Source organism: Eumetopias jubatus, unplaced genomic scaffold (assembly GCF_037043125.1).
Source record: "Eumetopias jubatus isolate StellerSeaLion01/CBP00866 unplaced genomic scaffold, mEumJub1_p1.0 scaffold_6, whole genome shotgun sequence".
NCBI lineage: Eukaryota > Metazoa > Chordata > Mammalia > Carnivora > Otariidae > Eumetopias > Eumetopias jubatus.
The window spans coordinates 109128565-109270228 of NW_028274812.1; the positions used below are offsets into that span (position 1 = coordinate 109128565).

Genomic DNA, 141664 nt, shown 5'->3' on the forward strand with positions numbered 1-141664 from the left:
CGCAAATCAATCAACGTGATACCATACATTAACAAAAGAAAGAACAAGAATCATATGATCCTCTCAATAGATGCAGAAAAAGCATTTGACAAAGTACAGCATCCTTTCTTGAGCAAAACTCTAGGGATAGAGGGTACATACCTCAATATCATAAAAGCCATCTATGAAAAACCGACAGCGAATATCATTCTCAATGGGGAAAAGCTGAGAGCTTTTCCCCTAAGGTCAGGAATGCGGCAGGGATGTCCACTCTCACCACTGCTATTCAACATAGTATTAGAAGGACTAGCCACAGCAATCAGAGACAACAAAAAGAAATCAAAGGCATCCAAATCGGGAAAGAGGAAGTCAAACTCTCCCTCTTTGCAGATGATATGATACTTTATGTGGAAAACCCAAAAGACTCCACCCCAAAACTGCTAGAACTCATAGAGGAATTCAGTCAAGTGGCAGGATATAAAATCAATGCACAGAAATCAGTGGCATTCCTATACGCCAACAACAAGACAGAAGAGAGACAAATGAAGGAGTCGATCCCATTTACAATTGCACCCAAAACCATAAGATACCTAGGAATAAATTTAACCAAAGAGGCAAAGGATCTGTACTCAGAAAACTATAAAACACTCATGAAAGAAATTGAAGACACAAAGAAATGGAAAAACGTTCCATGCTCACGGATTGGAAGAACAAACATTGTGAAGATGTCAGTGCTACCTAGAGCAATCTACACATTCAATACAATCCCCAACAAAATACCATCCACTTTTTTCAAAGAAATGGAATAAATAATCTTAAAATTTGTATGGAACCAGAAGAGACCCCAAATAGTCAGAGGAATATTGAAAAAGAAAAGCAAAGCTGGCGGCATCACAATTCCGGACTTCCAGCTCTATTACAAAGCTGTCATCATCAAAACAGTATGGTACTGGCACAAAGACAGACACATAGATCAACGGAACAGAATCGAGAGCCCAGAAAGGGACCCTCAACTCTATGGTCAACTCATCTTTGAGAAAGCAGGAAAGAATGTCCAGTGGAAAAGACAGTCTCTTCCACAAATGGGGTTGGGAAAATTGGACAGCCACATGCAGAAGAATGAAACTGGACCATTTCCTACAACACACACAAAAATAGCCTCCAAATGGTTGAAAGACCTAAACGTGAGACAGGAGTCCATCAAAATCGTAAAGGAGAACACAGGCAGCAACCTCTTCGACCTCAGCCGCAGCAACTTCTTCCTAGAAACATCGCCAAAGGCAAGGGAAGCAAGGGCAAAAATGAACTCTTGGGATTGCATCAAGATCAAAAGCTTTTGCACAGCAAAAGAAACAGTCCCCAAAACCAAAAGACAACCGACAGAATGGGAGAAAATATTTGCAAATGACATATCAGATAAAGGGCTAGTATCCAAAATCTATAAAGAACTTATCAAACTCAACACCCAAAGAACAAATACTCCAATAAGAAATGGGCAGAAGACATGAACAGACAGTTTTCCAAAGAAGACATCCCAATGGCCAACAGACACATGAAAAAGTGCTCAACATCGCTCGGCATCAGGGAAATCCAAATCAAAACCTTAATGAGATACCACCTCAAACCCATCAGAATGGCTAAAATTAAAAAGTCAGGAAACGACAGATGTTGGTGGAGATGTGGAGAAAGGGGAACCCTCCTACACTGTTGGTGGGAATGCAAGCTGGTGCAACCACTCTGGACAACAGTATGGAGGTTCCTCAAACAGTTGAAAATAGAGCTACCATATGATCCAGCAATTGTACTACTGGGTATTTACCCCAAAGATACAAATGTAGGCATCCGAAGGGGTACGTGCACCCCAACGTTTATAGCAGCAATGTCCACAATAGCCAAACTGTGGAAAGAGCCAAGATGTCCATCGACAGATGAATGGATAAAGAAGAGGTGGTATATATACACAATGGAATATTATGCAGCCATGAAAAGGAATGAGATCTTGCCATTTGCAACGACGTGGATGGAACTGGAGGGTGTTATGCTGAGTGAAATAAGTCAATCAGAGAAAGACATGTATCATATGACCTCACTGATATGAGGAATTCTTTTTTTTAATAATTTTTTATTGTTATGTTAATCACCATACATTACATCATTAGTTTTTGATGTAGTGTTCCATGATTCATTGTTTGTGCATAACACCCAGTGCTCCACGCAGAATGTGCCCTCTTTAATACCCATCACCAGGGCTAACCCATCCCCCCACCCCCGTCCCCTCTAGAACCCCCAGTTTGTTTTTCAGAGTCCATCGTCTCTCAGGGTTCATCTCTCCTTCCGACTTACTCCCCTTCATTCTTCCCCTCCTGCTATCTTCTTTTTTTTTTCTTAACATATATTGCATTGTTTCAGAAGTACAGATCTGTGATTCAACAGTCTTGCACAATTCACAGCGCTCACCATAGCACATACCCTCCCCAATGTCTATCACCCAGCCACCCAATCCCTCCCACCCCCCACCACTCCAGCAACCCTCAGTTTGTTTTTGAGATTAAGAATTCCTCATATCAGTGAGGTCATATGATACATGTCTTTCTCTGATTGACTTATTTCACTCAGCATAACACCTGATATGAGGAATTGAGGAGGGTATGTGCTATGGTGAGCGCTGTGAATTGTGCAAGACTGTTGAATCACAGAACTGTACTTCTGAAGAATGAAGGAGAGTAAGTCAGAGGGGGAGACGAACTATGAGAGACAATGGACTCTGAAAAACAAACTGAGGGTTCTAGAGGGGAGGGGGGTGGGGGGATGGGTTAGCGTGGTGATGGGTATTAAAGTGGGCACGTTCTGCGTGGAGTACTGGGTGTTATGCAGAAACAATCATGGAACACTACATCAAAAACTAATGATGTAATGTATGGTGATTAATATAACATTAAAAAAATTAAAAAAAAAAAGAGAGAGTGCATGGTGGGGGAGAGGGGGGTGGTGAAGTGGGGGAGACAGAATCCTAAGCAGACTCTGCACCAAGCCCAGGGCAGACACAAGGTTGGATCCCACGACCCTGAGATCATGACCCCAAGATCACAACCTAAGCTGAAATCAAGAGTTGGACACCCAACCGACTGAGCCATTCAGGCGTCCCAACTGATAAACATTTTAAAAGATACTTGAGTACATGGAAAGTTGTATTGTTTTAATTAGGAAATGCAGGGCTGGGAAGACACTGATTTTCTCTTAATCTAAAAATAGCATGTAATTTCAACTTTTTAAGGAGCATATGTTTATGTGGTTCCTTACTTGGATGTTTATATAGTTCATTTTTCCCTTTTAGACAAGTTCATTATTCTGATATTTGTGTAGAAAAGTAAAATTGTAAGTATGGTAAAAAAAAAGTCTGAAAAATAAGAGAAACAGGTCTGTAAAAACAAGAGAAAGGTATGAGACTTGCTTACCTAGGTATGAGAATAAATATAAAGCTGCAGAAGAAGAATGCTTCTAAATAAAAGAATGATAGATAGGAAGCACAATAGAAGAGATTAAAAAATACAGGAATAGATCTAGGTAACTAAGCAAATTTAATGTACTCTATGTTTTCAAATTGGTGGACAAAATTTAGTAAATCACATAGGGATAACTTCAGTAATACACTTCAAATTTCAATAAAACTTCAACCTGAATTTCAAATAAAAAATATAAAAATTAAATTGATAATGATAGTTAATACTTATTGAGTGCTTATTAGGTAAGCGCACAATACAGGTACTGTTCTAAGTGTTTTATATTTATCTGCACAATGATGTTCTTTTACTCTGTTTTTATCCTCATTTACAGAAAGGGAAACTGAAGCATAAAGAAGATGAATTATATGCTAAAAGTAACACAGCTAATAAATAGCAGAGTTAGAATTTGAACCCCCAGCCATCTGACTCCAGAGTCCTTGCTCTTTAGCACTAGTCTGTATTGCATCTCAGAAATTTAAAGGAGTGGAGGAGGAAGAGAGGAGGGAAGTGGGTGAGAAGGACAAAGGAAGAAGGGGGTAGGAGATAGAGGAATGGAAGGGGGAGTAGGGTGGGAGTAAAGGGAGAGGAGGGAGGGTAACAAAAGGACAGGGCAGGGGGAGGGAGAGTGGGAATGGAATATACGGACCACACAGCATGATTAAAAAGGCAAGTACCCGGCTCATTTTCCCAAACACCTCCCTGCCTGTCCTTAAAGTTCTGATCATGGTCATTTGAACAGTATATTGAAGATTGGGTACAGGATAGCTTACCATAGCCTAGGTCCCATGAAAGCCTTTATAGCCTAGTGCAAAACTCTGGAATCAAATCTGAGTTAGAATTCCAGCTCCACCATTTTGTGGCTATGTTTCCTGGATTAAGACCTTTCTAAGCTTCAGTTTCTTCATCTGTAATATGGGATAATAAAAGTACTTGCTTCACAGAGTTGATAAAAGGATTTAAAGAATGTATTTCAAGCACTTAGTGCCTGGCACAGAGTAAGTGAACAATACATGGTAGCTCTTGTAACATTAATTAACAGACTCTATGGACACTAGATGATTGAGTTATAAAGTGTAAAAAAAATCAGTGGGAAGATCAGGCTCTGGGTAAGAAAGGCCATCAAACAGATAAAAAGTCAGAGGTGGCGGCTCTAGGAAGGGAGAATAAAAAGACAGCTAGAGTCATACACACCTTGGCAATTTTGGCTTCATGTGGGCATCCCCAAGTCATACAGTGCAAAAGAAAAATGGATTCCCACAGCACTGTGTCCCTTTCAAAAGATTCCTTGACTTCTTACGAGCCCATTACCAAGACATCATCAAAGAGATTACCAAGAGATCTGTGCCAAGAGATCATCAAAGTAGTCATATTGCCGGCTTTCTGTAAGTAGCCACTACCTCTGTATTAGGGCTGTGTTTTCTATCTGCTAATGGATGTTGCCTTACATAAGAAGCAATTAGTTCATTTCAAAGCCTCCCAGGCCTCCAGTCTACTGCTGGTTCTAATTTCTGCCTCAGTTGTGCCAATGACTGTTAAGAGTTAAGAAAGATCTAAGTTTCATGCTTCAGAAACATAGGCTTTTATTTTGACAAAGCTATAGATAGTGGTGACTGTAAAAGGCTAGTATATTAAATATGTACACTATACAGTATCTTAGAAAGGAGAACTTGCATCATTTCTTTGTGCTATATACAACAAGAGAACCATGGTCCCTTCAGATGATTTTCTTTAACATATACATTCTTTAATTTCTTCATCCTTATCCTCCTTGACATCAGCCACTCTGTCAAATCCTGAAAACAGGAACATAAAGATCACAAACCTCAAAGAATGTCCTCAGCAATTACAAATCTAACTCATGGCCCTAGAAAAGGAGGAGATTTGGTGGGCCCCGGGGCAAGGAACTATATTCTTTCCTCTTTTTCTTGTCATTTACCTTCATAGACATTACACTGTGGATTCTAAGGCCTTCTTTCTCCCTTAGTGACCGTCCAGCTACTCCACAGAAACAATCTGGTTGTTTAAGCTGGGACCAAAGAGGAACTTTCTATGCCTACGGGTCACAGATGCTGGAACAAAGGGCTGAGAGCAGGGGTCATACTGTTTAATAATAAAAGGGCCCTGTCTGTCTGGGCTGGGTCTGGTGCTAGTGAGAGGATGATAATTATCTGCGGAGCAAGGACTAACTCCTTTTAGCTATGCGTCCCTTCTTTCTTTGGAGCAGCCTCTGACTGTAAGAATCCGAGCCTGTTTGCGACATCGCTCAGACAAGGGTTCCAGGAACGAATGCTTACTCTCTATTCCTAAATTTCTTCCAAAGGAATTGTTTTCCTCCAGGAATTCTCCCTCTGTCCAAATCCTGGTGAAGCAGGTGTCAAAAGGTCTGACAATGTTAGTCGAGGACATGGATTCTCTCTTTCCATATCTCATTACAGAGGCTTTAAGTTCAGAGACCCACTGGTGATAGACGGGGCAGGTTACACATCGAGAGAAGAACTCCTCACAGTACTGAAAAGAGAGGAAAGTCCGTGAGCTCAAGGATGAATACTTTCTTCCTCCACTCCACTCCACCAGGTCTACGACAGTGCCCACTCAGCATACTCACTCAGGGCTCAGGGGGCAGGGAGGAGTGACTCATAGCAAAGCAGGCCCAGAGAGTTGGCTTTGAGCTACAGGGGAACTGGAATGCCTTAGACGCAGAAGGCAGGGCTGCAGGGACAGGTGTCAAACTGGATCCACTGAGAAGGGCTAAATGTTAACATTTTAACAGTATTGGGTGGTAGCTGTGCAAAAGAAAGTCAGGGAATCCAGTCCTGGCCTACATGCAAGAATACCTGGGAGGGTACATGAGATAAGTGGAAAGACTTGCCAGGTGGAGAAAAAAAAAAGGGGTTTGGTCGGGGGGAAAGAGAGACAGAGGCAGCAAGGAAAAGAGTAAGGGAGAGATGCAGGCAGCAGGAAGAGTACCGCAGATCAAACTAGAACTTAGGTGTCAGGTGAAGGACAGGAGAGAAGTGGGTACCTTGAGGGTTTGGCTGCGGGTCTCTGGGGGAGTATGCATGAAGACACCCTCTGGCATTTTTTGTAACATTAGCACATGGCACTCCAGGAATCGGACAAAGCCATGTGAACCAAATAGTGAGGCATTGGTTCTTTTCACCAACTGGCGAGCCTTGGAGAAGTGGTGCTCAAACAGATTCCACTGGGAGTCCTGGGCAAACCTGGAGGGAAGAATCTCAGCTCCATCCCCTGCTTCACGACCACGGCTCTTTCACACAGCCATCACTTCTTTAAGGCTCTAAGACCTCCTGGGCAGTCAGAACTGTGATGCTGGCCAGTGGCCAAGGCTACTAACTCACGTGAAGGAGACTGAAATGGAGACCATGGATTATCCAGCACTTAAATGTAACCTTAAACTTAACCTTCAACCTATAGGCCCAAACCTGCTCAGGGATAAAAAGAACCCTTCTAATATGATGGGAGGGATGGGAGGTAAAGGTCTTTAGAAAGAGATGCAGAATAGCCCTGCCTGGATGGGTAAAAGGCAGTAGCTTAAACGACCCCATGGTGTCCTTAAGTTTCTACCCTTTCCCACCGAGTAAGAGTCTGGTACCCCACATTACCACATGGCCAGAGATGAGTGGACCCCCAGCATGACATTACTCTGAGAGTTTAGAATGCAGCTGTGCTCACAGTGTTGAATGAAATGCAGACATTCGCCAAAGGACCGACATAGCAATCCTGTGGGTAGAGAAGGTAACCAGGCTAGGATCAGTTGTCAGTGTAGGAACTGGTATAGAAGGTGTGTGGTACAGGGGAGCAGACAACATCTGAAATGCAGACACCCTGAGTCACATATGTGATTCTTAGACTTTAAGAAATCAGGGGCTAGGATCAGGGACCATGCCCAAGGGACAGGCTCATGACTACCTGTGTTCCAAACACAGGGCCCTATCTGAACCCTTCAGGAGTATAGCAGAGCCCTGCACAAAATTTACCTTTTCCGTAAAGCAGCAGATCTAAGCAAGCAGAATAGAAGCAGGCCAAGCCAAGGACATCATGACCCTGGGAAATGAGCGCCCACTGACTCTCCAGCACATGGACACATAGATCAAATCTGCCAAGAGACAGAGCCACTGGGACCAGCTAGGGCGTGGGGAGGATGGTAGAGGAGAGGAGGGGATCTTACATCTCCAAAGTAGCCTAACACCCCCTAGATCTTCTTGCCTTAGCTCTATTTATATAGAAAGTATCTGTGCCTGCAGTCAGACCTGCCTCTAACCAAAGGAAGTAGGAAAATGCCTGAGCCAGTTTCAGGTTCTTTCTTGAGCTACTGCAATTACCTACCCCCTGCGGAGAAATGAAGCAGAGGAGAGAAGGAGGAGAAGGGGGAGAAAGTGGGGAAGGGGAGGAGGAGGAGGAGTATGCATTTCCACTCCCAAAACCCACACTTAAAGACAATGCTTCCTGGAATGACTAGAGAAGAGACAGCCTTGGCTGTAAGAAATGGAATAGCATCTCCCTCTCCATTTCAAACTTCTTTGGGAGACCATACCCTCCCCTCTTAGACAACAAATACAAATGGCAGAAAATGATCTTAATACTTCTTCTTCAGAAAAGCAGATCTGAAAAGAACTGAGAGAACCAGATTCTCCAGAGCTGGTTTCTTGAGGTGTCTGCATATCTCATGAGCTTGAAAACCTAAGGAGGTCAAAGAGCATTGTGTGAGGCCTAGTGGTGAACTTGGCTTCTCTAAAAGCCCTAGGCCCACCAGCTCCAAGCCCCATTACCCAGCCTGATGGAGAAGTCAAGATGGCCAAGGCAGAGCTTGGTATAGGCCAAGGCCTGCATGAGCTGCGCTGTGGCCAATAATCCCTCCCTGGAGAACCAACATAGGCTGCTTTTCTGAATGGCCATCTGCTCACACTGCAGCCACCTGTCTCTGTCACCCATATTCTGGGAGAACTGGGATACAGCCACATAGGTAGAGACAACCTGTGGGGCAACAAACATGGGGCAAAATATTCTGACTGTACATTCACGTTACACTTCCATCTTGTCCCTTTCCTGCATAAGAGCCCACTATGGTGTCTTGTTGCCCACCTGACCAGGGATTGCTGGCATCCCTATCACTCTCCCTGACTCCTGCTATGAAAACACACTCCTTGTTGCCCCCACACTTCTAATTTGATCATTTCCACTGCCTGATCTTTAAACAAAATATTTTCTCTACCTGCCCTTCTTGTTCTCCAATCCCAGACTTCCAATTCAAGACACTGGCCAAACTGTACTTCTATGTTTTCTCTAATGAAGGCCTCTGATACTTGTTCCTTAGAACTCTTCAGAACTGCTGCCTAGATGTCTGCTATAAGTATGTGCACATTTGACATCATTGATGACTCTCTTCTTGAGACACTGTCTTCACTAGGTTTTGAGGACATCATACTCTCTTGGCAACTGCTCGGTTTCTTTTGCTGATTTCTCCTTATGACCCTGACCTCTTAACACTGGAGCTGTTAACTCAGTCCTTGGACCTTTTCTCATTCCCTTGGAGAGGTCATCTAGTTTCATGGCTTTAGATACCATTTACACACTGATGACCCCTGTATTTCTATTTCCAGCCCAGACTTCTCCTATGCACCCCACATTCCTATATTCAGCTGCCAACCTAACATCTCCATCTAGATGTCTAATAGGCATCTCAAATTAAACATGTCTAAAACCTGGCTTCAGTCTTCCCCCCAAATCTGTTTCTTGTGCATACTGCCCCATCCCAATTAAGAGCATCTCTATCTGTATAGAAGTCCAGGTTGCAAATCTTAGGATTATCCTTGACTCTTTTTTCTCTCCCATGCCAGAAATGATCCATTTGGTGAATCCTGTTGGTTCTCGCTTGACAGAGGACCACTCCTCCTGCTTCCTCTGCCATAATTCAAGCCAACTATCTCTTGCCTGTATTGCTGGGATAGTCTAACTTGCCTCCCTGCTTCCTCTCTTGCCTCCTTCAGTTGATTCTCAATACAGCAGACAGAATGATCCTATTAAAATATAAGTAGACTCTGTCACTCCTCTTCTCAGAACCTACCACTTGCTTCTCATCTTATGTAGAGTAAAAGTCCAAACCCATAGAGTGGCCCACAAGGCTACGTCATCTGCCATCCACCCTCTCCTGGCTCTCTGACTCACCTCCTGATTCTGTCTCCTCCCCTCTAGTCACGCTGGCCTCCTCACTGTTTCTCAAACACGGACAGCATGCCTTGTGCACCACGGTGCCTTCTACCTGTTCACTTTTCTCCCTGATAGCCATATGGCTTCCTTTCTCACCTCCTTCAGATATTTCCCAGATGTCACCTGCTTGTTGAGGCTTTCCCTGCCATCTTGTTTAAAACTGCACCCCATCCCCCAGCTCCCAGAACCCCATGGCCCCTTGCCTCCACTTAAATTTTTCTCCACTGCACTTATTATCAACTAACATTCCATATATTTCACTGATCTACTGTTTGTTTCCCTGGAACCAAGATCAGTGCCTGGCACATAATGGGTATTCATCAAATATTTATTGAACAGATGCATAAGAAAGACAGACAGATGGACACTAAAATTAGGAAGATATTGCCCTTCTTTTTTCCTAAGTCAGCAATTCAAGTCCTTTTTTAGCTTACGGACTCCTTTGAGAATCTGATGAAAGCTATGACCTGTTCCCTACCTCCCTCCACTCATCAAGTGTTCTTTTGAATATACACACCAAAGCTGACGTTCAGTTTAGGGAACTCACAGGCAGCCACACCCGAAAACCCATCTAAAAACTGCAATATGAGAAATGCTGCTCAAACATATGATCAGTGTGTCTCATAGAGTCTGGGTTATTGTGGAGTCATGCTAAACCCAGGAATCTCTCTCCTTAGCATTTTAGGTTTCCGAGTGAGGTCTGGAGGGAAAGCAAGGACTTGCTTACCTGGGCTTCATTTGCAAACTCCTCAGCAGAATTCTTCTGCATGAGAGTGGCAAGGCAGGCAAACCTGCGGCTGCTGGCTGTGGTGTCCAGGTTATAGAGCTGCCAGAGCAGGGAGAGGCAGTGGACCCGCTGCTGCAGGACTGCCAGCTTCTTCTTACTGCTGTGAAGCACAGAGCGCTTAGCATGCCCTTAGTCTGCACCACTGCCCCACTGTCCCTCACCACAAAAATCCAAATCTATTCATCAGAGGGCCATCTATAGACTTTCAAACTCAGACATGTTCCTGGGATCCCTATAGGCCTTTTTAAATCATCCCTTTTTTTTTTTTAAATAGGCCCAGCGTGGGACTTGAACTTGTATCCCTGTGATTAAGTCTTGTGCTCTTACTGACTGAACCAGCCAGGCATCCCAAATCATCCCTCTTGATTGAAAAATTTCAAATAAGTGTTTTTAAAAGGTTCATTCTTTGAATTGCTATTTTGAATATATTTCCTATAAATTATTATAGCTCAATAATTGGGGTAGCGATTTAATACTCTGTATGTATATCAGAAATAATATTGATACATATATGTATATATGTGTACACATGTATACACACATACATATGTGTATCTTGATTTGAAAGAGACAGAGTAATATGTATCTTTATTTGAAAAATACAGAGTAACACCATACTTCAAAAACAAAAGAAGTCCTCACTCTGCTACATTTCATTGGCTCAGAGAGTAAGGTAGAGGAACTGGAAGTGCTATAGGCTTGAAAGAGGAGTCTTAGGTCAATAGAGGCAACACTCCAGGCCCAGTCCTAGTTTAGTTCTCTGTGGTCCTAAATGAACCGGGATGACTTGGCTAGGCTCCTCACTTCTCACTAGGGTTGTTTGGAGGTTGGCTTAGGGAACAGGAACGCCAGTATTTTTCCAGGAATGTTTGAAAAAAGACACCAAACCAAGTCCAAGGGAAATTCCTTTTCAGCAGTCGAAGGGCTTGCCTGGCCAATTTTTTGGCCAACGTGATCTGTCCCATGTTGAAACAGACCTGGAGATGGGAAAATGAGAAACAGTAATGTAAATGTGGGAAGAGTACTACAGATGAGGCTCTGGTCATTTGGGGCTAGTACTTGGGCTGCTGAGGCGCTAGAGTGAGAGCTGCAGCAGGGCCTGGACATACTAACGAGCACCAGCAGGGCCATGTGCAGGTAAAGGGAAGAGAAAATAGGATTGTGGAGAAAACACCCTTTTTTCCCATCTCCCACATGTTTGTCAGTGGGAAGGCTGTGATTTGGAAAGTGATGCTGCTGGGCTGAGATGAGACTGTCATGCAGCAGAGACTCAAATGTTTCAGATGCCACTGAAAGGATCTGAAATGTCACCAAACCCCTTATCTGTCTTCCTTAAATAGGTTATGCTGCCACTGTGCATGTGGGGGTAGGAGTTGAAGAACTACCCTGAGGTTATCATATCATTCATGTTTTAACACTAAATCCTCCAAGAAAGTGATAAAGTCTGGTGATTCAAGAACAATCTTGGGAAGACTGCACAATAATTTCTTCTTATAAAGGGAAAGAAATAATTATTTAACCTTACTCAAAGACCTCTGGATTGAAACGCAGACAATACAATACTATGGAAAACTCTAATATTCTCTTTGGCATTCAAAGGTATTATACACATCAGGTTTACACTCCTAGCCAGATTATCTTAAGGTTTACATTGAAATTAGTTTTTAATATTTTAAAATTTTAAAGCTCAGATCTCTAACAAAATTTCCCCCATGGTTTTATGGAGTCATTATGTATAAATTGATAATTATTCCAACACATTTGTTCTGTTGATTTAAAAGTAGTGAGACTGGGAAAACCTGCTGAGCTGTCGGGAGTTTTGTTTTTTTTTTAAATAATTTTTTTATTGTTATGTTAATCACCATACATTACATCATTAGTTTTTGATGTAGTGTTCCATGATTCATTGTTTGTGCATAACACCCAGTGCTCCATGCAGAATGTGCCCTCTTTAATACCCATCACCAGGCTAACCCATCCACTCACCCCCCTCCCCTCTAGAACCCTCAGTTTGTTTTTCAGAGTCCATCGTCTCTAATGATTCGTCTCCACCTCCGGGTTAATCCCCTTCATTCTTCCCCTCCTGCTATCTTCTTCTTCTTCTTTTTTTTTTTTTAACATATATTGCATTATTTGTTTCAGAAGTACAGATCCGTGATTCATTAGTCTTGTACAATTCACAGTGCTCACCATAGCACATACCCTCCCCAATGTCTATCACACAGCCACCCCATCCCTCCCACTCCCCACCACTCCAGCAACCCTCAGTCTGTTTCCTGAGATTAAGTACTCCTCATATCAGTGAGGTCTATGATACATGTCTTTCTCTGATTGACTTATTTCACTCAGCATAACACCCTCCAGTTCCATCCACGTCATTGCAAATGGCAAGATCTCATTCCTTTTGATGGCTGCATAATATTCCACTGTGTATATATACCACCTCTTCTTTATCCATTCATCTGTCGATGGACATCTGGGCTCTTTCCACAGTTTGGCTATTGTGGACATTGCTGCTATAAACATCGGGGTGCACGTACCCCTTCGGATACCTACATTTGTATCTTTGGGGTAAATACCCAGTAGTGCAATTGCTGGATTGTATGGTAGCTCTATTTTCAACTGTTTGAGGAACCTCCATACTGTTTTCCAGAGTGGTTGCACCAGCTTGCATTCCCACCAACAGTGTAGGAGGGTTCCCCTTTCTCCACATCCCCGCCAACATCTGTTGTTTCCTGACTTGTTAATTTTAGCCATTCTCACGGATGTGAGGTGGTATCTCATGGAGGTTTTGATTTGGATTTCCCTGATGCCGAGCGATGTTGAGCACTTTTTCATGTGTCTGTTGGCCATTGGGATGTCTTCTTTGGAAAACTGTCTGTTCATGTCTTCTGCCCATTTCTTATTGGAGTATTTGTTCTTTGGGCGTTGAGTTTGATAAGTTCTTTATAGATTTTGGATACCAGCCCTTTATCTGCTATGTCATTTGCAAATACTTTCTCCCATTCTCTCAGTTGTCTTTTGGTTTTGTGGACTGTTTCTTTTGCTGTGCAAAAGCTTTTTATCTTGATGCAATCCCAAGAGTTCATTTTTGCCCTTGCTTCCCTTGCCTTTGGCGAGGTTTCTAGGAAGAAGTTGCTGCGGCTGAGGTCGAAGAGGTTGCTGCCTGTGTTCTCCTTTAGGATTTTGATGGACTCCTGTCTCACGTTTAGGTCTTTCAACCATTTGGAGTCTTTTTTTGTGTATGCTGTAAGGAAATGGTCCAGTTTCATTCTTCTGCATGTGGCTGTCCAATTTTCCCAACCCCATTTGTGGAAGAGACTTTTTTCCATTGGACATTCTTTCCTGCTTTGTCAAAGATGAGTTGACCATAGAGTTGAGGGTCCATTTCTGGGCTCTCGATTCTGTTCCATTGATCTATGTGTCTGTTTTTGTGCCAGTACCATACTGTTTTGATGATGACAGCTTTGTAATAGAGCTGGAAGTCTGGAATTGTGATGCCGCCAGATTTACTTTTCTTTTTCAATATTCCTTTGGCTATTTGGGGTCTCTTCTGGTTCCATACAAATTTTAGGATTATTTGTTCCATTTCTTTGAAAAAGGTGGATGGTATTTTGATGGGGATTGCATTGAATGTGTAGATTGCTCTAGGTAGCACTGACATCTTCACAATGCTTGTTCTTCTAATCCATGAGCATGGAACGTTTTTCCATTTCTTTGTGACTTCTTCAATTTCTTTCATGAGTATTTTATAGTTTTCTGAGTACAGATCCTTTGCCTCTTTGGTTAAATTTATTCCTAGGTATCTTATGGTTTTGGGTGCAATTGTAAATGGGATCGACTCCTTCATTTGTCTCTCTTCTGTCTTGTTGTTGGCGTATAGGAATGCCACTGATTTCTGTGCATTGATTTTATATCCTGCCACTTGACTGAATTCCTGTATGAGTTCTAGCAGTTTTGGGGTGGAGTCTTTTGGGTTTTCCACATACAGTATCATATCATCTGCAAAGAGGGAGAGTTTGACTTCCTCTTTGCCGATTTGGATGCCTTTGATTTCTTTTTGTTGTCTGATTGCTTTGGCGAGTCCTTCTAATACTATGTTGAATAGCAGTGGTGAGAGTGGACATCCCTGCCTCATTCCTGACCTGAGGGGAAAAGCTCTCAGCTTTTCCCCATTGAGAATGATATTCGCTGTAGGTTTTTCATAGATGGCTTTTAAGATATTGAGGTATGTACCCTCTATCCCTATACTCTGAAGAGTTTTGCTCAAGAAAGGATGCTGTACTTTGTCAAATGCTTTTTCTGCATGTATTGAGAAGATCATATGATTCTTGTTCTTTCTTTTGTTAATGTATGGTATCACGTTGATTGATTTGCGGATGTTGAACCAGCCTTCCAGCCCAGGGATAAATCCCACTTGGTCGTGGTGAATAATCCTTTTAATGGACTGTTGGATCCTATTGGCTAGTATTTTGGTGAGAATTTTTGCATCCATGTTCATCAAGGATATTGGTCTGTAATTCTCCTTTCTGATGGGGTTTTTGTCTGGTTTGGGGATCAAGGTAATGCTGGCCTCATAAAATGAGTTTGGAAGTTTTCCTTCCACTTCTATTTTTTGGAAAAGTTTCAGGAGAATAGGTATTAATTCTTTGAATGACTGATAGAATTCCCCTGGGAAGCCATCTGGCCCTGGGCTTTGGTTTGTTGGGAGATTTTTGATAACTGCTTCAATTTCCTTAGTGGTTATAGGTCTGTTCAGGTTTTCTATTTCTTCCTGGTTCAATTTTGGTAATTGACACATCTCTAGGAATGCACCCATTTCTTCCAGGTTATCTAATTTGCTGGCATAGAGTTGCTCATAATATGTTCTTATAATTGTTTGTATTTCTTTGGTGTTGGTTGTGATCTCTCCTCTTTCATTCATGATTTTGTTGATTTGGGTCATTTCTCTTTTCTTGTGGATAAGTTTGGCCAGGGGTTTATTCATCTTGTTAATTTTTTCAAAGAACCAGCTCCTAGTTTCGTTGATCTGTTCTACTGTTCTTTTGGTTTCTAGTTCATTGATTTCTGCTCTGATCTTTATTATTTCTCTTCCCCTGCTGGCTTTAGGCTTTATTTGCTGTTCTTTCTCCAGCTCCTTTAGGTGTAGGGTTAGGTTGTGTATTTGAGGCCTTTCTTGTTTCTTGAGAAAGGCTTGTATTGCTATATACTTTCCTCTCAGGACTGCCTTTGTTGTATCCCAAAGATTTTGAACCATTGTGTTTTCATTTTCATTGGTTTCCATGAATTTTTTAATTCTTCTTTAATTTCCTGGTTGACCCATTCATTCTTTAGTAGGATGCTCTTTAGCCTCCATGTATTTGAGTTCTTTCCGACTTTCCTCTTGTGGTTGAGTTCTAGTTTCAAAGCATTGTGGTCTGAAAATATGCAGGGAATGATCCCAATCTTTTGGTACCGATTGAGACCTGATTTGTGACCTAGGATGTGATCACTTCTGGAGAATGTTCCATGGGCACTAGAGAAGAATGTGTATTCCTTTGCTTTGGGATGGAATGTTCTGAATATGTCTGTGAAGTCCATTTGGTCCAGTGTGTCATTTAAAGTCATTATTTCCTTGTTGATGTTTTGCTTAGATGATCTGTCCATTTCAGTCAGGGGGGTGTTAAATTCCCCCACTATTTTTGTATTGTTGTCAATGTGTTTCTTTGCTTTTGTTATTAATTGCCTTATATAATTGGCTGCTCCCATGTTCGGGGCATAGATATTTACAATTGTTAGATCTTCCTGTTGGATAGACCCTTTAAGTAGGATATCGTGTCCTTCTTCATCTCTTATTACAGTCTTTGTTTTAAACTCTAATTTGTCTGATATAAGGATTGCCACCCCAGCTTTCTTTTGGTGTCCATTAGCATGGTAATGCAGTGTCTTTGGGGGTGTCTTTGGGTCTAAAATGAGTCTCTTGCAGACAGCATATTGGTGGGTCTTGTTTTTTAATCCAATCCGATAGCCTGTGTCTTTTGATTGGGGCATTTAGCCCATTTACATTCATGGTAACTATGGAAAGGTAGGAATTTAGTGCCATTGTATTGCCTGTAAGGTGACTGTTACTGTAGATTGTCTGTGTTCCTTTCTGATCCATGCTGCTTTTAGGCTCTCTCTTTGCTCAGAGGAGCCCTTTCAATATTTCTTGGAGGGCTGGTTTTGTGTTTGCAAATTGCTTCAGTTTTTGTTTGTCCTGGATGCTTTTTATCTCTCCTTCAATTTTCAATGACAGCCTAGCTGGATATAGTATTCTTGGCTGAATATTTTTCTCATTTAGTGCTCTGAAGATATCTTGCCAGTCCTTTCTGGCCTGCCAGGTCTCTGTGGATAGGTCTGTTTCCAATCTTATATTTCTAACATTGTAGGTTACATATCTCTTCTCCCGAGCTCCTTTCAGGATTTTCTCTTTGTCTCTGAGACTCGTAAGTTTTACTATTAGATGTCGGGGTGTTGACCTATTTTTATTGATTTTGAGAGGGATTCTCTGTGCCTCCTGGATTTTGATGCCTGTTTCCTTCCCCACATTAGGGAACTTCTCTGCTATTATTTGCTCCAATATACCTCTGCCCCTCTCTTTCTTCTTCTTCTGGGATCCCAATTATTCTAATGTTGTTTCGTCTTATCGTATCGCTTATCTCTCGAATTCTGCCCTCGTGATCCTGTAGTTCTTTCTCTCTTTTTTCAGCCTCTTTATTTTCCATCATTTGGTCTTCTATATCGCTGAATCTCTCTTCTGCCTCATTTATCCTAGGAGTTAGTGCCCCATTTTTGATTGCACCTCATTAATAGCCTTTTTGATTTCGACTTGGTTAGATTTAATTCTTTTATTTCTCCAGAAAGGGTTTCTCTAATAACTTCCATGCTCTTTTCAAGCCCAGCTAGTATCTTTAAAGTCATGATTCTGAACTCTAGGTCCAACATCATACTAACGTCAGTATTGAGTAGGTCCCTGGCAGACGGTACTACCTCTTGTTGTTTTTGCTGAGGTGATTTTTTTCGTCTTGTCATTTTGTCCAGAGGAAAACAGATGAATGAGAGAACAGAATGCTAACAGGTCAACAATGTCTCCAGCAAATATACTCTATACAAATCAGAAAAGACCTGAAACCAGGGTAGAAGAAGGGAAAGAAAGAAGAGGAAAAAAAAAAGGAAAAAGAAAAAGATAAAAACAAACAAAAACAGAACAAAACAAAAAAAACCAGAATATGATCAAATATGATCAGGCTAGTGCATAGATCAGTGCCACACACTAGCTTTTGTGCATATTTTGGTCTGTTAGAAGAAAGTGCCTGCTAAAATTTTAAAGGAAGAAAGACTTATATATGTACAAAATAAGGGTTGACACAATGAAGGGATGGCAGATGAATGTAAAGATGAAAATTATAAAAGATTTTATAAAAGGACTTGATAAGTTGTTTTTAAAAAGAAAGAAGATTTAAAAAGAAAAAGAAAGGAAAAAAAAGGGAGAGAATGTGATCAGGCAGGAGAATAGAACAAAGCCATACACTAGTGATTTAGGGTATATTTTGATCTGTTAGAAGAAATTGTATCCCAAAATTTTAAAGAGAGAACAACTTATATCTATATGCCAAAAATAAGGGTAACTATTATGAAGGGATAAAAATATGACTCTAAAAATGAAAAATAAAGAATGTTTTTGTTTAAAAGGGATTTAGATAAGATGTTGTTTGAAAAAGGGAAAAAGAAAAATATAAAAAAAAAAGTTAAAAAAATTAACTTTGAAAAACTAATGAATTATGGTAAAAAAGCCATGAATTCTATGTGCAGTATTCCCCTAGCGCTGGAGTTCTCCCGTTCTCCTTGATCGGTAAACTTGGTCTTGGCTTGCTGCTGTTCATGCTGGTCTTCTGGGGGAGAGGCCTGTTGCCGTGGTTCCCAAATGTCTTTGCGGAGGCGGAATCGCCCCGCCCTTGTCGGTCTGGGCTAAGCAATCTGCTTGGGTTTGCTCTCAGGAGCTTTAGTTCCCTGCAAGCTCTCGGCACAGCTTTGGTGGACCAGGGTGAAAATGGTGGCCTCCCAATCTCCGCCCGGAGGAGCCGAGAACTTGGGGCCCCGCCCCTCAATGTGCCCCCAGAGAAAAGCAGTCACTCCCGTCTCCCCGGTCTCCGGCCGCACTCCGTGCTCATCTGGCCTGTGACCGAGTGTTTCTATCTCTGGCACCTGACCCCGTGTGGAGTCTCCAAATCCAGCAGATCCCTGAGGTGCGCTCCCGCGCTGCTCCTCCCAGGGGAGGAAGGGGAGTCTCCCGACTGGGCCGCGGATCACAGTCCATGGCAACCCCGAGCTGAAAGCCCGCGCCTCGGCTCCGTCTCTGCAGCCGGCTTCCCCACTCCGATACCTGAGAGCTCTGCTGCACTCAGGCACTCGCGGTCTTCCTGTGACCCCGAGGTTCCTGAGACCACACTGTCCTGTGAGGGTTCCAACCCCCGCTTAGCCACGTAAGTGACGTCCCTCCGTGGAGCCGACTTCTAAAAGTTCCGATTTTGTGCTCCGCGGCTCCACCACTCGCCAGAAGCAGCCGACAGAGGCCCCCTCCCCCGCTGTCTATCCTCCCGAATATCGCCTTGGATTCACTTCTCCACACATCCTACCTTCCAGAAAGTGGTCGCTTTTCTGTTCAGAGTGTTGTTACTATTCTTATCTTCGATCTCCTGTTGAGTTCGTAGGTGTTCAGAATGGTTTGATCCCTATTCAGCTGAATTCCTGAGACCAGACGAAATCCAGGTCTCCTACTCCTCCGCCATCTTGCTCCGCCCCTCCTGAGTTATTTTTATACAATAAATAATTTTACTTCAATATGTCCTTTGTAAATAGAGTGTCTCATGGCATGCTTTCCCCAGAGCTTCTGCTGGTTATATAAATCTCATTCCCTGAGGAAATTGTTATGATATAGAATGATCTATGAGGTATATTATTTTTTTTAAAAGCAAGATGTAGAATGGAATATGGAGAGCTCCTACTTGTGTATAACAAAAGAAAGGGGAGACCATATACATTTATGTATGCCAAACCCCTCTGGTAGAGTACATATAGATTCATAACGTCAGGGAGGGGATGGGGTTGGAAAGTGATGCTGGAAAGATTGCTGGAAAGATTCATAACATAGCTGAATGATGGGGTTGGGGTGGGGGGACTTTCAGATGTATGTTCTTTTTTTTCCCCCTAGCTTTATTGAGATGTGTTAAGCATTGTGTTAAGTTTAAGATGTATGACACGATTTTTTATTGAGATATAACTGACATATAACATGTTAGTTTTAGGTGTCCAACATAAATTTTTTTCTTGATGAGAACTTTTAAGATCTATTTCCTTAGCCACCATGACCAAGTGGGATTTATCCCTGGGCTGCAAGGTTGGTTCAACATCTGCAAATCAATCAACGTGATACAATATATAAACAAAAGAAAGAATAAGAATCATATGATCCTCTCAATAGATGCAGAAAAAGCATCTGACAAAGTACAGCGTCCTTTCTTGATCAAAACTCTTCAGAGTATAGGGATAGAGGGTACATATCTCAATATCATAAAAGCCATCTATGAAAAACCGACAGTGAATATCATTCTCAATGGGGAAAAGCTGAGAGCTTTTCCCCTCAGGTCAGGAATGCGGCAGGGATGTCCACTCTCACCACTGCTATTCAACATAGTATTAGAAGTCCTAGCCACAGCAATCAGACAACAAAAAGAAATCAAAGGCATCCAAATTGGCAAAGAGGAAGTCAAACTCTCCCTCTTTGCAGATGATATGATACTGTATGTGGAAAACCCAAAACACTCCACCCCAAAACTGCTAGAACTCATACAAGAATTCAGTCAAGTAGCAGGATATAAAATCAATGCACAGAAATCAGTGGCATTCCTACACACCAACAACAAGACAGAAGAGAGACAAATCAAGGAGTCGATCCCATTTACAATTGCACCCAAAACCATAAGATGCCTAGGAATAAATCTAACCAAAGAGGCAAAGGATCTGTACTCAGAAAAGTATAAAATACTCATGAAAGAAATTGAGGAAGACACAAAGAAATGGAAAAATGTTCCATGCTCATGGATTGGAAGAACAAACATTGTGAAGATGTCAATGCTACCTAGAGCAATCTACACATTCAATGCAATCCCCATCAAAATACCATCCACTTTTTTCAAAGAAATGGAACAAATAATCCTAAAATTTGTATGGAACCAGGAAAGACCCCGAATAGCCAGAGGAATATTGAAAAAGAAAAGCAAATCTGGCGGCATCACAATTCCAGACTTCCAGCTCTATTACAAAGCTGTCATCATCAAAACAGTATGGTACTGGCACAAAGACAGACACATAGATCAATGGAACAGAATCGAGAGCCCAGAAAGGGACCCTCAACTCTATGGTCAACTCATCTTTGACAAAGCAGGAAAGAATGTCCAATGGAAAAAAGACAGTCTCTTCAACAAATGGGGTTGGGAAAATTGGACAGCCACATGCAGAAGAATGAAACTGGACCATTTCCTTACAGCACACACAAAAATAGACTCCAAATGGTTGAAAGACCTAAACGTGAGACAGGAGTCCATCAAAATCCTAAAGGAGAACACAGGCAGCAACCTCTTCGACCTCAGCCACAGCAACTTCTTCCTAGAAATCTCGCCAAAGGCAAGGGAAGCAAGGGCAAAAATGAACTCTTGGGATTGCATCAAGATAAAAAGCTTTTGCACAGCAAAAGAAACAGTCCACAAAACCAAAAGACAACCGACAGAATGGGAGAAAATATTTGGAAATGACATATCAGATAAAGGGCCAGTATCCAAAATCTATAAAGAACTTATCAAACTCAACACCCAAAGAATAATCCAATCAAGAAATGGGCAGAAGACATGAACAGACATTTTTCCAAAGAAGACATCCCAATGGCCAACAGACACATGAAAAAGTGCTCAACATCACTCGGCATCAGGGAAATCCAAATCAAAACCTCAATGAGATACCACCTCACACCCGTCAGAATGGCTAAAATTAACAAATCAGGAAACGACAGATGTTGGCGGGATGTGGAGAAAGAGGAACCCTCCTACACTGTTGGTGGGAATGCAAGCTGGTGCAACCACTCTGGAAAACAGTATGGAGGTTCCTCAAACAGTTGAAATTAGAGCTACCATACGATCCAGCAATTGCACTACTGGGTATCTACCCCAAAGATACAAATGTAGGGATCTGAAGGGGTACGTGCACCCCAATGTTTATAGCAGCAATGTCAACTATAGCCAAACTGTGGAAAGAGCCAAGATGTCCATCAACAGATGAATGGATAAAGAAGAGGTGGTATATGTACACAGTGGAATATTATGCAGCCATCAAAAGGAATGAGATCTTGCCATTTGCAACGACGTGGATGGAACTGGAGGGTGTTATGCTGAGTGAAATAAGTCAATCAGAGAAAGACATGTATCATATGACCTCACTGATATGAGGAATTCTTAATCTCAGGAAACAAACTGAGAGTTGCTGGAGTGGTGGGGGATGGGAGGGATGGGGTGGCTGGGTGATAGACATTGGGGAGGGTATGTGCTATGGTGAGCACTGTGAATTGTGCAAGACTGTTGAATCTCAGATCTGTACCACTGAAACAGATAATGCACTATGTGTTAAGAAAAAAAAGAAGAAGAAGATAGCAGGAGGGGAAGAATGAAGGGAAGTAAATCAGAGGGGGAGACGAACCATGAGGATGGACTCTGAAAAACAAACTGAGGGTTCTAGAGGGGAGGGGGGTGGGGGGATGGGTTAACCTGGTGATAGGTATTAAAGAGGGCACGTTCTGCGTGGAGCACTGGGTGTTATGCACAAACAATGAATCATGGAAAACTACATCAAAAACTAATGATGTAATGTATGGTGATTAACGTAAGCATAAAAAAACTTAAAGAAAAAAAATCTATTCCCTTAGCAACTTTCAAATACATAATACAGCATTGTTCACTATAGTCACTGTGCTGTACATTATACCCCTAGGACTTATTTATCTTATAACTGGAAGTTTGTACCTTTTGATCACCCTCACCCTTATGTCCAGCCCCCAGCTGTCCTGAAATTAGTTTACATGTACTCCACTGAACAAAGGACATGAATAAGCAATTCACAGAAAAATAAATGACTGGTAAACATACAAAAATAATGTACCTTATTAAGAAATACACATTAAAGCACAATATAATTTTCATCTACAGATTAGCAAGTTTAAAACAGACTGATAACATCTGATGTAAGGATGTGAAGAACTGGGAAAAAATTTGAATTGATATACAGACGGTTCCTGACTTACAACAGTTTGAATTAACAATGTTTTGACTTTCACCCAATGGTGTGAAAGTGATATGCATTCAGTAGAAACTATACTCTGAATTTTGATCTTTTCCTAGGGGTAGCAATATATGTATGGTATGATACTCTCTCCTGATGCTGGGCGGCAGCAGTGGATGCACTCCCTGTCAGCAGTGCGATCATAAGGGTAAATGACCCTTACTTAGAATGACTTACAATCATTCTGTCCCTGCATAACCATTCTGTTTTTCACTTTCAGTAGAGTACCCAGTAAGTTACATGAGATACTCAACACTTTATTCTAAAATAGGCTTTGCATTAGATAATTCTGCCCAACTGTAGGCTAATGTAAGTATTCTCACTGAGTATGTTTAAGGTAAGCAGGCTACACTACAATGTTTGGTAGGTTAGGTGTATTAAATGCATTTTCAACTTGTGATAGGTATACTACTTTCAACTAAATGATATTTTCAACTTACCACAGGTTTATTGAGATGTAACCCCAACATAAGTCAAGGAAGACGTGTAATTTTGATGGATAATTTGGCAATATATTTATTAAATGTAAAATCATTCTTATCTCCCACCTTAGCATTTCTGCCTCTGGGAATTTCTATTACAGAAACATTTTTACAAGGGAAACGAGATATTTACAAGAATATTCACTGTAGCAATGCTTATAAAAATCTCAAATTAGAGACAACTTAAATGCATGTGAAGGGACTGATTAAACTTTGATATGAGCATACAATGGAGTACTTGGCAGCTGTAACTGATTGGATGTACACTAATATGCTTCAGTCTGTACTGTTAAGAATAAAAGTCAGCTACAGAAGAGAATATAGGATATGATTCTATTTAAAAAACAACAGAAAATAATAATGGTATGCCTATGTGTGTATATCTGGTGGAATTTGCACATTATTAACTATGCTGGGGGTAGCATGGAGCTCTTTTTACTTTCTCCATATTGTGTATTGCTATGTTTTGAATTTGTAAAATCTTTTCGTACATTATCACATTTACAATTGCATACAAAAAAACAAAGAGATTTTTAAAAGAAATAATAGGGTAACCCTCAAGGAGAAATAACTCAAACTTCAGGGCCCTGCCCTTACTTTACCTCTGACCGAAGACAGCAGAAAGTGGCTTCCTCAAACTGACAGATCTTCATTTTGTGCTTTTTCAAAAATGAGAATGCTGAGGGCTGGCCCAGAAGACTGCTTGCCTTCCTCAAATAAAAGAAGGCCTCCGAACAAGACAAGGGATGGAGAAACAGGATTAGGATTCAGACGACCCTAGTGGTGCGATGAGGATGAAGGATGGAGTAAGGTTATGATGAGGTCAAGATTTGGATCAGAATCAGGATGGGTTCCCAGTGAGAAATGGGGAGCTGGATGGCCCGCGCAAGTCAGGGGCAGGGCTGGCAGTGGTTGGTGCTCTTGGACTACTACGTTCCTACTTCTTGTTTTCTCCTAAACCCCTTCCAGCACCTTTCTCTCTCTCCACTTTGCTCCATTTTTCACCCAAGCTGACCTGACAGTAAGAAATCCCCACCAAATTCCCCATTTGAAAGGGCTCAGCTCAGGGGCTGGGAGCAGAGTTTGCTCACCATGTAATTATCTGACAGGTCCAAGGAGGCTGCAGCAGCCTCCAGCAGGTAATAAAATGCACATGTGGTTTCTCCAACGACCAGGCAGTGCTGGGTGAGGGGTGAGAGCACTAACTGCAGGATTTCCTCACAGTGACAGGGCTTTGTGGTCAACATGTCTTTCTTGGGGCTGGTCTGAGCCAGCTTCCTGTTCACCTGATCCAGGAACTCTTCCTCTGTTCTTTGTGGAGAGAAGATGAATGGAGAGTGGTCACAAAGCAGCCACTCTTCTCGGGGCATTCCCAGATCTCCAAGCCACTGTTTCCAGGAAGCTTTCCTTTATGACTCATCAATTCTAAGTTTAGCCTTCTCCTCCACCACTCCATAAGTTTTTGAAAGTCAGGGATCTGATATATACTGTCAAAGCCCTAAGGACTTTTTTTAAAAACCTAAAGCCAATCTAAGTACCTCACAGACTGGGAAAATAACTTCACCTGAAGAGCAAACTAACAACATGTGAAATAAAAACGTGAACATGATACAAGGCAATAAGTAATAATACATTTCTCTATTAGCATATTTGAACTTTGTCACAACACATTTGAACATGATTTTATACAGCACCATCTTATCCCACAACAACCCTGTCTTTCAGGTAGGCAAAAACTACCTTCCTTTTACCATTGAGGAAATTGAGGCTTGGAAAGCTTAAGTGACTTCTAAATGACCTCACAGCTACTGAACAGAAAGAACTAAAACTAGAGCTCACTTCTCTCCTAGTCCAGTGCACTCCCCACAACCACCATGAGTTCAAAAGACGTTAGATCTCTCTGAGACAGAATGACTGAAAAAGATGGAAACTGAGGAGGGCTTTGAAGAGTGGTAAACACTCTAATAAATAGAAGGATGTGGAGGCCACTTAGTATTTAAAAAGGGGGAATTGTGTGAGCAGGGATATACAGATGAGTGTGGGGATGATTCATGTAGAGTACAGATTTTTCTTTGAAAACCATAAGAAATTAGGTTGGATAAGCAGGACAGGAAACTCTAGAGCGGCTGGTAAACTCAAGGTAGGGACATTTAAAATTGATAGGCTAGGCATTACAAAGCCAGGAGGCACATGATTAGGAAATGTAAATTCCTTTTAATATCATCTGGGGTCCAACATAATTGAGAAGGCAAATTTACAGCAGAGAAAAATCTGCTCTGTGTACAGTTCATCTGAGAGTTATTAAATGAAGCTTTTCCTAAACACTAAGAAATAATTTCCCTACGAAGAATCAAAAATTGCCTTTCCAATTCTCTGTTGACTTGAACTCTGGACTGAGTACAAAGGTCACTACTCCTGGGTGGTCAGAGGAGTTCCTGGTCTGCAGGTGAAGTGAGTGGCCCAGTTCAGTGGTCACCTGTGTCTCATTTCCTGGCCCCCCACACCCACTCTCAGCGTCTCCATTTACCTGCAGTGTTCACTTGTGAAGGCCTCCTGACTTCTGAATGGTTTTGTCTGGAACTGAAAACTATCTGTAGGGAGAAAAATATTATCTTCCATTATCCATCTTTGTATTAACTGAGAACATTTCCAATTCTTGACTACTTCTCCTCCGAAGCTTAGTTCATGACCTAATCGCCTCACCCACTGTTAAAATGGTAAGTTTAGGTTTAATATTAACCTACACACAAAATAGAATGGTGGATCACAAATTCCTTAATGGCAGCTACTTATGTTTCAAATAGTAACTCCTCTCAAACCTCCCAAACCAGCCGCTGATTCAATTTGCTAGAAAAATGAATAAAGAATATGTCCACCTGGTTTGACGGCTACTTCTAATAGTAAGAAATCCCTGAATATATCTGGATTGAATTTCTGACCAAATGAGAGTGGAGCACAGAGCTAGACCTAGTGAGGGCACCAGATACCACAGTCCACTAGAGTCACAGTGGCCAGCAGGGGGGTTCAGCTTTACCCAGCCTGCCTTAAACAGCCCTTATCCCTCAGGTTTGACTCTTCCTCTGCAGCTGCCTTCTCACAGATCAAAAAGCAAAAACTGGGAATGATGAGGAGATATTACCATTATGGCTCAGAAGCACGGGTGGCAGGATTGAAAGGGGGTCCCCAAGAACTGTTACAGGGACCAGCTCTCTGAATATGGAACCATGTCAAATAAGGTAGGGTAGAGTTAAGACTCAGGTAACTAAAGAACCTGGAGTTTGGCAGCACTACCGCAACACCCAATTTCCAGGGGCACCATCACATCATAGCATCTGTGACTAGCGCCCTCTAGATGTGTGCAGTACCTGTTCTGCATGGCCATGCACAGAGGCCCTGAATCTGGGAAGTGTCCTCAGGGCTTGGTTGTGCTGGGAAGGTCTTGAGCCTCTCTCATACAGACTGATCAGGCTGTGTAATCTCAAACTGACACTAACTATGAATGATAGGGTAATTTCTTCACAATCCTAGACTAGGACATTCACTGTTACTTTCCTCTTTCTCCTTAGAAAGTACAAAAGTGCAAATGCCCAAAGAGTTCATCAGCCAATGACTAATTTTTCCAAGTCACTGGTCTACCTTCACAGAGTCATCAGAATGTTACAGCTAGAGCAGACATTAAGAGAATAGATTAACTTCTTGATTTTAGTCCGTTACCACCAACAATTCCCCATCTCTCCCTTAGCCCTCTCTTCTGCCAACACCAACTTCTATCAAAGTAGAAAAAGAGAAGACTTGGTTGGGTCTTGACAGCTGTCTTCAAATATGTAAGAAGGGGCAATTCTGATTTGCATTTCCCTGATCAGTGATGTTGAGCATCTTTCCATGTGTCTGTTGGCCATGTGTATGTATTCTTTGGAAAAATGTCTATTCATGTCTTGTGCCCATTTATTAATTGGATTTTTTTTTTTTGGATACTGAGTTTTATAAGTTCTTTATAAATTTTGGATACTAACCCTTTATCACATATGTCATTTGCAAATATCTTCTCCCATTCTGTAGGTTGCCTTTTAGTTTTGTTGATTGTTTCCTTTGCCGTGCTAAAGCTTTTTATTTTGACGTAGTCCCAATGGTTTATTTTCCCTTGCCTCAGTTGATATATCTAGAAAGAAGTTGCTATGGCTGATGTCAAGAAGGTCACTGCTTGTGTCTCCTCTAGGATGTTTATGGTTTTAGGTCTCACATTTAGATCTTTAATTCATTTTGAATTTATGTTTGTGTATGGTGAAAGAAAGTGGTCCAGTTTCATACTTTTGCATTTTACTGTCCAGTTTTCCCAATAGCGTTTGTTGGAGAGAGTCTTTTTTCCCAATGGATATTCTTTCCTGCTTTGTCCAAGATTAATTGACCATGTAAGTATGGGTTCATTTCTGGATTTTCTATTCTGTTCCATTGATGTATGTGTCTATTTTTGTGCCAGTACTATACTGTCTTGATCATTACAGCTTTATAATATAAGTTGAAGTCCGGAATTGTGATGCCTCCAGCTTTGTTTTTCTTTTTCAAGGTTGCTTTGGCTATTCAGGGACTTTGGTCATTCCATACAAATTTTAGGATTATTTGTTCTAGCTCTGTGAAAAATGCTGTTGGTATTTGGATAGGGATTGCATTAAAGGTATAGATTACTTTGGGTAGTATAGACATTTTAACAATATTTGTTTTCCAATCCATGAGCATGGAATGTCTTTCCATTTCTTTGTGTTGTTTTCACTTATCAGGGAAATGCAAATCAAAACTACAATGAGAGATCACCTCACACCTGTAAGAATGGCTAAAATAAACAACATTAAGAAATAACAGGTGTTGGTGAGGATGTAGAGAAAGGGGAACTCTCTGTTGGTGGGAATGCAAACTGGTGCAGCCACTGGGGAAAACAGTATGCAGGTTCCTCAGAAAGTAAAAAATAGAACTTCCCTATGATCCAGCAATTGCACTACTAAGTATTTATCCAAAGAGTACAAAAATACTAATTCAAAGGGATACATGCACCTTGATGTTTATAGAAGCATTATCTGCAATAGCCAAAGTATGGAAGCAACCCAAGTGTTCATCCATTGATGAATAAAGAAGATGTGGTATGTATGTGTCTATCTATGGAATATTACTTAGCCATAAAAAAGAATGAAATCTTGCCATTTGCCACAACACAGGTAGAGTCAGAGAGTATAACGCTAAGTAAAATAAGTCAGTCAGAGAAAGATACAAACCATATGATTTCATTCATATGTGGAATTTAAGAAACAAAACAAATGAGCAAAGGGAAAAAACAGAGAGAGGCAAACCAAGAAAGAGACTCTTAACTATTAGAGAACAAACTGATAGTTACTAGAGGAGAGGGGTTGGGGGATGGGTTAAATAGGTGCTGGGCAATAAGGAGGGCACTTATGATGAGCACTGGGTGATGTATGGAAGTGCTGAATCACCATACTGTACACCTGAAACTAATATGACACTATGTTAACTAACTGGAATTTAAATAAAAACTTAAAAAGAAAAGGCACAATTCTGAAAAATTGGTGAAGTTACAAGAAGGTAGATTTTATCCTGATGAAAGAAGCTTTCTAACAGCTGTTGACAATGAAATGGGCTGTCCAATGACTGAAAATGTTAATACAAAGAGGGTGAACTCTCATTTAGGATGTGGTAGAAGGGCAACCAGCTTTGGGGAACACCCATCCACTAACTCAAACTTCCTCAAGCAACCAACTCCTATTTATGCCTGAATTCTCACTTTTAGCATTATCTCCTTCAAGGGAGAGTGTCCCCCTACTAAATTCTCAGGCTGAGCCAACGGCTCCTTCTCTAGGTACCCCAATGCCTGGGTATGCTATTTTAATTGCCTTTACCATGCCATATCAGAATTCTCTACTTGCATGTCTGTATCAAGCCCCAAAACTGATAATTTCAGGGGCCCATGCTTATTCATTTTGTATTCTTAATACCTAGTTGCAGCATCTGATACACACAGGGGCCCCATATATGTGTACAGAGTTTAATAATAGTAACAACAATAACAGTAGCTAAAATGTATTGAGCACTAACCGTGTGCCTGGCACTATTCAAAGCATATTACATATTTTAACTCATTCAATTCTCACAGCAACTCTATGAAATTGGTATTGTTATTTTCCTCAATTAATTGAGGTTGGGTAACTTGCCCAAGACTGCCAACCAAAACAAGCATGATTTCTAAAGTTCCTTTTAGCTCTGAAATTATATTTTTCTTATTTCTGGTGCTTCAGGGATAAATGGCTCTTTCTGCCTATTTTTCTCCCTTAATTGGACTCCACCTTTTGGATGAAGAACTCCCAAGTATATGAACACAGAGAAGTGCTGCCCACATATCTTCTTTCTGCTTCCTGGGTTTACCTTGGGGAGAAGGCAGCTGCAATTTGTCTGTGATCACTTGTGTTAGTACTGAGCCAGTATCTTTGTAACTACAGAACTGGGAGATCCCACTGCAGCTCTTAGTAGAACAGATGGCAAAACGGTGGAAGGGAACAAAGTCCCCCCCATGACAGCTCCGACAGCGGCAGGCCAAATCTTGGAGAAAGCAGGCACATTCAAGGTGCAGGGCTATCTGCTGTGCCTTGGGCCACAGCTCCCAAGCAGCTTCCCGTAATAGTGGCACTCCAAATTCTAGCATCTCTGTTTGAGGTAGATATAATTCCTCTTGCAGACTGAGAGGAGAGTCAGCATCTGAAATATAGGAAATCTAAGTGAGAGTCTCCCTTAAATGCCTTTTATGCTATCAGTAGCAAACTCCCAATCACATGCTGCTAGTTTACAAGAAAATTTTATTTACAATTCCTCTGTATAAAGTATATTACACCAATGTGAGAGTGACATTGACCATATCTTGTACAAAGTACCAGAGAGAAGAAATCGTCAGTGGTAAAGAAGTACGCTGAATAGATTTCTTAGATGCTCCTCCTAAATTGAGTTTTTTTACTACAAATTACTATAAACATCAAATCATCAGAAATGCTCTGTTCAGGGACACCAGGGTGGCTCAGCTGGTTAAGCGTCTGCCTTTGGCTCAGGTCATGATCTCAGGGTCCTGGGATGAAGCCCCACATGGGCAGGCATCAGGTTCTCTACTCAGCGGGGAGTCTGCTTCTCCCTCTGCCTGCCTGCCCCTCCCACTGCTCGTGTTCTCTCTCTCTCTCTCAAATAAATAAAATCATTTAAAAAAAGAAAGAAATGCTCTGTTCAAACATAAGGCCCAAACATATTTCAAAGTCAAAGGGAAATTATTTGTGGAATATATGTGCTTTGGGTAGTCTATGCCACAATTTAATTATTTGGAGAATTTGAGATTGCAAGCTATTGAATGTATATCTTGCTTCGCTCATGTCTGTTTTAATTCCAGATGTGTTTATCTTCCTTGAAAATTTCTAAAATTAGGAACAGTTTACCCTTTTTTTCTTATTATTTATTATCTAGAAACCAATAAAGGATTATGGTAATATTTTCTGAACCAAAAATCAAGATACAGATACTTAACACATAGAGTTAACAAGGAGCTAAAATTCTTGGAATTAAAACAATTCTGAAAAATACAGGTTATTCGTTCACTATAATCCTGGCTCCTTTGTGATTAAAATAATCACTTCCCCCCATTTCTTAGCCATAGTTTTAGGGAACTGAGGCCCACGATAAAGGATATTGATGTTCTTTTTGAACACAGATATCCCTACCCAAGGCTCTCTGTTCAGGTAAGAACAAGGAAGCAGCTCTTCCTCACCTGACTTTTTCTTCTTCTGCTCTTTGGTTTGTTCAATAATCTTGATTGAGGAAGGCACTAATATTGACTTGGCAGGAAGCTCTTGACTCTTGCTGAACCAGCAGAGCACATGTATATCCACAAGAGCCCTCAGCACCTGAAGTAGCTTGTTTTTATTCCAGCCAGGCAGGAGGTGCTGCAGGAGATCTATGCGGAAGGAGTGACCAATGACTGCAGCACACTTAATCAGCAACTGCTCCTCTGGGCTCAATTGATCCAACTGGTTTATTGCTACTTCTGGAAAACAAAACAAAACAAGAGAAGTGAACAAGCTTTCTACAAACATAAAATACATTGTGTTGATAATCTGTTCACTTAAAAAAAAAAGGTCTTGTGGGGCGCCTGAGTGGCTCAGCCAGTTGAGCTTCCGACTCTTGATTTCAGCTCATGTCATGCTCTCAGGTTGTGGCACTGAGCCCTGTGTCAGCCTCCCTGCTCAGCAGGGAATCTGCTTAAGAGTCTCTCTCTCTCCCTCTGCCCCTCCCACCCCCTTCTCTCTCTCAAATAAATAATACATCTTTAAAAAAAAAAAAGGCTTGCTTTTGGTCCTCCCCTTCTCCACTCACCCTAACCTCTTGAGACAGCCTTATCTCTAAGTCCTTGTTTGTCCTTATTCCCCATTCATTGTTCAGCCACCACCACCAACAACCAGGTTTTCACCACACCAATGAAACTATTCTCCCCATGGTCACCAAAACCTTCTTCATTTCTAAAAAGAACATCCCCTATCTGATTATGCCTACTCAATTCTGATGGCTTCTCCATTCTTTATCTCATTAGTCATTATAAACTTACTTTGCCCTCTTCTTATTCAACTCCTGCTATGTGTATAACACTGTCTCTTCACTAGCATCATAGATTTTCTTAAATCTCAGCCACATTATCTCCCTTGCTTACTGCCTCCTCTAGCATAGGAATATGCACAAAGAGAAACTCAGGACCTAATTTTTATCAAATAACTAGAAAACTTCTCGTCACTAGTCAGCCCCAGAGTACAAGGGGCTCACTTAAATAAAACATTACTCAAGTAGCATCACAAATCTCTTAAAGGCTCTTTGGGCAGTGCCAGAACTTATTTCTAGAAGGCATGTTTCTTTTTTAGAAGAAAATGGAGCTAGCGTGATAATGAAAGACCTATATTCAATCAGTCACCAAATCACTAAGTGCAATGACATCTGTAATTGGTTTGCTTGAAGTTTCAAGGGACTTGCCTTTTAATAATGGTGGAAGAAGCACAGTATCCAAGTTTACATCATCCTTGACTGTGCAGATATAAAGTTCCTGGTCTTCTTCAGAGCCAGCAGGAAGAATACCATACATTGTAGATTTCATCGCACTGGCTGTAGGGAAAGAAGACTATGACTGAGAAAAACACCATGCTCAGTGACTGTAGTTTTAAAGGCGCAAAATTACAAGAATTTAGTCAAGGAATTAACAGGATGAAGATAAACAGAGCGTATGTTTTAAAGTGGCTTACCCCACCCATCCTGCCTGCTCTCTAATTTTCTCTTAGAAACTAATGACATTTTTCTCTACCATATGGTATCCAACATTTACACTCTTCCTGTTTACTTTCCAGTAGCCCTCTCTTCTATTACATCACAGCCCTCGGATGCCTTTCCAGATTTACACAAACTTCTACCCCTTCCTCTTCTCCCACCCTCCTCCCTTCTCCCACCCCGTATACAAATCATCAAGTCATCCTCATCAGTAATTAATATGCAATTCTTTATTGAACTCTTATGTTTATAAATCCTCTTTTCCTATCCCTACCTCCTGGGCTGCTCAAAAAGGAACTATAAGAGATTGACTGGCTCGATTAAGTTCTCTGAGGCAGGCCAGGAAGGCTTCCTCTTGCTTATAATGTTAGTATGGAATGGGAACATGCTTCATAAGGGTCAGGTAATGCCATATCAAAGGATGAACGCCAGCAGCCAGATGACGGTAGAACGCTGGAAGCTAAGCTTACCTGAGAGTGTCTCCCACTTGCTGTTCTTTTCCTCCTTTTGGAGGTCATGAAAGAGCAATACATCTTTGGAGAGAAGGTCCTGGCATAAGACCTCACAGTAGAGGGGGTTTCCAAAGCACCTGTGGAGAAGGTAGCTGTAGAGAGGTAAGTAGGGGATTGCTGACTAAGATGCCCACTTGAAGAGAGCCAAGTACAGGGATATTTCATACTGAGGAATATTTCTTCTTTTGTTAAAGTCAGCTTTTGATGATATATACTAACAGAGGTAAGCAGTAACACAGAAATGTACAAAAAAGAATTCTGATTGGTTTGAAATTTATTTTAGTAGTAACTTTTCTAACTATTTTGTTTTTATTGCTGTTAAAAAGAACAAACGTCCCCTTACAAAGAGCCCTAGAAAGTGGCCTGATCACATATAAACTGACACCAGAAGCAAGCCATCCAAGTCCTGTCTTGTGAAAACCTGATGATAGCCTAGGGAGGTAGCCCTTTACTGGTTTACTAGGGGACTGTCTATCCTTGAATCTGGTCTTGGGCCTCATCATGGTTACTAAGGCCATTCTCTCCCCCAACATGGGTAAGTGAGACCTGAACCTTCTCACTTATATTATGGCACTGGCTCTGCCCTTAAAGAAGTGCTCAGCTAGTCCTAGCCACTCACATCTGCAGCTCTTGGGGGATGCTCACCACCCCCAGTTCCCAACATGCCATTCTCAACAGTGAGGTCGTTGCTAACTTCAAAATGGGCACAAGGACAGCCTGAGAGCTCTGCAGGAAGTGCTGGGCACAGCCACACAGGGTGAAGGTAGAGGTCAATGTCATCACCATGATGATGGGCACAGTGGAGAGTAATGTTTCCAAAAACTCCCAGGAAGCTGCATCCATATATTGGGCTTCGTCAATGAGGAAAATCAGTGGTGTTTCCCTCAGTGCCTGAAAATAACAGCAAACAGTGACAACCTTTGATTAGAAATGAAGTAACCTGATTTTCAAATGTACCATGAATTTCCCAACAGCAATTTAAATAAAATGTCAACACAGGCTGGGATTTTCTGAGTAAAATGCGTCCTAAGTCCAGGTAATATTTTATTTTATGAATATAAAATATAGCCCCTATTTCTAATTTCTAAAGGAATGTACTGAAATTCTTTGGACAAGAAAATACTCTAACTGAAAAATGAAATGAACATCAAAATATTCTCCAAATCAAACTTGAAGCTTTCAAACATTTCATTTTGGCAAAGGCTTCAAACTGTGTGGAAATTCATAATACTTTATATCAGTAACTTCCAAACCAGGCTGCACATCAGAATTACCTGAGTGCTTGTTAAAACTACCAATTACCAGGCCCCATTCATGTAAACTTTTAAAAAATATACTCATTTTTAGCCACATTCCCCACTCCCCTGTTGCAGCCGTTAACCATTCTAAGGTGTTTACTGTAATCCTTTTGTTTGTATTGTGTTCTTATGAAAGGTGCATCATTGTTTTGTTAAGTAAACTTTTTATGTAAATGCTACTGTATAGATCTCCTTGTTTCTCTTTTTATTCAGGATTATTTTTAAGACCACTCTGTGTTGCAATGTTTTCATCTATTCCCTTACTTCTAGACTTCTGCATTATGCTGCATAGCGCTCATCCATGAGTTCATGCCATTGCGTCCCTCTCCTCCACAAACACTGCCATGAACAGACTCCCTGAGACATAGGTCCAAGAGTGGAATTGCTAGGTCTAGAAGATGCATGTTATTAAAATTTGACTAGTTACTTCTAGATTGCTTTCCAGAATGACTACATCACTTTCTGCTCGCAGATATTTTTGACTCTGTAATCTGGGTTAAGGCTTGAGTGTATTTGTAATAAATAGGAGGTAAAACAGCTATCTGCTTGCATTTAGAAACCACTGTTTTAAATTAAGAACCAAGGATCAGGGAAGAGCAAAGACCTTTTCTTGTATTCTGTGCAATAGGATTGATTCAAGGTTAAAGATAGATACAAACAATGAAGATATCACAGATAGGCAGGCCTAAGTCAAGGTGTGCTATGGATAGATTAAAATAAGCACAAACCATCTCCACATATTAAGAGTTAATGGTATGTAGCAAAAATACCCACCTCCTGAAGCACTTGAAAAAAACATGCCTTAACCTTCTTTTGTCTGGTCAGGTCATCCATGTGCGAAACTTTGAAGGACAAGGGAAACTAACCAGAAAAATTATTCATATATTAGCATTCACAATGATGATCTAATAAAAATACACAGGTTCTCCAAAGGGAGTAGACAATGATTCTATTTTGAGTGAGAATGGGTTTCTTCTATAGGACTGGGCATAGGATCACAAATGCCAATCCAACATCAATATAGAGTTCAGAGAGTAAGATGGAAAGTCAACTGGAGGTTAGAGAGAAAGAGAGAGAGCTCCTTTTCATACCCAGACTCCAGCAAACCCTTAAAGGGTCATGACTAAGAAGTAAAGTGACAGGTTGGACTTAGCAATGTCACTTTAGACAGCTCCAGTACCCCAGTTTTTCCAAGTATGTCAGAATGCATGAGTGCATGAAACTTGTTAGAAAGAATTGCAACGGGCATCTCCTAACATTGTGCTAGGCCACGGCACGTGAGTTATCATGGACCGGAGAGTCAAAGTGAGGCCATTCCTCCAGCACTTTGGCAAAGGCCAGAGCCCCAGGCAAGGCCTGTCTTAAAACAGGGCTGTGCTGAGGACTGCAGAGATTTTACTTTTCTCTATTTTCCATTATATACAATGTCCTGCAGGCTTGGTAGATTAGGAGAAGTGATGGAGGAAGAATAAATGGAATTGTGAACCAGGGAATTCTTAGTCTGCTCACTCTTGGGTACCACGTAAACCCTAGACCACTGGAAGCTTTTAAGATTCAGATGCTGGTTCAAGTGACAAACTCCATGGCATGGCTAGGGTTAAAGAACAAAACATTACAACGGACTTGAGAACACATGGATAAAATTGCTGGGGATGCTCAACTGGTCAGCATCACCTTGACAGATTTAACATTCACATTTACACTATGATCTCTTATATACCACCTCCTTTAAAATGTATGCACTAATCACATAAAGTACTACAATCATCATTTCACAGGAGAAAAAATGTAGTCTCAGGCAAAGTGATTTGTGCCACAACATTCAATTAGCAAGTATTGGAGTCAGTCCTAGAATCTACTTTCCTCAACAAAGAGAAAGCCTGGGTTTTGGTGTCAAAGGGATTTCAAATCTGAACCTTGCCATTGCTAACTATATGTTCTTAGGCTATACATATATGGCCTAAGGGCATTAGATTAGAAAACAATCCTGGGTCCAACTATCCACCAAAAATAACATTAGTAATCCGATTCAGAAAGCCAAGGCCTTCATTACCTTCACAAAGAAGAGGTCATTAAAAAGGCAGTGAAGAGGTTCCTCCACCATCCCACAGAGCTGTTTGTGTAGGCACTCTTGCCGGTAATAGGCTGGACATGCATCAATCTCAAAGAAGATGGCCATTAGAGTCTGGATGGCATAGAAGCACTGCTTGAAATCTGCTTCCTTCAGCTTCAATGGTAACACCCTGTGAATGTTAATATGGTCACTGGGAGTCCCTTGACCCACAGAGAGGTTACTCACTCCACTAGCCCAAGGATGCTGAATCTAATGATACAAGAGTCTTACCAACAAGGGAAAGGAGCCTCCAGAGAAGTAGACACTGAGCCAGAAAGCAGGAATCTTTACCTGTGTCCTTCCTTTTGGGCTAGGAAGTTTATTTCAGCCAACAACTGACTTTTTCCATAGCCTTTTCCACCTTCATACAAAACTGCTTGTCCCTTCTTCTGGTGCAAACATTTCTGCTGTGCCATTTGGAAGGCTTCTAGTTCTTTCTCCCGGTCTGTAGAGAGACAGGGAGCACCTAATACTCCTGTGTTTTTAGTAGACACTCTATTTTGCAAAGGTAACTCTCAGAATGGTTTTTTCCCCTAGAATCCTGGGCAGAAACCCATTCTTTGATGAGGCTTCACATCTCTTTGCATAAAATCAGTTCTGGACTATACAGAAATGTGTGCTGGGCTTAGGAGTTTGCTCTGGAGCCTAAGTAATAACATTAAGAATAATTAGGGACCACATAGACATGGGAGCTACTATATCTTCTAAGCTTTTTGTAACATAACATTTTAGTTATATTACATATATATACATTACAACAATTTAGTCTTCAAAGTTGGTCACTGCTATGTAAAGATAATAGACTAATAGATACAAATGAAGATAAATATAAAGATAGGGAATATATAGTGTGTGTGGTAACAGTCTTGGTGCCCTCTTTATGGTCTCATGATGAGGAATTTTCCTCTAGAGATGATCCACAACAAGCTGAGCAGACCTCAACAGCTAAACTCTGACTTACAAAGATTCTTACTAAATGTTGGTACTTCTCAGGCAAAGTGAGAAGACCCTATCTGAAGTGTAAACATTCAATATGGAAAAGAAATGGCAAGGCCTCAGGGGCGCCTGGGTGGCTCAGTTGGTTAAGTGACTGCCTTCGGCTCAGGTCATGATCCCGGAGTCCTGGGATTGAGGCCCGCATCGGGCTTCCGGCTCATCAGGGAGCCTGCTTCTCCCTCTGACCCTCTCCCTTCTCATGCTGTTTCTCTCTCCCTCTCAAATAAATAAAAACAAAACAAAACAAAAAAAAAGAAATGGCAAGGCCTCTTCAAAATTAACATAAATTCAGTAAGAAGGTTGCTCTCTATTCTTCTAATATAATGCTTAGAAGCACTTAGTCTTGCATTTTTTAAAAACCACATATAACCATCTACAGCTGGAAAAAATATGATTTAAGGTAGAAAAGAAAACTCACCTAACAAAGGGTGATTTTTATTTCTCTCTCTGGCCAAATGTCTCTTCCCAAACATTCTGGGAAAAAGGACAAAGGGAAATGTGTCTATTAACAGATTGGGATAGATAGAATGTATATCTCTAAATAGCTAGAAGACAAATTGTCTCATCAGCAAGTACTTTCAGATAATTGAAAAGGTCCAGAGTTCTATGTAAAAGAGTTGTAAAAAATTAAAAATCTTTGGGAGGAGGAAGGGGAGAAATATTGATTGTTCTAGGCTCAGAGAAGTAAGTAAATTGTGAGGTACACAAAGAAAAAAAGAACACCCAGATTCGTGACCTATTGCATTCTCTTCCTGTTGGATAGCAAGAAGTTCACTGAGGAACTAGCTAAGAGCTAAACAGAAAAGCTAAAGATCTCAGACACTAAACCCTCCTCTTAGGTCTCTTATTCCAGCAGGCCAGGACTAGAAGCATCTTTCTTTCTAGTTTCATACACTCAAACACTGATGATTCCTATACCCTGATTCTGTAAAAGAGATGGGGATAAACTATTAATGACACTCACATACATCTCCTATGGCCAAGGTATTCATACATCTTCCCTGGGTTGGAAATATTTTTCATCATCTTCTCTGGGAGTTTCTTGAAGTTGTAAGCAGGTAGCATGGATCTTAGATATGTTACCTCATCACAGGACACCAAACCTGGATAAGCAGTTATCATTTGGGCCACCAGGCTCACCTTTGGGCCAATAACTGTGTCAGAGAGACAGTAAAGAAAAGGATGGAGAATTTCTGAACCACCTGCTCCACTTTTACCCCCTAAGTCACAGAGCTAATAGTCCAATGTCCTATTCTACCTGTATATTCGTGTCTCGCTACTGCCCCAATCACGCCACAGAATACTGGTCCGTTGGTGATACTGATGGAAACAAGCCTGGGGATCAGAAAAGCAACAGTGGGTAAATACAGTCAGAAGCCTCCAAGTCAGGCACTAGAGCTGTGACTCCTCAGATCCAGATGTCTAGTTTTAGAGCTCAGAATAGAAAAGGCCAGAGACTGCTGTCTGTCTACATCACACGATGTGTATAAAGTCACAAAGGAACAAAATAGTCCCCGTACTCATGGAGTTTTAGTTGGGGAGGTATTATCAGTAGAGAGACTAAATAAAAACACCTTATATCTGTTAGTTTATATATGTTTTCTGAAGTACTTTCAAATTGATTACTCCATCTGATCCTTTGAGGGATAATTAACAACAAATATGTGAGGTATGTAGGGCAAATATTTTAACCCCATTTGACAAAATAAAAAACAAAAACCCATAACTGAAGGAGCTAATTAACTTTCCCAGAGTTACACAGCAGAAATCAACAGAAGAGTCAGAATGAGAATCCAGGTCTCCTGATCCCTAGCCCAGTGTTATTTCCACTATACCATGCTGCCTGAGATAAAACCCCAAAATGAAAAGTAGACCAACAGTTATCAATACAGGGTTAATGGAACAATTAATGCTAGAAATGTGTGCTGGGCTTGGGGGTTTGCTCTGGAGCCTAGGTAAGTCAGAGTAAAGGAATTAGAGGGTCAGGCTGTTGACAGAAGCCTTCCTGAAACGAATTAGCCTTTGGAATACATTTTAAAAATGAGTAATATTTTTTCATTCATTCATTCATGTATAGGTTCATTCATCTAACAAGCACTGAGAAATACGTACAGTACCAAGTACTGGGCTAGGTGTTTAAAATATCTTGCTCTGGAGAAGTTCAGTTTTGGGCAGCAGGAAGGTGGTAGAAATTGAGGGAGGTGAAGAGACATATTTATAAGTTAGCAAGACAAATACTACATATTAGAGATCAGTATAGCAAATTAACAGAGCAAACAGAATGGATATATTAACGCATACGAGAGACTTAGAAAAAGCACTCAGAAAGGAGAGGGTGTATGATTGGACTTTGTAAGTTGAAGTCCTGTGAAAGCAGGGCAACAGCAACCCTTTCAGTGGGAAAAGGCAGAGACTCTGAAAAGCCTGCTGTGTTTGTGCGAAACTAAGCAGTTCAAGATGGCTACAGCACAGACAGTGTGTCCAGTAGGGACAAGTGAAGGGAGATGTGGTCCTACCTAGGCCAGGGATGGGAAAGCACTAGAAATATGAATTATTTAAAAAGGGGCATATACTGTTCCAGGTGAAGCAAAGGGTCAAAGGTAGCAAGTTCATACATAACAGGGAATAATCAGACTTCTTGATGTGAAAATTTACTTGATGTGAAAATTTCATGTGACGGATAAGATATGTGGATGGAGAAAGAGGGTACAACGAGTCATAAATTAGTTTCAAGTTAAATCTACAAATAAACCATTTTCAGTTGTTTACAGAGAGCACCAAAAGTGGCAACAATGCTAACACTATTGTATCTTTGCCATCAAAATTCTCCTGCCTTCTTCTAAGGCCAGGATTGCGGACTTTTACTTGGGCCCATTGCTCAGGGTGACTAAGAGACACCCAAGACCTAAACCACGCAGTTGGTTCTGCTGCCACACCAAGAATAAGACTAATTATCTTCGGATGTTTCACCATGCTTCCTTTGTCTAAAATGCCATCTCTCACTTTCCCCAATTGTTGAACTCCAGCGGTGGTCCCTTCCTATCCTGGTAATTGCCCTACAACTTCTCTTCCCACACCTCCCCTCCCTGTAGACAGGCAGCCTTTGTTCTACATTCCCACGACATACAGATATATTATATTATATTAATTTACACATTTGCTTGTTCCTTTGCGGTGTTCTTAAATCTTGTTATGAGTATTCAGTTCCTCCCTCTTTCACCCCATTAGATGGAAACTTATCTTCATTTTCCCTGGGTATCTATTACATAATTCTGTGCCTAATGATTCCTTAATAGAGTTTATTTTCTGACTTCCCTTAGCATGTTCTCTCCCCTTTAGGCAGATTCTGGACACTCTCAACCCCAGCTACTTGTTACTGCCTCCTACCCAGCCTGAAGAGCCCCCGGGGCCTGAGAAGCTCCTCTCTGCCCCACTTTCCTCCTCACTTGGTCTCAGCAAGATTCTCCCAGCAGAAGCTGAAGATGCTGAAGGAGCTCTCCAGGGCATGTGCACACTCATCTGGCTTCTTATCCCCGGGAAGGCCAAAAACACAGAGGAACATGCAGCCCTGGGACAGATGACAAAGAAGGAAAAGAGAAGTTTACCTGGGGAAAGAATACGCTTGCCTCAACTGGACCAACTCCCCTGAATGAAGCCAGAACTTTTACCCACTGGTTTTCTGTTAGGAATGTTGAGTTCTACAAGATTCATGAAATGGACACTCTGGGCCACATCAACATGGAGATTAAAAAAAAAAAAGAAGAAATAAAATCTTGATTTAACTAACTCTTCAAAGAACTGAAATTTAAAACACAAGAAAAACTGATGTTAAGAACTTTTCAAAAATTCCATTTCTAGTATATGCCTTGAGCTATCTACTCACATTTTTATTCACCTACAATGTCATGTATTATGATACTGCTCTTTTTCAAGCTCCTCAATTATCAGAATTATCTGATTACACTCACTTTACTAATAGAACCAGAAAAATATGCTTTTGCTCTGACAAAGATTTTTCAACAAGAATTGAATGAAAAAGGACATGGAGATAATCTTCAGTTACCCTGAAAATGAAATTAACTAGAACATCCCATTCCTTAACAATTATTAGTTGAACCTTTGATGTCCTATAGCTTGTCACAAAATAAACAGCAGGGAATTTGACTAACACAGGTGTTATGTGGGGAACAAGACTATTATTCCTCACTCATCTTTAATGCTGATGGGTCAAGTTTCCTTGTACTTACTTTCTCAAACATAAAGATCCGGCTTAGCTGGCCACCCCCTTTCTCTATGACTGTAGAGATGTACAGGGCAGCCTCCTGGATAAGATGACACAAATGCAACATCCATGCTGTCTTGTGGAACTCTAGGCTGACCAAAACCATAGTCACAGTACGGAATTCAGATATATACTCCATAGGCTGCCCTTCATCAATCTACAAAGACACAGTGAGTTATCTTGCCTGTCTCTTCAACTCTCAGTATCATGTTTAAGCATTTGAATTCTATATTCCATGGTGAGTATGAGAAAATAACTTACAGATGTCAGACAAAAAACTTAAAATTCAGGTTTGAGAAGTATAGAAGATATACAAACCAGTACACTTGGAATTAAAACTATTTGACTTTAAACCTAATTCACTGATGAGATTTGCCACACTTTTATGTTTTCTCTTTGAGTTAATTTGGTATGTCCATTCTACTAGTCATTATATCATTACTAAGGGATTCATACAGATTCATATATACACAATCAACACATATTTACCAAGCATATACTCTCTACCCTGTTTACAATGTACTAGCTTCTTGAGGGACAAACTGAAAAACAAATATGTCTTCCACTTGCTAGAACTGAGAAATCTGAAGTTAAGACATGTCATCACAGGAACTGGTAAAGATGGGGAAACCTGTCAGCATTACAACGGAGAGCAGGAGATGAACTGGATCAGTATGAAAAGGTCATCACATATAAATGTACACCTGTCAACATAAACACACACACACAGTCTACACGATGACTCAAGAACTAGGAAATAACCTTCTTCAAGAGGTTTTTCATAATATGCTTCCGCAGGGTTTGTTCAAGTGCAGAGTCTGGATCCAACTCCAGGGCGGTTCTTAGAGTATCTGAGAAAAGGAAAAAAACAAAATGTCTCCAGCCATGTGGAAAATTTATCTTTGAAATTTTGGGCTTGGGGAGAAAGGACCAAGTAACTTACCAGCACTTGTCCGGTAATGTGGCAGGTAATCAAGGCACTTGTCAAAATGCTCATCAAAATCAAATGGGTCAGTGATCCGCATATCTCTTAACTACAGAAAGGAAACTGCTCAACTGGGCGCCCACCCACCGACTGGATTACTGTTGGTCCCTTAACAGAGGGGCTGAGGATGCCATTTCCCTTGTTGATCAGTGTATCTTTCCAGTCTTATTTTTCTGCCTCATCTAACTTCCTGGGAGGATATCCCCCACCTCCCTCCAAAATAGAGTTCTAATGGTTGTTGGTTTGGTCAAGCCGTATGTGACCAGCACCAGAGGACTGCCCTGTGTAGTAGAAAGGCCTTTTCAGGATGTGCAATGGATGGGACCAGCCTCCTACCTTCACAGCTTCATCCTCCCTCATGATTTCCACTTCAAACATATACTGCTCACAGAGCTTCCAGCAGTTCCAGGACAAGACAATCTCATTTGCCTGAGCCAAACGCTGAGCTACCTGGACATCATCCACATCCTGTCCAATCACCAAGAGGTACTGTCGCTGCTCATCTCCAACAATAACTTGGGAAATCCAACCTGCAGATAGACCTATCCAGAAAAAAGGAGACCAGCGGTGAATAGCCAAACTCAATTAGAAAACTATGCACATTGCTCTATGTATCATGCCAGTCTTGTTATTGCAAAAATATTAGGTAAGCGTACCTTCAAAAATATTACTTTGCCTCAGATTTCCTTCTGTCTTAAGCATATCCAGAGACATTCAAACAAGCCTGGGTTGTATGGAGGAAGAGGCAAGAGATCCTAGGCCTCCAAGATTCCTCTCTTTAAATTGTTCTTCTAGGGGCACCTGGGTGGCTCAGTTGGTTAAGCGACTGCCTTCAGCTCAGGTCATGATCCTGGAGTCCCGGGACCGAGTCCCACATCGGGCTCCCCGCTCGGCGGGGGGGTCTGCTTCTCCCTGTGACCCTCTTCCCTCTCGTGCTGTCTCTCATTCTCTCTCTCTCAAATAAATAAATAAAATCTTAAAAAAAAATCCTCATTTAAAAAAAAAAATTGTTCTTCTAATAAACAGCTAGGTCGTGATGGCAGAGACCGAATGGTTATGCTCAGAAACTGTTGCTACAGTGACTATACCACCTCCTCAACATATAATCAAGGCTAAGTGATTTTACCAGATAAAATACCAATCAGTATTTTACCAGACTTGGGCTTTGCCATACACTTTTATTCTATCTCCTGTTTTTCTTACCCTGAGGCATTTCTCACTGCTAATATGGCTAAAAAACCGGTTTGCTTGCCAGAGGAAAAAGAACTATATCCAAGTTAAGCCTGCCTTTAGCTAAGTTACCCAATCTAAGCTAAAAACAAAGGGAAATTGGTTTTAAAAGAATCGCAGAGATATATGCTTTTGGCCAAGATGGATTAACAGGTGGTGAATTTACCATAATTCCTAAAACAATGAAGAAACTAGAAAAAACACACAAAGTAACAGTTTTCAAGATACCGGACATCAGGTAATAAAGGACAATGATACCTGAGAGATAGGAAACAAACAAGGTGAACCCTCTGATACCCTAGTTTACTGCATGGAAGAGTTTCCAGGACTTCTCAGGGAGGGGAAGCCCAGATATAGCCCAGAGGACTCCTCAAGTTGAGGAAGCAGAGCTAAGATCTGAGGAGGCCAAGGTGGCTAGAGTTCACAGGGCACTGTGAGTACTGGAGAGAATTGTACAGAGAGAGAATTCCAGAGATTTGTACCAGGTCCCCTACAAGTCTTTAGCTGAGTACTGAGTACTAACAAGTACATCAATGTGAGGAAACTACCTGAAACCAGGGAAAGAGCCACCTGAAGAGTTTAGAAGGAACAACCCCCAGTATCACGCAGGGCTGGCAATAGTTCCTGTTTCCACCAGCCAGAGTGTCAAACTTAGTAAGTCACAGGACATTAGGTACAGTACTCAGAAGGGGTTTGCCTCAGGAATGGGGGAAAACCAGCCCTGGACTAAACACTGCTCTAGTCCCACCCAACAAAGTTTAAAAGCAAAACCTGAAAAAAAATCAAGCTAACCACATTCCAGAAGTATGCTCAAGAATATTTATAGAAGTATAAAAAAAACCCAGCATCAAACAAGGTTAAATTCACAATGTCTGGAACCCACCCAAAATAACCAGGAATGCAAAGAAAAAGGAAAATATGATCCACAATGAGGAGAAAAATCAATCAATCAAGCCCAACCCAGAATAACACAGATGACAGAATTAGTAAATAAGAAAACATTATAAGTTATAACTATATTCAGGAACCTAGAAAAATGACTGAATAAGTAGAGACACTGCAAAAGAAAAGGTCTGTACAGTTGAAAACACAGCAATAGAAACTATCCAAAATGAAAACAGGAAGAAAAAAAGAAACAATGAACACAATATCAATGACTTGTAGGACAATTTCAAGCAGCCTAATATGTGTGTAATTGGACAGAGGAGGAGGAAAAGAGAAAAAATTATTTGGAAAAATAACAGCAGAACATTTTCTAAATTTGATAAAGCCCCAAACCCTATAGATCCAGAACCTCAATGAGCTGCAAGTACAAGAAAAGTGAAAAAAAACTATATTGAGGGACATCATAATCAGATTACCCAAAACCAGTGATAAAGAAAAAAACCGTAAGTGCAGCCAGGGTGGGGGGGGGGGCAGCAGAAGGAAGACATTATATACAAAGATAAAGATGAAAGCAGATTTTTTTTTAAAGATTTATTTATTTATTTGAGAGAGTGAGAGAGAGTACATGAGAGGGGGGAGGGTCAGGGGGAGAAGCAGGCCCCCCGCTGAGCAGGGAGCCCGATGTGGGACTCGATCCCGGGACTCCAGGATCATGACCTGAGCCGAAGGTAGTCACTTAACCAACTGAGCCACCCAGGCGCCCCTGAAAGCAGATTTCTTGTTGGAAATGCTGCAAGCTAGAAGTCCTGGAAACTCTTCCATGCAGTAAGCTAGGGTATCAGAGGGTTCACCTTGTTTGTTTCCTATCTCTCAGGTATCACTGTCCTTTATTACCTGATGTCCAGTATCTTGAAAATTGTTACTTTGTGTGTTTTTTCTAGTTTCTTCATTGTTCTGGGAATTATGGTAAATTATGGTAAATTCACCACCTGTTAATCCATCTACTGTACCTAATGTCCTGTGACTTTAGTTGCTTAGAAAACAACTTTAACGTAAGAGAGAAAATCCCCCGTCAACCTAGAATTCCATACCCAGTGAAAATATCTTTCAAAAATCAGAGGTGAAATAAAGATTTTTTCAGACATACAAGAACTGAACTAACACATATCTAGCAAACCCACACTATGAGAAATGTTAAAAGAAGTTCTTCAAACAGACAGTAATAAGTGTTAACAAGGACATGGACAAATTGGAACTCTCACACATTGCTGGGGAGAATGTAAAATGGTATAACCACTTTGGGAAAAAGACAAGCGATTCCATAAAATGTTAGACATATATCTACCATATGATCTAGACTTTTCACTTCTAGGTATTTACCCAAGAGAAATAAACATGTCTCTTTGAAGAATTATACATAGATGTTCACAGTAGCTTTATTTGTAATAGCCAAAAATCGACAACCCAACTGTCCATCAAAAAGTGAATGGATACACGTTCTGCATGGAGCACTGGGTGTTATGCACAAACAATGAATCATGGAACACTACATCACAAACTAATGATGTAATGTATGGTGATTAACATAACAATAAAAACATTTAAAGAACTTCCTAAAAAAAAAAGTGAATGGATAAACAAATTGTGCTACATCCATATAAAAGAATACTACTTAGCAATAAAAAGGAGTGAACTATTGATACATGCTACAACATTCTTTAAAAATGCAAAATAATCTCTAATAACAGAAAGGAGATCAGAGATTTCTTGAGGATAGGGAGGGGAATGGTAGGAGGGGGGTTATAAAAGGGTACAAGGAAACTTTAGTGAGTGATGGGTATGTACATTATCTTAATTGTGGTGATGGTTTCAAAAGTATACAAATATGTACAGTATCAATTACGAATTATCCATCAATAAAACAAAAAGCAAAACAAGAAAAAAATGCTAGGACAGAAGAGATGCCATGTAATTCAGAATATAATTCTTCAGGCTGCTCCTCAAAATATAAATGAATAGGTAGAGTCAACTTTTGCTCTTCATTCAGAAACCTCCTGATGTTTCTGGACTTCTGTGAAGGAGTTTTGTATATAGAGCTTCCCCTCTAATCCTGACTCTGTCATTGATGCAATTTTTGCCTCTGTGTGCTTTTAAATCTTTATTGTATTGTATTACATTTTTGATTATGTAATACAATAACATAGTTCAAAAATCAGGCTATATAAAGAATATACATAAAAATTCTTGATTCTGATTTCCGGGGAAGATGGTACAGTAAGAGGATCCTAAAATCCCCTTGTCCCAGACACAACTAGATAACACTTGGATCAGAGCAAACAACCCAAAAAAAGACCCAAAGATTGGCCAAACTCCAAGCCTAAATGTAGAGAAGAGGCCACATCGAAGAGGGCAGGAATGGTGAGGACTCAGTGGGAATCTAAACCCCGTGGGTGTGACTGCTGGAGGGTGGGAGCCATGGACAAGAAGGGCAAGAAGCACACTGGGGAGCCTACAAGGAGAAGAGAAATCCCTATAGCATTTGGCTTTGAAAATCACAGGGGCTGAATTTCATTAGTGCTTATTACCAGTGGGACTTAAAGCCTGGAACTCTAAAAAACAGTGGGCTTGGCTCTGAGAGAGTTTAGCCAGTGACAGGAAGCTGAGCCCCTGCCCTTAAAAAGACAGCACAGAAAATAGCGTGCAGAGATACAGCTTGGAAGCCAAAGTTTGAAAGGCATCTGTGGCTTATAGGAAGGAGAGCCAGTTACTAATCTCAGAGTTCACTGAGGGACTTCTCCAGGAACAAAGGAGCTGACAGGTGCCATTTTCCTTCCTTGCCCCTCATCATAAACATACAGCTGCTACCTGTGGGAACGAGTGCAGTGCCGGCACTTGCTCCCTAACTTGCTTATACTGTGCCCTGCCCCCTCCAGCCAGAACTGCCTCAGTCCTGGTGCTGTGGATCCCCTCCCCCATAAGGCCCAAGCAATCCTTGCCAACACTGTATCTCCTGACCTCCCATAGAGGATGCACACACTTTGTTAAAATTACACACCCCTGCCCTTGCATGCTGTCCAGAGTGCCCAGCTCCTTCGGCCTCTGCAGCAGCTACACATGCCCTGTGGAGGAGGACCAGTGCCACTAGGTTAAAAGTACACATCCTGCCCACTACTTTCAAGAGCAAGAAATGTAGCTGACTTTCCTAAACACACAGGAACAGACAGAGAGAGTTAGGCAGAATGAGGGGACAGAAGAATGTATCACAAATAAAAAAACAGGACAAAACCACAGCAAGAGACCTAAGTAAAATGGAGATAAGTAACATGGCTGATAGCAAATTTAAGAGGACAGAAGAGATGCCATATAATTCAGAATATAATTCTTCAGGCTGCTCCTCAAAATATAAATGAATAGGTAGAGTCAACTTTTGCCCTTCATTCAGGGCAATTTTAAAGCAAGCAAATTAAAGACAGCAAATTTAAAGTAATGATCATAAAGATATTTACTCAAGAAAAGAGTGGAGGACATCAGTGAGACCTTTAAGAGAGAGATAGAAAACATAAAAAAGAACCAGAGATGAAAAACACAATAAATGAAATTAAAAATAAACTTGATAGAATCAACAGCAGGGGGAAGAAGGAGTGGAACAAATTAATGAACTATAAGACAGAGTAATGGAAAGTAATCAAGCTAAACAAATAAGAGAAGAAAGAATTATGCAAACTGAGAATAGACTTAAGGGAACTCAGTGATGCCTTCAGGTGTAATAACATTCACATTATAGGGGTTCCAGAAGGAGAGAGAGAAAAGGGAGGAAAATTTATTTGAAGAAACAACAGCTGAAAACTTCCCTAATCTGGGAAACACATATCCAGATCCAGGAGGCAAAGAGATCCTCCAACAAAATTAACCAAAGGAGGTCTACACTAAGACACATAGTAATCAAAATGGCAAAAAAGAGTGATAAAATTTTTTTTAAAGATTTATTTATTTGAGAGAGATTTTGGGGGGGAGGGGCAGAGGGAGAGAGAAACTTAAGCAGACTTTGCATGCAGCACAGAGCCCTACATGGGGCTCAATCTCATGACCCTGAGATCATGAACTGAGCCAAAACCAAGAGTTGGACGCCCAACCAACTACGCCACCCAGGCACCCCCAAGAAAAAAATGTTTAAAGCAGCAAGAGAAAAGACAATTACATATAAGAGAAACCCCATACGGCTATCAGCGGTTTTTAGCAGAAACTTTGCAAGCCAGAAGAGAATGGTATGATATATTCAAAGTGCTGAAAGGGAAAAATCTACAGCCAAGAATACCCTTCCAGCAAGGCTATCATTCAGAATAGGAGAGATAAGAAGTTTCTCAAACAAAAACTAAAGGAGTTCATGACCAATTAAGTGAGCCTTACAAGAAATACTAAGTGGACTCTTTGCGTGGAAAGGAAAGACCATAAGTGAGTGTATGATAAGGAGGAAACACAAAAGCAGTAAAAGTAAGTATTTCTGTAAAAAAGTCAAAGGATTCACACACAGAAAAAGGATGAAAATATGACACCATATACCTAAAACGTGGAAGGAAGAGGAGTAAAGAATGGGTTCAAACTTAAGTGACCATCAACTTAATATAGACTGCTATATGCAGAAGATGTTATGTACAAACCTAATGGTAACCATAAATCAAAAACCACTAATAGATATGCAAAGAATAAAGAGAAAGGAATCCAAGTATATCACCAAGGAAAACCAGCAAACCATGAAAGAGAGAAAGACAAGAAAGGGTCAGAGAAAAACTACAAAAACAAATAACAAAATGACAATAAAAACACATCTATCAATAATTACTTAGAATGCAAATGAAATAAATGCTCCAATTAAAAGGCATAGGGTAACGGAGTGGATAAAAAAACAAGACCAATCTATATGCTGCCTACAAAAGATTCATTTTAGACCAAAGATTATCTGCAGATTGAAAGTGAGAGGACGGAGAAATATTTATCATGTAAATGGATGACAAAAGAAAGCTGGAGTAGCAATATTTATATCAGACAAAATAGACTTTAAAACAAAGACTATAACAAGAGACAAAAGGATACTATATAATAAGAAAGGAACAATCCAACAAGATACAACAATTTAAGTATTTATGCATGGGAGGACCCAAATCATAAAACAATTAGTAAGAAACAGAAAGGAACTAATTGATAATAATACAATAGTAGGGGACTTCACACCCCACTTACATCAACGGATAGGTCATCTAAATAGAAAATCAACAAGGAAACAATGGTTTTGAATGACACACAGGACTAGATGGACTTAACAGATATATTCAGAACATTCCATCCTAAAACAGCAAAATACACATTCTCTTCAAGTGCACATGGAATATTCTTCATAACGGATCACATATTAGGCCACAAAACAGGCCTCAACAAATTCAAGAACACTGAAATCATACCATGTACCTTTTTTAACGACAACACTATGTAACTACAAATTAACCACAAGAAAAAATCCGGAAAGACCACAAAAACATGGAGGTTAAACAATATGCTACTAAACAATGAATAGGTCAACCAAGAAATCAGAGAAGAAATCAAAAAGTACACAGAAACAAATGAATATGAAAACACAACAGTCCAAAATCTTTGGGATGCAGCAAAAGCAGTTCTAAGAGGGAAGTTTATGGCAATACAGACTTACCTCAAGAAGCAAGAAAAATCTCAAATAAACAACCTAAACTTACACCTAAGGGAGCCAGAAAAAGAACAAACAAAAACCAAAACCAGCAGAAGGAAGGAAATAATGAAGATTAGAGCAGAAATAAATGATATAGAAACTAAAAAGCAAGTAGAACAGATCAATAAAACCAGGAGATGGTTCTTTGAAAAGATCAACAAAATTGATAAATCTCTAGCTAGACTCATTAAAAAAAGAAAGAGCACTCAAATAAATGAAATCACAAATGAATGAAAGAGGAGAAATAAAAACTAACACCACAGAAATACAACAATTATAAGAGAATATAACGAAAACTAAATGCCAACAAATTGGAAAGTCTAGAATAAATGGATAAATTCCTAGAAACATACAACCTACCAAAGCTGAAGCAGGAAGAAATAGAAGATTTGAATAGACCAATTACCAGTAAGGAGATTGAATCAGTAATCAAAAATTCCCAACCAAAAAACAAGTCCAGGACCAGACGGCTTCACAGGCAAATTCTACCAAACATTTAAAGAAGAGTTAATACCTATTCTCCTCATATTATTTATTCCAAAACATAGAAGAAAAACTTCCAAATTCATTCTATGAGGTCAGCATTACCCTGATACCAAAACCAGATAAAGACACCACAAAAAAAGAGAACTACAGGCCAATATCTCTGAAGAACATAGATGCAAAAATCCTCAACGAAATACTGGCAAACTGAATCCAACAATACATTAAAAAAATCATTCACCACGATCAAGGGGGATTTATTCCCAAGATGCAAGCGTGGTCCGATATTCACAAATCAACATGTTACATCACATCAATAAGAGAAAGGATAAAAACCATATGATCATTTCAACAGACGAAGAAAAAGCATCTGACAGAGTACAATATCCCTTCATGATAAAAGCTTTCAACAAGGTAGGCTTAGAGGGAACATACCTCAACATAATGAAGGCCATATATAAAAACCCCACAGTTAACATCATCCTTAATGGAGAAAAACAGAGGTTTTTCCTTAAGGTCAAGAATAAAACAGGGATGTTCACTCTAAACACTTGCATTCAATGTAGTACTGGGAGTCTAGCCATAGCAATCAGACAACAAAAAAGAATAAAATGCATCCAAACTGGTAAGGAAGAAGTAAATAGAAGAAGTAAAACTCTATTTGCAGATGACATACTATATGTAGAAAACCCAAACACTCCACCAAAAAACTGCAAGAACTGACAAATGAATTCAGTAAATTTGCAGGACACAAAATCAATGTGCAGAAATCTGTTGTATTTCTATACACCAATAATGAAGAGAAATTAGGAAAACAGTCCCATTTACAATTGCACCAAAAATAATAAGACAGCTAGGAATAAACTTAATGAAAGAGGTGAAAGACTTGTACTCTGAAAACTATAAAACACTCATGAAAGAAATTGAAGATGACATAAAGAAATGGAAAGGCATTCCATGCTCATGGATTGGAGGAACAAATATTGTTAAAAAGTCTATACTACCCATTCACTTATCGATGGCCCCTTGGGCTGCTTCCATAATTTGGCTACTGTAAATAATGCTATAAACATAGGGGTGCATGATCCCTCTGAGCTAATGTTTTTGTATTTTTTTGTGTAAATACCCAGTAGTGTGATTACTGGATTATAGGGTAGTTCTCTTTTAAACTTTTTGGGGAAACTCAACACTGTTTTCCACAATGGCTGAACTAGTTTGCATTCATTCCCACCAACGGTGCAAGAGGGTTCCTCTTTCTCTACATCCTCCCCAACACTTGTTTTCTTGTGTTTTTGATTTTAGCCATTCTGACAGGTGTGAGGTGATATCTAATTGTAGTTTTAATTTGCATTTCCTTGAAGATGAGTGATGTAGAGCATCTTATGAAAAGATGGATAAAGAAGATGTGTGTGTGTGTGTGTCACAATGGAATATTATTCAGTCATAAAAAATGAAATCTTGACATTTGCAATAATATGGATGGAGCTAAGAGTACGATGTTATGGGAAATAAGTCAGAGAAAGACAAATACCATATGATTTCACTCATATGTGGAATTTAAGAAACAAATGAGCAAAGGGGAAAAAAAGAAAGAATGAGGCAAACCAAGAAACAGACTCTTAACTATAGAGAACAAACTGATGGTTACCAGAGGGGAGGGGGTGGGGGGATGGGTTAAATAGGTGATGGGGATTTAAGGAGGGCACTTGTGGTAAGCACCGGGTGATGTATGAGATTGTTGAATCACTGTATTGTACACCTGAAACTAATATAACACTGTTTTTCCTCCAATAGGTAACTTTTATTCATTTCTTATATCTTTCCAGTGTTTCTACAAATATGAACAAACAAGAAAAATTCTTTTTTGTCTTTATATAAAAGGTAGCATACCACAGTGCTTTGCATCTTACTTTTTCTCAACTATATTTTGAAAATATTGCTATATCAGAATATCTTTTTTTAAAGTTGCATAAAATCTCATTGAGTAGACATATTGTTTATTTAACCAGTCTCCTATAGATCGTTTTATTACAAACCATATTGCAATCAATAATCTCGTACCTATAATATTTCATACACACTCAGGTATACCTATAGGATAAATATTTGGGAGTGGGATTGCTAGATTGAAGAATAAATGCATTTGGAATCTCAATAGAGATTACCAAAATTATTCTTCATAGAAGTTGTACCGCTGTTGACTCCCATCAGCGGTGTATATGAGTGTTTATTCCTCACTGCCTCATCAACAGTGTGGTCAGTATATGAATTTTTGGTATCTATAGGTGAGAAATAATCTCAATGTACTTTCAATTGGCATTTTTCTTATTATGAAATTAAACATCTTTTCACATGTTAAAAGAGATGTATTTGTCTATGTACTATTTATTCGTGTCCTTTCCCATCTTTCTCTTAAAAAGTTAGTCTTTTGTTGATTTCTAGGTGTTCTATTTCTAATATTCACCCTTTATGTATATAAGTTGCAGATATTTTTTTTTCAGGTTGTCATTTATATTTTGAATTTTTTATAGTGCTTTTTTTTTTTTTAATTGATCACTCTTTTAGTAGCTATTACCTATCTTTAGTTGCAGGTCCTGGCCTTCTCTGGTATGGTAGATTCCAAATTTCTCCTGTATCTCTAGACTGCATTTTGCCACCAGGGTAATGATGTCACTGAGTTGATTCTGTTTAACTGTCCAGAGTGCCAGAAGCACATTCCCTGCAGACACACAAGACAGGTTGACAGGGATCAAATATCTGGATTCACCTGATCTGGGTAAAGCTCCCAATAATGCAGAAGATATCATGCAAGGTGTCAGGCAAGGTTCCTTGGCCCTGTACATTATGCTTGGTTAAAATACTGCCTTAGAGCCTCAAAACCACTCATCATAAAAAACAAGACAAGGCAGAAGCTGAAATGTTCCTTTAGTTTAAGAGTATTTTTGATAGGGCGCCTGGGTGGCTCAGTCATTAAGCGTCTGCCTTCGGCTCAGGTCATGATCCCAGGGTCCTGGGATTGAGCCCCACTTCAGGCTCCCTGCTTAGTGGGAGGCCTGCTTCTCCCTCTCCCACTGCTTGTGTTTCCTCTCTCGCTGTCTCTCTGTCAAATAAATAAATAAAATCTTAAAAAAAAAATATTTTTGATAATCTTCCCTCCACCAGTATACTAACAGAATGGGAGGGGTACTAGCTAAGAGATTCATAAAATGTAGGTTCATGTTCAAATCTAATTTCAAGGGTGGCTTAATTAAGTTTAAATTTAAAAAAGAGGCCAACTCTGTAGCATATAGCTATTAATGGTCCTGAGAGTTCTCCAAATAGGAGATTTTGACTCCTATCTTACACATAGCTTCTGCTCTTAAGGACTAAGTTTCTCATTAGTTTTCTCATGCAAATAAGTGCTTTATAGGCACTTATTTTTGTCATTTAATTAAGCAAAATGTAAAGCACCTGGGAACTTAATATGGGCAAGGTTTTTCTATTAGACTGAGAGAACTTTTGAGTCAATGACTGTGTCTTCTTCTTTGTTTCCCCAGGGCCAAGTACATATTAAATAACAAACAATGCTGAATACACAAATATGCCAAATTCCACCTAAATGAAGTCTTCCTCACTTACAGTCCTTTAAATATTCAGAAAAACTGAAAAATACCTGTGATATTTAGGATATCTCCTCCAAAACACAGCACATCTGAAATCAAGTAAAGGAGAGAGAGGAAAATGCATCAAAATCAGATATACTATATCATGGCAGAATTATATACGATCAGAATGGCCTACTAAGTTTTTCCTCCTATCTTCTCTAGCCTATTTGTTCTCTCCAAGGGACTCTTTTCTTTCTCTTAGCTTCTCCCCAAGTGTATCTATCTATATCCATCTTCTTGAAAATGAAAGAAATACTCCTATTCTCTTCAAAGTCACCCCATTGGGCTCTGGATCCTAGCCCCTCCCACCCTTTCAAGAGCTTCACTCCCTCCCTTATCTCCTCTCCACTGGATCATTTCCATGTATATCTTAAAAAACGAAAACAAAACACAACACTCTACCTTCCCTTGCTATGAGCTCCATTTTTCTGCTACATCCCCATCAAAAAAATTCTCAAAAGAGTTGGCCATATACAATTTGTTCCTCATATCCTGTTCACTCTTAAACATTTTCTCTACCATTCTCTTCTCCGCTTTCTCGCATCTGACTCCCAACTCCATCATTTCACTAAAATTTATCAAGATCATCAACAGCATTCACCTTGCTAAATTCAGTATTTTCTCACAGCATTGTACTTTATACTTTTCAACTCAGCCAGCCCCAGCCTTCCTTCCCCAGAGACGCTACTTCTCCTTTGGCTTCAGGAACACCACAATATCCCACCTAACTGGCTGCTTTATAGTCTCTTTTTTAAATTCTTTCTCTCTAATCATAATCTGTCCTGGAGTCCCTCAAGCCTCAGTCTTAGGCTCTTTATTTACACTCTCCTCATGTGGACTCAATCAGTTCCTAACTTTAAGTAACATCTTTATGCCATCAACTCACTTTTTGTCTCTAACAGAGATCTATTCTCTGAGCTTCAGGCTCAATCATAGCTACTGACTTCATTCTCCATTTGAATGACTTATTGACAACTCAGTATATTCAAAACAGAACCCTTGATTTTCTTTCTCAAAGCCCAGTCTTGCCCATCTCGGTAAGTGACACCACCATCAATTCAATTATGAAAGCCAAAAAATCCTTGAGAGTCGCTTTTCTCACTACTTCCCACTGATATCAATATACCAGCAAATCTTGTCTGTTGAACCTGCAAAACACATTTCAAATCAATTCATCTCCTTATGGCTCCACTGCCTTATCTCTAGACCAATGGTTTCCACCTTGGCTTCAACACTGGAATAGCCTGGGAAACTTTAAAAAATCTTTATTTCTTGGCTAACCCCAAGGTATTCTGATTTAATTGGTCTGAGGTAAAGTCTAGACATCAGGATTTTTAAAAGCTCCCCGAGTGGTTATTTAATGTGCTGCCAAGGTTGAGAACCACTACCCTAGACCAAATCAGCATCATCTCTCCACAGCTGCTACAACTGCCTCTTCTAGCTTCTATTCTTACCACCTGCCCTCCATCAGCTCCCTATAATCCAATTGCCTTAAGGTGGTTAAAATGAGCTTTCAAAAATGTAAATCGGACCACATCACCCCCTTGCCAGAACCTTTTAAGTTTCCCTTTATACAAAAATATATGATCGAAACTCCTTATGGCCTACAGAGTTCAATGATCTCCAATCTCACCTCAAGCCACTCTTCTCCCTGCTAGCTATGTGTTAGCCACACTGTTCTTCTTAGTTCCTAGAACACGGCAAGCTTCCTCCCATCTTAGAAGCTTTGCACTTGGCATTCTTCTGCCTGAAATACTTTACTCCTCACTCTTCACAAGGTTTCTCTCATCCTTTATGTCTCAGCTTAAACACTTCAGAGGAGCCTCCTATGATCACCCTACCTGAAAAAAACTCTCACTCTACAATTCTTTACCATTACACCCTATTTCCTTTATAAAATGTATAATGTATAATTACCTTGTTTACTTATTGTCTCTCCCACTAACATGGAAACTTCAAAAGGGCAGGTATTGTCTTATTTTCCCCTGTATTTCTAGTACCCAGCAGTTCCTCATGTTATAATACATACATAATTTCTATCTCTCCCTTTCATCTAAACTTGAGAAAAATCTAAAGACTTTTTTTTAAAGATTTTATTTATTTATTTGAGAGAGAGAGAATGAGAGATAGAGAGCACGAGAGGGAAGAGGGTCAGATGGAGAAGCAGACTCCCTGCTGAACAGGGAGCCCGATGTGGGACTTGATCCCGGGACTCCAGGATCATGACCTGAGCTGAAGGCAGTCGCTTAACCAACTGAGCCACCCAGGCGCCCAAGAAAAATCTAAAGACCTTTTACAACTGTTCCTCAGAGATAAGGGGTGAATCAAATAAACAAGTTCCTAAAGGAGATTCCACAAAGTAAAAATTCTGATGAATCTCAGAATTACGGACATGACTGTATGGACACTGTCAACAAAAGAAGGTAATGTTACATAACTACTAAAAGTTTCAGGACCAGATTAATTTGTTGGGTAGTTCTAACCAGACAGAAAGCGCCTCAAAAGTAGGTTTTTGCACACCCTGACCTTTTACAGTGTATATCACAGAATACGCACTTAAGGACGCCCGGGTGGCTCAGTTGGTTAAGTATCTGCCTTCAGCTCAGGTCATGATCCCAGGGTCCGGGGATCGAGTCCCGAGTCAGAAGTCGGTTTCTCCCTCTGCCGCCACCTGCCCCTCCCCACCCCCCGGCTTGTCCTCTCTCTCAAATTAATAAATAAAATCTTAAAAAAAAAAAAAGAATATGTACTCAAAATGTTTACTGCACATGTAAGGAGCTGATTTTTTTTTTCTTCCCCAGATTAGGCAAATTTCCACAAGCTTAATACATGGCAGAAAATGAAGAAAACACTCATTCCTACTACACAGGATCAAAATGCAATAATAGAATGGAAAGGTGTTTTGTAAATTATATCGGATATAAACACATGTGGCACATTACATTATTGTTAGAAGAGGCAACCTGAGGAATACTTTATTTTGAAATAAAATATACACATGCAAAGTAAAAATTAAAATTAGTTTCTTCCCCCCCTTTCTGAACATTGAATCAACAGAATGTGAGACTAGGTAGAATGGCAAATACAGGCAAAAATCTAGCCTGTCAGTAGCAAGAAAGAAGAAATAAAAGATGAGTAACAATAAAGGAATAACCCTTTGGTATCTTTTCAAGTAGCCCAGACCCCCTTCTGTTACAAACCCTCAGGAGCCCAGCACCACACCTCCTGGCTTCCCTACAATAGTCACTCACGCTCCACGATGTCACTAATGTAATAACTGAAGATGTGGGCCAGTTTGTCCATGTCATGTTCCGACTTGCAGGTCAGGCTGAACCTGTCCATTAATGCTGTAAACCCTAGCCGACAAAACAAAAATTACGTTAGCTGCAAATCCTGAACTTTTAGGCTCTATCCCCTGCACGCATCAGGCCAGTGTAAAGAAGCAGATCTCCAGATGAGTAATTTCATTATCCTTTAACAAGTGTTCATACTAGGGGCCAGGCTGGCTGCCTGCCGCCTCTGGGAATCCAGAGAGCCACACCCGCTTCGTTTCCAGGAGCTGCAGATGAAGATTCACCCACAAGCACCCTCTTTCCTCTAGCCAGCTAACCCGTTTCTGCCATACCCTCTTAAGCTCCCTGGCCAAGGGAGAAATGGGATTTCGCCCCATGTGAGGGACAGAGAGACCAATGACGAGGGGGATGGATTAAAGCTTTATGGAGAACTCAGATGGTGAGCTCCTCGAGGTCAGGCACCTTCAGATCACTCATCTTCAGATCCATGACACAAACTCCACAAATATTTGTTAAGTGAGCGACTCTCGAAGTAGCTGCTGGATCTCGAATTCCTAGAGCAGTGGCGGGCACACACTTAGGGACCCAAAGAAGGAATTAATTGAGCGGAAAAAACGGGCTGAAGCGGTATGCGTATTGGGAGAAAACTTGGGTTCAAAGCCTGCCGAGTGGTCCCGCAAAAGTCCTTTCCCGTTTCTGAGTCTCCTTTCAGTGAACTCTAGGGCTACGCCAGAACACTCCGGAAGGAATTCTCCAGCTCTGAACCTGACCCTCCAGGTTTCCCGAGGCGGCGGCGAGCAGTTACGCCGCGCCTTTGCTTGCCCGGAGGCCAGGCCTGTAACCGCCGCCTCCTCTCGGAGCCAGGCCTCAACTGCCGCCCCTCGGGCAGGGCGGGAGAGCGACGCGCTTCCGCTCACCCGTCACGTGGACGCCAAGGAGGACGCCCTGGGCCGTGGCGAGCTCGGGTTCCGATCGCCGGGGCTTCCTGAACACCAGCAGGTCGGGAAGCAGCGCCGCCAACCGGGCCTCTACGGGCCACAGAGGCTGCGCCGCCACCCGCTCGCCGGTCGCCATGGCGGGGGCGTGGTTGCCCGCCAAGCTACCGGAAATGAGGGTCCTCCTGGTAGCAGCCAATCCGCAACGGCGGCCTTGGCGGGTCCCTCCCCCCAACCAATCAGTGTGGGCCTCCTCAGGGAGGTGCCAATCCAGGGTGGCCGCGGGCCCCGCCCCGCCCCACCTGCCTCCCGCCCCCTGCGCCCTTGCTCTGGTCTCTGGGAGGTGGAGAAGCAGCAGGTTTGGGGAGGGCGAGCATGTTCAAGAGTCAAGATGACGCTTAAAAATCTTTATCCGTGAAAATGCTTCTGCAATAAGACAGATTATTTCAGATAGTGTCAATAGAGGGGTCTTCTATCACCAGAGTGAAATGCTGGCTCACCTCTGAATTTCTAAGGGCAATGTTCCATTAGCATCTGACTAAAGCAACCTCAGTATGGTTTTTTATCACCCTTAGGCTAAGGCTATTTCATGGTCAGTACCTTAATTAGAGCATTTCTTCTGTTTCTCTTACCTGCCAGGACAGGTCTACAGAGTGTCTCCTGAGTGTGCTCCTGGCGTTGCTTTGCTCTAGTTCCAGCTCCTGGTTCCCTGTGTGGTAAATGCCTGAGGTTGCCTGTCAGTTACTCAGATTCTTGGAGAATTCACATTATTAATAGTAGGAGTGTGTTGTGGTTTTTTAACAATCAGGAAAGCATCCGTGTTTTGTTTTTATGCAGAAACAAAATTTTAAAATTATAGCTTCACTATCTTTAGTTCTACAATACCCAGTCAATGCTGTTTCGGGGATAACTGATGTGAAAATGTTGGGGTTTGGGAGCGGAACAGCCAAGAAAGAATTCTTGAGGCGTCTTCCGTGCAAAGCAGGTGGTTTTATTAAAGCACAGGGACAGGACCTTGGGCAGAAAGAGCTGCACTGGGTTGTGAGCAGTGGCTGATTGTATCCTTTCAAGTTGGGAGGTGGTTAGGGATTGCGAAAGTCTCTAAGGAGTTTGGAAACAAGGTTTCCAGGCCCCAAGGGGCCATTTATTATCCTCTACTAAAATCTTAGTCATGAAACCCTTCAGATGTGTATCAGTGGGGCCATATGCTTGGAGGATGATTGCCAACATATATCTTGGGGAGTAGAAATAAAGGAAGCTTCCAAATGAATTTAGTATGTTAAAGGAAACTTACAGGATCCTGGAGGTCGAGCTAATGTCAAACTAAGGTTGCCTTTGCCACAGCAAAGTATTAACATCTAGGCAGTTGAGTTCCTAGAGGAAGGCCACTCTGCCTGTCTCAAGTACTGGTCAGTGGGCTGTAAGTGGTAAGGAAATTTATTTTTTTTTCTGTATTTCTTTTACCTTTGTTCTCCACATCAATAACTAAAAGGCTTAGTTTGCTTATGGAATTACTTCATCAAATTTTGTTTAACACTTCCAGTAGTAAGACAAAATATACAATCAGTGCACGGGTGGCAGAGATTACCTCCTCAGCAGGATGGAAGGCAAAAAGGCAAGAAAAGGAGAGTAAGGGGAGACATACAACTATGAGGCCTGGACACTACAAGTTTGACACTATCTACAGAGCTCCCATGTCTGTCTACAAAGATCACAATTTCAACATTATAAACAACCTAGAGCCCAAGGAATGTGAAAATTCAAATCACTTTTTAGTATTTTTACAAATTTATTTTAAAAAATAACAATTGCAATGACATCAATGATCATCTGTACTCCCCCTACTGCTGGGAGAAAAACCTATATTGTTGAGTCCCAAAGGAAAATCAAGACATTATTATCAGGCACCCAACAGCCAGAAAAAGCTCTGTTGGTCCAGTGGTATAGACACTGACATGTTCAATGTACCAGTGCAATTAAAATATATACATTTACAATTATCTTGCCAAAAAGAGCACTCAAGAAGTGAAATACCTATGCATTAAATCAATTATTCACTCATCCATTCACTCTTTCTGCATCTATGAAGTCATCACTATAGTCACAAGGACAAATAAAAGAACTAGTAACAAAGAAAAAAAATCCAAACCTCAACCCCCCACTTTGTGGGTTATTATGATGTGCTAAAATGGCCACAATAAAAGGGCCATGAGCTATCTGAAATGCAGTGACAAAATGACAACTGAAGCATTTCTTTCAAAAAAAAAATACAACTCAAACTCATGGAAAAAAAATTTTGCAACAATATGAGGTTGTTACTATGTACAAACTTACAGACACAAATAAATAGGATTTTTTAACTGCTGTTGGCTTAGATCTGAGGACTTTCTTTCTGAGCTCTGCATCTTAAAGACTCCTAAACAAACCAAGGGATACAAATTCCTCATTGTTTTTAGTGAACTATCATCTGAAAATCTTGGGGCCTATTGAATAAAATCAATGTGTCAAACTTAAAAGAGCCAGAAGTTTCTAGTGAGCCTACCAAAGGGTTTGGCCTCTCCTGACATCTGGAAGCCAGGACAGGTGACTACAGATACCAAGGACTAGAGAGATACTTTACTTCCTGCTTTCTTTGCACAGCTCTGTACCTCTATTTCCACCATTACAATTATTTCCCTTTGTGGTATTTTCTTCAGAGGATTTATTTTCTTTTCCTCTTAATACAATTTGAGTGAAACCATCAAAGAAAGTGTCAATTCTTACTCTTGGTATTTAAATCAAACCCAAATGATCTTCGAAAGAATTAAGTCTTCCTTGTTTCTAGAGAAGGCAGTAACTCTTTTCTGAAATATCATCTTAGTTTACCCCAGGTTCAACATCTAGCAAAGAAACAGATTACTGAGGCACAGCCCATTCTGGGAAATGTGGCCCAATTCTTGACTCTGCCAGCATCACCATTACCAGTTGGCAGCTTATCCCCAGAATGTGGATGCAATGTAAAAACCTTCCTGCTGTACAAGGCCTATGTAGAAAAGGAGAAACATGGAAACTGGCACCAAAGAATCAGCTGCCAGGGGAAGAAAGAGAATGTTCACTCTCTGGGGTCAGCACAAAACAAAGTGCTGCAGGAGTGAAGCCAACATTCACCTTAAACTTGAGCAGGTAAGCTGGAATATATCCAGGAGAGTGTTACTGAACAATGCTTTCCAGACAGAAATTGTCAAAGAGCAGTTCTCAGACTTCTCCCTTTCCATGCTTGTTAAAAGGTTATAGTATAAATGTAAATTCTTTTCACCTTAATGATCCATCCCAGGCATCCATCCCCTGGAGAATCATACTATATGACAACACGTGGGTATATATACTACTCTCTCTTCCGCTAGACTGCAACACGTGTGAACCCTTCTCTTCCCCAAATGCTCTCACAGAGCCTACGATTAAAAATCTCTAGGGGCACCTGGATGACTCAGTCAGTTGAGCATCCAACTCTCGACCTCAGCTCAGGTCTTGATCTCAGGGATGTGAATTCAAGCCACGCTGGGTGTGGAGCCTACTTAAAAAAAAAAAAAAAAAAAAAAAAAAAAAAATTCTAGTTTGGCTCTCTGTTTAGGAGTTACTACAAATGTCCTCAGCACTTCAGCACAGGAAGTTGTTGTATGGTTCTGTTCTCTACGTAGGAAAGGCAGTTTCAAGGTCCAATACCCTCTAAATTGTCTTATAAGTAGCAGAAGCAAAAACTATGGTCCAGATGATCTGTCAGCAGACAAACCACAACTTGCCAAAGCTTTAAAAAAAAGAGAGATTCAGCAATTTATAGTTTTAGTGCTTGAGTCTTTTGTCATTCTATCCCCAGAGTTAGCTTTTCTTGGCTGGAGTCCAAAAATACCAACCTATCATCTGGGTAGACAGAGATTCCTATTATTACCACAGATTAGATGAATGTATCTCAGAGAATTTATTGTTTCCATGTCATGAGATGGAACTTCCTTGCCTGGAAGCCACCTCTGAATACAAAGTGTCCAGTGAATCAGCCTGAGATCCCCCATCAGAGGGGATGGATGCTGCTTAGATTCCAAGGGAAGGAGTGGGCATCGGCTTCCCTGATTTCAGTCTCGGTTGAGAAGGTTGTTCTCCCTTGCTAAGATGGCTGGCTGGCTTCAGAAGCCAACATAAGTGCTGTGTGTGCACTTATGTGCACAGGTCCCTTGCATCATCCTAATCCATGAAATGTCAATGTCATCAACAGTCTGAAATAGGTCCTGCCTGAAAGGGCGAGACAAAGGCTTGTGACTTCAATCTGCCAGACATCGCTGCAATTATAATACTGAGCCACTTATTAAGAACTAAGTGGTTTGTCCTGTAGAAAAGGGCAGCACATAATCGTCAGTGTCCCATTGGAAGAGGTGATCAATTTCCTGGAACAGTGGGAAACAGTGGCGAGGAACATGACCTTGATCTGCTCCATCACATGGCCTGGGGTTAGGACACTCGGATGATCTGTGTCATTGCCTCTTCATCTGCTTGGTTTGGATCCTAGAGACAAAGCATAATAGTGATTAAAATCCTTTGCAAAAGTAACAAGGAACTCAAGGCTCTCACTTCTCATCATCAAGGGGAATACATATAATTTTGCTAAGTAAACCAAAGTCCTGGTATGTACCTAAGTCTACCTACATGGATTAAAATGCAGCTCCATAAGGAAAGAAGAGATAACCTTTGTGTAAAAGGAGTGTTAAGTCTGGCCTTCCACTTCCAAGCACTCCAGAGTTGACAGTGTATCTCTTTCCTAAAAGAACCTGTGTTGTGCTTTACCTTTCAAATTTAAGGGTCTTTAGGTGGCCAAGAGAAACCACTTCATATTGTATTTTTTGTGCCATGATTTTTTGATCATCATATTTAAATACTAAGCAGCTGGCAGGGCTGGAAAGGACATTGACATTTATTTTAATGCACTCATTTTGAAGATAAACCCAAAGCCTGGATGGATAAAATGATTTGCCTGGACTAGAGTGAGAAAGTTAGTCAGCAGATCAGCAAGAACTAATGCCCAAACCTCTTGGCTCCCATTTCACTATTTCTTAACTATTTCCCATTTCTTTCCACTAAATTCTGCATGCCCCCCTCTCACTTAAAATCTGCAGTGTTAAGGCAAGGATCAGTCCTCAGAAGCTTTTTCCAACATTCCACAATAACTGCCTTCAGTTCCTCCACACCAAGGCTCTGAAGCTTCAACTGACGTGATCTAAGAAAAAGCTAAAAGATTTCTGGAGGTGGCAGGACTGCAGTGGGGTCTTGAACAATGAGTAAGAATAATAACCGGCATTTACAGAGCCCTCACCATGCACTAGGTAACGTGCTAAGTAGGTGCCAATTATGGCTTACTGCATGAAATTCCCACAATGGCCCTATGAAGTATCAACAGAAGCCTACTTTACAGGTGAAGGAACTCAAGGGAGCCTAAGTAACTTGACCAAGGTCCTATTGGTAGCACACAGAATTAGGAGAGTTCCTGGCATAATGCCCACAGATGGCACTCTATATCCACACGCTGCATGAACGAATGAGAAAGGAAGGGCTCCCAGACTACAGGTAGTAATTAATAGCACTGAAAGAGGAGTTTGTGCTCGTGTGTGGAAATACCGAGGATTCCTAGTCTGACATTGAAAGGCGTGAGGAGGCCAAGCTGCTTAGATGTCATATAGAAACAGTTTGGGATCTGATGCAGTAAGAAATGAAAACCAGCATGCTTCCTTGAGCAGGGGTCCGGCATGATTAAAAAAGCACTACCTCATAATGACTGATTTGGCAGTAGTGCAGGTGGGATGTAATGGTCACAGAGAATGAAACAGCAGGAAATGGGAGGAATCCATGAATTCAACAAACATTTACCAAGTGCTTGTTCTGGACTGGGCATTATATTAAGTCCAATCAATACAATGGAGAAAACAATCCTCTACTCTATATACAGCTTACAGTCTAGTGAAGGAGACGTCGAGTGCACAATTACACAAATAAAACAAGTCGATTATTAATGATGCTCAAAAGAATAGGAAGATGTGAAAAAATAATGAGGTGGAAGAGACCTACTCTGGCTTCAGCCTCAGATTTAAACCAAGACCTAAAAGGCAAGAAGATGGGAGTGAAAACCTTTATAGATTAGCTATTTTCACGACAAAGGTCCTATGGCAGGAGACAGATCAATGAACAGCACAGCAAAGCATAAAGACCAAGAGCAGGAGGAAATGAGGCCAGAGGTAGGCAGGAGCTCAATCACACACATGCCTTTTTGGCCATGGTAAGCACTCTGGATTTTAGTCTAAGTGCAAGTGGGAAATGGCAGGAATGGAAGGGATTTAAGCAGGGACACTGATGTGAGATGACATACATTTTAAGAAGACCACTTGAAGATGTGAAGAATGGACTAGAGGGGCACAAGAATGGAAGGACACCAGTAGACAGCTGTTACATGAACTGAAGCAAAAAAAGAGGATTTCTTCAGGCTAATGGCAGCTGGACAGAAAAAATGTTAACTGATTCAGATTATTATTCTAAAGGTAAAGCCAAGAGGACTTTTTCAAGAATTGGAAAATTTAAGCTTTAGCAACTGGGTGGATAGACAGGTCACTTACTGAGATGAGTGATTGGTTTAGGGATAAAAAATAAAATACAAATTAAGAGCTCTGTTTTGGATATACTGACTCAGAAATGCTGATAAGTACAATCAGTGGAATCAGATGTAAGAACCAGTGATGTACAGCAGCTACAAATAAGTTCTGGAATTACACTGGCTTTGAATTTCAGGTGTACCATTTTATTAAGTAGTTTACCTTGGGCAAACTACTTAATCTCTCTAAACCTCAAATTCAACTGTAAAATGGAAATAAGAATTCTTACCTCATGGGGCTTGAGGTTGCTCTAAAGATTCAATGAAAACAAAGTGCTTACAAAAATGCTTAATGTAATGGCTGGCACATAGCAGTTAAATGTTAGCTGCTGCTGATTGTGCTATTACACTAAGAGACAGTAAAGCTTTTTCTTTTAAAATCAAGAAAAAGGAGAATTATAAGAAGGAATTAATAGTAGTAACTGGCAAAGATGAGGAGGAAAAGGGCCAATGGATTGAACACCTTTAGGGCTTTAAGGCAAAAAGGAAACTAAGAGATACAACATTGCATTCAACTTAGAGAATGTAGTTAGTCTCTGGTGTGAACATAACAAGAGGACTTGGAATGCTCTTCCCAAGAAAATACAAGGCAAAAAGAGAAGAATGAAATATATCATCTACTTACCTGCATATGAGGACTATCCTTTTCCTTTGGAGAGAAAAACCGTCCACCTTCACCCCGTTTCCGAGCCATGGCATGACGGTGCCGAGACTCGTGCAGGTATTTCTGAAACCAGAAAAATAAAGGTACTAGTTGGAACCAGCACAGTTATCTCATTCATAAATTCTACTCTCTGAAGTTCAGGAGAGCTGTCATCAGAGCCACCAGGCGCAATTATCACCTTCAATTATGGAGAAAGCTTTGGAGGAAACATTGGGCAGCAGCTGACCACATATGAACCATCATAAAGATGATGAACGCTAAATGAATAATAAATAAAAAGGATTCCCCAAAGGTGTAGCAACGATGATTATCTAACCCCCCAACCCATATACATCCTCTCCTTCACTTCAATAACAGACCAAATTTTAGTTGAGCAAATGACTGCTCAGTTAAAAAAAAACAAAAACCCTGCATTTCCCTGCCTCGTTTGCAGGTTTAAGTGTGGCCACGTAATTAAGTTTTGGCTAATGAGATGTATGGAGCTTCTTGAAAGTTTCCTTGAGAAAGAGTGCCTTTCTTGTTCCCTTTCTACCTAGGCCGGAGCCCAAGCAGTCATCCTGGACTTTGACTAGCACACTAAGGCTATCAGAACAGTGAGACCGGAAGAGAGAGCATCATGAGGACTGACTGTGGAAATGGGCTACCAGCCTAGGATAATTTCTCTCTGGACTTCTCTTATGTAAGAAAAAAAATAAACTCCTTTTTAAGCCCCTGTTACTGTTTTGTTATGGTAGCTGCGGTCACACAGAACAATAATAAATGTTAACTTTTATAAAGATAACAGCTATTTACTTTCAATTGTTTGGAAGGTGCTCAAGGAAACAAACCATATAAAAGGTAATTTCAAAAGTAGAACCCTGCCCTTTCTCCTCCTTCTTTCAATGTTATACACACCCTTCTTTCCTTTGGAATTTTTCCTTCTGCCTCTAGTTTAGCCCGGGCTTGCCTCCTCTTTAATATACGGTGGTACTGTTTGGCATTCACATAGAGAGGCTCTTCTTCAAGCATCTCTGCCCCAGGGAGAGGGATTCTTTGGATAGCAGGTACAGAGCCAGCACCAGGCACCATCTACATGAAGAGAAAACCACAGCTTATTAAATAGTGGCACGTAGTATGGACACAGGAAACTTCTTGGTCCCTGTTAAATTATTTTTTCTAAATGCTATAAAGAGTAGCTTTTATAGAGCACGTAGTTAAATGAGATTCCTGGAGAACATTTACACTCAAGGTCTGCATTTTAAACCAAAATTCCAGAGGATTGTCATAGGGAACCCAGGAGCTACAATGACAGATGACACAACCCTGTCCAAATTGTTATCCACCTATGGCTCCATTTCTAGAAAAACCTGCTGCCATCTAATGGTCAGGAATAGTAATCCTAGACAATGAAATAGTACAAAGGGAGGTAGACCCAAATGCCTACAGTTACATCATTTAATAAGCTACTTAACTTGCTAAATAATTCAAACTTAATTTTTCTAAACACACTAAAACTAAAAACACTGTACTAAGCATATGAGAAAACCAGTAACAGGTTCCCATGCCCCATTCCCTTCCCAACTATAACAACTTTGAATGGATGTGTTATTTCTTCTGGTAGCTTCCTCCACCTCTGTGTGCAGGCTTCTACTACTTGTTCTTAATTTACCCATTTTAGGTATTATGTACTGCCATCCATTTTGGACAGGAGGACTTAGCCTCCACTTACACCACTACTCATCTCTCCTTCCCTATCTTCCCAATGTACTCATAGCATACATGTTTCGGTTTCTTTATTGATTACAATCTGATTTTGAGCTTACTTCTTATTTCACTCTCTGTGGGCAATATATTGCCCACTTCCCAAAGATTAGTAGTCTATGCCTTTGTTATTTGAATTCTGAGTAAGATTACTCAAAAGCGGTATTTCTACCTGTTTATCCTCTGCTCTATCTCTAGCACCTAGAATAGTCCCCAGCACATAATAGGTGCTCAGAATGAATTATAACACATTGTAGTGTTTCTTCTAAAAGCAGATCTCTGTAAATGCCTTAAAGGATCAATTCAATCCCAAGGGGCCAGCATTATCAACAAGCTTTATGAGATAAGATAGCAAACTGCAAGTCCAAACAAATTTTCAATGACAGAGATATATGGAAAGATAAATGACAGAATCGGAGAGGTAAAGAATCCATTTTCTTACCATGACCATCCCTCCTGAATTGACCACATTGCCTGCCACTGGTAGTGTCACAGTGACAGTCCCTTGCCCACTGCTGGTTGTGTTGGTGTTGGCTCCTGTCTGAACAATCTGTGCTCCTGCCAAACTGGCTGCTGGGATGGTGATCATGCCTGAAACAGGGACTGTAACTTTAAGAAAATAAAACATAAAACAAACAAAAAACAGGCACACAGAAAGAAGGGAACACAGTTAGTCCCTCTTCTATCTGGCACACACTTATCTACCCTGGAAAAACATACTAAACAGCACAAAGAGAGAAGCACTCTCCCAATCTCTGCCCCATTTGCTGCCTGTAAGCCCAGTAATCACTGCCTTTGATAGTCTATTCACTGTCTGGGTTCCAGTTCTGATAAAATTATCCTTGAAGTGGATACCTCCCTGGGTATTCCAGTGGGAATTCAATGGCTGGTGAGAAAGTTTGGAGGTCTCCTCTTTTAGAGGTCAGTCTGACTTCAGCTATACTACTATTCTTGTATATACGAATAATCTGTTTAGGATGGAGACTTTATACATTTATAATTTGTTTGTCCTAAACTGACAATGACTCAACCTGTTGTAGAACTAAAACTTAAAATTAAACCAAACACTCCATGCCCCCAAACTATTACCAGCACCACTCACAGATTTGTTCACCATTTTCTGATTGAGCTCTGGCCTGGGCTCAATCCAGTTAGGCCTTCTCCTGAGTCACAGGAGAGCACACTTACTGCACTCACTGGAGCTTATATACTGCTAAATTTTAATCAAAAGTCCAACTTTTTTGGGGGGGGTGGGGGAAAGCATGCATGCATGTGAGTGGGGGCAGGCAGAGGGAGAGGGAAAGAGAGAATCCTAAGCAGACTCCATGCTTAGCATGGAGCCCAACTTGGGGTTCGATCTCACAACCTTGTGATCATGACCTGAGCTGAAATCAAGGACGCTTAACCGACTGAGCCACCCAGGTGCCCCATCATAAGTCATACTTTTGCTCATGGACTCAGATGTCTTTTCCAGATTCAATTATCTGATACTTCCAAAAGCTCTCAAGTTCAATTTGAGCCATTTCCTCTTCTCTGAAGTCCATTCTCCTCCCAAGTCCAACAGATTTCATCGCTCCTGTATTTAAGCATTATCTATTCCTAGGACACACCTCTATAAAGGCTCTGCACTGCATTTATTTGGTCACATATATGTCTCTCTTAAAAAGATTAGAGGTTCTCTGAGAAAATTTCTTTCTTAGTGAAGTGCTGCATACATAGTGGACATATAATAAGTCTTTTGGACAAAAACTAATAATAAAGTAGACCAGAAAAAAAAAAAGAAAAAAAAAACTGCAAGTAGCAGCAATACTAAATGCCAACTTGACTTCTGATCGGTTTCTTCCATTACCATTAACAAAACTGTATTTCTAATCTTCTATTTAGAAACACTTTTTTTTTCCCCGCTTTAGAAAGGCTCAAAAACTTCTACAATCCTTAGGGCCAGTCTTTTAACAACCACTGCAGGAACGCCTACAAATGTTACCAACACTGGTCATGTATGAATGACGAGAAAACAACAATCAATGGAGATTTAGAAAAAAATTTTTGTTGTTCAAAAGTATGTTCTGTGGGCTCCCTGCTAGCCAGGGAGCCTACTTCGCCCTCACCCTCTCTGTAAAAAAAAAATATGTATGTTGTGAGAAGGTCACAGAATTTGTGGAGCAGTCATTTGCTCAAAGGATAAAAAAGATGCCCCCTGCCAAAGTCCCACAGAAACACACAGGCACATTTACCTTGCTGTAGAATAGTGCCGTCTGCGTTCACTGGCTGATAGACAATGGTCTGCCCTTCGGCGGTCTGTGCCACTTGCTGTCCCTGGACAGCAATCTGCTGCTGGGTCTGAAGGACAGAAATCGTGACAATTTAATACATTCCAAAGCTACCACAAAGGACACCTTCTTTTTAAGAAAGAAAATACAACATTTTTGATTGTTTTCTTTCCCATTTCTACTACCGGTGAGATATCTGGCTCAGCTGTCTGACCCTTCCCAATCAGTTGTGCTCTTGGGTTGACAGAGATCATGGGAATTACCTGGGTCTGGCCAGCAGTGACTGCCGTCTGGGGCTGCTGGATGATGATCTGCTGGGTCTGGCCCTGCTGGCCCTGTACCTGCACAGCCTGCCCACCCTGGATCTGAATCTGTCCAGGTGGGACCAACTGTATCTGTGCGAGAGAACACAGAGAAAGGTTAGTACCCCACTGGCACTGGTCTCTTTTGGTCCTGGAGTATTAGGTACCCAAGTTCCCCTAGAAAGCAAGAAAGGCTCTGAAGAGGAAAAAAAGACAGAATCTTGTTCTGCTATTATAAATTAAACATAAGTTGTTTTCCATTCATGAAACAATGGGGGGAATTTTGGCTGCTGTCTAGATACAGGATGATTTTAAGGAATCAAAGTCAGTTTTAAAAAAGATGATATATAACCAGGCTGGCATGTTATATATATTTTTAAAGTATATTCATTTAAAAACATATCCTGAAGTACTTTTTATAGATAAAAGAATATTATATATATTCAAAGTAATCCTTGAAAGAGCAAGGGAATACAGGTGCAACTAGAAGACTGATTATAATTTGATAAATTTAAAGCTGGGGGGTAGGGCTTCATCACACCATTCTGTTTTTGTCTATTTAATGTTTTCTACAAAATGTTCAAAAAAATGTTATCCTATATACATATAAAAGCTTTAAACATATAGAAAAGTTGAGACTATTATATTAGAAACCTATGCAGTCACCACTCAGATTTAACAAATTAACGTTCTGCCATATTTGTTTAACATTCCCTTCCCATCTAAAAATTATTTACTGTATTAAAATGTGATCATCCTTACAGAGCATTTTACAAATAAAACCTACGGATAGGTTTTAGTTTGTAAGTTTCACATAAATAGTAACATACTCTATCTTTTTGCAATTTGCTCTTATCGTCATTGTTTTCAAAATTTAGCCAGTTTTAAAGTATTTATTTCATAATTTTTAAAGTATTTATTTATTTATTTGTAATCTCTGTACCCAATGTGGGGCTTGAACTCATGACCCTGAGATCAAGAATCACATGTTCTTCCGACTGAGCCAGCTGAATGCCCCATTTTCCAACTGAGCCAGCTGAGCGCCCCAGAACTAGTTCATTCATTTTTAACTGGTATTAAGTATCACATTAAGTAATTATACTGTAATTTATTATTCATCCATTCCCCTTAATATTTGGGTTTTTCTCTAACAATTTTACTTTTACAAACAAATTTTAAACACACAAAAATTAATGAACACGTATTCTTGTGCAAATGTTGTAAGTTTCTTAGGTATTTAGAATTCCTGTGTTGAAGGAGATGGGTGTGTGGTACGCAGCCTCTAAAATGGTTTCTAGCTGCTTCTGGTAATCACTCTTTTATGTAATCTTCCCCATGAGTGCACTGGACCTAGTGAATCACTTCTAACAAACAATCTGGCAAAAGTAGTGGGGCATCACTTTTGAGATTAGGTTAGAAAAAGATCAACTTCCATCTTGCTGGCTTTTTCTCACTCTCCCTTACTCGCTCTGAGGATATCAAGATAGCTGTCGTGTCATGTGCTACCCTATGGAGATGCCCACAAGGCAAGGACCTGACGCCCACCCAGAGCCACATTAAGTTGAGCTTTAAAGTGGATTCTTCCCCGTTGAACCTCGCTTTGACAACAGCCCACAAGTTTGTCAAGAGACACTGAACAATGTGTCAGATTCTATTCCCTATGTCTATTTTCCAACATCTTCACTAATGCTCAGTACTATCATTGTTTGCTGGTCTCTTGCTGATTTAATTTGCATTTACATTTTGATTCCTGGGTTTGTATAGCTAAACCTCAGATAACAATTTTGGATAGAGAGGGAACCTGTGCTATCCAAATCTATTTTCTTACATTTCTCTCTTTAATGGCTATGGCTAATTTATTAGGAGTGTCATTGTAAATGTGACAAATTTGAAAAATATTTCTTATAAGCTTTTTATTATTTAAAAAACTAACAGTTTAACTGCTGGGTGTATAGCATCCTGTTTTCATGTAACACCTACTGCACACATTTTTAAAAACAAAAGAGAATGCACTTAGGAAGGCCCCGCAGCTCAAAACTTCCAGTATTTAATATACAAGTTCACCCCTAAACAATAGTCTAGGGTACAGCACAAATGTTTCCCCCACATCCCCTTCATCTCCCATCTCATTAGTTCTTTTATTTATTCCATCACCATTTTTGATCTGGGTGTTATTTCAACAGAGTGGAGTTTTTCTCCCTTCATTCCATTACTGTACTGTATTACATTGATCAATTTTTCAATATGGAAGCATCCTTGAACTCTAGGAATAAGTCCCACTTATTCATAGTGTGTAATTTTTAATATGCTCTGGATTTGGGTTTGCTAGTATTTTGGGGGGATTCTTGCATCAATGTTCATAACGCCTATTATGTCTACAATTTTTCTTGTAATGTCTTTGTTTGGTCTTGGTATCAGAATAATGCTGGCCTTACAGAATGAATTAGGAAGTACTCTTTCCTCTCCCAGTTTTTGGGAAAAGTTTGAGGACTGGTATTAGTTCTCCAAGTTTTTGGTAAAATACACCAGTGAAGCCATTAATGCTTTTATTTGTTGGGAGATTTTTGATTATGGATTCAAGCTCCTTACTAATTATAAGCTCTGTATTCTGGTTTCTCTTCAGATCACATACATCTTTCACCTTTTACTTATTGTAGGTCTATTAGGATTTTCTATTTCTTTGTAACTGAGTCTTGGTAGAGTAGGTTTTCTTTCTAGGAATTTGTTTACTTTTAGGTAATTCAATCTGTTGCATTTAGTTGCTCCTAATACTTTCTCTTATGATCTTTTCATTTCTCTAGAATTGGTAGTAACACCCCTACTTTCATTTCTGATTTTGGTTATTTGACTTTTTTTAGTCTATCTAGCTCAAGATTTATCATTTTGTTATTTTCAAAGAATCAACTTTGGTTTTCATTTATTTTCTCTATTGTTTTTCTACTATCTCATTTATTTCTGCTCTAGTCTTTATTCTTTCTTTTGGCCAGCTTTGGGTTTAATTCAATCTTTTTCTAATTCCTTAAGTTGTAAGGTTAGGTTGTGGGTTGTCAATCTTTCTTGTTTTTAACATAAGCATTTGTAGGGGCGCCTGGGTGGCTCAGTTGTTAAGCGTCTGCCTTCGGCTCAGCTCATGATCCCAGGATTCTGCGAGCCCCGCATTGGGGCTCCCTGCTCTGAGGGAAGCCTGCTTCTCCCTCTCCTACTCCCCCTGCTTGTGTTCCCTCTCTTGCTATGTCTCTGTCAAATAAATAAATAAAATCTTAAAAAAAAAAAAACAAACATAAGCACTGATAGTCATCAACTTCCCCCTCAACACTGCTTCTGCCATGTTCATGTATGTTGGGTCTTTGTTTTCATTTGTCTTTAAGTATTTTCTAATTTCTCATGTAGTTTCTCCTTTGATCCACTGATTTATTTAAGAGTGTACTGTTTAATTTCCACAGATTTGTGAATTTTCCACTTTTATTTCTGTTGATTTCTAACTTCATCCCACTGTGGTCAGAGAAGATACTTTGTATGCAGTCTGAGACTTAATTTGTGACCAGATATATGATCTGTCCTGGAAAGCTCCCAAGTGTACTTAAGAACAATGTGTATGCTGTTGCTGTTGGGTGGAGGGTTCTGTTTAAGTCTGTCTTACCTAGTTGGTCTATTGTGTTAAGTACTCTATTTTCTTACGTATCTTCTGTCTGGTTGTTCTGTTTTTTTGATTGATTTTTGTTTATTAGAGAAAGAGGGAGTGTGCAGGAGAGCAAGACAGCACAACCAGGGGGAGGGAAAAGCAGACTCCCTGCTGAGCAGGGAGCATGATCATGATCATGACCTGAGCTGAAGGAAGACACTTAACGGACTAATCCACCCAGGTGCCCCACTGACTGACTTTTTTTTTAAAGTAGGCTCCACACCCAGCGTGGAGCCCAGTGTGGCTTCAACTCACAACCCTGAGATCAAGACCTGAGCTGAGATCAAGAGTTGGACGCTTAACAGACTGAGCCACCCAGGTGTCCCGGCACTCTGAATGTTATCAGTCACTGCCTTCTGGCCTCCGAAGTTTCTGATGAGAAATCTGCTAAAAATCGTGAGGATCCCTGGTAGGTGACAAGTCACTTCTCTCTTGCTGCTTTCAAGATTCTCTATTTGTGCCTTCCAAAAGTTTGATAATTATGTGTCCTGCTGTGGGTCTCCGAGTTCATCTTACGTCTCTCATCGAATTTGGAGAATTTTCAGCCATTATTTCTTCAAATATTCTCTCTGCGCTTTTCTCTCTTCTTCTGAGACTCCCACAATGCATCTGTTGGCACACCTGATAGTAGACTCATAGTTCCCATAGGCTCTGTTCACTTTTTTCCAATGTTTTCTCTTTCCATTTCTTAGATCCAATCATTTCCATTGCCTTATATCTTCAAGTTCGTGAATTCTTTCTTCTATCTATTCAAATTTGCCTTGAATCTTTCTAGCAAATTTTTCATTTCCATTATTGTACTTAACCAGTGCCGAAATTTCTTTTCAGGTTTTCTCTTTACTGGTATTTCCATTTTGTTCATACATTGCTTCCCTTTTTCAACAACTTCTTGTAGTTCTTTGAGCACCTTTGGGGCAGTTATTCTTAAAACGTTTGTCTTACAGTAAATCTATTTTTTTAAAGGACAGTTTCTATATTAATTTTTTCCTCTGAATGGGCCATACTTTCCTGTTTCTTTGTATGCCTTATTACTTTTGTCAGGAACTGCATATTAAGTCAAATAATGTAGTAGCTGTGGAAATCAGATTCTTTCCCTTCTCTAGGATTTGCTGTTATTGTTTTGATTGTTGTAGGCGGTCTCTGTGCCAAAAAATCAGCCTAAGGCATAAACTGAAGGCTTTTACAGGTCTTTTCTGAGCCTGTGCCTGTCCCCAAGTATGTGTAGTCTTTTTCTAATTTTCCCAAATATTCAACTTCTTTTCAGTGTCCTGGAGTCTAAAGTTAGGCTCTCAAAAGGAGGAAAAGAGAAAAACGAAGGGGGCAGGGAAGGGTGCTAACTTTTTAAAAATTCCCAAGGGGTCAGTCACTTCAGCTGGAGGGAGAGGGACTTACAACAGTAGGGGAAGGTGTGACAACACAGGCTGCCTCCTCCTTCATCTGCACCTCTGATCAGAGGCAGCAATCAGTGATCCCTGATTTTAGAGGATGGGGTCTATTTTGCTCACCTTGGCACCTATAAGCTGCCCAGAGGCTGCGTCAAAACCTGTGTGCAGCTACCTGTTAGGCTGCTAGGTAGCTGCTATTATGCTAAAAGCTCAAACTTACTGAAATTATCTTCACTATAAGTCTATGCCTCCCCCTGTAAGTAAAAAGTTTTCAAAAAGACTTGAGCATTCCAAAATAGTTTATATCAGATTCTGCCAGTGCGATTATTATGTAGGTGGGGAGAGAGATTCCTGGTATGTCCTGCTCCACCATCTTCCCAGAATCCTCTACCTAGGCCTTCTTAACTATGTTTTCCAAATACTTAGCTCAGAGCTGGCACTTAGAAAGCAGTGGCAAATACATAAATTAGTAAACAAATTTATTTAGTTATCTGAATCTATTTCCTAACTGAGTTTCAAACAGCAAGGGATACCTGCTTTTAGTCATTTGGATTTCCTTTCCCATCTATTCATATTCTTTGCCGATTTCCCTACTGGATTGTTATTTTCATATCAATACATAAATGTTCTTTATGTATTTTGGATACAAACCAAATTATGTGTGTTAAAAAATACCTTCTGCATATCTGCACCTTGTCTTTTATTTATATTTTGATGTATATACATTTTTATTTTGAAGTAGTCAAATCAATTTGGTTTTTATATCTTTAAAAAATCCTTCTCTACTCCATGACGTAAACAAAATTCTCTTGTAGATAAAATCTGAAAGTTTCCAAGTATGCTTTTTTACATTTAGACTGTAAATCTACCAAGTATATAGTAATGAGACAGACATCATGTTTTCTTTTTCTGTCATTCTTAAACCACTTCTTCGCTGGTATTTTATACTATTTTTATCATACATCAACTTCCAATATTCTTGCATTTATTTCTTCACTCTCTACTTTGGTTCCACTGTCCTTATTAAGCCAGTGATCTTAATCTAAAATTATACACAAATTTAGCATGTATCTGAACATCTGTACCTTTTCTAAGGGGATATAGGTTTCAGTGGAATTCTAAAATAGAGCATGCAATCCAAAAAAAGGTTAAGGAGTACTCTTCTAAAAGAAATGGTTATTCAACACTAATGAGAAGCAACCTCTAATAAAAAGGGATTGAAACCTTACGCATTTTAAGAGAGGCTGTGGAATTGTACTTAAAGCTTTATACACATCAACAGAAAAGAATTTCTCCAGGATGGTTTGATTAGTCACAGTCCTATTCGGAGGGAAGGGAATGAAATAAATAACCCTTTCAAAGTCTCTTAAAGGCCGAAAAATCCCCATAAAATCATAGAATTCAGAGCTGGAATGAACCCTAAACATCACCTGATATAAACTGCGTTTCTGGATGAGAACACTGACAATCAAATGACTTGGCCAGGATCAGAAATCTTGTTTAATGGCAGACCTGGGAATGAAAGTCAGGTCACTGCATTCACAGTACACTGTTCCTAGTGTTAAAGCGCACCATTTCTACTCAATGGTAGAGCAGAAGGTGTGGCAGGGGGGCTGGAGAGGAGGCAATGAGAAGGACAGAAATGAATAGGAGTATGACACTGCAGCAAGCACACACACACAGTGTATTTAAAGCCTCATACATTTATGCATGGAGCAATGTGGAGACTATTTTTAATCCTAACTACTACTCTATCTTCGCAAAAATATGCCAACGGCCTTAAAATTGCTCCAGCAATCCCTCCACTCCAAAGAAATTACTCTAAGAATTCAACTGGAAAATAGTAATCACACTCAAATACATTTATAGTAACCTTACCTATTAAAGCAAAAAACCAAAAATAAAGCAAACAAAAAATCCGAGAATACACATGAAAAAAAATTGTACATAAAATTACAAGGGCTTATATAAAAATTAATTTAGATTTATCAAGTAGTGTGATCATGGCTCGTTTTTCCAACTTCTATTAAATTCCTCCAGAATAACTAAATCATTGTGATCATTTTAATTGTTAAAACAAAGTATAGATAGAACAAAAAGTTAATAGTTCTCCCTTGCCCCCGCCTCTGTGCTCATAAACATATATACCCATGAGTGTTTGGCTATCCATTATAGAAATCACATAGTATATATTTCTCTGCAAATTATTTTTCACTAAAAATACCTCAATATTGATTATCCCCCCCAGAAAACAGTTCATCCTTTTTAACAAGGACAAAATGCTCCATATATGAACATATGGAGTATGATGTATTCAACCATTTATTTATCCTTATTGATGGAATGGACAGGCAGGTTACAATTTTCTTTTCCTAGTACAATGCTGCAATAAATGTCTTTGTACATTTCTCCCTGTATATGGATGCTTTTCTTCTTACACAATAGATTCTCAGAAGTGGGGCAGAAAGAGCAAAGGTTTATGTTTATGTATTTAATAGTGAGATGCCTTCAGAATTTGAAATTACCAATAATAATGTTTCCTTTTCTCTACACCCATTCTAGCATTGGATATAAACTCTTTTTAATTTTTACCAACTTGATAAAAATTCCCTCTAGTTTTTAAAAATCTGATGCCACTGAGCTGCATGTCTTGTTTTTCTGTTTCTGAATCCATCTTTCCAGTGGATTTACCTAAGTACTTTATTGGTTTGTTTACAGAATCAGCATTTATTTACCCTTCTACATTTTTGTTAGTGTTCTACTTCATTAATTTTAACCTACTTTTTTGTTCATTTTGTTCTTCCTTTTCCTAACTTCATAAGGGAAATACCATTCACTTTTCAGTTCTTTTAGAATAAAAGTATTGGGGCTCCTGGGTGGCTCAGTCGGTTAGGTGTCTGCCTTCAGCTCAAGTCATGATCCCAGGGTCCTGGAATTGAGCCCCATGTCGGGCTCTCTGCTCAGCAGGGGAGTCTGCTTCTCCCTCTCCCTCTGCCTGCCACTCCCCCTGCTTGTGCTCTCTGTCAAATAAATAAAATCTTAAAATAAAATAAAATAAAATAAAAGTATTTAAGGGTTACACATTTTGCTCTAAGTACAGCTTTAGGTGTGTGTGATGGGTTTGGACTGAAGTATTTTTTTTTCATCACTTGCTAGATAATTCAAATTATAAATCACTTGGAAAGAAATGAAAGGATAACATTCCTGACCAAGAACAGTTAATTTCCAAAGCACACTGTAAATTCCCTCAGCTGCCAGAAGTTCCAACAAAGATCAAATCAATAAATTTCCTATTAAACTAGACTCTCATCTTTTTGTATTCTTTATATACTGATTCAAGATCATACCTAGTATCTTAGTCCTTACCAGAGATGTCCAACTCCTGTACAATTCTGTTTCTATCACTGATAGTACAAAAGTAGAAAATCGACTAATTTTGTCAATGTAGGGTGGCAAACAGTTAAATGCCAGATCAATAGCCAAACAGTTTCTAACAAGCTCTTCTTTAAGACCTCTATTCTGATATTCTGTCTAAACATTTTTTGCATCGCTCACCTGCTGCAAACCCTGAGTCCCAGACACAGGTACTTGCATGATGGTTTGACCTTGTCCACCAGGGACAGCTTGGACCATGATGGGCTGACCAGTTGATGTGATTAATTGGCCTCCACTGACCTGTACCATTAATGGCTGCCCCTGGACCTAGAAGGAAATAAAATAACAATGAAATAACGTAAGATAGAAAATGGTTTTTACCAAAAGATAATCACTGGAACTATTCTGCTGCCTTGGTAGAGGGGGAAAAGGTAGAAGAGACACTAAGAAAAGAAGTCTCAAGTCCCTGTCTTTAAGTTATCTTCTTCAAAAACACTCTATCTTTGACCAAACGCCAAATTGAATACTTTAAGGTCAGATATAATGAAGTATATCCAGGGTCTTTAGGAAGTCTCAACAGATATAAGGCATTTGTCATCAAATACAGGCTAAATCCATGAGAAGCACTTAATCAAAACATCCAGACTATGTGCCTTTTGAGACTAATATTCAGGAATAGTTTCTAGTGAAGGCTGGAGAGGAGGCAATGAGAGGGAGGGCTGATGGTGGTGATGATGGTGGTTGAGTACAAATTCTAAATAACCTGGAAGGAATAAATCGAACTACCCAGCAATGACTCCAGGAGGCTGGGTAGCAAGCAGCTCTGGAAGCTTATGCAGAAGACCCTTTCTCCCCACAGTCTCTCAAGCATAAATGAAATACACAACTTTTACCCTCTACCTCACTCTGGGAATTCTAGTCCTGTGGTTGTTTCAAGAGCCCACTAGGGAAGGCCTAGAAATATCTTCTGGTCAGTTTTCAAGCTCTGTGGTGAATTCCTCATACTGGAACCTGAATATCTACATAGTTATTTTAGTTTTAACAGAAACAGTGATAAATATGGGAATTATACACTCAAGTGTATCAAAAAACTCCCAACTTTCCAGCTCCTATGAGTAAATGGACTACTTTAGAAGCCAGGGCATTATACGGGCTCTATAACATCTTGAATCCCAATATAAAAATACCTAGCTAACTGAATGCATTCTGGAAGCTGGAAAAACAAGCCACGTTAGAAATGAAATGGAATGTTCAAAAGAACAGCTGCCAAATCCAAAATTTTCATTTAGATTCTGCCCTTGTTTTGAGGAATTATTTGTAGCAGAACACAAGAATATTCATAGGACTAAAATATTCATGTTTAATGACCTTGAAAAGTGTGTTCGAATAACAGTAATTGGTTAAAAGATCAATCTTCCCTAGATGAATAGATTAGATAATAGGGTCCCCTCTTCTTCACCACCACCACCACCACCACCACCACCACCATCATCACCACCAAATGCATCAGAATCCTCAGGAACATTTAAATCCCAAGTTTTATAAACTGTTTGTTGAGAAATTCCACTTTACTTTTTAAAGGACTTTACAATCTGATTCTCTCATGCTTTCTCCTTTCCTTATCAAATTAAATTCCCTTTGCTACACCAATGTTTGCATGTACTCCATCACAAAGGATTGTTCTGAATATTTATTAAATGAGTAACTGAAAGAAGTATTAAAAATTCTCCAAAATAATGAGACCCCTAGAGAAAATGTTTTCATCATTTCCATAAAGTGTTCCCATTTCTTTTAAATAAAATCTACATAAGTAAGAAACACAAGTTTTAAGGCCCAACTGTTCTTAAGTTTCTGGCTACCCATCATCTTGAACTTCTCCCCTCACTGACACGTTAAATGTGTACATGATAAACCATCTGAGACTCCAAGGAGCCCACTGCGTTTACAACATATGAATGATTACAAGGACACATGCATCAGACAAGAAGCCATACAGTTAAGAGCATGTTACATTCCCATTCCACAAGTGGTTAATGACAATACTGTTTTATGTATCAATAAGATAAAGCAAGCATGAAAAACATGAACAAGCTGTTGAACTCTACTATTTGAACATATTTAGGAGTACCTACAAGCTCAGCTTTTTTCAGCCTAATTTATGTTCAGAACTGACTGTGTATCACCATCAGACATTACAGGTGGGAGGTGTCGGGATGGGGCTGAAAGATTAGGGTGAAATGATTACGATGAGGGGCAGGTAACTGCCGGATGCTTAGCAGCACTGAAACGAGACGCCAGTTCTACATTCTAAGTCCTACTTTGAACCATTTCCATTCAATGGAGGAAAAAAGGCAGGGCACTCAAATTTTGCCAATTTCTCAAAAACAGAGTAATTTTAATCAAAGTAACCTGCAGACACAGAAAAGACAAGCTTCTACTCTCATTTTTACACAGGAACTGGCCAAAATATAACCCCAACTAAGGATATTTAGCTTGGCCATATAAAAAGTTAGGGAACTGCTCTAGTTAAGTAAAAATTCTTATAGTGGCTGTAATACCTAAGACTTACAGAAAGCATATTCCACCTTTGGCAAAGAGATATAGGGTAATCTTTGCAAATCTAGTAATAAAACAGGTCATGGTTTCCTTAGGAAAGGTAGTGAAAAGGCAGCAGTTAAGAGATTAACAAGATTCACTGATTAGATAAACCTTGCCAAGTATAAGGATTATTTTGCAGCCGAGTTGCCCCTTTAATAAAAATAAAGCATAATCTAACCCTAGTTATTTTTTACTCCACTATTATAAATACAAATCCATGGAATTTTACTGTGCATTCTGATTATAGAGCTTGAGCTCTAAATAGATTCTAATGTCACTTGTAAGAATTTCTTACTGTCACTTGCACCATTTCCTTCCCAAAGAAACACAAGTGCCAAATTCAATTTTCAGAAAATTGGGGTCACTACATGACTAGGCATGAAACATGAGGAGACTGGAATCTTATAAGCCTCAAAGACAAGTTAACAGCATCAAAAACATGCAATTGACTTTGCCATTCCTCCTTGAGATCCTACCACAAATAGCACCAGACATGAGGACAGGAGAAGTTCATGCAGTGCTTACAGAGAATCAGAGAGGGCACCACTACCTGGAGGGTCTGGACTTGCTGGCCTGAGGCGGATGCCACCTGGGCCTCAGTCTGCAACTGGACAGCAGTGACACCACCCTGCTGCTGAGAACAGGAACAGGAAGAGCTTGAAATGTGTCAGGAAGGAAATGTAGAGTTCAAGACATGAGATCACCTTACCTCTTGTGGGAGAGGGAAGGAGTCTTCTTTTAATAATCCCACCCAACAGAGGACTCTCAAACTGTACAGACTCCCTATACTGAGGCTATTTTGTTGCCGGTAGCAGGATTAAAGATATTAGCCCTTTGTCCCCAGAGTGAAACTCAAAACACATTTCCATGACTCAAAAACAATAGTTGTCATCATGAACACAAATTTTTTTAATGTAATCCTTCCCTCCAGAAATAAGCATTTGATCCTTCTGCTTAGAGTTATCTTAATGCTTTTTATTTCCTCAAATGAGTTCACAACAAAAAAGTTATCAGGTTTTTACAGCTTTGAAGCTACAATGAAGAATTTCTGAGACTTAATAATCACCAGATAGGAAGAATGAAGCAATCACTGTGAACCAAAATCATCTTCAGGCTAGTCACTGCTCTCAAGGCCCAAAACTAAGATTACTTCTACTCAATTGGATTACCTTAGAAGCAATGTTTTCAGTGATTTAACCTAATTTTTATATCCTCTAATGGTAAGTTCTGACTGAACAAGACTTCATCCATCAGGGTGGTGGTGTGAAAAGAGGGCCCTTTGTGGAATCCCCTTTCCTAAGGAGGCAGTTGAAGGAAGCTGCCAGAGACACAGCAGCTGGGTAGAAGAAAAAGCCAGGAAAGAGTTTAAATAATTAATTTCTTTTAATCAAGAGGTGCTCCTTCCTTTGATCATTAGATAGGAACAACTTACCATCAAAATAGCCTTTGTACTCCCTACCATCTACTTTTCTGTATTCTCTAAGTTCCCTTTTGGAAACAAAACATGCCCCAATCTTGGCCAAAGGTCAAATCAATGCATAATAAATGTCTTTTCTTCTAGGGAGAAACACAAGTAAACTTTTACTAAAATAAAAAGCTAGGTATAGAACATCAGAAAACATCAGAAAAACATAATCTCTGTATAAATCTAAGAAAGCAATCTATCTTATTAAGGAATAAATCAACACGGGATTCCTTTCTTGTATGTGCTTATTCATAAGAGTGGCTAAGTATTAACCTCATGCTGAACTACAGCTTTTCAGAATAAGCACCGTAACAGATCAAATCAAAGAACAGTGGATTTCTTGGATGCTGACTATCTTGGTTTATCCATTAAGGCCACAGCCTTAAAAGATCACAAAGCTAGCTTAATGGAGAAGAGAAACTACAAAACTGAATCCAGAAAAAAACAAAAACTCCAAATTACCATCTGAGAACAGACTAGGTTTTGACTTTTAGCAAAATGAAATGGGCAATTCAGTATTAAATTGCTTAGAGTTATCTTAATGCTTTTTAGTCGGGCTCCCAAGAAAAGCAAATTCTATGTGGTCATGGACTGAATACAGAGCTCTGAACACATGGAACGTGAGAGAAATCGCAACAAATCCAATCTTCAAAAAAGCACTTCAGCACGAGTCACCAGACCTATTATTCATAAGATCTGGGACCTCTAAATAATTCCCCACTGAGTGGTGCCAGTCCGGGCTCCACTGCTGTGCTGTTTAGCAGTTTTACTTCCATACCTGCTGCTGAATCTGTCCAGCCTGCACAACAATCTGCTCTGTCGAACTATTGCTGTTTGCTGTATACTGCTCCATGATCCCTCCAAGTTAGAATCCTGTCCACAGTGAGTTTCACTCAGGAGATCCTAGAAGACTGCGAAATGCACTCCTATTAGAAAGGTTGGGAAAGAAACTAAGTGAGATTGTTAATAAAAGCCTCGCCAGATGATTAACATTGATTAACTTACTGCTGTGCTTTATTCGCAAGTAAACAGGGTAAGAGAATAGGAAATGTTCATTTTTGACATCATTTGTAACTAGGATTACAAGGCCCGCTCATGCCAACAATACCATAATGCCATTTCACATGTCTTGAAAGTGTTTAGTCATTTTTTATTGGCAGCCTTACCTTTCAATACTACCAGGGCAACACTTCCAACTTAGAAATACTCAGGAAACTACAATATCACGTCGTTACAAGGTCTATTTAACACTGGTTTTAAGGTTTGCCCGTGTATTTTAGAGGATATACAATTTCTTTTCTTTATAGCACATACTTGCTGCCTGCCAATGCAATACCAAACGTGTTACTCTAGTTCGCTACACATGGTCTTCAGTGTAAAACTTCATGGCTTGTTATTTAGTAAGGAAATGACCCAGACCTGAAGTCAACCATTTTCCTTATCAAAATCTTCATTAAGTAGTATTAAGAAAGCTTGAGTGAAGGTTTAGGAATTTGCATTTTAATCCAGGGCAAGGAATAAGATGTTATACTAATGGCAAAAATGATGTTTATAGATTAAATACAAGAAGAAATTTTATATGACAATATTAAGGCTACGAGTTTCTCTAAGTAGAACTTAAGCGTCTGCCTTCGGCTCAGGTCATGATCCCAGCATCCTGGGATTGAGCCCCACGGCAGGCTCCCTGCTCCACGGGAGGCCTGCTTCTCCCTCTCCCACTCCCCCTGCTTGTGTTCCCTCTCTCACTGTGTTTCTGTCAAATAAGTAAATAAAAACTTAAAAAAAAAAAGTTAAAATTACATAATAAAGGGTAGGATATAATTAGGCCTATTAGGTATTCAAATGCAAGAGTGGGGGAAACTTAATGACTGAGCCACCCAGGCGCCCCGCTCTAACTTTCTTTATGGCAATTTCCAAACCTATGTAAGAGTAGTGATAGGGGCGGCCTAGGTGGCTCAGTCGGTTAAGTGTCAGACTCTTGGTTTTTGGCTCAGGTCATATGATCTTAGGGTTGTGAAATCGAGCCCCGCTTTGGGCTCTGTGTACAGCATGAAGTCTGCTTAAGATTCTCTCTCTCCCTCTCCTTCTGCCCCTACCCCCATTAGTGCACTCTCTCTCTCTAAATAAATCTTAAAATGATTCTCTCCCTCTTCCCCTCCCCTTGCTCATGTGTGTGTGCAAATAAATAAAATCTTAAAAAAGGAAAAAAAAAAAGAGTAGTGAAAACATTATTATTGAACCCCCACAGCCATCTCCAATTCTTACACCATGGTCAATCCTGTTTCACACATCTCATCCACTTTCTACCCACCCCTGAATTATTTTTAAGTAAATGCCAGACACTATATTATTCCAAAATGCTGTGAATACTCTAGCATCTATCTTTAAAGAGGTAGGACTCTTATTTTGTCTTTACCATCGTATCACAATATTGTCTCTACAGTATCATTTCAAACATTAGAAAATGAGTAAGTCCCTAAATATCATCAAATATTCAGGCCTTGGTCAAATTAACCCTTCTCACTTAAACACTCCTTTAAAATAAGGACACAATTAGATAAATGGAAATGGTATTTGAGAACCTTAGAGAAACCTGATTCAAAAATTTAAAATTATACCAACTACCAAAGGGTAATTCATCTTGGAAATATGGGGAAGGTACAGGTATATATAAGTAAAATATAGATAAATCTTTGCCCCCAATTTTTCTCCAGGCCTTCATAAAGTCTAAAATTTGAACGATGAAGTTATGTGAGCTAAAATGAACTGCATGTTATGTCAGCAAAGAAACGCACTACTCTCCATAAACCTGCACATGGTAGATGAGATTAATCACTTCAACTGTCTCACTATGGTGTGAGAGAAATAAAAATATATCCAAGTGCATGTGCAAGTATTTAGGAAGAAGTATATTTAGATCTAAAATTCACTCTGAAATGCATCAAAAAACAAGATGGATTGATGAATGAATGGATAGAGATACCTGATAAGTCAAGTATGGTACAGTGTTAACAGGAGATGCTAGGTGATGGGTATGCTGGTGTTTACTGTAAAATTCTTTCGACTTTATGCTTGAAAATTTTTATACTAAAATATGTGTGTAGCCTATTACTCATAAACGAAATGGTATGCAGAGTAAGAGTGTAAGAGCCATAAATAAGTGATGGGATGACTGTGCCATCACTGCATGCTATTCCGTGGCCATATGGTTCTCTAACTCACTACCCTTACTCTGATGGAATGCTCATCCAGCAACTATCTAACTATAATTTAGATATACATACAGATATGCCAACAGAAAGCAAATATGATCAGCAACACAAATGAACTTATTTCTCATTGCATAGTGACAAATCGACTTTTTGATTTTTATACCAGTTCTCTTTGGAATTGGTTGACTAAGTCGGCTCCTGAGAGATTCTGGGAACAGTAGAGAAAATTGGGTTTTCAGCAGGACTAAGTGACTCTGCCAGGGAAGTAAATGGTCTTCCCTAAGCTATCTTGTCTCTAACTGCAGTACAATGTATTTATGTTTATAAACTAATAAAATTAAAGAATTAAGGATAATGATAACAAAAGAGCCTGATTCCATTTATATGAAACTCTCAAAAAGCCATAGAAATCTAGAGACACAAAGCAGGCCAGTGGTTCCCTGGGACTGGAAAAGCAGGGCAGGATAGGGGTGGGAAGTTGATTAGAATAGAGCATCTGGAACTTTCTGGGGTGATGAATATGTTTTATATATTTTTATCGTGGTGGTGGTCACATAGTGACATACTCAGACATAAACTTGTCTAAGTTCATCAAAACGAACACTTAAAATGATTACCCTTTGTTTCTGTTAACTGTATCTCAATAAAGTTGCTTTAAAAAATGGGATCATGAAGGAACATACTCTTTCAACACCCCCCGGCCACCCAAATCCCCTTCCTGTATGAGATTTTTTCCATGATCACTAATTTCGAGGAATTTATTTTATGAAGGACATGAGAATAAGTAATAAATAGAACGTCATGCAGATTTTCCTCTTAACTAGTTTATGCTAGGAATAAAAACACTTCAATTTAAAAACATTTCAATCCACTGTACCCTGAAGGGTAAAAAAGGAAGCAGTTCTCAATCTAAGAGCATTTCTCTCACCCATTAATGAGGGATTCAGTTTGCAGCATGATACTGAGACTGCTAAGGGTGAGCAAGTACCCAACTGGCTTCAACAAAGCCGTCTGCTACTACTACCTTGAGCTTCAGTTAGCAAAACTGCAATACAATGTGACATTTGTCTTTCCTCCAGTGCTTTTCTGTCCAAGATTTGAACAAAATTAAGTCAGCCCGATTTACTCAGTCTAGTTCTCGATCCTAACACAGTTCTGGATGTTTCTTCCTCAAAGAGCAAGTGTGTGTATATTCTGGCTAGCATGAAAATCCTCTTCCTCCCCACTTCAAGGTGCAGAACCCTAAACATAGCTAACTACCAGGAACCTATTCTATGTGTCCCTACACACATTTTAAAGCTAAAACTTCCAAAAACTCAACCATAAGCATGTGAAAAGCCCTTCAAAATTACTATATTTAACAATTACTACCAGGTAAAAACTGTAACATGCCTTCAAATTTTTTTGACCACAAATCACTGCACACATAACATAGAAAAAAAGTAACTGAAACAAAATTTCCATGAATGCTTCACTTTATGTAACATAAGATGCACATTGTTATTTCCTATTGTATCATAAAAAATTAGCATTACCCACTAAACTGATTTCACAACTCAACAAATGGGTCCTGATCTGTGTTTGATAAGACCAGAGAACAAAGGACTGTCCAGCTTCCCTACTGTCTTGAGGGATTTCCAGATTGGAGTTCCTAATTTGCTCCCTGTCTCCACTAATGAGGCATCATTTGCCAGTCACCATCCTGAAGGTTTTAGAAATAAAAAGAAAACTCTGACGAAGATCCTAACTTCAAAGAGTCTTTACGTTTGGTAAAGAAGAAAAAAGCTATACTGGAACCCTAAGAGAGAAACAAGGTAAAACAGTAATAGGGAGAACAGACATTTCTTCTCCCTGGGGATAGTTAAGTCAAGGAAGGCTTTAGGAAAATGTGGCACCTGACATGGTCCAAAGTGTGAGAAGGATTTATACATGGGATAATGTGGGAGGGGGTGGAGTACTCTAAATGAAGAGACAGCATAAAAACAAGGACAGAGAAACTTCAGGATATAAACAGCAGATTAAAAGGTCCCATGTCAAGAGAAAGCTAGAGGCCAGAATAATATCTCTTTAAATTCTAGGCAAAGAAGTTCTTCTGCAGACAGGTGGAGGCTCTAGAGATGTCTAGCACAACAGCAACCAGACTATAATTTGTAACTGCCTTTCAGAAAAAAGTCTAGTGAAAAATGCTGCTGGTTTTAAAGAGACTAGATATACCCATTTTTATATACCAAGGTTAAAAAAATATTCAGAAAACAAATATAAATGTTCTAAAAAATACTTTAGACATGCTATCCCATCTATTAATGTGGATAATGTGATAATCAAAATGACTTTAACATGATTTAAACAATGAGAAACGCATTCTAAAGTGAAAACAAACAAAAAAAAATGTCTCCAAAGTTTTAGTAGTGGAGAATTTTATGACCTTTAATGTGATCATAAAAATTGGCACCATATACTTGACCTACTGTACTTGCCAGGACTGCAGTAGATGCTTCACACGAATAAAAACTTCTAAAGTCCTAAGAGAAAAAATCTTCCTTTCCTCCCCCAAAGTCAGCCGCTGTTGTAGAGCAGACGCCCACAGGTCAGAAACTTGTTTTTCGGACCCTGGAAAAAATACACTCCGGGATTTCTTCCATCTGAACTTCCAAAAAATAACTATTTCCAAAAATTCCTTATCAGGATATACAAGTGCTTTTATCACCTGGGCTTTCCAGCCTAAATTCTCACCAGTACTGCCCAGTGCCTTCACCCACCTTTCCCCTCAAACACAGCACAATTTGGTGCTTCTGCACATGCTCTTCTATTCTTTCTTGTTGGAAAAAATCCTATTGTCCTTCAAGGCCGATGAAAAGTGTGGCAACATCGAGTCTTCACCGAGGCTGTTAGTAGCTCACCCACCAGTACTTCACAGAACTGAACTTGGCCTCCTCATAGCACTAACCTTTAAGTATTAATTAGTTGTTCACTTGTTAATCTCCACCCCACAGTAAGATTCTTATTGACCTCTACCTACTTTCTCCCCAGCATATAGACTGATGCTTGGTACATACTAACTGCTAGAGACCTGGTTGTCAATGAAGATTTCGTCTCACCCTAACAAAACCCCACAACACTGTTAAGTTTCTATAAATATCTGAGTAGAAAACGTTAACATAGGATTAGAAAGTATGCAAAAAAAAAATAAATCGAGATGACTGTGGACTGAACTAATGAGTCAAGCCTGGCACATGCAAAGTGACACAGAAAAGCTAAAGAAAAAAAAAATTCTACATTCCCGAAGAAGGAAGAGTTCGCAAGATGAGCAATGGAGAAAACTAATAATATGAGAAACAAGTTGTGCAGCCTCCGAGAAAAGTAATGCGCAGGGCTGGCAATCTTATAAAAGTGAGGTTCCAGGCACCGAATGGACTGGCCCGGCTGCACAGCCAGGACAAGAAAGGGAGACCGCTTGGTCGGACTCCAAGACCGAGGTGTGCGGTTCTGCCCGGGAGAGCGGGGCGGGGAGAAAAGGAAATGACGAGCCAAAAGGGGGTGGTAACGGCGCGGGGCCGGAGACCCGGGCCGAGCGTGCTGAGAGGAGGGGCGCGGCGGGGCAGGGGAGTGGGCACACTAACGGACCCCCTCCCCCGATCCGGGAGACGGCGGGGGCGGGCCCGCAGAGCACAGAGGCGGGGGCGGGCAGGCTTCCTCTCCCCGCCGCGCCCCGGGCCCCGTGGCCGCGGCGCGTACCTTCCCCAGCGCTCACTTGTGACCCAGGGGGGACTACAGACAGGCAGAGCCGGCTCTCGGAGGGCTGGGGATCGCGGGCCCCGCGAGAGACTTCCCGTCCGGAGGGCCGCAGCACGCAAAGGTCAGGGGCGGGCTTCAGTTTGAGGCCCGAACGATCTGGAGAAGACCGCCAAAGCCCCGGGCGTGCGTGGACCTGAGTGTAAGGGCATTCGTGGCAAGCAGGCCACAAACCCCGAGCCTGGGGCCTGACAAACTGGGCCTAAGGATCGGGAGAAGGATGCATCCCCAACTGGCACAGGCACCCTGCAAGAGTCTGGACCCCGGGTGCTCGCTCCCGAGGGCGCCATTCCCGCGCGAGGCGGCCCCCTGCAGGCCCCGGCCGGGAATGGCCCGGGACACTAACGGCCCCGAGCCAGGGCCGCCAGCCGCCCGGCTCGGCTAGGCTCAGCTAGACTCCCGGGGCTCGACGGGCGCCTGGGCCTCTCCTGAGTGGTCAGCGAGACCCGCCAATCGGGGCGCTGGGGCCGGCTCTGGGCCGCTGGATATTGGCTCCTCACACTCACCGTGCCTCGCTCCCCCGGTTCGCTGCCCGCGCTGATTGGCTCCAGTACCGGACCCCGAAACCCAATCAGAGGCTCCAGCCGCCGCTGCCGCCGCCACTGCCGCTGCCTCGCAAAATGGCGAACCCGAACAAAGGGGAATGGGGCCTCCCTCCAACCGCCTCCGCGCAGGCGCCTCTGAGACCACGCCCCCTAACCCCAGCATCGGGCTCGCCCCACCCCCAGTTGAAGGAGCATCGCGCAGGCGTGCCCTGAAGCCACGCCCACTTCTCTGATTTGACACCATCTCTGGCTGAAGGAATACGCAGGCGCCTTCTAGACGCGCCAGATCCTTGAACTCAAACACCACCCTAAACATAGTACTACGCAGGCGCTAACTCTCTCCTTTGTCAACTGCCCACCCCTTTCTCTGAGGTCACTAGAGACACACCCCCGGGGCTAATGCGCAGGCGCCGTTCTTCCCCACTCGCGGTGGGCTGTCTCGTTACGCATGCCCGGACGGCAGCGGGACATTCCACGGATTTTACCGCCGGAAGTTCGGCGGCCATTACCAAAGAGTGGGAGTTCGGCTGACTAGCTAGAGGGGCTTGTTTCCGCCCGCTCCTGGGTGGTGGGCGGCCATTTTAGGTGCGTGCAATTAAGGGCTGTGGAGGGATTGGCTCCGCGTCTAGGTTCGTCCGCTGCTTCCCACCTACCAGGGCCGGATCCGGAGCCCTTCCCCGCGGGGCGGGATCTCGCAGCGGCCGACTCCTCTCCAGGTGAACGGTAACCCCGGTACGTTGAGGTTTTGAGCCAGCCTTCCCGCTCCTTCCCACGGGACCCCAGGACAGGCCGTACGCCCTCGCTGACCCGCCCTTAGGGTAGGACACAGAATGGGAGGCCTCTCTAGACTCCTTCCCCTGTCCCCCGAAGAGCAGGTGTGGGTGAGCCTTCCTTGAGAGGCCGCCTTCCCACTCCCCTGGTCCGGACACTCCTCGGTTGCGGCTCGAGGACTGTGGCCAAGTCCCTCCCTTTTTCTTGTGGGCCAAACCCACTGGGGAAATACTTTTGGTCAGGCCGAGGAGAGGAGACTGTCCTCAACCCGCTTGCTCGGGCGCGGAGAAAGGAGGAGGCGCCTCCTAGAGACCGCCTTTTCTTCCCCTAGCTGAGCGGGGCGATCCAGGAGCGCGAAATGCGGGTGGGGGCCGACCGCCGCGACCTAGCCATTCTTCCTCATCCTTGCCCCAGTAGAGTTTTGTATTCCTAGAGGCTTAACGAGCTCACGTTCAGCGATAAATGGTGGGGGAAGAAATTGCCAAGTGGGTGGTCAGGGCAGTTTGAATATAATACATTCAGACCGCCTAAGCATTTTTACTTCCTTTTCCCTTCTCATAGCTGAAGAAACACTTAAGTTCTGGAAATAGCGACTCAGTATCATGGCCGGCAGCCCCAATGAAGATTCAGAAGGAAGCAGAGTGCGTAACAACTCTTAACTTATTGGTGAACTGAAATTAAGAATAATTGAGGTCAAAAGCATAAACACTTTTTAATTAAAGCAATAATTGAATTGTCTTTTTTTTTTCCCCCCTCTCCAGCTGATTTACTTCAGAAAGGCTGATACAGTCCTAGGCAGAAACCATCCATCACTCTCCTTGTACACATGCTTTAATTTGTTGTAGTTCCTTAAGTTCTGCAGATCAGGTTTTAAATCGAGGGGCAGTGGTGGGGGACTCAGTAAAGGGAAATGAAAGAAACAGTGTTTTTCTGTATCAAATAAAACCTTTTCTTTTCCTTTTCACATTTTAGATCACTTATGTGAAAGGAGACCTTTTTGCATGCCCCAAAACAGACTCTTTAGCCCACTGTATCAGTGAGGATTGTCGAATGGGTGCTGGGATAGCTGTCCTCTTCAAGAAGAAATTTGGAGGGGTGCAGGAACTGTTAAATCAACGTGAGTTTTGAAAAACAGCTGAATTAGCCTGCCTTGTCTAGAGCATCTTGACCTCCTGTTATATTTTAATTGTTAGACAAGGATATACATACAGAGAGCAGGGTTCCTAACCACTGAGTACTTAATAACTCTTTAGATTAAGGTTTTTCTCTACAAAAGTACCCTTTAGTTTGGGTCTTTATCACACCAAACTTGAATTCTTGTAAAGGTTTCTAATCTCTTCCTCTGTCTTAAAACTTTCTGATATTACTCTTAACTTTTCTGAAACCTTTGATAACTGAAGTGCTTCACTTCAGTTCCACAGGTAATAACTCAGCATTCAGGATCCTCTGTTTACCCACATTGTACTTACTCTTCAAAGAGGAGTTTAGAAACCTCTTCCTTACCTTTCTCATCACTTTATACCAGAGATTTTAAACCAGAGATATGTTTTAGAACCACCTGTAGAGCTTCTGTAACAGTTGCTTAGATCATAGTCCAGGCTTATTGGGCCAGTCTCCCCTGCTTTAAAACAATTTCTTAACTGTTTTTTATTGTAGTTTTTGTAAACATGACACTGTCTCTTCATTGAAAACTCTTTGGTCATTAGAAACTTTTACATATCTATGTTCTCCACAATGCTTAGCACAATAAATAACCCTTTGTAAAAAAAAAAAATCACTGAAGTTTTTAAAGTGAGTATGGGTGTATTTGAAAATATCAGGAGAAAAGATGGGGTAAGAGGAAAACAAAAAATTAATAAAGCTGGAAGTTAAGGAATGCTGATTTAGTGGAAAGTGTTAGAGTGTTTCTTCAGAATTGAAAATTATTTTTAGCTCTGAAGTGAACTCAGATCTGTAAGGATTTTTTTTCAAACTGAAAAATGCAAATCGGTGCTTTGGTTTTGTTTTTGTTTTTTTAACCTTTCTACTATTAAATGACTTTTTCTTAGAAAAGAAATCTGGAGAAGTGGCTGTTTTGAAGAGAGATGGGCGATACATATATTATTTGGTAAGATGGGGGTCAAGTCTGTCAATTTCTCACTAGGTCATAAGGACTGGTGAACACATGGGCTGTACTGCATTTGTCGATCGTGCTTCTAGACAACCAAAGATGACAAAAAGCTTCTGATCTCATGCTCACTTAGATCAAGTGGTGGTGGCTCTATGGAGCACTGGGTTAGAAAGAAACATGAGGCTGCATCCCAGCTCCACCGTGAAGATAACTGTGACAGCCACCAACAGCCTCTGTTCTGAGAGTTGGAAAAGTTAGGGATGTCCCACATACTTCAGTTCTTTTCTAATTAGAGTGTGATAGAAACAGTAGTTTCTCAAAAGACAGATTGCCCAAAGGAGTTTTTCTCTCATTCTTCCCTATTGAATGCAGTGCCTAGTATTACTTAACTCCTTTCCTGCCTTTTACCTCAATGTGGGATTCTTTCACTGTCCAAATGGTCTTCAGGCCCCAGAAAGAGTGTAGCTTCTTGGTGATGGTGCTAGGTCACTTAGAGCAACCAACCCACTACACATCTGATTTGGACAGCACACTGAGTGGGGACATGTCTTAAGGCCTTTGGATGTTCTTCTTAAGGCCAATGTGGCTTCTGGTCTTGTTTGGAACACTACCAATTTCTCTTCGTTCTATACAGAAACAAAAAGCAAATAAGCGTGGTTTCTAAATAGACTTAACAGGAAGTTTTCAGGTGGTATGTGTTCTTCCTTGTTGCAGATATATTGCTTATCTCTTGGAAGTGGCACAAAGACTTCGACCTACCTTGCTTAAAAACAATAGACAATAGGCACCGCCTGCTAATACGGGCTTCTTGGGAAAAGAAAAGGTTATCACATGGCAGTGTCTGCGTTTCTCAGGCCCTTTTCAGTAGATTTTCCTGAGGGCCTCCCATAACTGGAAAAGACAGTATGACATTTGTCATTCTGCTCTGAACTCTTCTATAGAAATACACTTATTTTAATTATCAGGATGTTGGGAGAATGTGATGGCTCTCTTTGGCTGTCATTTTGGACTAATGGAAGTTTGAATTCATTCTTTGTACTCAGATTACAAAGAAAAGGGCTTCACATAAGCCAACTTATGAAAACTTACAGAAGAGTTTAGAGGCCATGAAGTCCCACTGTCTGAAGAATGGAGTCACCGATCTCTCCATGCCCAGGCAAGGAAATCCAGGGCTCTGATTAAAGACTTGTAATTGAGTGGCGGGATTTGCTGTCTGACTTGAAAGCTTAACTCAAAATATAGGCTTAAAAGTGGACAAATTTAAAAACTTCTAAAAATCACCAGTGAACCAGTAATCAGACTTTAGGCCACATTATACCCATTTCTTAGCCTGGGTTGAATGAATCAGGATAATTAAAACACACCTGCTTCAGCCTACTTTGTGGGAGGACCTGTTGGTCGGTCATCTTTGTTGAATTCTGGGCATCTTCTGCCTGAGGCTGAGGCTCTGTTCTTGAAGCAATAAAGCCTAAGAACCAAGACTGAGCAATTGTGATATTCTTCTGGGCCATTTCACATGTGCCAAGCTTGTTAATCTGGTGCAAAGAAGGTTGTAAATTATCACTGCCTTAAACTGCATGCTTGTTGTGGTCAGTGTGGTAGTAGCCAGAGGATAGGTCCCTTATGTAATGTATTAGACCCCCGCTATTGGGAGCTTAAGGGAATGGCATTGGGGGTTCAATATCCTCTTTACTTTCTTTTTACGGAATAGGCTCTTGGGGTCATTTCTCTTCCTGTCAGTCTAATTTTGAGTCTGTGCTGACCATGCATGCAGGTTTGTTCTAAGCCCCAAGTTACTTACGAATGTGGCTACAAAATCCCTCATTTACCCTGGGTTGTAATGTATTCATGTCTTCTGTATCAGAAACTATGTGTGTTTTTATTACAATTTTTTTACAGACTTAATTATCAGACTATATGAAATTAGCCATTTTAAGTCTTTCCCCCTTAGGGATATTGAGGATCAATAAAGTAACATCTTAGAAGAAAGGTGCCAGGTAGGAGAGTTTTGTGGGCAGACTCAGGTTTCTCACCAGGGTGTTGCGAAGACCTGATTTCGTTTTTGCCGAGATCGTGTCCTTTGTCCCTCTTTTTATCTTCCTTAGCATTTCATTATCATAAGTGTGTTTTTAAAATCCCAGCTAGTTTTTATCAATATATAAAGAAGGATAGTGAGTCTCCTATGTCACCACAGTCACCCATTTTCTCAAGGTAGCCTCAAACAACTGAGAAGTGGCATCTTATTAGCAAAAGAGAAGTGACAGCTGTTGGACGTTGGGGCCATCTAGGAACAGATTAGGTGACTCACAATAGGAATTCACTTCCAAACTCCCACCATGGGTGTAAGACCAGATCATTTGTCTTTATGCTTTGGGTGGGTGCAGCCTAAAGGAAGAGGGAAGAAATGATTTCCTAGGTACCTTCATCACAACCCGTGGAGCTGTTTTTGTCTTTTTCAGGATTGGATGTGGTCTTGATCGTCTGCAGTGGGAAAATGTATCTGCATTGATTGAAGAGGTCTTTGAAGCCACAGACATCAGAATTACTGTGTACACACTGTGAACAGACACGTGCTGTGGATGTGTCCACGTTCTCCTGTGTGATCCCTACTGGACCGTAGCACTGGACGAACTGACCTGAAAACGGTCTGAAGAGATTCATGTGAAGTAGTCTGTGTCACAGGCCAGACTTGGGTTGCTGTATTCTCATGATGGGACTGGAACTCTGGAGGAGGGATTGCTTGGGAAATGTTGCTGTGATTTTTTTTTTTTCCTTCAGGAAGGTAAGGAGTAGAATGCCTCATATTAGGCAAGGAAATCAGATGTTGGGCCTCTGACCTGTTTTGATCCAGGATACGACCTGACTTGTTTGGCTTGCCACTAGGTGGCAGCACTGATAATTACTTCTCTGCTGTTTTAAGAAAAGTTTCAGGAAGGATGAACATTTCAATTAGTTTTGCGTCTTTTGTCATTTGTGAGCTTGCTTGGTATTATCCTTATGTCATTCTAGGAGAGAATTATGGGTTTTGTTAAAGTTACAAAAATGAGTCTTAGGTTGTTAACAAGAAATTTGTGGTGACGGAAAAGGACAAATAGACATCTTTTTCTTGGGGGTCCAGTGAGGTTCTGTGCACACGGCTGTTGTTCTGGACCTGGGTAATGGAGGATTTACCTGTAACTAATTGGGAAGAATCAGACAAAAGGTCCAGTGGGAAGAGCAGCAGGGTGAGAAGAAATAAGAATGGACAAGAACTGTGGGTCAGCATTACTAGAAAGGCAGATGTTTAGAATCTCCTCAGGGTGAACTCTTGCTCTCTTCCATCTACCACATAGCTTCTGCGATTGAACGGGTCTGAATTCAGTCATGGAACAAATGAAATAATGTATATGAAATGTCTGCTAAATTCCTTAGGGCAGAGTAATGACTCAACAAATCAGTGGTTCTCAACAAAATCCTTCCTTAATGAATCTTTTAAGAAACAGGCCCACTTTAAAAATTCTAGTTTGGCAGTTTGGGGTGGGGTGGGGGAAATGGCTAGGTTTCTTTGTTTCATTAAGCTGTAGAGGATTGTGATCATGCAGCCAGCTGGGATGAAAAACCGTACATTTTAGTCCCTTTTTCTTCTTTAGCTAAGAGGGCAGCACTTTATCCACTCCAGTGTTTACAGTGAGAGAATAGGTTCCTGGATTCAGTATCAAAGGTACTGGGAAAACTAGTGGAATTCTTTTTTACCATTACTGTGGTAGTAAGAGTTAAGATAGGGTTGCCTGGCTAGCTCAGTCAATAGAGCATGTGACTCTTAAGGTTGGGAATGTGAGTTCAAGCCCCACATTAGAGGTGGAGCCTACTTAAAAAAATAAAAAGTTAAACTAGCCTAAACTATTGATTTTCTTGCTAGAGTGAATTCTGGGTCTGTTGTAGGACTTGCTGCATTCCCAAGTGTGAAAAGAACTGGGTTTCAGAAGGGGCTTGTTGAAACACTAGGAAAACACCAGTTAAATATAATCTTTGTACTTTAGACTTGTGTTCTTATCATACTGTAGTGTGATAGGAGGCAGCAGTTTCAAAAACTATTTCACTTCTTTTGTGTCTCTGGAACAGACAAGTTCATGTCGTTGGGGTAGGAGTAGTGCAGGGCCAAGTTCATTTTTGAACTCAGACTGAGGCTTTTGAAGCTTTGCTTTTGTCCACATACAGTAAAACTGAAGGGGAAAAGAGAATGAATACACAATACAGAAAATGAGAGTGGGATGATGGTAAGAGGAAACTTAGAATCAAAGTATTTTGCTTAACTATGCAAATAAATCTTTGCTCTTGGCTCAAAACATTGGCTTTTGTAGGATTTAAAGGGATTAGGGTTAATTTTTTTCGTGGAGTATGAGCCTTGAAGATTCTTTGAACAAAGACTAGTCTCGGGGAGGACTGGCTGTAAGTGGAATTCTGGGACTCAGTGGGGATATGATAAAGTGCTTTGTCATTTGCAGATAGTCTTAGGGTCAAAATCTGATGACTTATCACACTTGAAGCTTGGGAAAAGGAGGCATGGCCTGATAGAATGAGCACATTATATCTGGAAACCTAGTTAGAGTTTGGCAAACACCCAGAAATTCATACGTGAAGTTTTGCTTCTACATAGGACTCAAGCCTTGGAAGAAAGCAGACTTGACACCATCCTGCTGTCACCATTAAGTACCACATATCAACTAATCTTAGAGGGGGTGTGTCTCAACATTGAAATCCTACTTATCATCTCCTTAATCAAGTGGCTAATTGTTTAAGTAGCAATGGGAACATGGATATCTTATAAACAGATTTCCCCTGCCCTTCGTTTCACCCTCTGCCATATTCCTTGTTTTCAGAGAAGGGAAAAGGCACTCATTTACAAGTAATCTCAAAAAATATTTGATAAAGGTCAAGATGGGTGGGAAGTCGGCCTGGGAGAGTTAGTATCCTCTGTTGCCTAGACAAGCCCTGGGTGAAGCCTCCCTTCCACTTTCTCATGTCATGGCTTGGCTCATAGCCTGGGAACATCCCTATTCCTAGGACTTGTTCACTGTTCATAGTAACTTCTAAATGCCCAAGTTCCTTAAAAAACCTCACAGAAAAACCACACCACTTCTTTTATTAATGTTGCTATTTTTCTTAAAAAAATCCAACTTCACATAAAATGCATTTCTGGACATATTTCAAAGATCTGCACAGACCTTGGGTCTGAGGTTCTTTGCCTTAAGCAGCCCATTGGAATAATTAGGCCCTTCTGCCCCACAGATGCCTGATGCCCATATATAGTCGCCATTTCTTTGTAACTCACTTTCCTCTTTCCCAAGAGCAGCCTTAGGGAGAGCCGAGGCTTAAATGATTTACAGCATGAGCAGTATATTTAGAGTCCTTGGAGGACCTGTGCACTAGGATTGGTTGATGTCCAGTGTTGTCCAGCTCAAGTGGTATTAGGAAGTTGGGCATGTCCCAGATGGCCATACATGTCACTGCTGTCTCCTGGTGGCAGCAGGCAGACCTTAGTGAGAAAACAGAAAGCATGTTACTGAGAGTTTGCTGGCCCCAAACAATGAAGAGTTTTCTTTTCAGCTAGGGTTTCTGTGTACCCTCCAAGCAAGTTTGAATTTCTCCCCCATAGTCTCCTGTGATTTCCACTTTACCGAGCATTAGGTGTGTTGTGTTCATGTTTTGGTGTGGTTCACACCGGGAAAACCCCAGAAGATACCTCCTTGACTTAAATATATGGTTAAATCCTATTCTGTCATTTTTTTTTAAAAAAAGATGGAATAAGAAATATAAAGCAAATTTTCTTTAACAAATGCCCATTTCTTAGTATTTTAATTAAGCAGAGTTGTTCTTTTGGGCTTTTAGATTACAACTTGATTTCATGCCAATTTTTTTTTTTGGTACATTTTAACCTTTCCCTTCAGGAACATGAATAACTCGGAATAACAGGGAAGCATGTTAATGTGTCCAGATAATACGGTTATGTACACTAATGGAAGGAGGCTTATAGTGTGGAACATGTCCAATAATACTTTATTTTTTAAAATAATTTGACTTGGAAGTGGACTTTTCCCTCAAACTGATTAATCTGTTTTACTTCCGTTTAGATTAGCATAAAATACAACCCTCTATTATCTAAAATTAAAAGCTCCTTTTAATCATCCTTGAAGTGCTTAATTTTTATAGCAGATTTAGCTATCTAATTATTCGACTTAATGGAAAAACAACAGTACACACATACAAACACACATCTCTTGAGGACTTACTGGCTAGGCAGCTGGAAGAAGTGGCCCGTGGCTCTGAAAGGTGTTTAAGAAGAAACTATACTATAGTTAAGATTAAGCTACCAGTCATCATTCTGGAGACTCTATGTAGGGTTTATAATGATGGTGATAACACCTACACTAATAAAATCTTCAAGGAATTTAAAAGTTAATTTTGTATTTTCAGAGGTCACCCTTAAAAATCTGTTTTTACCACTCCTCACCACCAGAGGAGTGGTAAAATGGTACTTTATGTGAGCAGAGTACAGCGTGGCATTACCTGACCTTCTTCCCACTGAATTCAATGAATAAGCACTGCTTTTTGTAAGAAATGGCTGAAAATCGTGTCTTCTTGGATTGGTAAATGTTTAGCTGAAGAATTATCAGGCACCCTGTGTGCATGCCTAATAGCAGACATCTGCCAACATCAAGCTCCAGAACATTGATATTTCTGAAAACGTGTCAATGAAGCCACCTCTTCTCTTTAGAATATTAAAGAGTGAGGACACCAGAAATAAACTGAATAGCTTCATGGAAGCATGCTGCTTTATGTTTTATTAATATGTGAATTGTTCCAGAATTGAAGTTGGAGAAGAGGGTGGTAAAGACCCTTTCTCCATTTCTGGAGTCAGGCCTCGTGAAGGGGCTTGTTTGTAGCATTTCTGTGGGAACAAACTAGATCAGACCAAACTCAAAAAAAGTTAGTGAAGGATTTTTTACCCTCTTTCCTGAGGGTAATCGGCCTGTTTCTGTGAGAGTCTACCCTCAGCAAGAAGCCAAAATGGCCTTAATTGTGTCCTAATTATTTGCTTAAATAGCCAATCTTCCAGTTCTCCACATCTTGATATCTGTAGGAGGCTACTTCTCAGCTGCTGTCTAATTTACAAAGACCTTTTTAACCTTTTCAACATTCTTGCATAAAAGAACATGTTGCTGTGATATCCCCATTCCTGAATTCAGCATTTTTCTATCTGTTCTGCTGAGGTCTTCTCAAAGTAAGAAAAATGTTCTTGCATTGTACATTCACACAAATTATTGGCCTCCTTCAGAGCGGAACCATTTGTTTGAAAACATGAAAGCGTCTCTGGCAATAAATAAGTTGAATACAAATCCATCTGGGGACTTTAAAAAGTACCAAAAATGAAAAAAATAAAATTGTCCCTGAAGGAACAAAAAACCTCCATTACAGGGCACTGTTAGAGTAAGACTGCAAATGGGGGTGGGGGTGAGAGGAGGGTGTCCAGAAGGTGTCCAGAGTTAGGAAGTCTGGACTCCTGTCCATGGGGGCATGCTTAGGGGAGTGAGGTCTCCTCTCTGCTGTTTAGTCACAGGTCCTCGCACCATCCAGATCTGACCAGGGCAAATCATTCTGTCTCACCAGAGCTTTCGGATTCCTGTCAACCTTGAGTATTACAAGGTATGGGAAAAGTTCGTTTGATACAAAAGGGTAGAAGCGGGAAGGGTTTAGGGAGTGGAATTGAGAGGAAAGAGAAAAGGAAATGGGATCTCCTAAAATGTTCTTACAGCCAACCAAAAGAGAAATGCAATTTATCGGGGTGGGGAGGGGGGCAAACCAAACTTACCACCCATTCCACCGGCCCTCCAGCCTTCTACCCAAGGGAAGGGCTAGGGACACAGCATGGGGCCATGACTCACGTGAGGCTAGGCCCAGTGGCCTACTTCAGGATGTCCGCCAACTTCTCCTCGTAGTACAGGAAGTTCTCCTGAATGTCCTCCCAGGGCTCAAAGGCCTTGGATTGGCCCTCTTCTTGCTCCACAAAATTCTGCCAGACGTACTCGAAGTCCTGCGGCTTCATGATGCGCAGCCGGCAGCCGGCCTCCTTCAGCTTCCTCAGGGCGGCCTGCACGTCGGGCTCCTCCCACATGAAGAGGCGCCCCACCAGGATGAGCAGGCGCAGGTTCTTGGTCTTGCCGAGGGTGCGGATGATGCGGTCCGCGCAGGCCGCACAGGGGCTGGACGACACGTACCAGGTGACGTTGTAGCGCAGGGCCGGGTCGAAGGCGGGCAGGATGGTGTTGAAGAAGGCCTCCTCGGCGTGGGCGGCGGCGTGCTCGTCCTCCAGGTACCCCCGGGTGGCCTGCACCTGGCCTCCCTTACCCTGCGCTTCAACCACGTAGCACAGGAAGGTCTTGTTACGCCCGGAGCTGTACTCCACATTCCGGAACTGGAACTTAAAGAAGTTGACGGGCAGCCGCTCCCTGTGGGCCGAGGGGGCAGGGGGACGGGGGAAGAGTGGGGTGAGCGCGCCTGTTCCTCGGACCAGCCCGGAGCAGGCGGCTCTCCAAACTCGGTGCTTCGGAGCTACGTTGGCTCTTCCTATCAGAGCAGGCCTTGCCTAGGCTAACATCAGGGACAAAAAAAAGGACGGAATCCAGAAGGGTTTATCTGGAGGAGAGGAGAGAATTTGGAGGTGGCGCCTTCCGGTCACCCCAAATAGGGAGGGTCTCCAAACACTCCACCATCCCTCCAACACACAGAACACTCCTACATTTCTGAATCAGTCACTGCTTCACCTGGCCACACGTCAGAACCACCCAGAGGACTCTACGCACGTCAGTGCATGGGCCCCACCCCAAATCAATGAAATCAGAACGGCTGGAGGGGGCCCAGGCACCAGCATTTTTTAAAAAAAACTTGCCAGATGATTCTAATAGGCGGCCAGTTTGGAAAAGCGGTGTTCCAATAGTAATCTCACAAAGTAGCAAGCATATAAAATTTCTCCTGATAGAGCAAGATGAAGATTTTGCAGAACATTTACCGCTTCCGTTTGTCTTCCCTGCCACTGATCGCTAGTGTATCTCAGGCATGGCGTGGCCCACCACTCAGTGCCGCGCTCTCCTAGTAACTGCTTCTCAAGCCTGGCTTTTCCCGCAGCTTAAAGAGTTGTCACAGGATAAACGTCCAAGAATTTTTTATCTTTGAGGTCAGACTGCCCGAAAGTACCTTGATATGATATAGCTTGTATAGTAGTATTGAGTCGTTTCAAAATCATAAAAGACTTGGCGTCTGCCCTCCAGATGCTTCTAATCTAGCAGCTCAACTCTAGCTAAGAGCATTCGAAAACCGCTAATTTAAAATGCGCAGGGAGCATGGAGGACATGGGACAAAGGTTCTCCACTGTTTTAGCCTTGATTCAAGAGGCAACAGAGAATTGTTACAGGCCCTTGAATAAAGAAAGTTGTAATAAAAGTGACATCCATGGGAGATGACATGGTGGCTTTAGGCAGTTAGAGCAAGGCTGGGGAAAAGCCTGAACTAAAGCAAGCCCATTTGGTATTTTAGGAGGCCAGATTTGGTGATGACTATGTCCAGTGGCTTTGAGGGTGGGATGGATGATTAGGAAATGAAACCAGCAGAAAAAGGCCAGGTTTGGGAGGAAGTTAGTAGTAAGAAGGAGGAGAGAACAAGGTTTCAAAAGGGGATAGAGAGGGCAACAGAGTTGATTGTTTTTATCTTTATGTGTGTCTGCGTCTCTTTCTAAAATAGGGAAGCCTTTTGCAGGTTAGGAGGCCAAGGAGAACGAGGAGGCTTTCACAGGAGAGATTGAAAATGTCACAGGAGAGGAGGGGATTGAGTACCGGCTTGGGGAGGCTGAATGTTTTCTTTTTTTTTTTTTTTTAATTTTATTTATTTCCTTGTCAGAGAGAGAGAGAGCACAAGCAGGGGGAGCGGCAGGCAGAGGGAGAGGGAGAAGCAGGCTCCCTGCAGGGAGCCCGAAGTTGGGGGGGGGCTCCATTCCAGGACCCTGGGATCATGACCTGAGCCAAAGGCAGACGCCTAACTAACTGAGCCACCCAGGCATCCCTGAATGTTTTCTTTTTTAAAAAATGTAGTCTCGGGCGCCTGGGTGGCTCAGATGGTTGGGCGACTGCCTTCGGCTCAGGTCATGATCCTGGAGTCCCCGGATCGAGTCCCACATCGCTTCTCCCTCTGACCCTCTTCCCTCTCGTGCTCTCTGTCTCTCATTCTCTCTCTCTCAAATAAATAAATAAAATCTTTAAAAAAAAATGTAATCTCTGGGGCCGTGCCTGGGTGGTTCTGTCAGTTAAGTGTCCGACTCTTGGTTTCTGCTCAGGTCATGATCTTGAGGTCGTGGGATCAAGCCCCGCGTCGGGCTCCCTCCAGACATTCTGATTTCATTGGATTGGTGTGGGGCCCAGGCACTGACATTTGTAGAATCCTCTGGGTGGTTCTGATGGGCTCCATGCTCAGCGGGAAGCCTGCTTGAGATTCTCTCTCTCCCTCTCCCGCTGCCCCTCCCCCCTCGTGTGCTCTCTAAAAATAAACAAAAAATTTTTTAAAAAGGTGATCTCTGAGGTTGCCCCAGAAGATACCCTGTGGCAACCATTGACTCCACTGTTACTTCTCTACATGCCTTCCCTTTCTAACTCCCAGGATTACAGGGAACCCCCAGGTGTCCCAGAGCCTTGGCTTCTTAGGGATAAGCCGCAAGTGCCAAAGAGCTGAGTAAACATGAGCTGTTTCCCTGCAGTTCTCCCTGCCCCCATCACAAAATTGTCTCCACCCACGTTTCCATATCTCTAGCTGTCAAGTTAAGTTTCCACTGTGGAGATGGATGTGTTTGAGGACCTGGCCCCAGGATTCCTTCAGGTACTATACTTAGCTCTCTAAACCCTTCTGTCCCTAGTTGGATGTGTTTATTATTTACTTAACATTTTGGAAGAATGGATGGCCTGATGATTCCCCTCTCCTATTTCAATCCCTATTGGGAGTTCACTTACACTGAGCTCTCCCCAATTAAACTCACCCTACAAGACCACTCCTGGATTTTACGGGTTGCTAAATGGTCCCTTCACTTCCTGGAATGTTTTTTTTTTCTCCTGAGAAGCACAGAGCTTACCTTTCTTGCCCAAACACTTATGCTTTTCAAGGCCTTTAGCCAGACACCCTCCCACCCCCTGCCCCCAAGCCTAGTCCAGAGCCACCTGTATGACGGATTCTCAGGCAAAACCCTTGGAAGTATTCATGACTGTGTGGTTGATTGGGGGCTTCCTCAAAGCTGCCTGTGTGGCCCCCCAGGTTTCCTTCTGGAGCCCCCAGAAGCATTGCTCCAACTTTGCCAAATACAGCCCAGCCAAGAGCGTGAATTTGGCCCAGCATGCAATTGCAAATTGGCTGGCTGATCTGAAGGTGTTGCTTGTCCCAGCCTCTGTTTAACTCTGATGTTTTCCCCTCCTCCTCTTCCCTTTGCAAAAGGAGAGGACCCAGAGAAACCTGAAACCCGAGGGAGAGGAAGAAAGTTCACCTCTCTATAAATACCCTCTGGCTGGCAGCCCCATAGTCTGCTCTGTGCCTCAGGAGAGCCTTCTGGACTAGGTGCCTAAGGAAGGGAAATACTTTCAAGGGGCAAAGGAAAGTCAGGGAACATCTTGGCTCACAGTCTTTCCTTTGGGCTTGCTCAAAAACTGGGCTTGCTTGGCTTCTCAATGGGCTTCTTGGTTTTCCAGAAGGAGCACAAATGTCAAATGAAGTTCTTTGGGCCTCCCACAGGCCTTGCACAAGCTGAAACAGCCAGGCCCTGGAGAGGAACCAGAACAGAGGTGGAAAAGGTCTGAAATCTCTCCAGGGAGCTGGACAACATGGCCATCTCGGGTGATTTTATAGAATCACAAAATAAGTCAACACTGTTATGCCTGCTAGTGGAAGAAAGGAAACAGTGACACTAATTTCTCAAATAATCACAATTTTTTTCCCTAGTAGCATGATGACCGAGTACCGTAGTGACTTACAGCCTTACTCTCGCCCCCCAGCGGGTGTTTTCTTTTTTCTTTCTTTTTTTTTTTTTTTAATTTTATTTTATTATGTTATGTTAGTCACCATACAATACATCATTAGCTTTTGATGTAGTGATCCACGATTCATTGTTTTCATATAACACCCAGTGCTCCATGCAGTATGTGCCCTCCTTAACCTGCTGAAATGGGGTGTGCATGTGCCCGTGTGTTGGAGTGATGGTCGAGAGAAACACAGTGGTAGCAGATTTCTTCACCTGGGCTCAGTCACGGCTTCAGGCACCAAAACGAACAGGGCTATTCCTCCCCCTCCCCCACTTCCTCAAGCAACCCTTCCTCATACTTTCTGCAGATAGGTCACTCACACTTCATCTGCTGAGACCCAGCCTTCTGGGCCTTGCAATTCTCTAGGCAGGAAACCAAGAATCCTAATCTCTAGGAAAGACCGTTTAGAACATGGTCAACTTGATGGAGGGAGAAGGGACGTGAATAAATGTAAGATATATATTTTTCTCACGTTCACATTGAAAGAATATTTGCGCTCCCTAAGCATAAATCTATACGGTGAAAGAGAGCAACCTGGAAGGCAGTAGAAGCTGGTCTGAGATGAAACAGTTGCTCCAAAATGATTCAGGGGATGGAAAAATCTCCTCACAGGTCACTGAGTGTTGACTTGGTTCATCTTTCCTCACCAGATCTCTCAAAATCTGCTTGAAAGAGGCAGATCTGCTCCTTCTCCTTTTTCCAGACCACTTGCAAAGTGGATGCTGAGGAGTGGGCCCAGGCAGAAGGAGGATAGAAGCAGAGAGTTCTAACAGCCTGACTTTCTAGAGCCCAGATGGGGTTTGCCAGGCTGCTGGCTCCTGGGTTGTAATTCTGGGTGGGATTCAGCCCTAGGGAAGCCCTGAGCCACTGCCTTTCTCTTGGGAGGCACTGTCTTCACACTCAGTGGAGGCCAGCGTGGCTAGAGTCAGTGGTTGTCTTCTACTCTTTCTGGAACAAGCCTCCCCAGCATGCTCTGGAGCCCAGGATGAGGCGTGAGGGGCTTGTGGCATTAATAGCCGAGTTGAAGTTCCCCCACTCCTTGCTGTCCCTTCTCCTCTGAATCCTGCATACCCTCTCCGCATTTCCCATGTGACCAGAGGAAACCACTGGTAGCTACAGAAGCAGTTGAAAGGACAGTCACAGCCTGTGCCATTTATCTCTCTTCCATACCAATCCCTTTGCTAGCAGGTTCAGCGTGATGCGAAATTGTACACAACACAACTAGAGACAAACAAAGATGAACACACAGCTGAGGGTCCTGCTAGGCAGAGACATAGTCGCTCATCACTGGAATGGAAAGATGAGGAGACAACTGATTCTGGTGCCCCAGAGCTTCCCTAAAGCACGCCGAGCTGAGAGGCAGGCATGGACCTGTGGAATTCTCTTCTATGCTGAGGGCGGCTCACTCTTCATAGATCCAGAACTTCTCTCCTCCCAGAAGCCCTCCCCAATTAGTTCCTTATCCTAATGCCTGGCAGAGAGGCTACCATAAAATACATGTTCATTCATTAGTTCATTTATTTATTCAGCAAGTATCTATTAGGAGCTAGGCACTATTCTTGGTGCGAGGGATAAAGCAGTTAAAAGGCAAAATCCCTGTCCTCATGGAAGTTAAATACTAGGGGGGAAAACAGCAAATAAATGATTCCTATTTAGTAAATATTTGTCGAATATAAAAAGCCTCCCATTTATGGCTTGTTTTTTCCTAGATGCAGTGTGGTGATTTGGAGTCAGTCTGGGGGTTTACGCCCTACTCCATCCATTAGCTTTGGACAAATTACTAATCCCTCTGAGGCTTGGTTTTCTCATCTGGAGGATAAATCGAGTAATCCAACCTCTCAGAATTTGGACAATGGTCAACACTCAAGAAATTAAGCCTGGTGCTGTTGGGTGGTGCCTTCTCTGGACCTCAAATCTTACCCCTCAGAGCTGAATCTTAAGCACAACCAAACCTGAGCCCTCTCTCCTTTTCTTCTAGTGTTTAGAGGGTTCTCTCTGTCCTTGGTGTGCTGGTGTAACACCCAGCTCTGTGATAGGAAGTGAGGGAGGGAGGGAGGAGGGGAGGGAGGAGGGAAGGAAGGAAGGAGGGAAGGAAGGAAAGAAAATCCTGATTTCTAAAGTTTGCTGATCTCTGTAAACACTCCTGCTATGGAGATTTCAAAAAACCAACACGACGTCACTGAACGCAGAGTTGGGAAGAGATGCACACAATTGATTCTCAGTCATCATGAGTTGGCTTTGGCACACCTCTGCAGTTTTAGACCTTTTTCTAGCACCTTCTACTTTGTAATTTTGTTAATATTTTTGGTCTGCTTTCTATCCTGAGTGCCCTATTCAAGCCAGAATCACAACAAGTGGGGCATATCTCCTTCTTCCTACCTGGTATGCCCTCTTCACCTCCGACTATTTCCCCAAAAGGTGCTGGCTCTTCTGCTAGTTTGCAGCCCAAAACCAAGAAGCAGGAGAGACAGACCCATCCCCTCTGGGAGTCTAGGCTAGGAGAGGAGCTGCTTTGCTAACCTCCGTGATGCCAGGGCATCTGGAGAGGAAAGGAGGGGAAAGCTGTTCCCTCATCCTGTCCCTGCACGGACACAGCCACACCTCTGGGCTATTTTAAGCCATCTGTTTACCCTGAGGGGCCCGGGAGACAGATCTCCACAGCTGTTACTTGTGGCCAGGAAACACTCAGGGCTCCACCTCCCTCCTGAACTACTCTCAGAGCACCCAGAAAACTGCCCTGCTGCTCCTCTTTTTCTGAGCCTTGGGCCAGAGAAGCCTCTGAGCCCCACTACCTCACAGATGGAGATAGCTGGAACCCTGTTTGGGAAATCTGGGACCCGGAATGAGTAAGAGACCCATGGAAAGAACACTTGGCTGGAGTCAGAAGACCTGGTTCTATGGTCTTGAACAAATCACTCAATCTCCCTGACTCAGTTTCCCCTCTGTAGAGTGGCAATAATGTAACCCCCCCTCTCCCAGCATGATGCTGAAGGTTGAATGGGCTCACACACATGCAAGTATGCGGTGATTATAAAGCCCTGGACGAACATAAGTTGTGTCAGAGGATTTGACCATTAGGACCAACCCCCGGGACCCCAAAGCATGTTCAGTTGAACAAACATAGTCTAATACTGTTCCAGACCTATCCTACCCCTGTGCTGGGGAGATCACAATCCTGCACAGAGTGGGTGTGCATGTGCCTGTGTGTGACCAAGGGTAGCATGGACCAGCAGGCTTAGGGTGAGGAAAAGGATCTCCTTCCACAGAAAGCCACTGGAACTGCAGACTCTCCTGGCCTGGTAGCCCTCGGCTCTCCCTAGGTCCATATTAATCTGTGCTCCTCTTGCTTCTTTAATACTACGACAAGGGTGACATTCGTTGGCTGGGCTTGGGTGAAGGCAAGGTCCAGGCTCTTGCCTGAATTCTTCCCTTAGGAACTAGGTTGCATTTTTCCCTCAGGTTCTCTTAGAAATAAAAAAAATGTCTGAGCTGGAAGGGACCTTAGGGATCAACTTAGTGTAACTTCTTCATGTTACAAATGACAAAACTGAGACCAGGGCTGGAAAATCACTTGCCAAGCTTCAAACGGCAAGTCCGGAGGGCCACCCAGGGCTCCTCTGCCCCCTGAGGACAGCATGCCTCCATCCTTCCTGAAATTTCTCCTAGTGTGGACCTTACTCTGACTGTGGGCATTGCCGGAGATGCCCATCAAGGAGCCTTGGGGCTGAGGAAGGCAATGTGGCCCTACGTATCCTCTTCTTATTCTTGGCCTACAAACTTCGCCGGGTCCTTTGCAAAAGTAACAGAGAGGGAAGAGGAAGAAGGACAACTTGGTTTTATTCCTGGAGATGGCATAATCTGGGCAAGACAGAGGGACCCTGTATGTAGGCCTCTCTTTGGGGCCTGGAGACCCTTTGCTCAGGGTCCCTGTTCCTCCTTGGGGCTGTGGCTGAGGGCGGAATACCTCTTCTGCCCAGAAGCTCCTGGCCCTGGACTGTTACTTGCTCTGTAACTACTGTTGCCCTGGGGGTGGATGTGGAGAACCCCTGGGCAAACTCAATAAGAAAAAAAATGCTTCTCACTCAGCCTGGGGAAAGGGCAGATCTGTTTTCCCTGTCTTAGGATCTTCCACTCCAGAGAGAAGGTGTAGAGAAAGAGTGAGAGCCATACAGAGAGAGGAGAGGCCCTCTCAGCAGCAGGAAGAGAAGTCAAGGGAGGAGGTACTTTGGGTTCATATTTAAATGTGTCTGTGTCATCCCCTGTCCTTACCCAACTCCCTGGGACTAGATAGCCTGTACCCAGAGAGGCAGATGACAGCCCACTACCAGGAGGCCTGAGCGGTGGTTTCATTCTCTGGGGCCTTGCCTCCGAGGAGCTGCTCCTACCTCCCCTTGGTTAGGGGGTGTGGTAGGTGTCGCCCAAGAGGCCAAGAGATATTTGCAGCTGTAACTGCGGCAGCCCCTACCATGCATGGTAGGTTCATGGCGGCAGGACCGTGCCCTTGACCCCTACTATGACCATCCTGAATTCCCCCAGCCCACCCGCAGCCCACGCTCTTCTAGGGAGGAGGCCCCCGGCCCACACCCAGGTCTCACCCTGTGACAATCTCAAAGGGAGGCAGTTCAATCAGCTCCTTCAGCTTCTCAGGGTCATCCAGGTTTTCCAGATCCTCACCATTCTGGGAAGCGGGCGCCGCGGGCTCAGCGGCCGCAGCAGCCGCAGCGGCCTCCTCTTTCTGGGCCATGGAGGGATGGTGGCTCTGCAGTCACTGAGAAAGGGGAGAGGCAGCGAGCTCCCGGGGCCAGGCCTGGTGGCAGAGTCCCAAGCAGCTGTCAGCAGCTAAATCTGTCTGGGGACGACGGGAAGAGGCCCCGGGCAAGCCAGGCATAGTGTTCTCACCTCCGGGCTACACAGGCTTTATAACTGGAGCCCTCCGCCCCTCCCCCAGGCCCTCGCCCTCTGTCTTTTTTTAATTGAGTGACAGCGGGTGCCGGGATGGGGGGAGTGGAAAATCTGGCCACTAGTATCTCCTATTTATCAGTAGGCAAAGACAGGATGCTGGCAGGTGGGCATGGCAAGGCCCGCTGTCCCTTCCCCCCCGGGGGTTGGTCCCTCATTTATTCCTACTCTCACCCTCCAACTTATATCCTTCCCTCTGTTTCCCCGTGCAACCTTTCCAGCTCCGCTGCGGGTATGGAGAAAGGGATAGAGGGTGGGCATCCTGAGATTTAGGAGAGATGCTCTCAGAGGTACAAGCAGGATGAAGCTTGTGTTGAATGGGGTGCTTGCAAAGAAACCCCCGCCACCCTTTCGGCTGGGGAGATGTGGGTTCAGTAAAGGAGGGTCCTGAGACGGGGTAGGATAAGAACTGTGAGTCGTTACTTAAAGGGAAGAGATGCGAATTTGCCTGTTATGGCTGCATAATGCTGGGTCGGTTCCTGAGCCTCCAGTAGTAACAATACTGCCATCTACAAGCTCAGAGGTTTTGAGAGAGAACAGGCAGAGAGGGTCATGGTTTGTGTGTGAAATCAAACTTAATGCTCTCAACAGCCCTGGGAGGCAATCTGTATCAACCCATGTTTCATGTGGGGGAACTGGGACTCAAAGAAAGACTGGTTAAGGACCTTGCCTGGGGCCATACAGCCCACAAATGGAAAAGTCAGAATTCGAACCCAGGCATTTTTACTGCAGAGGCCAAACATTTGACCTCCATGCTATGTTTCCTCTCAGTTGGTCCTTTATTCATTTAACAAATATTTGTTGAGCATCTACTATATGCCAGGTGCTGTTTCAGGTATTGGGAATATGGCACAGAACAAAACAAATGAAAATCCTTGCCCTCCCAGAGCTTGAGGGGGTTGGGCAATAAACAAGATAAGTGATCCATCTATCTATCTATCTGGTCTATTTGCTGGTGCTAAGTGCTAAGGAGAGAAGGCAGGTAAGGGGGACAGAAGTGTCAAGGGGTGGGGTAGTATTTTTATAGAGTGGCCAGGGAAGGACTTTGAAAAGCAGACAACTGGGAAAAGATCTGAAGGTTGTGAGGGAAATATGCTATGTAAAGGGAAAATGGTCCAAGGGAAGGAAGAACAGGTACAAAGGCCCTGAGGTGGGAGTATTCCTTGTGTTTGATGAGCAAGCAGATACCTGTGCGGCTGGAGAGTCCTAGGAGGAAAGGCCAGAGAGATAAAGAAGGGCTAGATAGGTAGGACCTTATGGACTTGCCAAGGACCTGACTTTTTCTCTGAAGGAGATGGGAAGCCATTGTCTTCGAACAGATGAAACACATGGTCTGCCTTATATTTTTACAGGATCACCCAGGCTGCTTGTTTGAGAATAGACCAAAGGTGGGAAAGAGCAGAAGCAGAGGGGCCAGTTATAAGCCTGTGAAAGTGATGAGAGACACCTGGAGCCCCTAGAAAAATCCCTGAGCTAAAATAGCATTGGAAGATGGACGGATCACTTTTGCAGTTCACATCTTGGATGCTTAGTGGAAGCCACAGGTGTTTATGCTTGGGGCAGTGCAAACACTCTAGACCATTCTCAGGTCAGTGGAAGGCTAGGGTCAGGGTCACCCAGAGGTTGAAAGTGAGGAACCTGAGAACATTGGGAACTGTTGGAACCCAGCCACAAGTGGGGTTGGGTGGTGGTGATAGAAAGGAAGGGTACCCTTCCACGGTCTGCCTAGAGAATAGGAATCAGGTCAGTCTGGAGTATTTGGGGCTCTCTCCCCAGAGAATTGTGAGCAGCACAGAGGCCCGTGAGTAAGAGGCCAAGCATTTAGGTCTTCCTGGATGGTCATAGTTTCTACCTGTCATCCAGGCATAATTACTACCAGTGCCCCTTTCACTCCCCAGAGCGCTCCGGTATTGACCATAAACTATATGGTCACCCTACCTAATAGGCTTATTACTGAAAGCACTTATCCTGAGATGATTTTTTTCAGGTGTTTTTTCCAGGGGTGTCAAGCACAGGGTGGTAGGAGTAGTGCCTGTGTCCACAAAGAAAAGGCGGTGATTGCTGATATATCGGGGACACACATTATTCATTGACATCCCACAAAGATACAACATTTCAGTGCAAAGAGTTTACTTCCTTCTTTTATTTGATCCACACTTATCACCGTGCCAGGCATGGTAGGAGATGGCGAGAACACAGAGATGCGTGAGGTGTAGCCTCGCCTGGAGCACCCTGTCTTCACCCTCAGCAGGTGCTCGGGCGTGCATCAGCGCATTCAGGCCTCACACGTCTCACACAGGCGGGCGGGGATTGCTGACCTTGGTTTGCAAGTAGGGACCTGGGCCCAGCTCAGGAAGGTGAAGTGATTTGTGCAAGATCACACAAGGATTTAAGTCCAGGTTCTCTGTGAATAATTCTTATCTCCAGGGCTGCACCCAGCCAGCTCTGATGAATACAGGTCTAAAGCGGTATAGGCGTGTTTGTCCTTCTCCTACTTCCGGGTCAGCCACAGTGAGGGGCTTGGAACAACCAAGGATGAGTCAAAGGTCTGGGGGGGGGGCAATCGAGGAGGAGGGATCCTTTCCCCCTATGGGAAAGATTTCCTCCTTGAGGACAGGTTCTTTTTTTTTTTTTTAAAAGATTTATTTATTTATTTTTAAAGATTTTATTTGAGAGAGACAGAGTGAAAGAGCACAAGCAGGGGGTGTGGCAGAGGGAGAGGGAGAAGCGGGCTTCCTGCTGAGCAGGGAGCCTGATGCAGGGGCTCAATCTCAGGACCCTGAAATCATGACACTAGCCGAAGGCAGACACTTAATCGACTGAACTGCCCAGGTGCCCCAAGATTTATTTGTTTTTAGAGAGAGAGAGAGAGAGAGCCGGGGGGAGGGGCAGAGGGAGAAAAAGAGGGGAGAAGCAGACTCCCTGCTGAGTGTGGAGCCTGATGGGGGGCTGGATCCCACAACCCTGAGATCATGACCTGGGCCGAAATCAAGAGTAGGATGCTCAACTGACTGAGCACCCAGGCGCCCGAGGACTGGGAATATGGCACAGATATTTTGGCTGTCAAGTATAACCCAGGATTGGGAGGGAAAAAAATAAATCCATGTTCATGTCCCCATCTCAGCCTTGATTCACTGTGTGATCTTGGCCAAATCACTAAGCATCTCTGGCCTCAGTGCTTCCATCTGAGTTATTATCCAGGATGGTTAAAGGGATGGAAATGAGAAGAGGAGACAGGCTGGATCCTGTGGGGGTGAAGATGAACAGTGAAGATGAACAGTGTCGTGAAAATTTCCTGACTCTGAGTGATGGTGGGAAGTGGGGCAGAGGTGGACCCAGGCTGGTCCTTTCTGAAGAGGTGACCCCTGGCTTCCACCACACCCACATATACTTTTTCCTTTGATACTTGGGAGAGCATCCTGGGCCCTCCCTTGGACTGAGAACTGACAGCTTCCTTTTCCACTGCTCCTTTCCAGCCCCCACCCCTACCCCCCCATCCCTGGAGGCCCTCTGAACTAGCTCTGGTTATTTATGGCACCTCCTTGGGGCCTGGTTCCTGGCTGGTCCCTGGTTCTCCTTTCCAAGTCCTACCAGTTTCCCCTGCTGGCCCCAGAGTGCAGCAGCTAATCTGGGGATCAGGTGCCAGGAGCTTGGCTCTGCCCTCCTGCAGCAGCTGCTATATTCTTTAGGGCGGGCATTCCCCAACCCCCCTGTTAACACTTGGGTAAGTTTCTATCCCTTTGCCCCCCTGCAGAGGAGGAGACAGAGAAATAAGGTATCTAGTTCAAGGTCACAGTAGGAGTCTGGGGGAGGGTGCTGGAATTTGAACCCAGGTCTGCCAGTCTCCAAGTTCCAGGCTTTTCCAACTGTGTTATGCTGCCTGGGATTCAGGAACAGGGAGTGCTGACACTAGCACAGCCCTTCCTGGGGGCCTGACACTGGTCTAAGCAGGTCATGTAAATTAGCCCATTTACTCCTCACGAGGATATTGGAGTAGATACTACTATTATTCTCATTTTATTGGTGAGGAATTGGAGACCAGAGAGCTTAAGTGACTTGGCCAAGGTCACGCAGCTAATGGAGAAGAGCTGTGTGCTGCGAGTCATGCTGTTGCCCCTTCACCATTCAGCTCCTACGGCTACCAGGACCCCCGCAGCCAGGCTCGAGGACGGGGGGCAGGGGCGGGAAGGGGTCTAGGGGAGGAAGGCCTTCTTCAGGGACTTTGTCAGTATGTGAGGGGTGCACGTGCACAGGTATATATGTATGTGTGGTGCGTGTGTGTAGAGGGTACGGGTGTATAGAGACAAAGCAGCTGGTGAGTAGGGATGGAAACCAAAAAGGGGAGTCTCCCAGTCTGTCTCTGCCGGCCTCGGCCCCATTCTCTCCTCATGGCAGTGGCTGGAAGCAGCAGATTAGGCCCAAGAGAAGCTGCAGCCTGCCTCCCCCGCTCCCATTTCCCAGGGTCATTTCAGAAAACATTTGGGTGTTCTGGAGGTGGCTGAGGAGTAAGGGACAGGGCCAGGCACAGCTATTTCTTGGGTCTCAGCCTGATGCTAAGCTGCCCTCACTGGGAAGGGAGTCAAGGCCAGGAGGAGCCTAGTGGAAAATAGAAACCTCACCAGGGGAAGGTTTAAATTTTCACTTTGTGAAAGAAGACACCTCGGGAGCGTGTTGATGGAGTGGGTGCTTTATGTGTTGGAACAGCTGGGACCCCAACAGTGCGTTGCCCCAGAGACCCAGCCCGGGCATGCCCTTCCCTCGGTCACTACCGAGACGAGGTACACAAACAACGGGCTGCAGGCACCAGACACCCCGCTGGCAGGCAGAAGCCTGCACCCTCCAGCAACTGTTCTGTTGACATAAACACGGAGTGTCCAGAGCTTTGGCCGGGCAGGGGGAGGGGACCCAGGGTCTCCCAGAGGTCTAAGGCTGAGATCAGGGAAGGCACTAGACTCGCAGGGCAGGCCAGGGTTTTCAGTATCCTCCTGTGCAGCACGCAACGCTCGGCTTGCCAGGCAGAACATGCTGCCCCAGGGGAAAATGGTGACACTGGGACTTTAGTCCTGGTCACCGCGGTCCTCCATCCTGTCAGCCACTCCCGGCACCGCCCGGCTCCTGCAGCAGGCCCTTCAAGTCTTTGAGGAAAGTGATCTGATAAGAACCATGCACATGAAGGTGACTAACAGTGTTCCTCTTTGAAGGGGGTGTTTGCAGGGCCAAAGAACCTACTAGGAGAATTCGATAAACCGAATCAACTTTTGAGAGGAGAATTTCAGTGCTTAGAACGCTCAGTGTGTAGAGCAGGTGCAGGTACAGGGGACAGGGGTTTCTTTGGTGCTCCTGTGGGCAGATAATTTCCGTGTGGGCTGGGGGATCTTGGAGATACAGACAGTAGAGGGACGAATGAAACTGAAGAGATACCACTGAGGCACCTGGTGTGACAAAGAGGGCCTGTCCCCGTTTGCACGCTAGCAGAGTGGGCCTAAGTGGGTGAGGGTTCTTGAAAGCTAGGAGGAGAGAAGGGGCCTCGAGGGACTCTACCTGAGCATAAAAGAGGGAGGTCCGGATCTGAGGGGGTCCCGACCAGAGTCAGGCTTTGTGTGAGTAGGTAACTTGCCTGCCACTAAAGAGGATCAGCAGTAAGTCCTTAAAACAAAAGGGCCTTGTCCTTGTTTTCCAGAACTGCAAGAAGGAGGAGGACTCTGAAACTGAGGTTGGGGTGCTGGGGAATTCCAGGAGACCGGATGGATGTGGCCACCCCAAAGGAAGATTTTGGAGCCCTGGCCCAGGCCTGGCCACACTCCGGGGGCCTTACACTTCCTTCCACCTGGGCATCACCTCTACCTGCCCGTGGGAAGGAGGGGCTGAGGACACCTAGAGAAAACACTGTCTGCACTCTGCTCCCTCCCAGCCCAGCGGACCGAACTTTGTCCACTCTCAGTCTGCCCACATCACCTCACCCCTCTGTGGCTCCACTCTGCAGACTAGGCAAAGGGAGGAAGAATGCAGGGTTCGAGGCAAGGAAGGAGGAACTAAGCTACAGTAGAAAGAGATGTACCACGTCCTGGGGGTGCTATGTCAGCTGGTGCAGCCCTCCATCTCTGCAGACACCGGGGGTGGGGGGACTGCACAGCCCTTGAGGAGCTCATTTCCCCCTCCCTGCCACCCTCCACCCAGTGAATCATATTCACATGCTATGTGCCCACTCAGAGGCAAATGGAATACTACCACTCAAGGACAGAGAAGCACACACACACACGACTGGGATGGTGGGGTCCCAGGACACATCTAGCAAAGACAGGAGGCAGCTCTGACTCTACTCAGGCACAACTCTAGGTAACTGGTGATCTAGGAGGGGCCCAGGGCAGTGTGTGCTCATCATCAGGTGTGGCTCAGAACTGGGAGGTGGGGTGGGGAAGGGACAAGGGGTTCAGGCAGTTTGGGAGACTGGGCGATTAAAGGCTCCCACCCAGGAACCAAGGAGTGGTGCAGAAGGGAATTTTTTTTTTAAAGATTTATTCATCCATTTGAGAGAGAGAGAGAAAAGACTTGCTGCCATGATCGCGTGATGGGGGGAAGGGGCAGAGGGACAGGGACAGGCAGACTCCTCACTGATCACAGAGCCCAACTTGGGGCTCAATCTCATGACCCTGAGATCATGAACTGAGCTGAAATCAAGAGTCGGACTTTTAACTGACTGAGCCACCCAGGCGCCCCTGCAGAAGGGAATTTTAAGGATGACTTTGGGGACAGAGGATGAGAGTTTGTGGTTGGAGTCCTGCCCTTTCTGGCTGTTTCTGTGCAAAGCCAGGAAGCCCCTTAGTTTGGCTCATCCCTTTCAGGTAGTCTTGTTATTCCAGGGCTTGGGACACCGCTCTGTTGAACAAATCAAGCTTTGTTCTAGGGCCAAGTGTCCAAAACTAGAGGTATCTGGATGCCTGGGTTTGTGGATCAGCTTGCACTGGGGAGGGCAAAGTCATGCAATGGACTTGGGCTGACTCTCCTCTTCCTAGAGCATCAGTTAAGCTTCTAGAATTGCTGGCAACACAAATAAAATTAGTAGCAAATATTTATGCTGCCTATATGAGATGATGATGACAATGACAATGACAACTCTGGGGTGTTCACTTGCCTAAGGTCACCCGCTGATAGTGGAGTAGGGATGAGAACCCATGTAGCGTGGTGGCTCTGAGCCCACCCTCAATCAGTATTTGTAGATTATGTTTCTATGTTTAAAACAGTTATACATATAAATGAAGTTATAAATTCAACTAAAAGCAGCTTTAGAAAATTTGATAGAGGTGAAGACAAAATCCACCTGAACGTGCACCATAAAAAGCCGGTCATTTTGTGCGTGTGACACTGGTCAGGCTAGCCTACAGACCTGAAGAGAGGTCACTCACTCTCCCCACTCTTAGAAAGTGAGGGAAATACCACTGGGGGTCTTGGAGCAAGATGGGTCTCCAATTGTCATGTGAATCAGAACCATGCATGCTTAGTGAACAGGTGGCCTCCGGGTTCCCCTCCTAGAACAGCTAACAGGCATTAAGCACTTCTTCTGTGCCAGACCTCTTTTTACTGATCTCATCTCTTCTCGCCAATTCTAGGCGGCGGGGGTGGGGGTGGGGTGCGGGGCATTGCACAGGTGAGAAGAATGAAGTACAGACAGTGAAGTCAGTTGCACTGGGTTACCAGTTAGTAAATGACAGTCCATACCAAGCCCAGGCTGGCCTGTCTCCAGGGCCAGAACTGCAAACCATAGTACTGTATGGCCTTCCTTCCCCAAGATGATCTGATTCCGTGGGTCTGGAGCAGGGTTGGAGTCCAGGCCTTCCGACAACTGCCCCCGGGAGGTCACTGGGCCACACTTTGAGAACCACGCTGGTAGCTGTTTCAATCAGGCTGATCATTTAGAACCACCTGAGAAGTTTCAAGAACTATGAAGACCCTGCCCTTCCCCAAACACAGGCTTTTTCAATGGGTCCAGATTTCCCTGCAGGTGTTGGTGGGGTGCTGGTCAGCATTTTCTTTTCATTGGACGAAATATTCATTTTTCCAATCAATAAAGATACCTGAATACCTGCTCTGTGCTCTGGGCTGCGCTGGGACTGGGGATACAAAGGTGGGTGTACCTGACTTGCCTGCCTGGGCAGAGCATGCCCTTTCTGGAGGCAGAGAGGATGCAGATTCCTTCTTGCCTGTTCTCCTTTGGTGGGCTCCAGAAAGAGCCGGTCTCCTTGAATGATGTCCTTCTGGCTTCTTCCCTGTGTGGTCCTTGGCCCCCACCAGAGAGGTCATAGCTGGTTCTCCACCCAGAACTCAGGTCACAGAATCAGTTTGTCAAAATGAAAAGAGCCCTGAGAGACCATCCATACCTGGAGCTTTCAATTTTTAGTGAAAGTTGACACAAGTGCTGGGAGCTTGTTAAATATAAAGATACCTGGAGCCCACCCCAAAAGTCACGCACGGGTGGGGTCAAAGGAACATGCGTTGTAATAAGCTCCCTAGTGGCTCTGCGAAGCACTCAGCAATGGTTCTCAGGTGGGCTGCAGGAGGTCCTGGGGAGTTTTAAAAACACTGATGCCCAGCTCCATCTCTAGAGAGTGGTCAGTCGCTTCAAAATCTCCTGTGCAGGGTGTCTGGGCCTTCTAGCTGACTTTGTTTGGGCTTTGGGGGAGGCAGCCCCAGGGGCAGTCACTGCTACCCTTGCTACCACCAGGGCCTTAAAACAGGAGGAGAATAAAACAATAGTAGAGAAGAGACAAAAATAAAGAAGCCAATGAGAAGATGTAGAAAGAGAGAAGTCTGGGCAAGAAGCTCCTGCAGAAATCACTTATCAGCACTGAGGGGTTCATCTCTTTTTCCCAATGTTTTTTCTTATTATAATAGGCATTAATTGATTTTTAAAAATTCATAATAAAAAAGTATATGAAAACAAAAATAAAAAATGAGCTATAATCCTCCTTTATCAGAGATAATTGCATAAGGTCTTAATATGACATATATAAAGTACAGTATATTGCATAACCGTAGTATAATATTATTATAATAACTGTAATATAATATGATCTATATTATACATATTATATTATTGTTATTAATATATTAATTAAAATCCGACGAAATAACATTAAACTATTCTAAAATAAAATATAATATATAAACCTGACACATATAATCTGTATCTTTTTCTTACTCTATCTACTTTTCCGTTTTGCTTTTATAGAACCTTTCAAAAAGACTTTGTGTTCCAGGTAACTGAAAGTCCAAGTCCTAAATACCCCGGCCCTATTCGGAGGGCGCGCAGGTGGAGCGGGGACGGCGCGTCCACCCTCCCCTGGCCGTGCGCGCTCCTGCACGCATTGACGGACACGCACTCCCACACGTGCACAGACGCGTCTAACCCGTGCTCGGCAGCCCCAGGCTTCGTGTTCCCAGATAGGCACTTCACATCGTACCCAAAGTTAGTAAAGGATTTTATTAATGGATATTACTAAGTTACTTTATTAATACAGGATTAATTAATTTATATTAAGTGGTAAAATAAGCTCCCCTCCCTCCCTTTTCTGTTTCTGAAATCGAATGGAAATTGGCACGAGGGGAACCAGGACAGTGACCACATTGGGCCGAGTCATCTTCAGGAATTCATCAATCCCTGGCCCCCCGTCCCCCTCTTCCCCTCTCTCCCAAATAGCCCCACAACCCTGCCTGCGTTCTCTTCTACCCCTCCCCTGGCCATCCTCCCTCCTCTCCTGTCCCTGGTGCCTCAGTCACTCTTCTCCCCCATGGGCTGAGGCTGATGGTTAGGACAGAGGCTGTCCCTCCACAGGCGGTAGGCGATGGAAGCGGTCACGGTGAGCCAGGCCAGGTAAGGCAGCAGGAGCACGGCGGCCAACTTGTTGATGGGATGCCAGATCAGCGCTGTGCTCACCACCAGTCCGTAAAGCAGTAGCAGGTGCAGCAGGGCCTGGGGGGATGGGTGGGGGGGGCAGGGCAGTGAGGCAGGCTGCCCTGAGAACTGAACCCTCTTCTTTCCTGCAGCACCCTGGACCCCGTGAGCCAAGTTGCTGAGGTCTGGGCACTCAACTGGAGCTCAGAGAAGTCTGCCCACCCATTAACCTGCCTGCAATCGATTGGTCTACTGTGTTATCTGCTCTGGGAGGGGGGGCAGTGGTCTCACTTGCTCCTACACTGCTTCCACTGCATGCCTTACCAGACCATGGGTGTGGGCTGCGAAAAAGAAAATCAGGACAGCCCAGCTGACGGCGAGCTGCACAGCATAGAGGCCGAGAGGCAGGGCCAGGGGCCGCCCAAAGCCCCCTCCCAGGTCCTTCCACACCAGGTAGGAGGCATAGCTGTGGAGAGATGGTGGCAGAACACTCAGAGGGAGGGTGTTTCATGGCAAATGAAGGATGTCCTCTGGCATAAGGACTCTTGGTTACCTAAAGGAAGCCGTGTGGGCTGAAATGGGAGCAAGAGTGTCTAAGCATCACTTGAGGGCCAGCGGGGAGGTGGTGGGAGGAGCCCAGCTCGGTGAGGTGGGGGAGGCAATGGGGAAACTTGGAGAAGGGGAGGAACACAGCTGGCTGGAATCCTAGGCAGGCACGGAGGGGACCCACCATAAGAGGCAAGATGGCGTGCCATCCCTTCGGAGGTCAGAATGCGGCAGTAGTTCAGGAACGGGGGCCCTTGTTCCCACCCTAGCAGGTACCAGGGCCATGGTATGAGAAATGGGTGCTCACCCCATGACAAAGTAGATGGTGATCCACCCTGCCAACAAGACTTTGTGAGGTGGGCACCAGGGCGGTTTCTTTGGGTTGTCGTACCAACCAGACATCCGATGACGGGTGAGCAGCCAGAGCAGGATGGGCCCCAGGTGGGGAAGGGCCAAAAAGATGGCGCCTTGAGGCTGCATTCCCCTCACAGAGGCAAAATCTAGGAAGGCAGACAACACGATGATGGTGGGCCTCCCTCTTAGTCCTTTCCCTGGGCCTGCTTGACTGTCTCCACCTCCTACCTGACACAGTTCCCTGGCCTGAGTCCCTCATGGGAGGTCTGGTAAGAGATGCCATTCTCCCCACCATGGGCCAGCTCCCATCCAGTGAGCCCACACTGCCTTGCCCTTTCTCTGGCTTCCATGGACTTATTTTCTCCACCACCCATTTGGCACTCAGAAGATACTGTCCAGTACTGATAATTACTTCTGAGTGCAAGGCTCCTTCCCCCATCATGTATCTGACTCCTAGAGTTCAGGTCTAGGTATGATTGTCTTTTCTGCCTCCCATACTGGGTTTCACTTGGTCAGGTACATAGCAGGCCCTTGATAGGGACACTGCCTTATGCTGAACTCAGCCAAGCTGATCTAACCCACCTAGAAGGACCATGTTCAGAAAGGCAGGAGCCAGAGATTCCCTGGGGGTCTTCTCTAGTCAAGAATGGGGCAGCCCATCTGCCCCCAGGCTTATCTCGACACACCAGACTGGCGGACCCAAGAGGCCCAACCAGCCTGAGCTGCTGCCCAAATTCGAACTTAGCTGAGTGACACTGGGCTCCTTTCTCTGAAGCCTTAGGTCTCGCCTGTTCCTCAGGGCCTAGGGAGGTCCCTCCTCCACACCTCCACTTCCAGGGAGTCCGAGCCACCAACACAAGTGCTCAGCTTTCTTGTGGACTGACTTCTCAAGGAAGCAACTGCCTGGTCTTTGATTAAAAAGTTGCCACACTCACTTGCTTGTTGCCTTGGATGTCACCGGCATGTGGAACAAGGCACAGACCCTCCTCCAGCCAAGGCCCCCCACCCCCTATCGTTCTCATTTGCACATGATGTTTCAGCCTCCTCCCCATGACTGCCAGGATGGCAAGGAAGACGGATGCGGTGATTCTCAGTGTCCTGGAGTGACTGCCTCCTCCATCCGTTCCTTTCAAGAGCCCCTGTCCATGTCCTGGAGGTTCTGGGGACAGGGCTGACTGGTCTGCTTGCCTGTGCATCTCTCTATTTCTCTGCTCCTCACTGTCCATCTGTTCATCACCGCCTTCTTGTCTCTCTCTTTCTGTTTTTATGCCCAGTGTTGGAGCCCCTCCCGCACCCCCCCTCCTCTTTTCTCCTGTTCTCCACCCTCCTGCTGCTGCCTCCTTATTCCCAGACTGGAGTTCCCCTTACCTCAGGCAGCACACCTCCCAGGCCGAGTGCCCGATGATACCCGCTGTGTGCAAAGCAGAGGAGGGTGGGGGACGGGAGAAGGGCGGAGTGAGGCTCCCATCTGGCCTGTCTTTCTCCAATGACACGGGTGGTGGCGCTGGCATGTCTACATAGCCCTTTTAGGAGAGGTCCCCCTGTTCTGCCATACCTAGCCTCTGGAGGAGGCCCCTTGATGAAACGGCTGAGGCTTCGGCTCTGTAAGAGCCTGATCCCCTGGACCAGCTCAGCCCCAGCCTGCAAGCCTACCGAAGCCTGTGGTCTCCACATCCCGTGAACTTGCTTTATGTCCACGGGGTGGGGGGGGGGAACCCTCAGATTTCCTCAGGACCTTTCTGTAACTGAGATTATCCCCAAGTGAGGCAAGCACCAGCAGCTTGGGAATGAGTTCATGCTACATGGACACAGCCTCTGGTTATAGTCTAGTTGGCATGCTCCTTCCCCGCTTGGAACTCGAGCTTGACAGATTTTCACAAACCCCTCTAACTTCCTGACTCAGAGGAGAAAGCAGCCTCCTGTGTGACTCAGACAGAGCCTTGTCCAGCAAAGACTAACACCCGCCCTTTTCGTCCCTAAAAAGTTCTGAGCACCTCCTCCTTGCTCGTCCTTTACTCATGAGGTCCCTTTCCCAGGTTGGCAGTTCTCCATCGTTCCTTTGCCCCATCTCTCCACTTTGGGGACCAGGCACCCCTGGGAGGTGTTTATCCCATCCTCTGGCTTCTACCCTGGGGAAGGCAGAGGGGGGTGGGGGGGGCATTGCAGTCAGTGACAAGAGGCTGGGCAATCATTAACTGAGGTGAAAGCAGTGGCAGTTACTTATTTTCTATGAGATGATACCTGGGGGGCTGGGGAGTTCCCCGTGCTCCTTGCCTGCAGGAGGCCAGCCCACGGTGCCCACCGTGACAGTGGTTACCACTCACTGGGCATCTATTTTGCGGCAAGCATTTCATGATTGTTAGCTCAATACCGACCATGCTTATCCCTCACGTGGTGGATCGCATTGTCTGCATTCGTCAGACAAGGGAAGGGAGGCTCAGAGGGGTCGAGTAACTCGCCCGAGAGTACACAGCCAATAGAGGAGTCGCCTGTGTTCAGTGTCCGTAGTCTGGGGCCAAAACACATCCTCTTTTCTCTGAGTGGGCTTACGCATTCATTCAACAACAGTCTTTATTCGATACCTGCTATGGGCCAGGCTGTACCAGGAGCTAAGAGTACGACAGCAAACAGCTGAAAAAAAAAATCCATCTTTGCAGGGATCTTTCATTCCACTGGCACTATCTTTCCGAGGCAGAATTTCTATGAAAGGACTTGGGCTGGCAAACAGCCCAAAGTCTGCTCTCCCCCAAGTGCAGGGTTCCTGCCAACTCTGAGTGTGGGCAGGGAGCAGATAGGGGAACACCCCGATGCTGCCAGCACCTTGTGAGTCGTTAACCCTCCCGGCGCCTCCTCTCATCTCTGTGCGGGAAACGGTGCAACTAGGCATTGTCTGAGCTCCTGGACCAGCTGCCTTGGCGTCAGCTGGGAGCTTCTTAGAGATGCAGAATCTCAGGCCCCAGCTCAGACCTGTGGGATCAGAACCCCTGTTTTCACCCTATCCCTTGTGGGGTTTGTGTGCACGCTGTCCTTTGAGAAGCTCCTGGTAGGGCTCCCCCCTCTTACCTTCTGCCCTTTCCCTCGCCTCTGGCTGGGGCAGCCACTCACCAGCAGAAGGCATTGTAGGGAGGGGTTCACCTGTACCCAGGTTTTCTCTTTCTCTGTCCCCTCCCTTCCAGACCCAAACTGGTGAGTCCACTGACTTCTGCGATCCTCAGCTACTCCCCAGCCTTGGCTGAACTTTGCCAATAGACAGGACAGACTCCCCCACCCCTTCTGAGGGCGCTGGGAGGCAGGTCATTGCCGGGAAGCTCTGGGCCACTCCTGCCCAGATTCCCCGCCCACCTCCACTTGTCTGCTGGCCTGGCGACCGGGTCTGGCTGACCTCTCTGTTTCTCAGAGAAGGAACTGCTGTTCCTGGACAAGCCGGCAATCTCTGGGAGCACCTACTTGGTAAGGTGAGCACCCCCTGGGGCAGCTGGGGGTAGGGTGGGCATTGCAATGGAGCCACCTGGGGCTCAGGGGAGGAGCCAGGCCAGCTTAACCAGAGTGTGGAGAGCCTCTGCTGGAGGAGGAGATGGCAGAGGGCAAGTGCCCAGTGGGTGTGAGGACCTGGGAGACAGTTGTATGCACTATGGAAATGTAGACTATGCTGATGAACGCTGCCCATTGCAGGTTTGAGCTCATCCATCCCGGTACTTTTTATGTGTTTCAGTAATGAGCTAGCAGGGCTTGAGTAGGCTTGGTAAGAACCAGTTTTGTGGCAGAAGGGTTGAGAGTTGCCTCAAAGGACATGAGCAGAGCTTTGCAGCAGGAATCCAGATCTCTGTGCTGGAGGAGGCAACTCCCGAGGGACAGGTGATAGCGTTCTAAAGGTCCGTTGTCTTGGGGGACCTGCTACCTGGGGTAATCTGGAGTTGGGGCAAGGCAGACTGGAGCCATGGGTAGTAAGGAGGCAGGCATGGATCTGGGAAGGTCTTGGCTACATTTATCTGGTTGCCCTACTGTAGATTCAGGACCCTTCCTTCTCCTAGGGTTAAGGGGAGGATGGAGTGAGGGCCAAGCAGCTCGGAGAGCTGTCAGCCTGGGAGAAAGGGGCGAAGCTGGAGAGAGTTAATGAATGGGCTGCTCATGAAAGGCCCCTTGGGGCCTTGGGGAGCAGTATGCCAACTGTTCCAGGTTGGGAGCCTGGGCAGGGAGACTCGGCTGCGCCACCCAGTGGGGTGGAGGGGATTTGGACTCTGGTCTTTGGAGGCCCCAGGAAGGTTGTTGCTACAGAAACAGAGCGGAGTCCCTCCTTTCTTTCATGTTAGCTAGCCACCGGTGCCTTTGTGGGCGGGGGGTGAGGGGCGTCCTGCACCATGGAACCAAGGATGTGCCTTTCAGGTCTTTCCATTGATTTTTACTTTAATTTTGTTTCTTTCTCTTCCAACTTCACTTCCTCTAGAAGTGGAAAGGAAGAGAGACCTGGGGTGGGGGAAGCGGGGCAGGGAGAGAAAGGTAGTGTTTCTGGAACACGGTCGTCATCCCCGTTCATCCTTCTCTCTGCCTTCAATTGTTGCTTAATATCCTCCCATACGTCTCCACGGTGGGGAGAAAACTTGGCTTCCTCATCTGGGAAATGGAGATAAAAATAACACCTAGCTCACAAGGCTACTGTGAGGATCAAATGAGATGGGCCACACAGAGTGCTCTGACACAGTGGGCATAGAGTAGAACTCCAGAAATGATAACCAGTATAATTGCAGTTATAATTCCAATTATCTTTCATGTGGAAGGACCTTTTGGAATGGCTGCACCAAGGGAGGCTGGCTGCTCCAGCCCCCTTTCCCACCAGATGTGGGGCCTTGCCAACTCACCCACTTCACTTGTGTGCCCTGCAAGGGGCTTGGCTGAAGCACGCTGCTGCCCTGTCTGCAAGGTTTGCATTTTAAGGCAAAGGGAGTAAAGCCAAACCTTCCTTCCTGTCTATGTTTTCAGTGGGGACGGGGGGGGAAATAGATCCCACCCCAGTCCTTAATCCTGAGGGTACAGAGGAGTTTCTGCCCCTGTCTGGGAGGACCTAAGGAAAGGGGCTTGGGTTTCGTGGGCCCTGAGGAAGGAAGGAAGAAGGTGGGCATGGAAGGAGCTGGAGGCTTGAGGTGAGGCCTCAGCTCCGGGTCGGGGTGTGAGCCAAGGGATGGGGGAGGAACGGATGTCAGAAGCCTCTCTAGTGCAGAGCCTCGTGGATCCACCACGGGGATCCCCAGGGTTATGAAAGAGGATATTATGCCACCCAGAACTCAGCTACAGAGCGAAGGAATCACATTTCCTCAGAAGCTTCCTGAGAGCTACCTAAGACATCATCTTTGTCAAGATTGAATTTCCCACGGTGAGAGGTACACAGCTGGTGCTCAGAAAATGTTCATTTGAGTGGGAAAATCATGTGTGACAGCGTAGAGTCAAGGGTTGTTCCATAAGGTGGGATGGCAGCGGCAGAGGCGAGAAACTTCGGAGGGGTGGGAGTGTCAAGGGCCGGTGAGCCACGGGGAGGCGCTGTCGAGCAGGGTCAGGAGAGGGTCCAGGTGGGTAGGTGAGGCAGATGGGGAGAACAGATAGAGCAAAGGCCAGAGGCTGGAATTAGCCGGGCGTGAGGCCCCTAGCCTGGCAGGAGTGTAGGGTGTTGGAAATTAAGGGAGGATGAGGGCGGTAGACTCTGGAGGGCCTCAGGAAGGTCTGGCAACTGTATGGGGAAGCTGCTGGAAGGGCCAGGTTCCAATCTGAGGCCCCCACTGGTAACCAGGTGAGCAGGCAGCTGGCGCCCACCGCCTTTGCCCTGCCTCCTTCCAGCCTCACTGGAGGCTCCCATCTTTGGTTTTCTTTCTCTTTTCGCTTCCACGTTTAACTTAGTGTACTCTCCTTCTATTTCACATGTCCCTGGGAGCTACCTTCTGACATTTCTGGCCGTAGGTGGGGCATAAAGAAACATATTTGGGCAGTGCTTTATCATCGGCAAATGCTTTTCCCATGATCTCATGCCATCCTCACAATCACTGTGAGTGGTAATTATTATTTAACTTTTGATAGCTTTTCAAAAGAATTACGAAGTTAATATAAAATACACGCCTGGGGTGAAAAAATTCAAATACAGAAAAAAACGTTTAAGAAAACTGAAAGTCCTAGTTCACACCTTCCACCCTCTCAATTTCCTGTCTGTTTCAGTTGTGACTGGTGGGAATAGTCTGGGGTGTGTCCTCTCAGACCTGCATTGCCCCAGACAGAAATCACTAGCAGGGGCGGCTGCTGAGCACTTGAAACAGAGCAGGTCCCAACTGCCATGTGCTGTGAGTGTAAAATACACACGGATTTCAAAGACTTAGTATGAAAACAGAATGTAAAATATTTCAGTAATTTCATATTGATTTCCTCTCAAAGTGATATTTTGAGTATATTGGGTTAGATACATAAAATATATTATTAAAATTAATTCCTCCTGTTTCTTTTGACCTTTTTATTGTGGCCACTAGAAAGTTTAAAATTACATTTGTGGCTTACATTATATATATTATATTACATATAATAAATATATATTTACATATATATGAAATATATATACTTATATATTATACACACACACACATATATATGTAAAGATTTTATTTAGTTATTTTAGAGAAAGAGTGATGGGGGAAGGAGCAGAGGGAGAGGCAGAGAATCCCAAGCAGACTCCCCACTGAGCACGGAGCTCAACTTGGGGCTCGATCTCATAACCCATGAGATCATGACCTGAGCCGAAATCACAAGCTGGATGCTTAACTGACTGAGCCACCCGGGCACCCAAGCTTACATTATATTTTTACTGCATAGCACTGCTCCAGACCTTTCTCTGTGATTGACAAATATACACCTATAAATATGTATCTCTACTTGTATATAGTTCTGTTACTTGCATTAATGAGATTGGAGGATGTCTAGTTCTCTGTAACTTGCTTTTCCACTAAAAGATTTCTCTGTGAGGATCAAGAGGGTCATTTCGACAGATGCAGAAACTGAGGGACAGTAAGCAATATGACAAACTCGCTCAGCCAGTGGCCAAGGTTGCACTTGAATTTACATCCTCTAACTCCAAACCCAAGCTCTTTCTGCCTCAGGGGAGTTTAATGTGATGTACTAGGCCATGGGGAGCCATGATAGGTTCTTGAGTAACACAAAAATAGGTGAAGTTTCGTTAAAGGTATTAATTGGGGATGCCCTGGAATGAAGACAATTTGCTCTCTCACTGCAGCCAGTTGGAAACTAAGTCTCGGCCTCCATGACATTGAAAAGGCTTACCTGGCCCTGCCTCTTTCCTCCTCCAGGTCCTTGGCCTTGGCTGGCCCAGGGGTGAGGGGAACTGGCAGCATCGAGTGACCAGGCGGATGTGCTCCCATGAGAGTTCCTTCCAACCCGCCCAGTTGCTACTACTGGTGGGGGTCCCTGTGGCGAGTGCCCTCTTTCTGGTCCAGTGCCTTCGATGGCACTGTCCTCACTGGCTGCTGCGGGCCTGCTGGAAGCTGGATAGCCAAGAGGAGCCAGTGGGCCATCCCACTCCCCTACCAGAAAATGAGTCCTCAAGGCAGTGCCCGCCGGCCACACTGCCGGAGATGGCCGCCTTCTACCAGGAACTGCACACACCCACTCAAGGCCAGACCATCATCCGTCAGCTGATGCACAAGCTGTTGGTGTTTTCAGCTCGAGAGGTGGATCACCGTGGTGGCTGCCTGATGCTCCAGGATATGGGCATCTCTCTGCTCATCCCACCAGGTAACAGCACCTTCTCCCTTCTCAACCTATAGTTCTTCATTGCATGTTGTACAAGGGTGTCACGCCTAAGGGAGCATCATTCATAGACATCTCCATAATTTTGAAAATTGTTTGTATTTTAGTATGACTTTATTGACTCCAAAGATGGATAGATTGCATATTTTTATGACAACTCCCTGACAGGTGGAAGTAAAGTGCCTGGTGGTAATGCACAGTGTGTTATGACAGTTCTCAATAAAGGAAAATGTCTGGAGCAAGAACACCTCTTGCAAATTACCACTAGTCCCGTATGGGCTAGTGTGGTGGCCCCGGAACGAACGGGGTGACCTGCTCAGGATTACGCCACAAGCCAGCTCACAGTCTTTCTCTCCTAGGCCCCCTCTCTCCTGGGCTCCTGTCCCACCTCCCCTCCCACTGTGGCCTGGCCCCTTCTGGGCTGGGGGTGATCCTGCCTGCCAGGCCCGTCTCAACTCTTATTCTCCCCAGGAGCTGTGGCTGTGGGCCGCCAGGAGCGGGTGTCACTGATCCTGGTGTGGGACTTGTTGGATGCCCCATCACTGTCCCGAGTCCAGGGGCTGGTGAGCCCCGTGGTGGCCTGTGGCCCCCATGGGGCCTCCTTCCTGAAGCCCTGCACCCTCACATTCAAGCACTGTGCCCAGGAGCCCAGCCATGCCCGTACCTACAGCAGCAACACAACCCTGCTCGATGCCAAGGCCTGGAGGCCCCTGGGGCGGCCTGGGGCCCACACCTCCCGGGACGAGTGTCGCATCCAGGTCTCCCACTTCAGGTAGGCCCATCGGCCTGGTCTTCCTGCCTGTTGTCTTGGTCTGCCTCATCCTCACCTTTCTGTATGCCACTGCCCCTTATCTGTCCCAGATGGCCTACAAATCCCTTCTCCCTCCGTGGCCCTTCCTGGTCCCTCTGTCCTAGTGTGTAGGGCAGCTTTTCCCACTCCAACCCTGTCCAGGGAATATGCACCCTGCGGCAGTCTCTCTGCCTGTCTACACCTACCGCCCCAGCCCTCCGTCTAGAAGGGTCTGTCCCATCCCCACCTGTCTCTACCCTGTGCCCCTGTTCAGGAGTGTCCCTGAATTGTCCAGGGTAGCCTGTTCCCTCCAGTTCTCGAAGAGCCCCTCCCATCTCATGTCTGTCCTTAGCTCTGTCTTTCTGGGATCTTGGGCCCTTCGGCCTCTCCTTCCCACTGAGCACAACAGGGCCAACCGTGTGTGGGACCCTGCTGTAGCACAGTGGCCCTGAGCCCACCTTCCTGCCTTCCCATGCTGGAGGGGGCCTTCTGGCTCTTCTCCCCACTCGGTGATGGTCACCGCAACCTGACTCACATTTCGTCCCCCTACCTGCCCAACTCCCGCCCGGTTCTCCTCTATACCTGCTCTCTGCTGCTCTCCTCGGCTCCTAGGGCCGTGGGAGCCAGGAGGCAGGTGCACTGGGGTCCCAGCCTCCCCTGAGCCAGTCCCTGTCCCCGTCTTTCTCTGCAGCCTCTACACCTGCGTGCTGGAGGCGCCAGCAGGCCGGGACGCCCGCAAATGGCTGCAGCTGGCTGTGTTCTGCTCACCCTTGGCACCGGCGCAGTCCCACCTGCAGCTGCGCATCTACTTTCTCAACAACACTCCCTGTGCCCTGCAGTGGGCCATGGCCAATGAGCAGCCCCACGGTGGGCGCCTGCGCGGGCCCTGCCAGCTCTTCGACTTCACGGGGGCCCGAGGGGACCAGTGCCTGAAGCTCAAGTACATCTCTGAGGGTGAGGGAGGCTGGAGCCTGGGAGACAGGGCGGCAGGGAGCCCCACTAGAGGGAGGGGGTCTGGGCCTTCCCCTGGGTAGAAATCTGGGAACCTCGAGTTTTTCTGGGAGACTCCTGGGCAGGCAACGGCTTCAAGGGGACCTCTGGCTTCTGCTGCTGCCCGCGGGAGCCCCAGGCTCTGCCCTCTTCCTCCCTCTGTGGTCCATTCGGCCCTGGCCCCTCTGTGGTAGGACAGGATGATGCAGGGTGGGGCGAGGGGAGGGGAGGCTTTTGTTGTCCCACCTGGCTGGGGCTGGTGTCTGAGGAGGAGTCCCAGTTGTCTCTGTCCCCCTTCCTTTGTGGCATGGGCCACTGCCCTTGCTCACAGGGTTGAGGATATCTGTGTGGTTCATGGACAGGGCCCAGATGCGTGGCTGCTTCGGGGGTCGTGGATGGGAGGTGGGAGGCCTGTGTGCTGTGTGTGTTGGAGGTGTGTGGGGCTAGGAGACCTGCTCACAGGGTCCCTGTCCAGGCTCTGAGGACTCCCATCCACTTGAGACACCCTCCTGCTTTCACTCCTGCCTCATCCCTCCCCACAGCACCCGGCATGACACCTGCCACAGAGTCGGCCTCCTCAAATACTTGTGGAAGACTCCCCTTTCTGAAGCCTTCCGCTCTGCCTCCTCCCCAGGTTGGGAGAATGTGGATGAGAGCAGTTGCCAGCTGGTTCCCCATCTCCACATCTGGCATGGGAAGTGCCCCTTCCGCTCCTTCTGCTTCCGGAGAAAAGCAGGTAGTTCAGGGGATCTGGTCCACCTCCTCCCCTGTCTCCTTCCCAACCCCAACCACTCCTCACCTGCCTCCTCATTCCTCTAAAAGGCGAGGAGCCACAATTGATCTTTGTAGAGAGAAAGATGGAGCATCCTGCCCAGTGTCTTCACATTTCAAAAGGCCTGCCTTTGGGGTCCCCTTCACTTCTCCTGCTCCCTTTTGCCAGGCCTTGCCCTCACTTACCTGCTACGTCCTCTCCCCTTTGTAGCCAATGAGAACGAGGACTGCTCTGCACTTACCAGTGAGATCATCGTCACCATGCACACCTTCCAGGATGTGAGTTGGAGCTGAGGGGCAAAGGAAGGGCAAGGCTTGGGGGAGCCCTGGGCAAAGTGGGCCAGGGGTCTGGTGCCCAGTAAGTCTAGCCCCAATTACATAATCAAACAGGTGGATGGCATTCTTCCAGGGGCTGAGACCACCTGGCCTCCAAGTTACCCTTCATCCCTGACTCACTCTTGTCTATTCATGGATGAATCCAGTAGGAGGGTAAAAGAACCAAACCCTAGTTTAAGCCTTCCTCTTAGCCCAGAGGAACTTGGATGTCAGAGAAAAGTGGTTTCTTTCGAGGCTGACTGCCTGCATCTGAGAGATGATGTGTGTCTCTTCAGTGTGGAGAGTGGCCAAGGAGGGGGCTTGAGTAGGTGGGATGGGAGTTAAATATCCCACTCTCCCAAGGCGGAAGAGTTGAAGACATCAGGATTGAGAGTCTTTGGGGAGCCATGGTGGTGCCTTAGTGGAGAGTAGGCCAGTACCTCTCAGGTTGTCACCTGCAAGGAGGGACCAAGGGATGGAGGGAAGGAGACACACATGCCTGAGTTCAGTGTTCCTATGTTTCCCCTGCCCTGTGACCTCACCCAGACTTCTCCTGGTGTCTTAGGCTGCACCCTCTTTGGGCTTCATGTCACAGCTCCCAAAGAGCTCAGGAGGCAAACTTCAAGCTGGATGTTCTGGGGTCAGGGGAGCAGAGGGGAGGGGCTGCTAGGCGGAGCGGGCTGTATCTCCTGGTAGAGTAGCTCTGGGTGACAGGCTGAAGGATATGAAGAATGGAGGCGGCTTCCCCAGTTTCTTGCTCAGGGGATATCTCATGATCCCTAAGTGTGTTCCCTACCCTCTGCTGGCTCAGGGCTTGGAGACCAAGTACATGGAAATCCTCAGATTCCAGGCATCAGAGGAGGAATCCTGGGCAGCACCACCCCCTGTCTCTGAGCCACCCCCATGCAACAGGTGAGGTGGGGTTGCTTGGGCTGCTGCCGGTAGTGGGACGTTTGGGCTTCTCCCCCTGCCATCCCTGGCTCCCGCAGGCCGTGTACACCATTCGGGGTGTGTGTGGAACGGACTGGGTTTCTCTGATCCTCCCCTCTGAGAACCCCACCTCCCCCACCCCAGGCTGCCTCCAGAGCTCTTTGAGCAACTGCAGATGTTGTTGGAACCAAACAGCATCACAGGCAATGACTGGCGTCGGCTGGCCTCCCACCTGGGGCTCTGTGGCATGAAAATCCGGTAAGAGGGGCGAGGTCTGCGGATAGGAGAGGGGGGTAGACTGGGGTAGGGGGGCTCCTGGGACACCTTGAGGACTGCAGCACAGACAAGGAAGCAACTTAAAAGTTAGAGAATGGCTAGTCCCCACCCTGTTCCCCATAATAGAGCAGCTCTTTTTATTTATTACCGTATTCTCAGTACCTAGAATGATGCCTGGCTCATGAGTAGGTGCTCAATAAATATTTAAAAATGAATCAATTAACTTGTAAGTCATTGGGTACGTACTGAGTGCTTGACATGCCGTGCCCTGAGGGGTAGAAGGCAGACTATAAGATAATGTGTATAAAGCATGTAGTTGAGTGCCTGGCGTATGTTAATTCAATCAGTGGTAGTAATAATGCAGGCAATGTAACCATGGTCTCTGTCAACAGCAATCAGTTGGAGAACAATTCTGAGCTGGGCTCCGGAACCCAGACTGTGAGTGCAGTGGTCAGGAAGGACTTCACCCAAGAGATGGGAGTAGAGCTGGACCCAGCTGAAAGCAGAGTGGCTTTAAAAATCACCTATTTATTAAACATTTATCAAGTACCCACTATGTCCTGGAAAACTATGCTAAGCATTGGAATACAAGGTAAATGAGACCTTGTTCCAGCATCCGGGAACTCACACTGTGGGAAGGGGTCCAGAGAGCCTAACACAATAAAGGCAGTGCTTCTTGTGCCTTATTGTATATATCCAATGCTGCCCAGCAAGTTGAAAACAGAGACACAAAACAGCTAAAGCAAGAATAACGAAGACGTGGGGGTAGCTCTGACCAGAAGTCTGAACTGGAGGGTGCAGATGGTCTCCACCTAGGAGGTGGGAATTAGAAAGGGCTTTAGGGAGGAGGTGATAGGGAAGGGGGGGAGCCGGGACTCTGTTGGGAGGGAGTAGCACAGCTGGTTGTGGGTGTGGTGTGTGCATCGTGGGAAAGGGATAGGCTCACAGCAGGAAGGTTCAGGATGGGATTGGGAGAAGAGATCAGGAAAAAATGGCAACACCAAGTACCAAGTTGTGGGTGAGCTGGGGGGAGGTGGTGTCTGGAGTATGGGCTTGGCAAGTGCTGGAAAGAGGCTCTGGAAGGTTTTTTGAGCAGGGGAGGGTCCTGGTGAAGCCATGGTTTAGCAAAACTCTTTCCTGACTGGCGGGCAGGGTGTGGTGGCCTGGGGGAGAGGGAGAAGGAGGGGAGAGTGTTTTTGGGGTGGGGGACAAGGAGAGCAATTACAGACCATCCCAGCTGGAAGCAACCTTAGAGGCCCTGTTGTCCAAGCCCTCGGTGAAGGAGGAGGAAACCGGGGTCTAGAGAGAAGTAGCCTTTGAGCCAGGACAATCTCAGGTCTCAAGGTCCCGGGCCTTCCCACCACCGCAGGCCCCTGGAAGGCAGGTAAGAGCAGGATGAGGGCCCGCGCTGGGGGAGGGGGTGGATCCGGCCACCGCGAGCCCACTAGCCCTCATCCCGCCCAGGTTCCTGTCCTGCCAGCGCAGCCCCGCTGCAGCCATCCTGGAGCTGTTCGAGGAGCAGAACGGCAGCCTGCAGGAGCTGCACTACCTCATGACCGTCATGGAGCGGCTGGACTGTGCCTCGGCCATCCAGAACTACCTGGGCGGGACGCGCAGTGGCAGCCCGGCGCCAGTCCGCTGGGGCGCCCTGGAAAACCAGGGCCTGGAGCTGGACGAGAAGCTCTGAGCACCGCCTCCCAGCACCTCCCCCTCCCCCCCCCCCCCCCCCCCCCCGCGCGGGCGGGGCGGGACGCGGTCCGCAGCACTCTGGGCACCAGGGGCCCCGACACCCACGAAGAATGCAGCAGGTGCTCCTGGCCGTGCCCATCGACCTCATCAGAACCCTTCGACGGTGCCTGCGGCCACCGTGAAGCCAGGGTGCCATTGCCAGCCTCCCCGGGGTCAGGATCACAACTGCGACCCGCTGGGTCCTGCAAACAGGTCCTGTCCTGGCCGGCAGGGGGCGCAGGAGCCCAGAAGATGGTCCGGCGTGACACGCCTCCCGGAAGCTCTTTGCTAGAGCCTGCCCTGTTGGCACTCCTTGGGGACTGTCCAGTCCACGGGTTCACTGGCTCTTCGTGATACCCAGCATCGGACTGGGTATTACAGGGAATCCTGGGATAGAGGAAATAGGGCTCGGAGCTTGACAAACCCGTAATGCTCTTGTGGGAGTCAAGGTGCACTCATGGGCTGAGGGCCAACTCCAAAACAGCAGTGCCCTGTGGTTAGGGCATGTGGGCAGGGGATGAACAGATGCCGACGGGGGAGGCATCGGATTGTGGGCTGGAGCAGTGAGAAGGCTTCATGGAGGATGTTGGAGAGAGGGTGGGCACATGTAAAGAGTGATTCAGCCATCTTTGGGTGGGGGGAGAAGGGGATGGTGGCTGGACTTAGAGTAGGAGCCAAGAGCAAGCATGGGTGCTGAAGCGTTAAGGAGCTCAGCCTGGTGGGTGTGAGGGGAGGGGAGGACCAGGGTTCAAGGTCAGTCATGCCTGGCTGCCCACCTGTCTCCTTTGTCTTCCTTTTTCTCTCTGTCTTTCCATCCTCGCCTTGTGTTCCTCTCTCTCTGCTATTATCTCCATCATTAAACATCAAAATGGAAAAGAAACTTCAAGATGAATGTTCGTGCCCAAACTTTTTACTCTTTATCTGGAACTGTATGAGTTTTCAGTCTCTTTGACTTCATTTTTCTGCCACCATTTCCTGTAGCCTCTGCATCCCTGAATCTTTCTCTCTGTTACTCTGTGTTAGCATCTTCCTGTCTCTACCGAGTCACTGTGCCTGATTTTGAAGGTTTCCGTCACTCTCTGAAACCCTCAGTTATTCCCCTCAGGCAGGTGTCTCTAAACCAATGTTATGTATCAAAGGCAATGAAAGGACACTGGGCCTCCCTATGAATGAGGCAGGAGGATTTTAGCCCATGAATCGAGATCCAGTTTAGGGTCAGGAAATAAACAGTGGGGATTAAAGAACACGCCACTAAGTCAACGAATATTTATTCACCCCCTACTATGTGTTAGACTCTGTACAGAAAAGAGATTAGTGGGCTGGGGCCTGGAAAGAGACTAAAGGATTTGACTCAGTTTTAGCAATATTTTGTTTGCAAACAGGTGTTGTTAATTTTTTTTAAGGGCAGGCAAACAATCTCTGGCAACACTAACACTTTGCTTTTGTATGTAATTAAAAGATATGAAAGCTTTTTCTATGATAAACAATATTGTATAATAAAATATGAAAATTACCTTTCTTCGTTACTAACTGTATTTTGCTCAGATTGATAAATTTGGATGTGGGTATGAATGGTTTTATTTGGTCAAATTATAACACTGGGGGCAGGTTGGAGGGAAGCGTTTTGTAGATTGTGCTTCCAGGATGAAAATTGTCTGGGTTCAGCCTGGTACATCAGGGAGGTTCACTTCCCATTCTGTTAGAAGTGAGCCTTCAGGGTTGGGCCCTTCCACCTTCTCCCTCTTCCATTGTGTCCCACCCTCCTGGTTGGTGCCTTGGCCTTCCCCACTTCCTTGGCTCAGGATTGGGCTGCTAAGAGCATCTTTCTCTCCTGGAGTCCCAGTCTCTTCCTTGCTCTCCATACTAGCCCAAGACATCTTTATTTCATGTTCCTCCCTACCCTGGAACAAATCATTTTAAGAGTTTCAGGTATTCTGGAATTGGGCATAGAAGCCACAGGGGTTTCTGTGCTGGGATGGAATGCCTTCTGGCCCCTACTCTAATTCCTCAGAATGGGCTCCCAGTACCTGGAAAGAAATGCTTGGAAGTCTTGCGGGTAGATGGCAGACTGCCCCATCCCTGGAGGGTGGATCCTTCCTTTCTTAAATTACACCTACTTGGCATGTATTTGCTAGCGCCCAAAGCCGAGGGTTGGCGTGTTCGGGGGGTGTTAGGAGACTTAGTGCTCAGCCCTGCTCTAGCACTAATTAGCACAGCTCCCACCTCTCTAGCTTCAGACTCTTCACCCTTGGATGAAGTGACTTTACCTCTGGCCCTTTTCTTGGTAGGCCACCTGCCTGGTTCCTAAAACACCAAACTTGTGACTTCAGCTCTTACACACGTTGTAGGGCCCCTGCCTAAACTTCCTTCTCTTGGGTTTAGAGCTGGCAGGGGAATAAGCAGGAAGGGTTGGCCTAGGTCTGTAGGCTTAGAGGCTTCAGTATTCAGTCTTGGCTCCCCATCTGCCTGCTGAGTGACACTCATGCCAACGTATGGATTTGCAGTGTCCCAACAGAAATATAATGAAAGCCATATATTTGATTCTGTGTTTTCTAATGATCACACACAAAAAATGTAAAAAGGAACAGGTGAAGTCAGTGTTAATATATGTCCAGAATACTATAATTTCCACATGTAATCAATATAAAAATATTGATGGCATATTTTACATTCTTTTTTCATAAAGTATTTGGAATCTGGTATAGTTTACAATTACAGCATATCTCGATTTGTATTGAACATGTGCTAAATTTTTGTTGGAAATATTTGACCAATATTTAGCTTTCATAAAATTTACAGCTGAAAAAGCATACTTACATAACAAATTAAACAACCTAAAAGTTTTCCAAGAATGAAATTAGGTATACATTTTAAAATTTAAATCAATTGAAAGAAAATGAAAATTCAGGGGCATCTGGGTGGTTCAGTTGGTGAAGCGTCTGGCTTTCAATTTTGGCTCAGGTCATGATCTCAGGGTCCTAGGATTGAGCCCTGCAGGCTTGACATTCTCCCTCTCCCTCTGCCCCTCCTCCTCTCATGAATAAATAAAATCTTTTAAAAAATTAAAAAAAATACTGTTCCTTAGTTGCACTAACCACATTTCAGGTGCTCCATAGCTATGTGTGCCTAGTGGATACTGTAATGAACATCACAGGTCTGGATTATGGGTCCACCTGGGCATAACTTTAGTGTGTACTTAACCATTCACTCATTTATTCACCAAACATTTACTGAATACCTGTTCTGCCCAAAGTGTTGCTTATAAAAATTCAATGAAGAAGAGCACTCTTGTTCTATAGGAGCTCCTGGGATGGGTGGAGTCAGAGAGAAAGGGCACTTTCCCACCCTCCCTGTGTGCACGGGACTCAAGAAGGAAATGGGGGATAAAGTCTAGGTAGACTCTGCTGCAGGTTCACTCTGCAGTGTGGTGGAGAGTCCATGGATTCAGAGTCAGGTGTTCCTGGCTCCCCCAGCACATTAAGTGGGTTCTTAGTTGCTGACAACAGGATCCACTCTGGCTGAGGACTGTAGATAGGGGATTTTATCTTGAAGGATAAACAATCATTTGGAGGGCTGAGAAATAGGATTGAAGTAAAGTTTCCAGGAACAATACCCTAAACTGTGCTGTAGAAGCAGCCCAAGGGGGAAACCAGTGTTGCTGTGGCTGCTACTACTGAGCACTGGGTAGCAGGGACCCAGCATGAGGTCGCAGCCACTTCTGCCAGTGCCACTGCCTCTTCTGAGTTGGGAACCAGCCCTCACCACCACCTATGAAGGCTGAGGTTCTGCAGCCGTTTATGTCAGCACACATGGAAGCTCCATGATCTACCCGCTTCTTCATGCCACCCATTTCTGAATCAGATCTCAAGTGGGGACATCAGACTGGCAGAGTTCAGATTATTTCCTGAATCCTAGCTGCAAGGGAGTCTGGAAATTTGAATTCTGACTTTAATATTGGAGAGGTAGGACTCCCTGCAAGCAAATAGTCCCAAATATGGGAAAACGCTACTCAAAAGTCTCTGGACAGCCATGAATACAACAGACATCTGCTATGGTGTAGTTAATGCTATGGTTCCAGGTGGCAAACGCTCTTCACAAAAAGAATCACACTCTCAACAGTTTCCTGTGTGAGTTGGTTGACCTTCAGAACCTTCTCAATAAAAGCATGACTGCACACATCCCTCAGGATGGCTTTCATGCCCAAATTTGATTCTGTGGTCTAGGATCAGGCTTTGACATGTTTCGTGAGTATGCAGCAAGAGCTCACCGACAGTGCTAAACTGATTTATTCAGTCCCTTCTACAGCTCCATGTGCCATCCTGTGCTGCAGAAGCTGAAAACTGAACAAGCATTTCCCAGACCCCTTGGCAGATGGAGGTCCAGGTATGTTCAGTTTCTGCCACTCAGCTGAACTCATACAGGACTTTGATTTGGCATTGAATGATGTTAGGAGCACCAACAAGGCTGGTGCTTGTTCTGAGGAGCTGAGGTGGCCCAGGACCCACCAGCTGTGGCAGCTGCTCCCTGATCTGGTAGCTTCTTCAGTGTCCTGGTTCCGTGGTATGGTGTGGGAAGTCAGTACTACAAGTCCTACTTACACTCTGTTCCTTCAGCTCTTCCAAAGACTATCTAGCTTCCACAATATAACATTTTGTGCTTAAACTCACTAGACAGAGACTTTATAATATACGACTAAGACCCCTATCTAATGTGCCAATGATTCTTTCGCTGGAAAGATTTTCCTTCATTCTGTGATCATACCCTTCCTCTTTGCTGGTGTCAAAGGATCTATTGTCTTCTGAGAGAACAGTAATGGAGAGGATAGTTTTATTAAAATGTCCTTACTTGTAAAAATAAAAAGTAGCAATCCTTTGTTGATTTTAACCTTCCCAATTTAGAAAACAAAACAAAAAAATGTATTGGTCTTTGAAATACAAAAGCCTTGGAATACTCTTTTATGAGAACTGTCATCCTTATTCACCTTTTTTAAAGCCTTACGCAGGTATGTTTATTCATCTACTTAGCACATATTTAACCAGTTATTATGTGCTTTGAATCACGGTGATCCCTCATTTATTTTCTTATCTGTAGGTAATCTTCCTCATGTTGGCCTTATTCTAGCCTATGCTAAGTTTTTGTTGGTAGAGATGTTATGGCTCCTGGCCAACAAAAAGCTGACATCAATACTAGTCAGTAAGTGTCATAATGTCATAAAAACATTAGCCCGAGGACAGGAATATGCTTTAAATTAGCTGTCAGTCAGGTGGGAATTTGTTTTCCTAACAAGCTAGGAAAGATGTAATCATAAAATTGAGAATAATATTTAGGAAATTCTGAAGTGGGTAAATATGGGACTGTAGAAAATTTCCTTAGTGGGGTAGAGAGTAAGAATGGGGGTAGGGAAGGGCCTAACACCTGATCCAGGGAGGGGTTGGCCATTCTTTCCCTAGGAATCCCACAAAACATAAGGAGAGTGCATGACAGAAAAGGGGACCCACTGATGGCCTTTGTCATTTGGGAAATCTATTAGGAAAATCTCCACATCTTGCTTATGCCATTTGTATATCTAACCACGGGGCTTCCTCAGAGTTGACTTTTTGAATTCTGGCTAAAGAGGCCATCTGTGGCTAGGTGGCAGAAGTGGACCATTTTCAGTCACACCACCTGAGCTCTTGGGAAGCTTCAATTTCTGGAAGATCTCCTTCTTTATGTGTCTGTGCTATTTTTCTGCCTGTGACCACCCCCTTCTTTCTGGGCCAATCTGGTCAGTTATGACTCAGATATAGTCCTCCTTGAGAGAAGATAAGGTGACCCCCCCCAACTTCAGCCTTTGTTTCTTTCCATTAATTTTTTCACCTTGTTTGACTTCATCAAAGCAGAACATGTTTCCATTCTCGTAGGGTCCAGTATTGGAAGCCTGGCAATATGAGACAAGTAAGGACTCTGGAAACCCATAGACTTAACTTGAAAACAGCTCCATCACTTCCCATGAAGACCTGGGCAAGTCACTTAATGTGTCTGAAACTCCTTCTCCTTGTCTGGATTAGGGGGGCAATACTACCCTCCTTGAAAGACTGTTGTAGGGATTAATGAGATTATGAATGCAAAGCATTCAGCCCATAGCATCCAAGCTTGCATGTGGTCTGGTTTGATATTTAAGGCTTCCCTCTTTGTAACACCATGCAGTGACCCCTGGGCTGGATAATTATTGATTTTGGCTGCAGAGAATCCCATCCCCTTCTCCAATAGCACCCCAGTTTCTTTTCAGGAATCATCTTTCCCCACTGGGAATAGTCTTAGAGAGAGATAATACCAAAGAGGCAAAGCCTTTCTCGCCTGCCCTTGGTGTAGCCTGGGGGCTGGGATATGATCCATGTCACTATCACTCCAGACATGGAATCCTGAGACATTAGACAGAGGATGTGCTATGGATTGAATGTTTGTGTCCCCCTGAAATCCATATGTTGAAATCTGAACCCCCAATGTGATGGTATTAGGAGGTGGGGTTTTGCGGTAATTAGGCCATGATGGTGGAGCCCTCATGA

General features: G+C 43.7%; 6 protein-coding genes across 18 annotated transcripts; 2 read left to right on the forward strand and 4 right to left on the reverse strand.

Moving 5' to 3' along the window:
• Nucleotides 1-4771: 4771 nt before the first annotated feature.
• LOC114204463 (adenylate cyclase type 10-like) lies at nt 4772-59272 on the reverse strand. 4 transcript variants are annotated; one of them, XM_088024004.1, is made up of 32 exons: nt 59099-59272; nt 58140-58244; nt 54897-54935; nt 53820-53963; nt 43246-43451; nt 42868-42958; nt 42687-42775; nt 41890-42081; nt 41089-41210; nt 38901-38977; nt 38607-38796; nt 38061-38116; nt 36938-37091; nt 36587-36776; nt 35308-35394; nt 33855-34126; nt 33194-33327; nt 32436-32564; nt 31186-31461; nt 29808-30137; nt 25909-25972; nt 24473-24692; nt 23984-24109; nt 11302-11474; nt 10438-10594; nt 8273-8477; nt 8087-8183; nt 7481-7599; nt 7106-7223; nt 6505-6703; nt 5777-5990; nt 4772-5275 (listed from the first exon to the last, which is right to left on the reverse strand). In XM_088024004.1, the coding sequence occupies exons 1-32, from the start codon at nt 59253-59255 to the stop codon at nt 5211-5213; spliced, it is 4797 nt and encodes a 1598-aa protein (XP_087880130.1). In that variant the 5' UTR covers nt 59256-59272; the 3' UTR covers nt 4772-5210. The 4 variants fall into 4 exon arrangements, with proteins under 4 accessions (XP_087880130.1, XP_087880131.1, XP_087880129.1 ...); XM_088024005.1 differs by having other exon boundaries at nt 10438-10597; nt 59099-59255; XM_088024003.1 differs by lacking the exons at nt 4772-5275; nt 5777-5990; nt 7481-7599; nt 8273-8477 and having other exon boundaries at nt 6629-7223; nt 10438-10597; nt 59099-59255.
• A 1613-nt stretch (nt 59273-60885) lies between these two features.
• On the reverse strand, nt 60886-90885 carry NFYA (nuclear transcription factor Y subunit alpha). 7 transcript variants are annotated; one of them, XM_028097817.2, is made up of 10 exons: nt 90772-90885; nt 84040-84172; nt 82344-82430; nt 79379-79525; nt 70718-70849; nt 70419-70524; nt 68627-68793; nt 67339-67512; nt 66406-66507; nt 60886-63649 (listed from the first exon to the last, which is right to left on the reverse strand). In XM_028097817.2, exons 2-10 carry the CDS (start codon nt 84112-84114, stop codon nt 63596-63598), a joined length of 1044 nt encoding a protein of 347 aa, XP_027953618.1. In that variant the 5' UTR covers nt 84115-84172; nt 90772-90885; the 3' UTR covers nt 60886-63595. The 7 variants fall into 7 exon arrangements, with proteins under 7 accessions (XP_027953618.1, XP_027953619.1, XP_027953620.1 ...); XM_028097818.2 differs by having other exon boundaries at nt 82344-82427; nt 84040-84187; XM_028097819.2 differs by having other exon boundaries at nt 82347-82430; nt 84040-84187.
• Nucleotides 90886-91228: 343 nt separating this feature from the next.
• On the forward strand, nt 91229-99857 carry OARD1 (O-acyl-ADP-ribose deacylase 1). 3 transcript variants are annotated; one of them, XM_028097638.2, is made up of 6 exons: nt 91229-91542; nt 92143-92222; nt 92554-92698; nt 93630-93688; nt 94735-94847; nt 96151-99857. In XM_028097638.2, exons 2-6 carry the CDS (start codon nt 92184-92186, stop codon nt 96251-96253), a joined length of 459 nt encoding a protein of 152 aa, XP_027953439.1. In that variant the 5' UTR covers nt 91229-91542; nt 92143-92183; the 3' UTR covers nt 96254-99857. The 3 variants fall into 3 exon arrangements, with proteins under 3 accessions (XP_027953439.1, XP_027953440.1, XP_027953441.1); XM_028097639.2 differs by having other exon boundaries at nt 91229-91395; XM_028097640.2 differs by lacking the exon at nt 94735-94847.
• A 1776-nt stretch (nt 99858-101633) lies between these two features.
• On the reverse strand, nt 101634-110521 carry APOBEC2 (apolipoprotein B mRNA editing enzyme catalytic subunit 2). Its single transcript, XM_028097641.2, has 2 exons — nt 110373-110521; nt 101634-102177 (listed from the first exon to the last, which is right to left on the reverse strand). Exons 1-2 carry the CDS (start codon nt 110519-110521, stop codon nt 101634-101636), a joined length of 693 nt encoding a protein of 230 aa, XP_027953442.1.
• A 9674-nt stretch (nt 110522-120195) lies between these two features.
• Nucleotides 120196-123005, reverse strand: TSPO2 (translocator protein 2). 2 transcript variants are annotated; one of them, XM_028097715.2, is made up of 4 exons: nt 122894-123005; nt 121563-121671; nt 120950-121091; nt 120196-120703 (listed from the first exon to the last, which is right to left on the reverse strand). In XM_028097715.2, exons 2-4 carry the CDS (start codon nt 121649-121651, stop codon nt 120503-120505), a joined length of 432 nt encoding a protein of 143 aa, XP_027953516.1. In that variant the 5' UTR covers nt 121652-121671; nt 122894-123005; the 3' UTR covers nt 120196-120502. The 2 variants fall into 2 exon arrangements, with proteins under 2 accessions (XP_027953516.1, XP_027953515.1); XM_028097714.2 differs by having other exon boundaries at nt 121479-121671.
• Nucleotides 123006-128919: 5914 nt separating this feature from the next.
• On the forward strand, nt 128920-135078 carry UNC5CL (unc-5 family C-terminal like). The gene is made up of 8 exons (XM_028097467.1): nt 128920-129304; nt 129791-130091; nt 130801-131063; nt 131734-131835; nt 132082-132149; nt 132997-133097; nt 133260-133373; nt 134856-135078. Exons 1-8 carry the CDS (start codon nt 128920-128922, stop codon nt 135076-135078), a joined length of 1557 nt encoding a protein of 518 aa, XP_027953268.1.
• Nucleotides 135079-141664: the final 6586 nt, after the last annotated feature.

What these genes read in the sequence shown, in the direction of transcription:
- LOC114204463 (XM_088024005.1), bottom strand. Translation starts at nt 59,255, where the DNA reads ATGGCGACCGGCGAGCGGGTGGCGGCGCAGCCTCTGTGGCCCGTAGAG. An exon ending in TTTTTCAAGTGCTTCAGGAG is followed by an intron (nt 34,127 to 35,307) that starts GTGGGTATTTTT and finishes TGTTATTTTCAG; the next exon opens with GCACTGAGGGAAACACCACT. An exon ending in CACTCATCTCTGGCCATGTG is followed by an intron (nt 6,704 to 7,105) that starts GTAATGTGGGGT and finishes TCTTCCCTCCAG; the next exon opens with GTTTGCCCAGGACTCCCAGT.
- NFYA (XM_028097817.2), bottom strand. Translation starts at nt 84,114, where the DNA reads ATGGAGCAGTATACAGCAAACAGCAATAGTTCGACAGAGCAGATTGTT. An exon ending in CGGCACTATTCTACAGCAAG is followed by an intron (nt 68,794 to 70,418) that starts GTAAATGTGCCT and finishes ATTTTCTTAAAG; the next exon opens with TTACAGTCCCTGTTTCAGGC. An exon ending in AGGATAGTCCTCATATGCAG is followed by an intron (nt 63,650 to 66,405) that starts GTAAGTAGATGA and finishes CTTTGTCTCTAG; the next exon opens with GATCCAAACCAAGCAGATGA.
- TSPO2 (XM_028097714.2), bottom strand. Translation starts at nt 121,651, where the DNA reads ATGCAGCCTCAAGGCGCCATCTTTTTGGCCCTTCCCCACCTGGGGCCC. An exon ending in ACCATCTACTTTGTCATGGG is followed by an intron (nt 121,092 to 121,478) that starts GTGAGCACCCAT and finishes ATCTCTCCACAG; the next exon opens with CTATGCCTCCTACCTGGTGT. An exon ending in CAGCCCACACCCATGGTCTG is followed by an intron (nt 120,704 to 120,949) that starts GTAAGGCATGCA and finishes CCATCCCCCCAG; the next exon opens with GCCCTGCTGCACCTGCTACT.
- OARD1 (XM_028097638.2), top strand. Translation starts at nt 92,184, where the DNA reads ATGGCCGGCAGCCCCAATGAAGATTCAGAAGGAAGCAGA. An exon ending in GCAGGAACTGTTAAATCAAC is followed by an intron (nt 92,699 to 93,629) that starts GTGAGTTTTGAA and finishes ACTTTTTCTTAG; the next exon opens with AAAAGAAATCTGGAGAAGTG. An exon ending in GGCGATACATATATTATTTG is followed by an intron (nt 93,689 to 94,734) that starts GTAAGATGGGGG and finishes CTTTGTACTCAG; the next exon opens with ATTACAAAGAAAAGGGCTTC.
- APOBEC2 (XM_028097641.2), bottom strand. Translation starts at nt 110,521, where the DNA reads ATGGCCCAGAAAGAGGAGGCCGCTGCGGCTGCTGCGGCCGCTGAGCCC. An exon ending in CCCTTTGAGATTGTCACAGG is followed by an intron (nt 102,178 to 110,372) that starts GTGAGACCTGGG and finishes CTCGGCCCACAG; the next exon opens with GGAGCGGCTGCCCGTCAACT.
- UNC5CL (XM_028097467.1), top strand. Translation starts at nt 128,920, where the DNA reads ATGTGCTCCCATGAGAGTTCCTTCCAACCCGCCCAGTTGCTACTACTG. An exon ending in CTGCTTCCGGAGAAAAGCAG is followed by an intron (nt 131,836 to 132,081) that starts GTAGTTCAGGGG and finishes TCCCCTTTGTAG; the next exon opens with CCAATGAGAACGAGGACTGC. An exon ending in CTCTGTGGCATGAAAATCCG is followed by an intron (nt 133,374 to 134,855) that starts GTAAGAGGGGCG and finishes CATCCCGCCCAG; the next exon opens with GTTCCTGTCCTGCCAGCGCA.